The sequence below is a fragment of the Babylonia areolata genome, chromosome 33, assembly GCF_041734735.1.
Source record: "Babylonia areolata isolate BAREFJ2019XMU chromosome 33, ASM4173473v1, whole genome shotgun sequence".
Lineage (NCBI taxonomy): Eukaryota > Metazoa > Mollusca > Gastropoda > Neogastropoda > Buccinidae > Babylonia > Babylonia areolata.
The window spans coordinates 10,720,828-10,865,006 of NC_134908.1; the positions used below are offsets into that span (position 1 = coordinate 10,720,828).

At 42.1% G+C, this 144,179-nt stretch overlaps 3 protein-coding genes and 1 long non-coding RNA gene across 4 annotated transcripts in view; 3 read left to right on the top strand and 1 right to left on the bottom strand.

The window, feature by feature from the left end:
- Positions 1 to 37,499: 37,499 nt before the first annotated feature.
- Positions 37,500 to 71,728, bottom strand: LOC143276899 (uncharacterized). The gene is made up of 3 exons (XR_013053649.1): positions 71,687 to 71,728; positions 40,504 to 40,569; positions 37,500 to 37,895 (listed from the first exon to the last, which is right to left on the bottom strand). It is a non-coding gene; the product is annotated as an uncharacterized LOC143276899 (long non-coding RNA).
- A 14,146-nt stretch (positions 71,729 to 85,874) lies between these two features.
- Positions 85,875 to 93,948, top strand: LOC143276966 (uncharacterized). Its single transcript, XM_076581657.1, has 2 exons — positions 85,875 to 85,999; positions 88,572 to 93,948. The coding sequence occupies exons 1-2, from the start codon at positions 85,910 to 85,912 to the stop codon at positions 91,875 to 91,877; spliced, it is 3,396 nt and encodes a 1,131-aa protein (XP_076437772.1). The 5' UTR covers positions 85,875 to 85,909; the 3' UTR covers positions 91,878 to 93,948.
- A 6,274-nt stretch (positions 93,949 to 100,222) lies between these two features.
- Positions 100,223 to 114,545, top strand: LOC143276968 (uncharacterized). Its single transcript, XM_076581659.1, has 4 exons — positions 100,223 to 100,415; positions 103,153 to 103,274; positions 105,128 to 106,122; positions 110,592 to 114,545. Exons 2-4 carry the CDS (start codon positions 103,190 to 103,192, stop codon positions 111,957 to 111,959), a joined length of 2,448 nt encoding a protein of 815 aa, XP_076437774.1. The 5' UTR covers positions 100,223 to 100,415; positions 103,153 to 103,189; the 3' UTR covers positions 111,960 to 114,545.
- A 28,788-nt stretch (positions 114,546 to 143,333) lies between these two features.
- The window catches only part of LOC143276967 (uncharacterized), a 9,275-nt gene continuing 8,429 nt past the window's right edge, over positions 143,334 to 144,179 (top strand). The window contains exon 1 of the mRNA XM_076581658.1: positions 143,334 to 143,450. Within this exon, the coding sequence (XP_076437773.1) occupies positions 143,366 to 143,450 (85 nt within the window). The 5' untranslated portion in view covers positions 143,334 to 143,365. The remainder of the gene's footprint in view (positions 143,451 to 144,179) is intronic.

The following is a 144,179-nucleotide window of genomic DNA, read 5'->3' on the forward strand; positions in this document are numbered from 1 at the left end:
GGAAAATATTTTGTAGTCTGTGTTGGTAAGAGTAATAGGTCGGTAGTTTGCTAGATTGTTTCTTTCAAGGTTTTTTCCTTTATGTGACCAGTTCAGCTGTTTGTCCAGAGAGTAGTGACAATAATTCTGGTGCACTTCACAACACAACTTGTGAACACATATCCACCTCAGCACCTGAAAGCACTTGCACACTAGCCTTTCTTCCCAAATCGAGTTCAATTCAATACAGTAACAAAGCCACACCATACAGGAAATCTTCCCTTTACAATAAGCAACATAATGACAACCAAACTTGGTGTCATGACAACCATCAAGTGGTGCTGCTAATGGACTTACAAAAACTGTTGGGTTGTTCCAAAGAAGCCAATCAACGCAGCTCAGCATGGCCTGTGTTCTACATTTGAATTTCGTCCACTGAATTTGGGATACATTAAGCCTAACCTTTCACTAGTTAGATCTGATCGCTATGCCTCTGCGCATCAGTGTGAGGAGAAGAGAAAGAATGCATCATCCTCAGAATGTTCTTTTAACAGTTCACATGTGTCCCAACACTAGATCAGTGAGTGGAGATGAAAAGATTTCTACGTCAACACCCTACGTCATTGACTGACTGTGACGTTCCAAAGTATGAACTGGAATACAACTGCCTATGAACATATCATGATGACATGATGATTATCTAAATCAGCCATAGCAGACCTGTGACTGCTTGTCAAAGCAATAGTGGAAACAAGTTTATCAACCAGAGTTACTATCAACATACTTATATGAACACAAGGAATGTGTCGGATTTTACAGTTTACAAATCATTAACACATTTGACACAAAGTACACACAGTAGAATGTTAGGCAGCAGACCCTGTGTGCAACACAATGTATATTTTGAGAGCAGCACCTGTGAAACTGACCACTACTAACCTTGCCATGCTATTTATTTAGGAAGTCACGCAGGTCACTGTGAAGATACTGTATAGCCACAAGCAAATCGCCACTGGCCAAGGATAGATTGGACAAATTTGTCTGTTGCTAGGTTTTAGTCATAGATTTCAAAATGATTTCTGAACGAATTTACGTCGGATTGGTCGCGAATGAAAGGGCTCAACACAACCTTTCTAATGAGTATAATAATGTTTGTTTATTTTTCATTGATATGTTTGATAATTGAAAGAGAGTGTATTCAACTAGTCCTATTATATTCCTGGGTTGCAGTGAAGTCAGATTGCTTGCATTCTGAGCAAGTCTGTCTGTCGTGTGAGCTTGAGTTAAGTGAATGCAGCAAGTGTCACATAGAGAGAGGGAGTATTTCATGAGAACATGGAAAGAGGCATCATCATGATGTGTACAGTCAATTCAGCTTCTGTTTTCATCGTCAATTAGTTCAGAATGGGATTCCAGCCATTTACGAAGTTCAGTTTCATTAGCTTTCCTTCTCCTTTCAGCCAAAGTGTTGAACGTGTACATGAAGGGATTGACAGCAGAGTTTAAGGGTAAAACAAACACAGCCAGGGCTACGTTCACTTCTGCAGGAATGGCAATTCCTGCTGATGACAGCATCCCACACAAACCAATGGGAAACCAGCACATGAAATCTGTCACTGCAATCATGATTAGTCGTCGTGCTATGGTCATGTCCTGTGACACTTTGGTAGAATTAGTTTTCAGAGCATTGTTTTGTATTGATGAATAAACAGACACTTGACCAACACTGATGAATAAAAACAGAATCAAATTAAGGTAGATTAAGATGCCAAGAGAATACATTTTCCCTTTAAAATCTCGTCTTGTAACAGGTAAAGGGATACAAATACCCGTCTGGCTATAGAATTCCCAATGTGATGTCATTGGGAGCAATGGTACCAAAGCTACAAAGCAAGCAACCAGCCATGTACAGAGACAAGCCACTGTTGCTGATGTTCTACCAAACCTCTTGGTGCTAAAAGGAAAGCGAAGGACAATAAAACGATCCAGTGTAATTAGCCATATACTAAAGGCTGATGCCTCACTGGACAAAAGAGACAAAAATCCAGCTACCGTACAGGTCACACTGGCTTTCCATGCGTCATCATTGTGAAGATATCGTCCACGGAACTGTTCATCAGCTGCTCCAATGATAGCAATATACATACCCATCAGAAAATCAGCAATTGTTAGGCTAATGACAAACACACTGAATCCACTTGAAGACGTCATGCTCTTCACAAACATCCGAGCACAACAACAGAAGACGTTACCACTCAAAGAGAGACAGGCGATCAGCCACAGAAACCCGCGGTACGTCCATGACTGCAACAGATCTTCACAAGAAGAAACTTCATCACTGGGGGCAATGCATGCTGACTCAGCATCACCAAAAGTGTCAGGAAGTATTTCATTGCAGCAAAGTTTGTAATTTTGTGTGGATACGAAGCACAGTTTATAAACAGCCTTAAATATTTCAGGTGGAAACAGTTTAACAGGACTACCATCCATGTAGAGTTCAGTTAACTGAGGTGTGAAGCGAAACCCAGCTGAGCTAATTGTGTGAATTGAAGTGAACGTTAAATTCAGTTTTTGTAAGTGGTGAAATGGCGATAAGACTTTGGAGTCAAACACTGTCAGCATAGTGTGGGACAAATCCAGCACTGTGAGTGCACTGTCCTGGTTAACAGGTGATAGACCAATGTGAAGAGAGGTAAGGGGATTGTTGGACAGAGAGAGTGATTGGAGATTGTGTAACCCAAGAAGAGATGTCAGGTTGACATATTGCAGTTTGTTACTACTGAGATCAAGGAACCTGATATTTACCAAGTGTATTTGAGGAATATGGGTTATAGAACAGTATGCAAAAACCACAGTAATAAGGAAGGTACTCTTGATAATATCTGTCAGTGTCATACCTGAACCTGTAGCATCCAGGTAGCGGAGCTGAGGGAAGAGAGCTACAGAGAAAGACTGAAGACACAGAAATGAGTGACCTTGACATAGACAGTTCACAGGACAGGTTATGTCACACCCTAATTCATCATCATTCAATGGACAGTGAGTCCAACCATCACACATGTGGTCACTATGTAAACACATTGTTGAAAGTCTGCACCTAAAAAGTCCCGGGCATATCAGTTGTTCACACCCCTCTTCATCCTCATGGTCAATACAGTCATACATCCCATTGCACCATGTGTAGACAGGTAGGCAGTTATTGACGTCACCAGGACAGCGATAGTGGCTGTCGGGACAGGACTCATTTGTATTCATTGGAGTGGAGATGAAGTATTTGATGCCATCGAAGTTGACAAGAGCTGGAGGTGGGCTTAATTGTCTATGGATGTTCGTGGATTTAGTTGCATGACAGTTCTGTTCATCCGACTCATCCAGACAGTGGAACACTCGATCACATACCCTGTCATAGGTCACACATTGACTGTTGGCACATCTAAATGCATTGATACAAGCAGGGTGTTTACAAAAGGATTCATCAGTCTTATCCTCACAATCATTTATAAAGTCACACACCAGAGTGTATTGAATCATTTTGAGACCATTGTCACATGCAAATAAGTGGTTTGCAGGAAACTGCCGATCTAACGAGTCAGATGTGTTGATGTATGATAGCTGACCAGCAAAAGTGCAATGTGTTGAGTATTCCTTACCACACACTTTATGGTGGTTAGAGCCACACAGAAAAAAGGAATGAGTCAACTGTCCATCAATGCATATATGTAGCTGTCCCTCAGACTGAAAACCATTTGTGTACGGAAAATAGATTCCTTGTCTGTGATGAACGTTTATCTTTGTCCTGTTTTGAGTGAATTCACAAAATGTCCCCACTCTAGATCCACCAAGTACTGGTCTACAAAAATCAACATGTAAACAACTTCCATAGCTGAACAAACACCAACGTGTTAATTCAGGATATGCCACATGTTCAACGGAACAGAAGGTAATGAAATTATGAACGACTGTTCTGTCTTCATGAATCACACAATGCGTATACATATTTTGCAATGAATTGTCTCGAAGGAACATACCGGTCCATGATCCCTGTACGTGTTTCATTCTCTTTTTACAATCACCATACCAGCAAAAGTGACACTTCGGTGAACCTAACTTGCCACCAATTGATCTACATGAATCATCAGCTTTTTTGAACGTGGTATTTACATTCTTATAACATCGGCCACAGATCGCTATGAGCCCATTGCTATGGTCACTGGTGTTGGAATGTGTTTCATACTGTCCTTCTCCATACTCTGTGTTAACATTACAAGCCACATCATGACAGCAGCTTACATAATTCTAAAAATAACAAATCCATAGACAGCTGTGTGGCTTCAGAGACCTTTCTTCAGATACGTATTTGTTTTTTGCTTGTTTGCTTACCGAATTATCATTGCTTGTCTGATTTTTTGTGTGTGTGTGTGTGTCCATGTACACACACACACACACACACACACACACACACACACACATATTCATTAGTTTTGTTGTTTTGTTTTTTTTGTTGTTGTTTTTAATCACCTGGTCTTTTGTTCTCACTCTGTGTGTGTGTGTGTGTGTGTGCACGCGCTAGCGCGCGTCCATGCGTGCGTGTGTGTGGTGTGTGTGTGTGTGTGTGTGTGTGTGTGAATCTGTCTGTCTGTATGCGTGTCTGAGTGTCTGTGGTTAACATTAACATTGCCATTTTCTCTGAAACTACTTTGTTTGCCAGTGCCAAATTTGGCTTAGATATACTATGAAACAAATCTCCACAGTCATACCAATAGGTTGTAAGTCTCCCGAATAAAGCCGTATTTCCGGATCATTAACGGTTTATTTCGTTGAGGCTCGTTCCAGAATCCGAAAACACCAGAATCCAGTCCCACTTGCCAGAGCGTAGTTTATGTTTGGGAAGACGGCACATTCAGTGACACTAACTACACCATCAACGTGTTTACTGCATATGAATATTCTAAAGTGGATACTGAATTAACTGGAATGAACATGAAGGATGTTTCTTTCAGTTTCAGGCAGCCTGTTGTCGGACTGGTTTGTACAGATGTAAGCTTATACATGTTGCAGTAAGCCCGAGGAGATGTCAATATTTCCTTTACCGCCGAATTAAAAGGATTTCTTGAATAATCGAGATATGTCAAGGAAACATGATATATATAGTGTTATTATCTCTAATATGATAATATATTTAGCACGCTAGAAAGACCCATACCTTCAAATAATTATTCAGTTTGTTTAAGTGACGTCAGATGTGGCATAGCGTTTGGGATTAGACTTCTTGTTTCTGACCAGAACATCCTTGTTTTTCAGTTCTTATTAACATTTAGTACGGGACGCATTTTAACGAATTTTCAATGTATTTTTTTCGCACGATTCCTTTACTTGATACAGCTCGCGTCACAAGTGAGTCTTGAAGGCCTTGCCTCTCTTGTTCTAAATTCAAGTGATCTTTCAAGCTTAACAAATTCATCAGCCAAAAGCACAAAATCAAATGATCATTGTGCTTTTCTACTCAGATCCTTTGTTCTTTAATGCACGTCGTTTGATGAGTGTGTTTCTTTGTTCAGATCCATTCTTCTTTAAAGCACATCGTATGATCAGTGTGTTTCTCTGGTAAGATACATTCTTATCTAAAGCACACAATATATCCAAGCACAGTGAGAGAGCGCCACTCTAGTTTATTTCAATTCAAACCAAAAACCCATGTCTTACATTCCTGAACTTACATATTTATCAGCAACGATATGATCTCTGTGTGTGCGTGTGTGTGTGTGTGTTATGTGTTTGATGTATTACTTGCGTGATTTATGTTCATCCAAATAATAACTCTCTCTCTTTCTGTGCCTAAGCGCACGCGCGTGTGTGCGTACGTGCGTGATGTGTGTGTGTGAGAGAGAGAGAGAGAGAAAGAGAGAGAGAGAGAGTGACAGTTTCAAGTTATTTGTTTTTTTCTGCTGAAGGCATTTGTTTAAAAATGTGTTTTATATAGATCTTTTCATGTCTTATGCTGAACTGTATGGTACACGTATTGCATCTATAAACCTAACTCTAGTACGCTGAGCGGTCAGGTCACACACACACACACACACACACACACACACACACACACACCATATATATGCATGCATGTACCCTTCTAAGAAAAAATGTCAAAGAGCGCACTAAGTGTGCTAGCCTGTGGCTTAGATATGTGAAATACTTTATTCATATCATTTGTGACATCAGCGCATGGTCTCGAAACTAACCACAAGCTACAATGGACACAGTGTCAGCTTCAAGTCTGACCAGAGCGGGCAGTGTACACGTCTTGTCCGTGTGGATCTCGGTTCTGTGTGGATTGGCACATTGCCTCCTGTTTGTGGGCGCTGACATAACCACACATCAGTGGAGTGTGAAAAACATGCACATGAACACCCCTGCTAGTCCACAGAACGTCAGTGACATGTGTCCAGGTGTAGAGTACATCCTAAACCAAAACAACACAAACATCACAGTGCTTCAGGTCAATGTGCCAGAGTGTAATAACTTAACAAGATACACAGCACATCAAGGAATGGTGTATGGTATGTGTGGTGGTTTCAACACTTTCTGTAAACTGCATGTCAAGGCTCCATTGGGTATGTATATACGTGCTCGTGTAGAGAGGTTAGTGTACTGGTGTGATTCTGAGTACCGAGAAACTAGAATACGTTTTTTGATACGGTTGTTATGCAATATCCACACTTTTCAGCACTTTTTTGTTGAGTCATCTTCAAGTAGCATGTGGATAAAACATGTCAACATTTCTATGGGAAAACTCTATTTAGAAACAGTTAGGAGTCACGAGCTGATTGTTAGATATATTACTGAACATTGTGGATATATAACACATCCAATTATAACAGAGCGCCGTGGCAGGAATCTTAGTGTAGAATGGAGAGTACCGTCTGGATGGATTATGACGAGTATTGAACAGATATCGATGTATAGTCCACCTTACCTGGGGAAACAATACTGTGTTAAATTGTATTCAAAACCAAATATAAGTCACCAAAGTGTTGAATATGTATGTCCGTTTGATTATCCATCAGCTAAGATCATTTACACATCATTTCTAACGATCAAGCTTTACTATGTATTTCTTATTCATCAAGGCCTAAAAATGTTTCTGTCTGCCTTGTCTGTGAATGACCAACCCATAGAGTTGACAAACGGTCTTTTCAATTGTTCTGTAAACCATTACTCTCTTTTTCAACGTCATCTGGATTGTAATCTGGAGACAGAGTGTGAAGATGGACGGGATGAAACAGAACACTGTCCCTTCAGCAGTCCTGACTGCCGGGGATTGGTGGCTTCACGAAACAAGTGTTTCAAGTCTGTCATCGCGGATATGTGGACTTTCTTTCGATTTTTCCATTACAAATGTTTGAAACTTGGTGGAAGATTAGCGTCAGTAAAAACAAGAAAAGAACAGATGGATTTCCAACATCACTTTAGACATATTTTTCAATTCTTTGCGAATGTAGGTTTAAGATGTGGTTGGGAGAATGTGCCCTATGTATATAGCAGGTTTCGTAAATGGTCTGACAACACCTTGGTGTACAGCATGACTCATTTTAGATCAAGAACTCCGTACGTGCCATCAAGGCGTGTTCACCATGGTGAGCTGTACAACATGATTTTGACGTATAACTCTCCATTTTCTAAACAAAATATATTCACAATTTGTGAGCTGCCATTACTATCACAAGATGTCTCTTCTTCACGAGTGTCACTGGCTTATTCACGTTCACCAACAGAAATTCTTACACATACAAAACAATCTTTATCAGTTTCCTCAGACAATCACATTACACATGCACATGTGTCACTGTCACCTGATTCCAGAAGTCTTTGTCTAAAAACAACGAATACACCATTTTGCACATCCATGAACATGACTGATGCAGAGCATGCTGACATGTTTGTTCTTAGAAGGAAAATGACACACACGTACACCATGTTTAGATGTGATGATGGTATCACAACTGTGCATCACACTCTTGTGTGTGACTTCAGACAGGACTGTCCATATAATGCTGATGAATCATTTTGTGAATGCCATTCGTGCACTGGTTTTCAGTGTTCTAACGGCCAGTGTGTATCACTAAGCCAACGTTGCAACCAATACTCAGATTGTGTGGATGACACTGATGAGGTTGGGTGTTCTGATGACAGCAGCTACCTGGCTGATGTCAGAGAGGAAGACATGAAGCAACAGTTTTATGTGAATCTGGATGGGACAGGTTACTTCACTCAACAAGTGATGACAGCTGACGACTCTTGTCCTCACAGTCATTATCGCTGCACAGCTGAGTGGTTGTACTGTCTGCCTGTCTACACCCGGTGTAATGGATTTTCTGACTGTGTATATGGAGAAGATGAACAAGACTGTGAGACAGCACCGTGTCCTGGTTTCTACCGGTGTCGAGGTTCCAGAGTTTGTGTGCATGGAGATCATCTGTGTGATGGCTGGGGTCAGTGTCCACAGCGGGATGATGAACTGCTGTGTGACAGGACCTGTCCTGAAGGTTGTCTGTGTCAGGGTTATGTTTTCTTTTGTAACAAACCATTTCCTCCAGACCAGTATCTCCAGTTGCGATACATAGACGTAACAAGTTCAAACATGTCACTGGACTATTTCAATAAAAACACGTATCTTGTTCATTTGACGCTGTCCCAGTGCGCCCTTCATAACATTTCACATACAAAACTTGCAAACTTGAAATATTTTGATCTTGCCAATAACTACCTGAGGACCATGGATATGTCAGTTTTTCTGGAGTTGCGAAATCTAAGAGTTCTACACTTACAAAACAACCCTCTCAGCACAATGAGTAGTGAAGCAACGAAGCACGTTCACTTTGCCCTTACACGCGTGGATATATCGAATACAGATCTCAATATCCTTTACAATGATTTATCCATATATCTACCTTACGTGCAGTTTTTGAACGTGTCACACTGTGCTGTAGATACCATTGGGCTGGTAGGTTTTAAAGATATGCCACACCTCAAAAAGCTGGATCTAAGGGGAAATAGAATCACTAATTTCCCCTTAGATCTGTTTTCAAAATGTGATCTACTAGATCGCATCTTTTCATCCAACTACAGATTTTGCTGTATGGATTTATTTCCCAAGCAATCTGGTAAAATTAACTGTTTGGCACCACACTCTGCACTCTCTTCCTGTTCAGCACTGCTACCAACTGAACTGTACAGAATTTTCTTTTGGCTGATTGGCGTTTCTGCTATGATGGGCAATTTGGTGTGTTTAATGACTTCACCTGCTGTAAAAAACGTGATTGGAAGCAGTTCCATCAGGGCTATTTCCCAACTGCAGTTTGCTGACATGTGTATGGGAATTCACGTCAGCATTATCGTGATAGCAGACACTATATTTCACGGAAAATACATCCACATTGAAAAAGCATGGACTGGTGATACAATCTGCAAGCTGGCTGGTTTTCTTTTCTTTCTGTCCAGTACAGTATCAGAATGGATGATATGGTTTATCACTTTGCGTCACATCTCTGTACTTTGTTTCCCCAACAGTGGAAGGAGATTCAGTAAATGTTTACCTGTAACAGGCTGTGTGTGGATTGTTGGGATTCTGTTGGCAACAGTTCCATTTCTTCCTGGACTATCCCATTGGGGTCTCCAAGGTCAGTCAGGTCTCTGTCGTCTGGCCTTATTTGATCGTCATTATTCTAGACATAACTTAAGATGGTTCAACGTTATTGTGGCAGTCAACTTTACTTTGTGTGTGATGATTATAGCTGGTCAAGCTGTCATCTCTAGGCGAACACCAAAGTACAGAATAACCCTCAGTCCCTCACAGAGACCCGTGTATACTTCAGTGCACGTGATGGGAAAAGTGGCTGTCACAGATGCTGTTTGCTGGTTGGCATTCGGACTGGTGACGATGTTGAGTTCACATGGTGTTGCTGCTTTTGATCAGATCCATGACACCATAGTTGTGTTCGTGTTGCCTTTCAACTCTGCTCTCAACCCACTTCTCTACATGTTGACTGTGAATACAGAAAGACAACGTCAGCAACAAGAAGAGAAGTTAATTCAAGTGTTAAAAGCACGGCTTGTCCATACTAGAAATAAACAATAATGTATTAATAATAATAATGATGGTATTTATGTAGCGCTGAATCTTGTGCATAGACAAATCTAAGCGCTTTCGCACCAGTCATTCTCACGCACGCATAACTCTAAAACTGGAGAAACTGAAGACAAGGAAGAGGCAGGGAAGGGAGGCTATTTTGGGAAGAGGTGGGTTTTAAGGCCAGACTTGAAAGAGCTGAGTGTGGAGACTTGACGAAGCGAAAGAGGAAGTTCATTCCAATTGCAATGTCCAGAGACAGAGAAAGAACGGCGGCCAACAGTCGAGAGTTTGGATCTGGGTATGCGTAAATGGAGTGGATCCGAAGCTGATCGTAGTGAGCGAGATGGAGTGTAGAGGTGAAGGCAGCCACAGAGATAGGAAGGGATTGATTTGTGAATACATTTGTAGCATAGAGTGTTGATCTTGTACTTTATTCGGTGTGAGACAGGGAGCCAGTGGAGATGTTGCAAAAGAGGTGTGATGTGCTCAGATCTTTTCTTTCTGAGGTCGAGTCGGGCAGCAGAGTTTTGTATACGCTGAAGGGACTGAATGGATGAAGCAGGCAAACCAGACAGTAGAGAGTTACAGTAGTCAAGGCGAGAGAGAATGAGAGAAACGACAAGTCTAGATGTTGCGTCAATGGACAGATATTTCCGGATGGAACTGATGCGCCGCAATTGACAGTAGCTGGATTGACATGTCTGACTGATAATTTTTTGCATGGACAGTGTGTTGTCAAGGACAACGCCGAGGTTCCTGACTGAACTGGAAAGAGGGATGGATGTACTGCCAAGTTTGATTGTGTCAGTTGTAATGGAAGAGAGTTTTTGTTCAGTTCCTATGATCATTACTTCAGTTTTGTCCGCATGCCATGATTCTAACAGACTCAATGAACCTCATACAGAAAATTGAAAACGGAATGGGAAGCCCAGAGTGGCATAAGGCAATGCGCAACTTTCAGATAAAAAAAAACTCACATGGTCATACTGCCCGGGACATGCAGGAGTTAAGGGAAATGAGCCACCTGACAGACTTGCTGGTAACGCAACACCAACGAGCGGCCTACATCTAGGAAAATCGGAAATCCTCAGAAAAGTCAAAGAATATCAAAAAGAACAGGTACAAGGCCATCACACCATCGATCGCCTCAAAGAAATAAAAGCAGAGAGAGGGAGCGGCCGTAAGTCTAACATGAAAGGTAGAGCACGATGCTTTGCAAATCAAACAAATATCGGCATCATTTCCAAACCAACATTGCGCAAATTTCTTCAAAACGGAACAGTCTCTGTGGGTTTTTCCAAATACAATAGACTGAGCAACACACTAGACGCCACGTTCTTGGCATCAGAGATCTTTTCCCATACCTCTTGCGGCCAATCAGTGGCAGCCTCTGTGCGTGTGTGTATGTGTGTGTTTGTGTGTATGTGTGGGTCTGTGTTTTTCAGTGCGTTTGTGCATGCGTAAGAGTGTAAGTGTACACAAGTGTCAGGAGAGTTCTGTGCATGTGTGTGTGTGTGTTGTGTGTGTGTGTGAGGGGGAGTTGGGGGTGCAGGGAGGAGGTGAGGTAGAGGATGAGGTATGTGAGTGTATGCATGCCTACACTGTGGGAGCAACAGGATATTGGAACGTATATATTATATATATATATATATATCTTTGTATATATGTGTGTGGGGTTGGGGGTGGGAGATATGGGCGTGTGTGTGTGTGCTTGTACAAGTAAGCGTTCATATGTGTGTGTGAGTGTGTGTGTGCGTGTGCGTGCGTGTGTGTGTGTGCCGTGGAAGCTGCGATACATAGACTAGAAAGAGTGTGTGGAGGAGGGGGTAGAGGAGGTGCAGGGAAATTTGTGGTGTGTGTGTGTGTGTGTGTGTGTGTTGGAGCTCATGTACGTTTATATGTATTTGACTGTGCTTTCATATCTGTGAAACTGCGTTTTTGGGGCATATCTGTTATGCATGTGTGAGTGTATGTGTGAATGTGTGTCTTCATGTTTTATATTTATTTGCTTATTTATCATCTTTGTTGTCTTATTTATTTAATTATTTATTTATTATTATTATTATTTTATCATTATTTTCATTACTACTATCTTTTTTTTATATCATAATTATTATTTATTTATTTATGTATGTACGCTTATCTCTTTTTTTTCTCTCAAGGCCTGACTAAGCGCGTTGGGTTACGCTGCTGGTCAGGCATCTGCTTGGCAGATGTGGTGTAGCGTATATGGATTTGTCCGAACGCAGTGACGCCTCCTTGAGCTACTGAAACTGAAACTGAAACTGTCCGCGTTCAATTGTAACTTATTTAGAGTCTTCCAATATTGAATATCCACAATATTCTGTGTGTGCATATATAGATATAGAAAGACAGAAAGGGATCACACACACACACATACACACACACATATATATGTATGTATATATATATATATATAGAGAGAGAGAGAGAGAGACCCAGCGTTTGTTCGTTAAATGCGTCCATAGAAGAAGAACATCCAAGATTCAGAATCTTTATTACTCACGGATACAGATCTTAGTCTTCCAATCCGTCCATGTGACAAAAACAACAACAACAACAATGATGATGATGATATGATAATGATAATAAAGAAATAATAATAATGATAATGAAAGGAATATGCACATGCACATACATACTTACACACAGATGCAGACAGATAGATAGAATGAAGAGGAGGAGAAGCAGAAAGGAGAGGAGGAGGAGGAGAAGACGAAGGAGAATGAGTAGAAGAGGAGAAGAAGGAGGAGGAGGAGAAGGAGGAACCCTGAAACGGGAGACATGGATCTGGTAGAGAAGAGAAGACACCAGCCTAAGGTGATGTACAACTTCAACCAACTTTACTTACTGTTTACTATTTTTGCAGAGGGCTGTTTATAACTAAACATTTTAAACTCTTTACTGGGAGCGGAAAAGACAGGAGGTTTTGATTGCAGTATTTACAACGACTTGGTAGTAAATCATTTCTGGCTGTCTTTAAGCCTGATCAGATGATTCTGACATGCATGATACTTTTTTGGGGGTAATAGTTTGTAATTGTGTCGTGTTGTTGTTACAGGTATTATTGATTGAATTGTGCATTATTGTTGTTGATTGTGATATCGTTCTTGTGTGGTGTTGCTGGTTAAGTTGTTGTTGTTTTTTTTGTTCGTTTGTAGTGTTGTGGTTTTAGTATACATATGTTGTAAGTGTACTTGTTCATGCATAGTGTTGTTGTTTGTGTTATTGCTCGTGCATAGTGTTGTCTTTGGTGTTATTGCCAGTGTATATATTTGTTGTTCTTGCTATTGCTGTAATTGTTGCTTATGTCCGTGTATAGTGTTGTTAGTGTTATAGTTAGTCTGAAGTGTTGGTGGTGGTGTTAATCTTTGTTGCTGTTACAATCATGTATTGCAATGTAGGTGGTGTTATTGTTCGTATATAGTGTTGTTTTACGTGTAAATTGTTGTTGGCATTATTGTTCGTGTATAGCGTTGTTGTTATAATTGTTCGTGTGTCGTGTTACTGCTCGTGTTATTGTTCGTATATAGTGTTGTTGCTGCTGTTATTATTAGCATATAACGTTGCTGATAGTGTTATTATTTATGTATAGTGTTTGATGGTGCAATGATGTTATTTGTATTATTGTTCGTGTCTATTGTTGCTGTTTGTGCTATTGCTCGTGTACAGTACTGTTGTCTTTCATGTTTCTTCTGTAATTGCCTTTGATTTATTGCTGCTGTTCTTCTGATTTTATTTCATTTTAATATAGTTTGGTCCTATTTCATTGTAAAAGAGTATGAAAAATCCTGCTGCAAACGCATAGTTCTTGTGGATACTAGGAGAATAAATGATTAAACAAGAATAAAGAGTGGTAACTCTCTCCATTAACAAGGTACACAACTTCAGGTCAATGGTGCTTATCCCACCAATTCTGCTAGTACACCAGTGTTTAAATGGTATATTGAAACACACCGAGACACTTCATTGAAAAAGAAGCCTCGGACCTGTCCTTATGCCGATCATTTGACATATGCAGAAAGCAGCAATGACAGAAGAAATGCGCAAACACAAATTAGCTTTTTATTCAAGACTGGCATAGACCTTTACTCCTGAATATGCTACACAGTAAATACGGACAATACAGAACACACACATGGTTGCCTCACTGGTTTTGTTTTTCACTCGAAATGAAAGAACAATGAGGCCAGGTAAATAAATGATTAAACAATAATAAAGCTAGGTAATTTTCTCCATTCACAAGGTACACATCTTGAAGTCGGTGCTGCTTATGCTACCGATTCAGCTAGCACACATGTAAATAACAGGTACATTGGAACAAACCCCGATACTTCATCAAAAAGGAAGCTCTTGGTTGGTCCAGATACCGATTACCTAACACAGCAGCAGTAACAGAAGAAATGTGCCAAGACAATGTGGTTTTCATTCTAGACTGGCAGAGACCTTACTCCCGAATATTCTACACAGAACACACGGACACTGCAGAACACACACATGGTTGCCTCAATGGGGTGTGTGTGTGTGTGTGTGTGTGTGTTGTGGGCGCGGGAATGTATGTGATGATTTCTTATCACTGTTGTCGTGATCCGTGATGTTCTTATTGTTAACATCCTTGCTTCCCTCTATTGTTCATATTGCTGGATGCTGTTGCTGCTGTTGTTGACGTCATCATTGCTGCTACTAGTGTTGTTGAAGCTGCTGCAACTATTACTGCTATTACAACTACTTCCACCTGCGAGTGTCTGTGGGATTGTGCATGTGTCTGCCAATACCATAAGCCTGAACTCGTATTCATGCTTTCTCGTACAGCGTTTGCAAAGAACAGAATGCGTGAGTGAACACACACACGTACGTACAAGTGAACGCGTGCACCTGTGTGTGCGAACAAACGCTAGTACGTGCACATTAAAATAAGCATGTGCTTTTACATAACAAAGATTTCCTTTTGGCTACTTAAAGGTCCTGAGATGTGTTGTTTATTGTCAGTCCCAACCATGGCCTGATTTCAGCATATGAAATAATACATTAATAATAAACTAGATGATAGAACAAGGGGCTTTTGTATTAAATATTGGCAACCTGAGAACTCAAATGGCAAGTCAATGCTCTATTCAGTGGAAGAGCTGGCATGACATGAGCATTGTTACACTGCCGCATTCACTAATATCAAGCTCACATGACAGGTAGACTCGCACACAACGTTCGATTTCTGACTTCACTCTTACCCAGGGATAAACAACATAACAACGTAGAGACACTCCCTTCTGACTATTAATAAATCAAAGAAAATTGTAAAACATGTCCTCAGTTTCCCTTCAGGGTTAAATCATATGAAAAAGTCCAATCCAGGGAGAGACAATCAATAGTCTCTATTCTCCCTTACACTTTCCCGTTAGAGTCTTTAATTCATAATATGAGTAATTTCATTTGTTTCGTTTCACAATTGTGTTGTGATTTGGTGCTTCCAAACATCTTTCGGTGGGTGATACATCAGACAAACACCTTCATCTGAAAACTGGTGCAGAGGATACTGAACCCTCAGAACCTAACTTTAGTTAAACAGAACATTTCAGAAAAAATAGCACTCACATGTACTTTCACACTGAGTCGCCATACTCGTTTGATTGAACCAGTGTTCAGAAACGTAAATGATCATTAAAAAAATCCGAAATTCATAAAATTCAGAAGAAACGATTCCAATGAATTTCTCATAACCAGACTCAGGACCACTGAACTCACCACTACTTCAAATCAGCTTCGTAAAATCTCAACAGTCCAAACATCAAGACTGAGATTCACATTCTCTCTCAGAGTGTCAAGTGTCTCATGACACTTTCAGACCCCAAGGTCTATCAATTCTAACAGGTCACTCCTGTGACCAGTTCAGCTGTGCACCCAGAGTGGAGTGACAATAATTCTGGTGCACTTCACAACACAACTCGTGAACACATATTCACCTCAGCACCTAAAAGCACTTGCACACTAGCCTTTCTTCCCAAATCGAGTTCAATTCAATACAGTAACAAAGCCACACCATACAGGAACTCTTCCCTTTACAATAAGCAACATAATGACAACCAAACTTGGTGTCATGACAACCATCAAGTGGTACGGCTAATGGACTTACAAAAACTGTTGGGTTGCGCCAAAGAAGCCAATCAATGCAGCTCAGCATGGCCTGTGTTCTACATTTGAATTTCATCCACTGAATGTGGGATACATTAAGCCTAACCTTTCACTGGTTAGATCTGATCGCTAAGCCTCTGCGGATCAGTGTGAGCAGAAGAGAAAGAACGCATCATCCTCAGAATGTTCTTTTAACAGTTCACAAGTGTCCCATCACTAGACCAGTGAGTGGAGATGAAAAGATTTCTACGTCAACACCCTACGTCATTGACTGACTGTGACGTTCGAAAGAAGGAAATGGAATACAACTCCCTATGAACATATCATGACGACATGAGGATTATCTAAATCAGTCATAGCAGACCTGTCAAAGCAATAGTGGAAACAATTAAAATTTTATCAACCTGAGTTACTATCAACATACTTATATAAACACAAGCAATGTGTCGGATATTACAGTTTACAAATCATTAACACATTTGACACAAAGTACACACAGTAGAATGTTAGGTAGCAGACCCTGTGTGCAACACAATGTATATTTGAGAGCAGCACCTGTGTTTGTGTTTGTTGCTAGGTGTTTAGTCATAGATTTCAAAATGATTTCTGAACTAATTTACGTCGGATTGGTCACGAATGAAAGGGTTCAACACAACCTTTCTAATGAGTATAATAATGTTTGTTTATTTTCATTGATATGTTTGATAATTGAAACAGAGTGTATTCAACTAGTCCTATTATATTCCTGGGTTGCAGTGAAGTCAGATTGCAGCATTCTGAGCAAGTCTGTCTGTTGTGTGAGCTTGAGTTAAGTGAATGCAGCAGTGTCACATAGAGAAAGGGAGTATTTCATGAAAACATGGAAAGAGGCATCATCATGATGTGTACAGTCAATTCAGCTACTGTTTTCATCGTCAATTAGTTCAGAATGGGATTCCAGCCATTTACGAAGTTCAGTTTCATTAGCTTTCCTTCTCCTTTCAGCCAAAGTGTTGAACGTGTACATGAAGGGATTGACAGCAGAGTTCAATGGTAAAACAAACACAGCCAGGGCTATGTTCACTTCTGCAGGAATGGCAGTTCCTGCTGATGACAGCATCCCACACAAACCAATGGGAAACCAGCACATGAAATCTGTCACTGCAATCGTGATTAGTCGTCGTGCTATGGTCATGTCCTGTGACACTTTGGTGGAATTAGTGTTCAGAGCATTGTTTTGTATTGATGAATAAACAGACACTTGACCAACACTGATGAATAAAAACAGAATAAAATTAAGGTAGATTAAGATGCCAAGAGAATATAGTTTCCCTTTAAAATCTCGTCTTGTAACAGGTAAAGGGATACAAATACCCGTTTGGCTATAGAATTCCCAATGTGATGTCATTGGGAGCAATGGTACCAAAGCTACAAAGCAAGCAACCAGCCAAGTACAGAGACAAGCCACTGTTGCTGATGTTCTGCCAAACCTCTTGGTGCTAAAAGGAAAGCGAAGGACAATAAAACGATCCAGTGTAATAAGCCATATACTAAAGGCTGATGCCTCACTGGACAAAAGAGACAAAAATCCAGCTACCATACATGTCACACTGGCTTTCCATGCGTCATCATTGTGAAGATATCGTCCACGGAACTGTTCATCAGCCACTCCAATGATAGCAATATACACACCCATCAGAAAATCAGCAATTGTTAGGCTAATGACAAATACACTGAATCCACTTGAAGACGTCATGCTCTTCACAAACATCCGAGCACAACAACAGAAGACGTTACCACTCAGAGAGAGACAGGCAATCAGCCACAGAAATCCACGGTACGTCCATGACTGCAACAGATCTTCACAGGAAGAAACTTCATCAATGGGGGCAATGCAAGCTGATTCAGCTTCACCAAAAGTATCGGGAAGTATTTCATTACAGCAAAGTTTGTAATTTTGTGTGGATATGAAGCACAGTTTAGAAACAGCCTTAAATATTTCAGGTGGAAACAGTTTAACAGGACTACCATCCATGTAGAGTTCAGTTAATTGAGGTGTGAAGTGAAACCCAGCTGAGCTAATTGTGTGAATGGAAGTGAACGTTAAATTCAGTTTTTGTAAGTGGTGAAATGGTGAGAGGACTTTAGAGTCAAAGACTGTCAGCATAGTGTGGGACAAATCCAGCACTGTGAGTGTGCTGTCCTGGTTAACAGGTGATAGACCAATGTGAAGAGAGGTGAGGGGATTGTTCGACAGGGAGAGTGATTGGAGATTGTGTAACCCAAGAAGAGATGTCAGGTTGACATATTGCAGTTTATTACTACTGAGATCAAGGAACCTGATATTTACCAAGTGTATCTGAGGAATATGGGTTATAGAACAGTGTGCAAAAACCACAGTAATAAGGAAGGTATTCTTGATAATATCTGTCAGTGTCATACCTGAACCTGTAGCATCCAGGTAGCGGAGCTGAGGGAAGAGAGCTACAGAGAAAGACTGAAGACACAGAAATGAGTGACCTTGACATAGACAGTTCACGGGACAGGTTATGTCACACCCTAATTCATCATCATTCAATGGACAGTGAGTCCAACCATCACACATGTGGTCACTATGTAAACACATTGTTGAAAGTCTGCATCGAAAAAGTCCCGGGCATATCAGTTGTTCACACCCCTCTTCATCCTCGTGGTCAATACAGTCATACATTCCATTGCACCATGTGTAGACAGGCAGACAGTTATTAACGTCACCAGGACAGCGATAGTGGCTGTTGGGACAGGACTCATTTGTATTCATTGGAGTGGAGATGAAGTATCTAATGCCATCAAAGTTGACAAGAGCTGGAGGTGGGCTTAATTGTCTATGAATGTTTGTGAATTTAGTTGCACGACAGTTCTGTTCATCCGACTCATCCAGACAGTGGAACACTCGATCACATACCTCGTCATAGGTCACACACTGACTGTTGGCACATCTAAATGCATTGATACAAACAGGGTGTTCACAAAAGGATTCATCAACTTTATCCACACAATCATTTATAAAGTCACACACCAGAGTGTACTGAATCATTTTGAGACCATTGTCACATGCAAATAAGTGGTTTGCAGGAAACTGCCGATCTAAAGAGTCAGATGTGTTGATGTATGACAGCTGACCAGCAAAAGTGCAACGTGTTGAGTATTCCTCACCACACACTTTATAGTGGTTTGAGCCACACAGAAAAAAGGAATGAGTCAACTGTCCATCAGTGCATATATGTAGCTGTTCCTCAGACTGAAAACCATTTGTGTACGGAAAATAGATTCCTTGTCTGTGATGAACGTTTATCTTTGTCCTGTTTTGAGTGAATTCACAAAATGTCTCCACTCTAGATCCACCATATACTGGTCTACAAAATTCAACATTTAAACATTTTCCATTGCTGAACAAACACCAACGTGTTAATTCAGGATATGTCAAATATCCAACGGAACAGAAGGCAATGAAATTATGAACGACTGTTCTGTCTTCATGAATCACACAATGCTTATACATATTTTGCAATGAATTGTCTCGAAGGAACATACCGGTCCATGATCCCTGTGTGTGTTTCATTCTCTTTTTACAATCACCATACCAGCAAATGTGACACTTCGGTGAACCTAACTTGCCACCAATTGATCTGCATGAATCATCAGCTTTCTTGAACGTGGTATTAACATTCTTATAACATCGGCCACAGATCGCTATGAGCCCATTGCAATGGTCACTGGTCTTGGAAAGTGTTTCATACTGTCCATCTCCATACTCTGTGTTAACATTACAAGCCACATCATGGCAGCAACTTACATAATTCTAAAAATAACAAATCCATAGACAGCTGTGTGGCTTCAGAGACCTTTCTTACCCTCTCAAGAAAGAATGGACACTGAAGTATTACTCCTTTACTACGTAAACCTACACCGAGGAATGACCATTATACGTAAGTAGCTCAAGTCAGTCTGTTATGGTCCATAAAATGCTGACTCATTCACATCAATCTAGCACACTGTATTACACTTGAGTCACAACAAAATTATCTCTCTGCATGACCTTGTTTTTATCACTCCTCTTCTCATTGGTACTGTATGAAAGCCGTGGGATTGGGGATTTTGTCAGGTTGTCTCCTCTTAGCCAGTGGAAGGGTGCATCTGGGTATTTTTGCGTAGCAGATTTTATTTTGCAGAAAAATACAAGTCCTTCTCTAACAACTAACAACAACGCGATGACAAGTTTTGAGCCTTCTCAATAATTTACTAATAATTCAAACATTAAACAATAACGCGATAACAAATTATTAATCAACTTCACAGAAAAATCACTTATCTTGTTCTGAAGCTTGTAGGCTGTCTGTCTCACACTGCTCAGAGTGATCTTAACACCTGGCGGTTTCAGCCACATACACAATTTCAAATACTGCCCACACACACCTCTCTCGTGATGGGTTCGCCAAGTGTTACATAACTACAACGGTCAACCCGCGCGCGCTCCCAGCCGGTGCTGCACCGCTTCTAGGCCCTCTCTGTCATTCACTAACAATTCAACAACTAAACAACAACGCGATGACAAGTTGCCGATGGTTCTTTTACATGTGCCAAGTGTATACTTCGCAAACAACCTCGGTTTATCATCCCATCTGAATGACTAGCGTCCAAGATGAAGTAGAGAGGGAGAAAATATTGGCGAGTGCAGGATTCGAACCAGCATGCTGAGAGTATGCTAGGTGGACGTGCTACCACTTGGTCGCCACCCCATTCTGAAGAGAGTACGTTGCTGCAATCTGGCTTAACCCTGAGAAAATGGGGGACTGAAAGAATTTGTGATGAGTGGAGTGTGGTTAGTGTCAAAAAAGAAGATTATGATGTTGATGATAATGATGATGATGATGATGATGATGAACAAGGACAAGATGAACAAGAAAAACAAAAATCAGAAGCAGAAGAAAAAGTACAAGAAGGGCATAAGTATAATCATAGCAATTATAAAACTGACATTGATATGACCATTTTCTATGTTCAATATTCAGCTCGATTTTCTTTGTATTTCCGGAAAACATTGTCTGACACAAACTACTGTTTGTTGTATTTGTATTGTCAGTGTGGCTCAGAACTGCCTGCAAGGAATGTATTCAAGTAAAGCACACAGGACTGAGACAAAGTATGGTGAAAACACCACTCCGTCAAACAGCATGATATTCTGTTCCTGGTGCATCAGATGTATCATTTGTTTCCAAGCCGCAAGTATGCTTTTGTACGAGTGAGGATGTATGAATGATTTCTTGACCAGAACACATTCCTGGATAGTTTCAATGCTTCCTCGAATATTTGATAAATCCTTGTCACTGTACAAAACAAACAAAATGCAGTTAAGGTTATGTACATTGAAGAAATCTTAAATTACAAACTAATAGGAAATAAAGCAAAATAATCACAAAACAAAACAGAAAAGTCGAACAGAAATCAAGACTGTCAACCAGCGATTTCCATCAATGAGTTTAAAACTGTGTGAATGACGTTAAAGTGTGATATGCTTATCATTTATGTGCCATACGTCAGTCATTTTGTGTGTGGAGGGAGGGGGTGGTGGTAAGTATTTGTTTTTTGCTTGTTTGCTTACCGAATTATCTTTGCTTGTCTGATTTGTGTTCATGTTCATGAACACACACACACACACACACAGAGAACATCCTTGGTTCGAGGAGATGTCAATATTTCCTTTACCGCCGAATTGAAAGGATTTCTTGAATAATCGAGATATGTCAAGGAAACATCATATAAATAGGGTTTTTAACTCTAATATGATAATATATTTAGCACGCTAAAAAAAACCCATAGCTTCAAATATTCAGTTTGGTTAAGTGACGTCAGATGTGGCATAGCGTTTGGGATTAGACTTCTTGTTTCTGACCAGAACATCCTTGGCTCGATCCCGCTTGTTTTTCAGTGCTTATTAACATTTAGTACGGGACGCATTTTAACGAATTTTCAATGTATTTTTTTTCTCATGATTCCTTTACTTGATACAGCTCGCGTCACAAGTGTCTTGAAGGCCTTGCGTCTCTTGTTCTAAATTCAAGTGATCTTTCAAGCTTAACAAATTCATCAGCCAAAAGCACAAAATCAAATGATCATTGTGCTTTTCTACTCAGATCCTTTGTTCTTTAAAGCACGTCGTTTGATGAGTGTGTTTCTTTGTTCAGATCCATTCTTCTTTGAAGCACATCGTATGATCAGTGTGTTTCTCTGGTAAGATACATTCTTATTTAAAGCACACAATATATCCAAGCACAGTGAGAGAGCGTCACTCTAGTTTATTTCAATTCAAACCAAAAACCCATGTCTCACATTCCTGAACTTACATATTTATCAGCAACGATATGGTCTGTGTGTGTGTGTGTGTGTGTGTGTGTGTGTGTGTGTGTGTTATGTGTTTGATGTATTACTTGCGTGATTTATGTTCATCCAAATAATAACTCTCTTTCTCTTCCTAAGCGCACACGCGCGCGCGCGGGCGTGCGTACGTGCGTGATGTGTGTGTGTGTGTGTGTGAGAGAGAGAGAGAGAGAGAGAGAGAGAGTTTCAAGTGATTTGTTTTTTCTGCTGAAGGCATTTGTTTAAAAATGTGTTTTATATAGATCTTTTCATGTCTTATGCTGAACTGTATGGTACACGTATTGCATCTATAAACCTAACTCTAGTACGCTGAGCGGTCAGGTCACACACACACACACACACACACACACACGCGCGCGCGCGCGCGCGCACACACACACACACCATATATATGCATGCATGTACCCTCTTAATAAAAAATGTCAAAGAGCGCACTAAGTGTACTAACCTGTGGCTTAGATATGTGAAATATTTTATTCATATCATTTGTGTCATCAGCGCATTGTCTCGAAACTAACTACAAGCTACAATGGACACAGTGTCAGCTTCAAGTCTGACCAGAGCGGCCAGTGTACACGTCTTGTCCGTGTGGATCTCGGTTCTGTGTGGATTGGCACATTGCCTCCTGTTTGTGGGCGCTGACATAACCACACATCAGTGGAGTGTGAAAAACATACACATGAACACCCCTGCTGGTCCACAGAACATCAGTGACATGTGTCCAGGTGTAGAGTACATCCTAAACCAAAACAACACAAACGTCACAGTGCTTCAGGTCAATGTGCCAGAGTGTAATAACTTAACAAGATACACAGCACATCAAGGAATGGTGTATGGTATGTGTGGTGGTTTCAACACTTTCTGTAAACTGCATGTCAAGGCTCCATTGGGTATGTATATACGTGCTCATGTAGAGAGGTTGGTGTACTGGTGTAATTCTAAGTACCGAGAAACTAAAATACGTTTTTTGATACAGTTGTTATGCAATATCTACAGTCTTCAGCACTTGTTTGTTGAGTCATCTTCAAGTAGCATGTGGATAAAACATGTCAACAGTTCGATGGGAAAACTTTATTTAGAAACAGTTAGCAGTCACGAGCTGATTGTTAGATATATTACTGAACATTGTGGATATATAACACATCCAATTATAACAGAGCGTCGTTTCAGGAATCTTAGTGTAGAATGGAGAGTACCGTCTGGATGGATTATGGCGAGTATTGAAAAGATATCGATGTATAGTCCACCTAACCTGGGGAAACAATTCTGTGTTAAATTGTACTCAAAACCAAATATAAGTCACCAAAGTGTTGAATATGTATGTCCGTTTGATTATCCATCAGCTAAGATCATTTACACATCATTTCTAACGATCAAGCTTTACTATGTATTTCTTATTCATCAAGGCCTAAAAATGTTTCTGTCTGCCTTGTCTGTGAATGACCAACCCATAGAGTTGACAAACGGTCTTTTCAATTGTTCTGTAAATCATTACTCTGTTTTTCAACGTCATCTGGATTGTAATCTGGAGACAGAGTGTGAAGATGGACGGGATGAAACAGAACACTGTCTCTTCAGCAGTCCTGACTGCCGGGGATTGGTGGCTTCACGAAACAAGTGTTTCAAGCTTCTCATCCCGGATACGTGGACTTTCTTTCTATTTGTCCATTACAAATGTTTGAAACTTGGTGGAAGATTAGCGTCAGTAAAAACAAGAAAAGAACAGATGGATTTTCAACATTACTTTATGCATGTTTTTCAATTCTTTACGAATGTAGGTTTAAGATGTGGTTGGGAGAATGTGCCCTATGTATATAGCAGGTTTCGTAAATGGTCTGACAACACCTTGGTGTACAGCATGACTCATTTTACATCAATAACTCCGTACGTGCCATCAAGGCGTGTTCACCATGGTCAGCTTCACAACATGGTGTTGACGTTTCATTCTCCCTTTTCTAAACAGAATATATTAACAGTAGTTTGTGAGCTTCCATTTCTATCACAAGGTGTCTCTTATTCACGAGTGTCACTGGCTTATTCACGTTCACCAACAGAAATTCTTACACATACAAAACAATCTTTATCAGTTTCCTCAGACAATCACATTACACATGCACATGTGTCACTGTCACCTGATTCCAGAAGTCTTTGTCTAAAAACAACGAATACACCATTTTGCACATCCATGAACATGACTGATGCAGAGCATGCTGACATGTTAGTTCTTAGAAGGAAAATGACACACACGTACACCATGTTTAGATGTGATGATGGTATCACAACTGTGCATCACACTCTTGTGTGTGACTTCAGACAGGACTGTCCATATAATGCTGATGAATCATTTTGTGAATACCATTCGTGCACTGGTTTTCAGTGTTCTAACGGCCAGTGTGTATCACTAAACCAACGTTGCAACCAATACTCAGATTGTGTGGATGACACTGATGAGGTTGGGTGTTCTGATGACAGCAGCTACCTGGCTGATGTCAGAGAGGAAGACATGAGGCAACAGTTTTATGTGAATCTGGATGGGACAGGTTACTTCACTCAACAAGTGATGACAGCTGACGACTCTTGTCCTCACAGTCATTATCGCTGCACAGCTGAGTGGTTGTATTGTCTGCCTGTCTACACCCGGTGTAATGGATTTTCTGACTGTGTATATGGAGAAGATGAACAAGACTGTGAAACAGCAACGTGTCCTGGTTTCTACCGGTGTCGAGGTTCCAGAGTTTGCGTGCATGGAGATCATCTGTGTGATGGCTGGGGTCAGTGTCCACAGCGGGATGATGAACTGCTGTGTGACAGGACCTGTCCTGAAGGTTGTCTGTGTCAAGGTTATGTTTTCCTGTGTAACAAACCATTTCCTCCAAACCAGTATCTCCAGTTGCGATACATAGACGTAACAAGTTCAAACATGTCACTGGATTATTTCAATAAAAACAAGTATCTTGTTCATTTGACGCTGTCCCAGTGCTCCCTTCATAACATTTCACATATCAAACTTGCAAACTTGAAATATTTTGATCTTGCCAATAACTACCTGAGGACCGTGGATATGTCAGTTTTTCTGGAGTTGCGAAATCTAAGAGTTCTACACTTACAAAACAACCCTCTCAGCACAATGAGTAGTGAAGCAACGAAGCACGTTCACTTTGCCCTTACACGCGTGGATATATCGAATACAGATCTCAATATCCTTTACAATGATTTATCCATATATCTACCTTACGTGCAGTTTTTGAACGTGTCACACTGTGCTGTAGATACCATTGGGCTGGTAGGTTTTAAAGATATGCCACACCTCAAAAAGCTGGATCTAAGGGGAAATAGAATCACTAATTTCCCCTTAGATCTGTTTTCAAAATGTGATCTGCTAGATCGCATCTTTTCATCCAACTACAGATTTTGCTGTATGGATTTATTTCCCAAGCAATCTGGTAAAATTAACTGTTTGGCACCACACTCTGTACTCTCTTCCTGTTCAGCACTGCTACCAACTGAACTGTACAGGATTTTCTTTTGGCTGATTGGCGTTTCTGCTATGATGGGCAATTTGGTGTGTTTAATGACTTCACCTGCTGTGAAAAACGTGATTGGAAGCAGTTCCATCAGGGCTATTTCCCAACTGCAGTTTGCTGACATGTGTATGGGAATTCACGTCAGCATTATCGTGATAGCAAACACTATATTTCACGGAAAATACATCCACATTGAAAAAGCATGGACTGGTAATACAATCTGCAAGCTGGCTGGTTTTCTTTTCTTTCTGTCCAGTACAGTGTCAGAATTGATGATATGGTTTATCACTTTGCATAACATCTCTGTACTTTGTTTCCCAAACAGTGGAAGGAGATTCAGTAAATGTTTACCTGTAACAGGCTGTGTGTGGATTTTTGGGATTCTGCTGGCAATGACTCCATTTCTTCCTGGACTATCCCATTGGGGTCTCCAAGGTCAGTCAGGTCTCTGTCGTCTGGCTTTATTTGATCTCCAATATTCTAGACATAACCTCAGATGGTTCAAAGCTGTTGTGGCAGTCAACTTTATTTTGTGTGTGATGATTATAACTGGTCAAACTGTCATCTACAGGCGATTACCAAAGTACAGAATATCTCTCAGTTCCTCACAGAGACCAGTCTATTCTTCAGTGCACGTGATGGGAAAAGTGGCTGTCACAGATGCTGTTTGCTGGCTGGCGTTCGGACTGGTGACGATGTTGAGTTCACATGGTGTTGCTGGTTTCGATCAGATCCATGACACCATGGTTGTGTTCGTGTTGCCTTTAAACTCTGCTCTCAACCCACTTCTCTACATGTGGACCATGAATGCACAAAGACGACGCCAGCAACAAGAAGAGAAGTTAATTCAAGTATTAAAAGCACAGCATGCCCATTCAGGACAAAAAACATAATTCATGCTGTACGAACATACATACTTTATATCAAGAGAGAGAGAGGAGGAGCAGGAGGAGGAAGACGACGACGACGACGAAGAAGAAGAAGAAGAAAAGAAGAAGAAGAAGAAGAAGAAGAAGAAGAACCCTGAAACAGGTGATATGGATCTGGCAGCAGAGATCAGAGGCCAGCCCAAGATGTTGCACAACTTCAACCAACTTTAATCACTATTTTCTATTTCTGCTGAGGGCTTTGTGCAGCTGAACTTTAACCCCTTAACTGCTGCTGTTGAGGACGCTCCACAGTGTTGGGCTGACTGTTGCCAGACTGAGATAAAATTGAGGTTTCAAGTCAGGGCGTTAGTCTCCATTCTTTATTTGAATTTCTTAACTCTCTTGGATTGTTTCATTGCTTGTGTTCATGAAAACCAATTACACAACACGCAAAGCAGTTCTTGCATTCCGGATTATTGCCACACTGATTGCATTTCACCAATGTTCAACAGTCAAGGGGTTAAACAGTACTCTGAGGAAAAAAAAACAAAAAAAACTATTGATAAAATGATAAATAATGGTGGTTATCACAATCCAGTAAGGTGTGATGGCAAAGACTGCGAACGGAAAAGACAAGAGGTTTATTGATTGCAATATTTACTGCGACTGCACTTAAAGTGGTAGTAGATCATCACTGGTAGACTTTAACTCTCTCCATACGAAAGGCGAAAGAGACGACGTTAACAGAGTTTCACCCCAATTACCATCATCAAAACATTGCAAGTGGAAGGCTCTTATACTGAAGAGGTGAATGTTGACAAAGAATACCACAATTCTGACGACGGAAGCTAAAGGTTGGGTCATTCAGACATCCACTGGACATCCGAGGGATCTGTGTAGAGGAGAAGAGAGGACTGGCCGTACTGAGTGAGTTAAACTTGATCTTATGGTTCCAACACTTTGACATACATGATGCAAATAATCGATCTTGTTGGTTTCTTTGTAGGTATTGTGTAAGAAGTTCATGTTGTTGCTGGTGCTATCATTGAATTTCGCGTTATTGTTCGTGTATAGTGTTGTTATTGTTAGTGTTATTGTTCGTGTACAGAGTTGTTGTTGGTGTCATTGTTCGCGTAATGTTGTTGTTGGTGTTATTGTTCGTGTAAAGTGTTGGTGTCGTTGTTCGTGCATAGTATTGTTGGTGGTGGTACTATTGTACGTGTATAGTGTTATTATTGATGTTATTGTTTGTGAATAGATCTGTTGTTGGTGTTATCATTCCTGCATAGTGTTGGTGGTTTTATTGTTTGCCTAAAGTATTGTTGCTGGTGTCAAGTTTCGTGTTTTGTGTAGTTGTTTGTGTTAACACGTGTGTATTGCGTTTTGGTGATGTTATTGTACGTATGTAGTGTTATTTTACGTGTATATTGTTGCTGTTAGCATTATTGTTGGTGTGTATTATTGTTGTTAGCGTTAATGTTCATGTATGGTGTTGTTGTTGGTGTTAACTATTGTGTATTGTGTTGTAGGTGGTGTTATTGTTCGTATATAGTGTTATTTTACGTACATAGTGTTGCTGTTAGCGTAATTGTTCGCGTATAGTGTTGTTGTTAGCGTTATTGTTAGTGAACGGTGTTGCTGTTAGCGTTATTGTTGTTGTATACTGTTGCTGTTAGCGTTATCTCTCTCCATACGAACGGCGAAACAGACGACGTTAACAGCGTTTCACCCCAATTACCACCATCAAAATATTGCAAGCGGAAGGCTCTTATACTGAAGAGGTGAAAGGAAAAAGAATACCACAACTCTGACGACGGAAGCTTAAGGTCGGGTCATTCAGATACCCACTGGACATCCGAGGGGTCTGTGTAGAGGAGAAGAGAGGACTGGCCGTACTGAGTGAGTTATTGTTCGTGTATACTGTTGCTGTTAGCGTTATTGTTAGTGACTGGTGTTGCTATTAGCGTTATTGTTCGTGTATACTGTTGCTGTTAGCGTTATTGTTCGTGTATACTGTTGTTGTTAGCGTTATTGTTCGTGTATACTGTTGCTGTTAGCGTTATTGTTCGTGTATACTGTTGCTGTTAGCGTTATTGTTCGTGTATATTGTTGTTGCTAGCGTTATTGTTCGTGCATACTGTTGCTGTTAGCGTTATTGTTCGTGTATATTGTTGTTGCTAGCGTTATTGTTCGTGTATACTTTTGCTGTTAGCGTTATTGTTCGTGTATACTGTTGCTGTTAGCGTTATTGTTAGTGAATGGTGTTGCTGTTAGCGTTATTGTTCGTGTATAGTGTTGCTGTTAGCGTTATTGTTAGCATTACTACTACAACTACTATTACTGCTGTTGCTGCTATTACTGATACTTCTATAGCAGCAACAGCAATACCACCACTACTACTACTACTACTACTACTACTAATGATGATGATGATGATGATGATATTAATAATGATAACAAAAAATAATAATGATAAGAATAATAATGATAATAATAATTGAGGCAGGATCGTATTTTAGTCTGATTTGAATTTGTGAATGAATGCATAGCTAGTAATTGCATGGCATTAGTCAACAAAATGGGAAACAAAAACGTTCACTTGTTACCCGATATCATTCTGCAGTAGCTTCCCTTCCTTAGAATGACTCATTGTATCCTTTGGCACGTGCACCAGGGTGGTTGAGTTATTGCTCAGTTCAAGCTGGCGCAGCTTGTTCCTGTGACTCGCAACACTTGTGTCACGGTTGTTGGACACGTCAGGAGTATCCTTGGTTTGCTGTTTCTCTTTTGTGTCTCGTGTGCCCTTTCGCCACACTGTTGAGGGAGGACATCGTTGTGCAATAATGATAACTTGTGTTTTTGAGATAAGTCTTTATTCTAGTAGTTTGCTTTTCGTTTTATTTTACTTTTATTTGTATTCTCGTTTATTTTTATTAAAAAATTATGCCTTATTTTGTTTTATAATAATTTCATTCTATTTATTTTCCATTATTTCATTGTAAAGCTAAGTATTCCATTTATTTTTTTTTTATAATAATTTCATTCTAATTATTTTCCATCATTTCATTGTAAAGCTAAGTATTCTATTTATTCTTTTTTTTTTTTTTTAACGTTCATTTGCTGTGCTGAAAGGGAATGGTGTTAGTTGATTCCCACTGTTTTCAGAGATTCCTTGGCTGAGCAATAAGATAATCCAATCAGATGAATTGGATAAATGTTCATTTGATCAGACTAAGCAAAATTACAGCAATGAAATAAGACTATTGTCTATTTATTTGGTCTATATAATCATCGAAACTGACAAAGAAAAAAAAAAGATATCCCCGAAACAACTTAGGCTCAAAGTACAAGCAGAGTATTCCGAGTGAGTGTCGTGTTACTGACAATGACCTCCTCTTGCCTACTCTGCTTGGATTCCAAATCAACAAGGATCAATACACAGCTACCCAGCAACAACGACAGAGAGATGACGAAAATCACTTTTCCTGGTGATAAGATATTGGAATGGGAAATGTTTTAAGTGTCTTGTAATGTCCGTGTTGGTTGTGTATCATGGGCAGCTGTGGGTCACGTGGCCTGTGGTTACCAGAGACAAAGAGACAGGTGGACTGGGGCCAGAACTGGAATGGCATCTTGGGTGATGACGCAAAGCATCACATGTTTTTTTTCAAATAGTGTGGGCTGGTGCTCTGCATCGTTTTGACTGGTGGAGTGGGGCAGGAGGTCTTGTGTCAAAACTGGCGTGGCATCTTTGGGGATGAAGACGTAAAACATCACGTGTTTCTTTTTGAAATTAGTGGGGGTTGGTGCTCTGCTTCGTTTTGATTGGTGGAGTAGGGCAGGAGCTCTAGGACCAAAGCTGTGTTTTCTTTCAAGTCTGACAAAGCAGACTCTCCTTGTTCACTTTGGTGGTGATCTACTGCCATAAGATCAAAGCCATCCGGTTTGAGCTGGTCATCTTCTGTTTTGTTTTTCGGATCACACAGGTCCACGAACCACCAAGTCAAACAGGGTTCGATCACATCTGGAATAATTGAACCCCACCACCAGGAGTTCGTTGGGGCAGTCTTCCAACCTGTCGTTCAAACTCTGACCAGGAATGTGTTTGGCGGCGCACTGACGGGAGCAATAGCCGAGTGGTTTAAGCGTTGGACTTATCTGAGGGTCCCGGGTACGAATCACCTGGTGGGTAAAAGGTGGAGATTTTTCCGATCTCCCAGGTCAGCATATGTGCAGACCTGCTAGTGACTGAACCCCCTTCGTGTGTATACGCAAGGAGAAGATCAAATACGCACGTTAAAGATCCTGTAACCTATGTCAGTGTTCGGTGGGTTATAGAGACACGAAAATACCCAGCATGCATGAACCACGACAGTCATCGGCAAGTCGATATTGGTCGTGTAACAGAAAGAACAAGAAGAAGACTACTGTGAATCAATTCTTGGTGGATGCTGGTTTGCATTGTAATTCATTCACGAACAAGTATGTGAACACACACACACACACACACTCACAGCCAGCAGAAGTTGAACGAAGTCAGCAGAACGGAAGAGATTTATTTTGAGAGACATGATCTTGTTGAAAATATCTGTTTACTGGATATAATCCTATTTGACTGTTCAATAAACAAATCAAAACATGTCCATATTCCATATGGACTAAACGAGTCTAGAATATTGGCTACATTGTCCTATACATGCAAAAAATAAGGCGAGAGAAACACACACACACACACACACACACACACACACACACACACACACACACACACACACACACACTATATATATATATATATATTATATATATTATGTATATTATATATATATATTATATATATTATATATATATTATATATATATTATATATATATATATATATATATATATATATATATATATATATATATATTAGACATGGCTAGCTCCAAAGCCCTGGATGCCGTTCAAGAAGTTGTTCCGAGGTACTTGAAGTGAGGAGAAAATTCAACCACTTCAGGGAGTTGGCGAACTATGATATAGGCATTCAGCATACAATGAGCTGACTGGACAAATGAGAAAACATGCTCAGTTTGAAACATAACAGATCAATAATACAAAAGAAGTTACAATATCTAATCCACCCCACAAGACCGTATGGACATCACAAAAATGCAAACCTGGTTGTGGATCTACAAAAATAGGAGCTGAAACATAAAAGAAGGCAGATTCTAATCCACCCCAAAGAACAAGGCCGCATCGGCAACAGCGTGGTAGAAAAAGAAAATCTAGAACACAGGCTTCTGCACCACAAGTTTTCACTGACAAAGATTTTCAGGTTCTGCACCCAATCATTCTAGCTGATGACTTCAAACTCACACTGGTTCAAATTTCAGTCTGCCGTCTCTGATGCCTTTATTCCCACACCAAATGAACCCCATGGATGTTAGCGATGCCCTGGTAGAAACTCACAACTGGGCGGAAAGATTACGCTGGCACTGGCTACACAAACAGGAGAAACAGAAAGGAAATGAAGATCTGGGAGATAAGCTCTCAACTAAAGATGAAGACACAGATAGGGACTTTATTAAGAGGTCTTGGTATCAAACAACAAAGAGACACGCACCCCGCTCAAATACAGCCCTTGAGTTATTCATTGAGAAGTGCACATCAGACTTCACTGCCAGAGAGAAAAGACGCAGAATCAAAGACATGACCTCAGGACAACAGCATGCTCTATGAGAACTACGGAAACTACCAGTGACTCACAATGTGGCATGTAGGTTTGCTGACAAATCAGGCAACATTGTCATCACTCCTTCAATCACCGATTGTGACGGGACATTAAACAAAATTCCTCCTTTGGAAAAAAACACACGACAGTTTGAACCTTGAGGAACACCTGATTACTATGACATTATTCCAGTTAACTCTACGGACAACACTTGCAGAGTTATCAAGACCTGGGCGGATAAGTGAAAGTCCCAAGGACACCTTAAAGAAGTCATATTTAGGAAGTTCCAAGGACACCTTAATGAAGTCATAGTCAGGAAGACCCAAGGACATCTGGAAGAAGTCATAGTCAGGAAGTCCCAAGGACACCTTAAAGAAGTCATAGTCAGGAAGTCCCAAGGACATCTGGAAGAAGTCACATGCCAGACCACAAGAAACTGCTGTACGGCGAACTCCAACATGGCAAGCGCTCCCATGGATGCCAAAAGCGCTTCAAAGACACTTTGGAAGGCTTCTCTGAAGGCCAACATCAGCCACGACACATGGGAGCTGAATGCAATGGACAGACCAAAGTGGCGTTCAGCTGTTCAAAGCCGCCAAATCCTGTGAGGCCAACAGAATCGCTGCAGCAGAGCAACGCAGACCAGGAAAAGCAGTGCCAGCAAGTCCCCGACAGCCGCCACCATCCCCTGTCCACACTGCGCGAGAACCTTCCGGGCGCGGATTGGCCTGACCAGTCATCTGCGCACCCACAGAGCCCACCGCACCCACCCCCAGGATGACTAGATGGTCCTCGTCGATCCCGACGACGAACCACACATGAACGTTTGATAAATTACATGAACATAAAAGGCACAGTTATAGAAGGCAGTACGATACAAGTGCAGATCAAATGTGTAGGGAGTGCATTTCTTGTATCTGGCATTGAACATGTATCAGTGTAGATGACCAGTGCACACAGTAAACAGTTCAGCATTGGTGTGAAGTGCACAACTGACAGATGGGTGTGATTACCAGTGTTGCTTTGGACATTACAAATAGCCACATGTGATTTATTGAACCCTAACTGAAGCATTTGAACAGACCATGACAGTGCTTAGGAGAGCAGAAACCAGTGCAGGGTGTAACTTCAGAGAAGCAACCCGTATGGACATACCACAGGATACGTACTGTGTATACAGTGTAACTTACATTCACAGTAGTTAGATGGTTAGAACGCTTATGTTGAAATTTACCAGACTGTATATTACGTAGGATTATGTATTAGAATACTTTAAGATTATGTGCAAGAGGATTCTGTACATTTCTGTACTGTGACCCGATGTATCAGTGTAGATGGATCAGTGCAGGGTGCAGTTGCACAGAGCTTTCACCTGTAGGGACGGATCGTGCTGGGGTGCGGTCACTGTGCATACAGTGAATAGTTCAGCATTGGTGTGAAGCGTTCAACTGACAGATGGGCGTGATAACCAGTGCTGTGTCCGACACTAGAAAATTCATATAGAAAATTTTAATAGTTGCATTAACATGAAATGATTTTAATGGATATATAAGTTCGAAATTTTTTTTATAGACGTGGACTGGAAAATCTTCCTCTCAAATCTTTCTCACTGAGTATGCATACAACTGGTTAGAAAGCGTGTAACTACTTTTAGTCTGTGTTGGAAGGGGGCAGGGGCGGACCCTGAATGTTAACCCTCCTAAATGGATTGGATAACCAGTACAGGGTGAAGCTGCACAGGTTTTACCTGCAGGCACATACCCTGCAGGCGCGTACACTGTGCATACAGTAAATAAATTCAGGTAAAGTGAAACGTTTCGGCATGACTTACGATCAAAGACAACTGGTGTTCAAATTTTCTGAACTGGTTTACCTACTAGTTATATGTAATGTATTGTTTTCAGTAGCCTTAGAGAAATGTAGGACCGTAAAGTTTCTACATACTAACCAAAAACATGACATTTCTTCTGGGAGGGTTTGTGGCACGTGTTGATGAGGCTCTGTTGTGGAATTTGTAAAGTTCATCAGCCGCGCCCTTCGCTCTGAGGGGGAGGGGGGGGAACCACTGAAGGGTCTCCAGCATGTCTTGTACTCTGGAGGTTTTCCAATGTCGATGGGTGACCCATCGGGCAGCTCTGCGTTGGATGGTTTCCAGTTTCTTGATGCCCTATATAGGGGTCCCACACAGAGCTTCAAGGGTTGGGCGGACAAGTAACAGGTAGGCTTGCTGCTTGAGCTGGGATCCTACCTTCAGGTTCCTTCTCAGTAGGCCAAGAGTTGTTGGCACGGTTGGAGACGTGTGTGCTCCAGCTGAGGTCAGAAGTGATGGTGACGCCATGGCACTTAGACGCTGACTGTATCGAGGGTGTGGCCCCTGAGAGTTGTTTGTAGGTAGGGGGTTCCTCTTCCGGTTCACTCAGTGTCTGGGGCATTTGTCTGGATGAAAGCTCATGAGCCACCCCTGCTCCCACTCTGCGAGGCGGTCGAGATCCTTCTGGAGGGCTTTCTGGTCGCTAGTGGAGACTTTTGTGGCACAGTGTCAAAGAGACGAGCAGTGGAGGACTGTCCATTGGCATGTAGGCCAGACCCAAGAACAGAGCCTTGGGACTCCAGACGGAACAGAAATAGCTCCATCCACCACAACTGACGTCTATCCGAGAAGTTCTTTATCCAGTTGTGTATTTCTCCTGTGATGCCCCTGGAATGGATCTTGTGGAGCAGAGGGAGTGACAGACCTCGTAAAACGCCTTGGAAAAAATCCATAATGACAATAACCTGGGTTTCACAGGTCTGACAAATCCTGTGCTCCGGTGATAATTCTCCTCGGCGAATGCTTTGCTGGGGAAAGCAGTCAGTTTACAGATTAACACCTGATTTTAATACTTTGTTTTTTTTTCTTTTTCAATCGGAAACAGTGACAGTTGATAATCAAATAACATTAAACATGGAGCACTTGGGGCCAATTTTATTCTCTACATATGTCATACATATGTCAATTTGCCTTATTTTATGAAATGTTTGCAGATGACACCTTTCATTCAAGCAATTTAGATTCCTGCAAACTTTCATTAACTTCGAGATAATATTCAGTAATTGGACATGTCTTTAAATGCTCACAAAACAAAGTGCATGTATGTATGCGCTTGATAGAAAGACAAAAACATGAATTCAAACCACTATATGTAGGAGGTGGGTACACATACAATTCTGGGTGTCTTTACTGACAAAGATCTCTTGGACCGACCACTGACCTGCACAGGAAAATGTCTCCAATAAAAATAAGCTTCCCACAAAAAAAGCTATGGGCAAACACAATGAAGACAAGAAAAAAATCCTAACAAATTTGTAGAACATAATCTACATTGTGTGTTCACTTTTTGATCTTTTTCTAATAGCCCATGAAGTTATATTTAAAAAAAACACTATGTACAAATTGAAATGGTGTACAAAAATCTGAATAGTACTCAACAGTACTAAACCAGTCAATATAGTAGTACCATAAGAGCTTCAGTCTATTATACACACCACATAGGTCAGGTTTTGTACGTTTTTATGTCATGTTCGACCACCAGTTCTTAGTTTTTTCAGTCACTGTTTCCTATTTTAGTTCTGCTTCTGTAATTCCATTAGTTAGCACCTCGCCCGTCTTTCCACAGCCCTTTCCATTTGCTTTTGTCACAATCTTGAAATATTAATGAGCGGGTTATCACAATCATCGCTGTTCCTGACAGCCCTCCGTTTTCTTGGTGACTGCAACTGCTGGTGACTGATCCAGACTGCTCATGAACTGTATGCCATCTGAAACTCCAGTTTATCATCCCTGGGTTGGACTAAATTCTGTGAACACATTGATACAATTGTCATAACACATTTGAAAAGAAATAATGGCAGCTTTTCCAAATGTCCTTTGTGTGAAGTAGAGAAAGGGCTTGGTGGTTTTGATGTACTCACTAGTATTTCAAAAGTATGAGTAAAAAATGTACTCGGTAAGGTTATCATGCATGTTTCATGAGTGCACAATTCATTTTGAAGAATAACTTCATTAATTCTGTTGTATACACGAATGAAAATTGTCACATAAAAGTAGAAAATACATTTTTCTAAATGAAAAATGGAGTACATTTATTCCTGAGTTGGGCTGATGTAGTCGTTCTGAGCAATCAAGGTTAATATCTTTAGACATGTCAAATAGTTGTAATTAGTCTATTTCTGGTGAGTTTATAAACTTTGGCTTTTTTACCCCCAAACAAAATGGCAGCATTTATTCAACATTAAAAAGGGGACATTATATACTTGAGTAAAATGAATACAAAGTAATTCTTAATATACTGCCTGTTCGTAACAGATTCATGAAATCTGTAACTCCGTATATCAGTACAGAAGAAATTCTGTAAATCTATTCAATGCATTAAGTTAAACAGGATTTCACCTGGAACAGAAACTGTACATACTGAAGCTGAATTTCCTTTCAGCCGAGGGCACAGCTGGTGGAAGGGTGCAGGATGTTGCAACACTGCCTGTAAAAGTTTTACCAGTACTGACGTGAGATAACATGTTTTGGGGTGATAACTAGTCATGAGATTCAACAAAGGGGAGGGACAATATTCAAAGAGCAGAAAGGAAAGCGTGGGCACAGATTACACCACTGAACAATCGTGCTGGCTCATAGAAATTGAATAGCAGGAGAGTACACTGTAGCATCAGGTCTATACTAATTCATTAAAAAATATGGGGTGGGTAAATAAATGGAAACTGGTTACAGCCATACTGAATTTATGAATACATAACAGCATGCAAATCCATCGTATGTATGTTTCAGCAAAAGCAACTCAACATATAATCCAAATCGACGTGATGTTCATGAAGGAAATTAGAATTCAAATCTTGCTGCATGGTATGATTTATGTTCTATTTGCTGCACAGTATTCAAATTAACAATATTCATATTACACATTGTTGACAGTTGATAATGACAATTTTACTTGCGTTAAGTTATACATATCCAGTATGCACTGGTAGAGGATAAATGTACATTGTCAAATGTTATACCGGGAACAGAATATGCACACTGAAGCTGAATTTCCTTCAGCCAAGGGGACAGTTGGAAGGAGTGCAGGATGCTGCTGATAGGCTGCAACACTGGAAAGAAACCAAGAAAAAAAAATGCGGCTTTAGAGGGCTGACCCCACATTGGGTTATGGCATGGCTTTTAAATTATCAAAGCAATGTGACAATGGCTAATGAAACATTGTTACGACAATAACACCAGTCTACAAGTAATCAATACACTATTCAGTTGGATCTTTTTAATAATAGTGTGATTTCAAAACATGGGAGAAAACAGACATCAAATCAACACTTGTCTTTTGAACCTTTGGAATTTTTAAAAAGTATTTCTTTGTTAGGTCTCTTTCTCCATTTAGCTGCCATGCCAGAATTTCCTGCTACACTGGGATTCTGTCTGATTCACATTTCAACTCATTAGCAGTCAGCCACACAGGCAAAATACACCTTAGTACACATGGAAAGTGTGCAGAATTTCCATGTTATTAGGAAAAAAAAATATGCGAAATGTCATTCACAATCCCCTGAAAACTAGATACTAATGCACTTCACCGATTGATTTTTCGTGTTTGCCATTGCTGACTAAACTGAGGAATCTGAATTAATATGCAAAACAGCAAAAAATTAACAGCTAATTACATAAGTTTACCTAACTGCACCGGTAGCCAACTATGATCAGCCATGCCAAAATATTCACCACGTTCACATCTACGCACAGGAAGCTGAACAGTGGTGCTGAAGGAAAAATCACTGACAGACAAAGCACTGAGTTTCAGAGTTATATGCCTGACTGACGTAGCCTACTTTGCTATTACAGTGAACCACGTAGCACCCTTTCTTCCAGCAGTTGAGGCTGTGGACTTACAGGGTGTGGGTGTTCATGTGTCTAGGCTTATGTACTGCAACTCGGGTTTCATTTTTTGTACCCCTATTATCATGAATTTAATGTTTGGCTCCTTGTCAATCATTCTGAATGCGCTATAAAGCATATAAATGGTGATCAGAACAAGAATCGCAGCAATGAAATGATAAATGAACCATAACCTGCCAAAAAACTACATTTTAAACTTATTCCACCCTTGCATAGAAGTGCTGACTCATGCTGCTATAAACATAGTGATACAGATATGCATTGTATGAAAAGGTTCACTTAGTGCTAATTCATCATGCAAGTCAATGTCATTCACCAGAAAGTAAATCAAGAGATTTACAGTACTGAATACTAAAGCATGCATATTTACAATTGCATGTTCATTAATCCAGATTTTGCTCATGGCACCGTGTTGGGTATGATTGGTTGGTTCATTCCATGCACTCACTGGGACAGGCTGACACCGACACAGTATCAGTGACAAGGTGTGGGAAATACGATTAAAGAAAGAACATGTTCATGTCAGATACAGCACTGGTTATCACGCCCCTCTGTCAGCTGAGCACTTCATACCAATGCTGACCACTGTATGCACAGTATACACCTCCAGGATCTGTCCTACAGATGCAGTCTGCAGCTTCACCATGCACTGGTATAGGTCTCAACGTTAAGGTGACAGATACAGGGCATCCACCACACACGCAACGTGGTGAAAACAAGGTCGTTACTAAAAAAAAAAAAATTAAAAAAAAAAAAAAATCACAACGAAAATATTAGGCCTGATCTTTAACGCAAATCATAGTGGAAAAAGTAACTTCAACAAACATACAACACGCCAATACATACTATGGTTTGTTCGCTTTGTGTCTTAGTACATATTCAACTTATGTATACACTACTAATAATCTCAGGATCTTTGCGTTCAGTCTGGTTTGAGAAATAAAATGCTATTTAATTTAAGTCAGATATAGCACTGGTTATGGAAGTGATGGTCTAGAGGTAACGCGTCCGCCCAGGAAGCGAGAGAATCTGAGTGCGCTGGTTCGAATCACGGCTCAGCCGCCGATTTTTCTCTCTCTCCACTAGACCTTGAGTGGTGGTCTGAACGCTAATCATTCGGATAAGACGATAAACCGAGGTCCCGTGTGGAGCATGCACTAGTGTACGTAAAAGAACCCACGGCAACAAAAGGGTTGTTCCTAGCAATTCTGTAGAAAAAATCCACATTGATAGGAAAAACAAATGAAACTGCGCAGGAAAAAAATACAAAAATGGGTGGCGCTCTCAGTGTAGCGACGCGCTCTCCCCAGGGAGAGCAGCCTGAATTTCACACAGAGAAATCTTGTGTTGAAATACAAGATGTCAGTTGTGCGCTTCACACCAATGCTGAATGAACACCTCCAGGATCTGTCCCTCCAGGTAGTTGTGTGCAACTACACCCTGCACTGGTCCTGCTCACCTCTTACCCATCTCACACACACCTTATATATTGCAGCACCTGGCAGCACTTTTCTTTCTACGCCTCACCCATAGTGCTTAAATGCAATAATATAAGCATTTGGGACCTGAAAACGATTGACACGTGTTCTATATTTTTTCCATCATTTTCGACTTTTCTCCTAGTTGTTAAATATACAATATAATAAACAAGGTATCTGAAATTAGATAAACTAAAACAGTTTTAATGAACTGACAGAACGCTCAACAGCTTATTCACTGACACTGGGCTTACACATCCTCCCCTCGAGGTCTTTGACAAAGTAAAAATAAAGAAAATTTAAGTGTTGTAAAAATCGGTCTGACTTCACTGACCTGTGCCGACAGTCTGACGAAAGGAGGGTCACTCTGTCCCTCGTTCTGGGTCACCCTGTTTCTAACCTGCAGTCAAATGAAAATCGCTGGGAATAGATCAAGATGAATGGACACCGGAACAGTAGCAAAATGGATGCGATGCAAAACATAAGCTAGGGGCACTGTACTGCTCCATTTCCAGCACTAGTCTGTCAGCTTATTTGGATCTCTATATAAACACATTGATACCCCATCTTTTCCACCCGTGTTGCTTTTCCATTTTGTTCTGCAGGAAAACCTGCAGTAGTACAGCCATCTTCGCATTAATACTTTCGATCACGACTGTCAAAATTAAAAAAGAAAAAATACATATATCATATTGCTACTGATTTTTTTGTCAGATGCAGCACTGGTTATCACGTCAGTTACCTGCTTCACACCAATGCTGAACTATTCAATGTACGCACAGTCTCAACACCTGCAGGATTTGTCCCAACAGGGCTTCATGTGCACCTACACCCTTCACTGTTATCCTCTACACTGATCCAGACTGGAAACAAATCCCCTCTTTTCACACACACAATAGTGTCATGAATAATAATCATAATGATTCGTTCTAATACAAATAGCTCAATAAACTCACTGCATCTTTCCAGTTTGCTTCACGTTTTGTAGAGACCCGATGAATCGTGCAGACAGAATCGTTCACAAAAAATAACTGCAGCAATACCAGATACTTTCGATCTCACACCTCAAGTCATCACGCCCTGTGTCGTCGTTACTCATTTTTGATGTTACAGTACAACCAGTTTTTACCTACGCACTCGCATGGCCCGTTTCCATGTTTCTCAAACGTCAGTCATAAGGATTAGATAGATCACATGCTATTTGTTTTTACTGTCATTCTCTACTCTGAATCACGTGCAAAGAAACAGATGGAAATGCCATCACCCCTATACATGGACCGATTAACTGACCTTAACTCGGGTAAAATGCATCATTCCAAACTGGTTTGAGGGAAAAATTGTTGGTCACAATTTTGATATAACACTGAATCATGGATGTGTCTATGCTTGCTCGAGTCATGTGTGCCATGTCCTGCTCACATTATTCCCAAACGTTAATAGATGAATCAAAGGTTGATATTGTTTTAATGTCAGATGCAGCACTGGTTATCACACCCATCAATTGTCAGCTGTACGATTCATAACAATGCTGAACTGTTCACTGTACAGTCTTCACACCAACAGCATCTGTCCCATCAGGTGTCTACACTGCAACGATACACTGCAACGATACACTGCAATGATCGTCTTCACCGATACATGTTCTATGCATATAAAGATGCACGGAATTCCTAAGTCCTACACGCGAACTGATAAAACTAATTCAAATGGGTTAATACCTACAACAACAAAATCATGAATATATCATGGATATATCTATACTTCAAGTCATGCCATTACTATTCAGTTTTCATGTATCACAGCACTACCTTCTCACTCTTGTGCTCCGTTCACAAAATCATTGTGGGTATCCAAGAACTGTCAGATGCAGCCCTGGATATCACGCCCATCTGTCAGTTGTGCGCTTCATACCAATGCTGATCTGTTCACTGAATACACAGCTTAAAAACCTCCAGGATCTGCCCCTACAGGTACAAGCACTGTGCTATGACACCCTGTACTGGTCCAGCTCTATGCACACACACACACACACACACACACATATATATGTGGAGTGATCGCTAAAAAGGTAACGCGTCCGCCTAGGAAGCGAGAGAATCTGAGCGCGCTGGTTCGAATCACGGCTCAGCCGCCAATATTTTCTCCCCCTCCACTAGACCTTGAGTGGTGGTCTGGACGCTAATCATTCGGATGAGACGATAAACCGGTCCCTTGTGCAGCATGCACGTAGCGCACGCACGTAAAAGAACACACGGCAACAAAAGGGTTGTTCCTGGCAAAATTCTTTAGAAAAAATCCACTTCGGATAGGAAAAAAATAAAACTGCATGCAGGAAAAATACCAAAAAAAATAAACACACACCATTTACATTTTAAGGGTTCGTATAGTAACATGCTGGTATCCTATGTTAATGTCAGATACAGCACTGGTCATCACGCCCATCTGTCAGTTGTGCGCTTCATACCAATGCTGAACTGTTCACTGTATGCAGAATCCATGCATCTGCATAATCTGTTCAGATGTCCTTTCTGTGCAACTACACCTGCACTGGTCCTCTCCAGTGTAAACAGAGGAACCCTCCCCACCCCACACCACCATGGACATCTATACACAGACACACCAGGACACGCACAGACTGGCTGAATTCATACGGAAGCAAAATCATGTCTACACTTAAGTCATGCCGAAACTAACTTTTGTTGTTCTTGTTTTTTTGTACCTCCACGATCTGTGCCTGCAGTTAACACCCTGTATTGTCATCCTCTACACTGACACATCGTGTCGAAGTGCAAAGACAGACACAGGGAACGCCTTCATCCTTCACAATCCAAATCAAAGAAAGACTAATACTACACACGTATCACCTGAATTCGGTTTGGTGGGGGCGGGGAGGGGGGCGTGGGGGGGCTTGAATATCCTCATGTGGTGGTCCAAGGCTCTCCCTTGCTGGTGCTACAAGGCATTTTAACTACTTTTTCAAGTACTACCTCTTTCCTATACATGCTCTCGTTACCCGTTTTGAATTACTGAATAAACGACTCGAGATTCCAGCCACAGCATCGTGCACATGTCTAAAAGTCCTCATGCCCTTTTTTTTCCTTTCTTTTTCTCGTTTTCATTTCGAGGTATTGCATCGTGACAAGTTTTCTTCTACCACCTACTCCAAAGGCCTTTTAAAATTAAAGCTCATTAGGAAATGATAAATCACATGTGGCTATACTCTAAGTGTGAGATACAGCACCAGTTATCACGCGCATTTGTCACTTGTGCGCTTCCAATGCTGAACTATTTTCTTAATTCACATTGCATTTTCCTGCAGAAACTGTCCCTACATGTGCAGGTGAGTGCAAAATTCCTCTGCACTGATACACAGTTCAGCCTGATTTCATACATGTTCACGTAATCCCATCATATGTCAGGTGTAGCACTGGTTATCACGTCATGCCAGTTGTGTGCTTCATACCAAAGATGAACCAGAGTGGTGTGTATAAGGGGAGCTGCCTCATTTGCATGCACGAGTTTGCTGTGCTTCTTTATAACGCTTCACTTTTAAATTTCTGGACAGGCTGACGAAGGGAGATAACTAATGTCCCATTCCGGGTGACCGTGCTTCAAACCTGCAGTCAAAAATCAAATATGAATGACCTCTGGAAATGACAAATGGAGATACAGAAATACAACACATCCTTCCATATACATGCTTTTATGTATCACATATTTCTCCAACGGTTATAAGGCTTTGAAAAATTACTTGTGGATATTCAAATGCGAGATGCAGCACTGGTTATTACGCCCGTCATCTGTCAGTTGTGCGTTTCAAACCAATGCAAAACTGTTTACTGTATGCACAGAAACCTGCAGGATCTGTCCCTACAGGTGGTAGATTTGTGCAGCATCACTCTGCATTGTCTTTCCACACAAAACCAGCCAGGCTGGAAGTATTTCAAAGGGTTTACAGTATCAACACTTTTCGGACTAGTGGTCTTGGTCCTAGTGGGTCATGTGTCTTGTCAATCAGCATCTTTTCCTCGCCGTTTACATTGTTTTCGTTCCTTTGCAGTTCTTTTCGTCTGTAGAACATGAAGCACACATATACATTCATATGGCCACTGAATACTCAATATGACAACGGTTTTAACAGAAAACTGGGTCAAAATCGTGGCGTTGGTGACAGTAAGATTTCAATGAAAAATCAGGTTTAAAAAAACTGCCAAGTCGCCTACCTTGAAATCTGCACAATAGCTTCTATCAGACCATTTTTGACTTGACCCTTGTTACATCCCTTGTTCTCTCACGGTTAGAGTACTGCAATTCTTAGATCTCCCCCAGAGGTACGTAGAAAAAATTCAAAAAAGTGATGAATTGTGCTGCCTGCCTTGTCTTCAAGGCACGCTAAACGTGACGACATGTCTCCCCTCATCGCAGAACTGCACCGGCTGCCTGTTTCAGAATTCAATATGTCACTGTGTAATCTCAGGCACTGCTCTTCCTTATCTTCAGGAACTCCTCCAAATCTATATTCCGTCTCGGTCTCTGCATTCCTCCTATGACGCTCGCATTTTTCGCATTTTTCGCATACCAAACAGGCGAAAGTGCTATTCACTGTGGAATCTGTGAGGAGGATACTTGTGTTCTTTGACATTTCAGGTCCACAACTGAAATCCTTTTTATGCCATTATCCATGTCGATTAACGTTCTGTTAGTCTGTCACACACATTATGCACGTGCTGGTCATTGATGACGTTGTCCATCAAACATGGATTATAGCACTTTCATCTATCATGTACGGGCTGTGTCGACAAAAGTCGAAACGTTAGTAAGGATTTTGGAATCACGCGTTTCTGATTTCCTTATGTCAGGTACAGCACTGGCCATAACATCTGTCAGATGCACACTTCATACCAATGCTGAACTGTTCACTGTATGCAGTGTTTTCATCTCTAGATCTGTCCCTACAGATGCATGTTCTGTGCAACTTCACCCTGCACTGGTCATACTCTGCACTGATAAATGCAACGAAAAAGGCGCATCGCCTTTACATTTGACGACAAAGTACATATGTATACCATGCAGACGTCCATGTTAATTAAAACCGTTGTTCCGATTAGTTGGGGTTTTTTTTAATACTCCATACAACAGTCGTTCTCCATCTTCTCTTGACCTCTTCACACAATTGTCAATATTTTAGAAATCAATTACCGCCGTTTCATGCCAAATGCAGCACTGCTCATCACACCCATCATCTTAGCTGTACGCTTCATGCCAATTCTGAACAATTCACTGTATGCACATATACACCTGCATGATCTGTTCCTAGAGGTGGTATATCTGTGCAGTCTTTGGTTCCTGGTCATTCTCAGTTTTCTTTTATTCATATATTACAGTACAACCACCTTCATTCTACGTTACTGATTCCTGTTTACACAACTGTTACAGCGAGTCTTAAATCTTAAACACTGAACTATTTACTGTATGCACAGCTGATACACCTCCAGTATCTGTCCCTACAGGTGTGGAATCTGCAACTACATGTACAGAGACAGACAGGAGAGAGAGAGACAGGCACACTGACAGCATCCAGCAACAAAAGCATGGAGATGTCTACGCTTAAGTCATCATGCCAAAACTACTCATTGTTCATGCATTGCAGTACCGCCTTATGCCGTAATTCTCAAATGTTAGTCAAAAGGAACAGAAATATCAACGGCTTGTATTTCTAAAATGTCAGATGCAGCACTACTTATCACGCCCATCATCTGTCAGTTGCACGCTTCACACCAATGCTGAACTGTTCACTGTGTGCACAGTACTGAAACCTGCAGGATCTGTCCCTAGGTGTAACTCTTGTGCAACCTCATCCTGTACTTCCAACTTTATCCTGCACTTTTCTGTTCAGTTCTGTTCACAGTTCTCATGTCAAAGTATGAAGTCCCCCCTCTCCCTCCCTCCCTCTCCCCCCTTTATCATTGTGCACTGTCAGCACTCCCGGCCTCTGCCTTGGTCCCGTTATCTGTCATGTTTTTCTGTGCTGTTTACGTTTAAGCGTTCTATACATTAGCTTAATTCGTCTTCAGTGGAAATATATAATGCAGTGTTTTTGTTTCGTAGTACTTCTATACACATGCTCTTTTGTACTGTACTGTACAAATTCAACGCCATCTGTACGCTTCATACCAATGCTGAACTGTTCACCGTATGCACGGACTACACACCTGCAGGATCTGTCCTTACAGGTGATGAATCTGTGCACCTTCACTCTGTACTTCAGTACAAATCAGCCAGTTCGTGCAGTAGTCTTTGTTCCCAGTCATTTTTAGATTTCGTTTTCCATACATTACAGTACAACAACCTTCGTTCTGCGTTCTCGAGTCCTGTTGACACTACTGTCACCTTCAGTTTTACGGCTTGAGAAATTTTTGCTGTTATTTATTTAATTATGTTAGCGCATGTTAGATGCAGCAGTGGTTATCACACCCATCATCTGCCAGTTGTGCGTTTCACACTAATGCTGAAATGTTCACTGTATGCACAATAGAGACACCTCCAGGATCTGGAGAGACGGGATCACACACACCAACTCACACAGACGAACGCGCAGGCAGCCACGCGCACACGCACACACCTGTTAAAGTACTCATTGGCTGTGACCACTCACGTTTATGTATCATGGCCGGCGACATCTTTTCATGTAACAGTCATTTCTTTCCTGTTTTCAGTCTTTGGTCGTTTTCGTTCTCTCATACTTAAAAGCTTGACTTGTGAAATTACATGTTACTATTTACTTTTTCTTTCATGTCAGATGCAGTACTGGTTTTGATTCCCACCATCTGTGTGCTGCTTACCAATGCTGAACTATTTACTGCCTCAGGAATTGTCCCTACAGGTGATCCGTCTATGCAACTTCACCTTGCACTGGTCATCCTGTCCTTGGGTGTCCAAGATTCAGGGAATCCCCCCACCCCCCAACACATATACCTCAAGCTGCTTTTAAAAATATTCCTCCTCCAAAACCACTTATTTCCGAGCATTGTAGAACCACCATGTTCCTTACAAATTCCCTGTGTACACACCTGCAGGATCTGTCCCTACACGTGCTACTCGTGAACAAATTCACCCTGCATTGTTCCTGATCTCCACTCCTCCAGACCCGAAAGTCCGCTCATCTGTCAGTTGTGCGTTTCACACCCATGCAAAACTCACTGTATACACAGGATATACACCTGCAGGATCTGTCCCCACAGGTGACTGCTCTGTGCGACTTCCTTGGTCCTGCTCTCCTCTGATACAGCCGATTTCAATCTGGGTAATTTTCTATTAAATACTAAATAGCAAGTATATATATGTATCAAAACAGTATGGTGGTTAAGTCTTCAATGCATGATCCACATTTACTTTTCATGTACCATAGCAGTACCATTCCAGTCATGGAATTTTGTTAGAGCATGGATGACGTCTGCAGTGACCAACAACTGTATAGGTTATCGGAAATCGAAAGTTACAAAGTATGGAGGTCATGAGTAAGTGGAAGGAACGTGGTTCTACTATCCATTCCATTCATTCTCCTGCCCGGGATGGGCGTAGAGGAGACATGAGGGACGATTCTGTAGTCAGACGACGCCATCCGGTTCTATCTTCTGCCTGTCGTATCAGCGTAGCGCTATCCATATTGGTCCGTTCCTTGTCCATCCAGCATTTGGCTTGCCTCCCTCTTCGCCTACCACTCTCTAGCGTTCCCTGTAGAACTGTCTTTTGCAGTGAATTGTGGCGTGTCACATGCCCGAACCATGACAGCTTCCTCCTTTTGACCACTGCTAAGAGTGGTTCCAGTGGACCCGCTAGCATAGTTATTTGGCTCTTGACAAAGTCATTGGTCTTTCTGTCCTTCCACGAGATTCCAAGCAATCGTCTGAAGCATTTTGTCTCAAACGTCTGGACTTTCCTAGTAGTCTCTGCTGTTAAAGTCCAACTTTCACATCCATACAGCAGTATGGATAGCACCAGGGATCGGTACAGTTTGATCTTTGTTGGAAAGCTGATCTCTCTGCTCTTCCAAATCTTGCTGAGCTTAGCCATTGCTGATGTTGCGATCGCTATCCTAATCTTTATTTCAGTTGAGCGACCGTCGTTTGTGAGGGTGGTGCCGAGATATTTGAAAGCATCCACTTCTTCAAGTTGTCCGTTCATGAAGATTTGAGCTTGGGTGTTGGTTGAGCTGTTTACCAACACTTTGCTTTTCTCGGTGCTCACTTCCATTCCGTATGCACCTGCTCTTCCTTCTAGTCTCTTGGTGAGGTCTTGTAGTTCTTTGTTGCTGCCTCCTAGTAGATCTATGTCATCTGCGAATCTCAAGTTGTTGATTCTTCCTCCTATGGAGATGGTAGAGTGGAAGTCATGGAGGGTTTCGCGCATGATGTTTTGTAGGAAAAGGTTGAATAGTACTGGGGAGAGCAGGCAACCCTGACGGACACCGACTGTGGTCTTAAAGTATATTCCGATATGGTTGAGGACTGCGCTGCTGGATGTCTTGTACAGCGCCTGAATGACTTTGGTGAGACCCTCCTCGATGCCAAACTGAGTACCTGCCACAGTCCATCATGCCACACCCTGTCAAAGGCTTTCTTGAAGTCTATGAAGTTGTGGAACAGGTCTCTTTGATGTTGCAGGTGTTTTTCCATCAGTAATCGGCAGGTGAAGATCTGTTCTACTGTGCTTCTGCCTGCTCTGAATCCAGCTTGTTCCTCTGCCAGGTGTTCAGCCTCTTTCTTGAGTCGGTTTAGAATTACTCGAAGCATGATTTTGCTCGTGTGGCTAATAAGACTGTCCTGTAATTCTGGCATTGGCGGAGTGACCAACAACTGTATAGGTTATCGAAAATCGAAAGTTTCAAAGTATGGAGGTCATGAGTAAGTGGAAGGAACGTGGTTCTACTGCAGATCATTAAAATGGACAGACAGCAATGATTGGGAACAATGGGTTTGACAAGCAGACGTCTACAAGGTGTCAAACTAATCCGGCAAAGGTATCCCGGCAAAGGTAGAATTGATTAAAAACAGCCACCAAAGAAACCCAAACGCTGATCGTAAGCTGAAAAGATTGTTACATGCACACAGTCATGTAGTTTGCACGTACCAAGCATTTATGTAGCTTGCTTGGTACATGCAGTCATTCATGTAATATTCAAGGTACATGCGCATAGTCATGTTTTTTGCTTGGTACATGCAGTCATGTAATTTACTCATGAAGTCCTGTTCAGTCTCATTCAAGTTGAAGTGGACGAAATGTCATGGAAGTACCTTTTTACATCACCTTTTCAGTCTCTAATTCAGTCTTGAATGTAGAACTGGTTAAAACGGACACTATCAGATGTGTTGAAAAGGCTTCCTGTATGCACAGTATGAACACCTGCAGGATCTGTTCTACACGTGCAAAACATGTGCAGCTATACCTGCACTGCTTGTGCTCTTCTGATCCACTGGAATGGGACAAAAAGGTTTAGAGTCCCTCTATTCACATGCACACAAGTCTTATAAACAACTGTACATGTATCATTTAGCCACACTGGTCATTGGTGACGCTGTCCATACATGTGTTCTGTATCGTAGTACTTTTCGCGTATGGTCTGTTAGGTAATGTTCACAAGTCTGAAACGTTAGGATACGGAGTATCACGTGTTTCAAATCTGCTAATGTCAGATACAGCACTGGTTGTCACGCCCATCATCTGTCAGTTGCATGCTTCACACAAATGCTGAACTATTCACTGTATGCAGTCTTCACACCTCCAGGACCTGTCCCTACAGGGTATACACCTGTGCAATTTCGCCCTGCTCCGCCCTGCTCTGGTATTTGAAAAAAAAAATGCTTGTATTCATCTGATAGATAATGAGAGAGTGTGCGCGCGTGTGTGTGTGTGTGTGCGCGCGTGCGTGACTGCGTTTCAGAGCATGAGTGAGAGCGAGTGTGTATGTGCGTCCCTTCTACATAATTGCAATAATAAATCCTATTCAAGCTCCAAAACTCGCACCTTGTGTATTTCTGTGCATCAGTATTTGATTTACGATCTCAAACCCACATGGCTGGTCAAATGGTGACGTCCATCTTCATAAACTGCCCTAGGCTGCAGTAATAACAGAGCGTTGTGCCTGTCCCTATCAATACCGGTCATAGTATGTTTTAATTAAAACCATGTACTTACACGTCTGTAGAACTTGTCCCCAACACGCACAGTGCTATGAATTCCGAATCGACGTGACAGATCTGCTTTGAAGAACTGGTCGTCAATAAGGATTCCTTACTGTAAACATGCCTAACCACTCAATTCATGTATCAGGCTCTTGCCGTTTCGTCCTGTTCACACTATTCTGACGTTAATTCAACGAATCGCGCGTTACTTTATAATTTTCTAGTCAAAGATTCAATAAATGACTGTCAGATGCTGCACATGTTATGCCCAAGATCTGTCAATTGTGTGCTTCATACCAGTGCTGAACTATTTGCTGTATGCACAGCACTTACACCCCCAGAATGTCACACGGGACACGGGAAATGATGAGCGCCCAATGGTAGCTGTCAGTTCAGGTAGGCAGCCTGTTCTGCATGTGACTTAGAGTTTGGTCTCCGACCAAGGATAGGTGCTATGTAAGTATGCATATCAGCACCATCATACGCACTGTCGCCTCCTTGGCGACTGAACTGAAGTGATAAAGACAAAAAATGTTTCAACGTATTTTCTAATGTCAGATGCAGCACTGGTTATCACGCCCACCATCTGTCAGTTGTGCGCTTCACACCAATGCTGAACTGTTCACTGTAAGCACAGTGTCATTCACCCACAGGACCTGTCCCTACAGGTGGTTACTTCTGTGCAGCTATACCTGTACTGGTCCTCTCCACGCAGTAGTGGACAGAAAGATTCAGGGAATCCCTCATTCTGTGCAACTACATGCATAGGTCCAGATACACTGTTGCATCATTTCAAGTGCAAAGAGAAAGGGAATGCCCTCATGCCTACAAATGAACCCACATCACCTGAAACTTTGCAGTAAACAAGGTCAAAATCAGGTTAAACAGCAAGGAAATCATGGGGATGTCTACTCTTGTTAAAGTCCTCCTGCCTCTATCACACGCAGTTCGACCTTCCATAAGCGTGCCCTTCCGTCCTGTTCACATCATTCTCAAACGTTACTCATGGAATAAAGGTATCAAAGGTTGCTATTTTTTAATATTAAGATGCAGCACTGGTTATCACACCCATCTGTCGGTTGTGCACTTCATTCCAATCCTGAATTGTATGCAAAGTAGCTACACCTCAAGGATCTGTCCCTACACGTGCTTTATCTGTGCAACTTCACTTACATGACCTAAACCCGATTTGAAGGAAACCCGATCAAACGTTCTTATTCTTCAAACTTAAGTTGATATAATTCAGATGAAAAGTAATGGCTGTGTTCGTTAAAGTTCTCAAGCCCAAACCACTCATGTATCACAGTACTGTCTCCGTATGTGTTCCGTCATCTTTATATATGTTAAATAAGTCGGATTAGAAATCAAGTGATTTTTAATGTCGGATACAGCACTGGTTATCACGACCATCATGTCAGTTGTGTACATACCACTGCTGAACAGCACCAGAAGGGGATAAAACCACCTACACATGGACAGCACCAGCTACACCCCAGTCCACAGTGCCACCAACACCTCAGAACCCAGACTGTCAGACCGGACTAACTCATCTACAGACCCACCCAGTGTGTAGCTGATGCTCATGTGGGCTTGCCCATTAAGTCAGCTGCGCGCGTTTTTCAGTGCTGTTTTATGTATGCACATCCCGATTCATACAGGATATGTACCTATGTCAAAGCCTGTGCATCTACACCCTGCTCTGGTTTTCTGAACGATTCGTAAGGTCAGAATGAAAAATGATTCAACCCCTCCACACCTCCCATGCACTCAATGGAACCGGTTGGGACATTGACACCTCAGTATCAGGAATGATCTTTTCCTTTATTTTATATTAATGATTAAAGAAATTTATCAATGCCAGATACAGAACTGGTTATCACGCCCATCATCTGTCAGTTGCACGCTTCACACCAGTGCTGATTTATTCACTATGCACAGTTGCGTCACCTACAGGATCTGTCCCTACAGGTGGTGACTGCAACTACACCCTACACTGGTCATCCTCTACGCTGATACAAATCAGGGACAGAAGACAAATTAGCAATGAGATCTGTCAGGGCAGTCAGAATGCCCAGTGAAAACATCCAGTATCTGTCCCTACAGGTGAAACTTTTGTCCAGCTACACCCTGCACGGGTCATCCTCTACAGTCATTTTTATGTACTTTCCACCTTTAATGTCAAGGCTGTTTGGTCACGTTCACATAATTCTAACGTTAGATGTTGGCTACTGGTGACGTTGTCCATTATCAAACTGATTACACTGCCGTAATAACAGCACTGTCCCTGTCCGATACAAGTCCGGGTTTGTTTTGTTTTAAACATCGAACAGCAGCATTATCTGCAGTCATACACGTCTGTAGAACCAGTCTATGAACACAATAAGGCTGTTAAGTACTAAACAGTACCTAAAAATGGTTTAAAGTGATGGTCAGAACCAGTTATTCACAATCGCAACAAAACCATGCAATGTCTGGTAAAATCCTCAAGGCGACCACTCTTCAGAGTACTGATTCCACATGCAACTTTCAGTTTTGTTTATCATGGTACTCCCATCTTTCGTATTCGCCCTTAGGTTCTTCTAAACACTTCTCATAAAGTCAAGTTGTCAGGATTCGAGAAATCACATGTTGCTATGAAATTTCTTTGATGTCAGATGCTGCACTGGAATCCGTATTCAATTTCAGAATGTCCTGCAGTCCATGCACTGTTGCTGATTCACTTCCGTCAGAAGCGCCTGTTCCATATTTGTGTAAGACACACAAAACGGATCCAAGTACAAAGTCTCTACAGATGTCTACTCTGCAACTACACCCACTGGTCCTGCTCTCCATTTACCCACCAGGCTGGATGTAGAACTTCAGAAAGTCTCCCTCCCCAGACTTTCCATATTTACACAAAGCGCAAAATAGTTACGCGTTTGTAAAGTATGTTCCGACCTTCAAGTTCTGATACGTCATTATGTTAAATACAGAACACCTATTGGTTAGAACAGGCTGTGAAAAAGACGGTATTTGTCAAATGAATTGGCACAGGCACAAATCGAGCGTATCAAAGTCCCACTTGTGCCAAACCGCTGTCTTTTTCTTCTGTCGTACAACGTTTCCTATTCATGCTCTCGTTAACATTCCAAGGTATAATCATTATTCAAATCACATGCTATATATTTTCGAATGTCAGATTCAGCACTAATTACGGGCTTCATACCGTGAAGCCTCTAAATACACGATACACAGAACCTAACAAGTTTGTTGAGAAACTTCATACACTGGTTACCACGCTCATCTGTCAGTTGTGCGCTTCATACCGATGCTGAACAATTCACTGTGTACAGACAACTCCTGCAGGATATGCCCCTACAGATGGATTAAGTGTGCACGTGCACCCTGCACTGGTCATCCTCTGTACTGACCCCATCAGTCCGGGGTGCAGATTCATGTAGTCCACACCTTCCTCACCACCCCCACCCCCCACCCCTATACAAAGACAGTGTCCCGATACGAGTTGTAACGTTTTGAAAAGCAAATGGCAATGTTTGCTGTTCTACAAGTCTGCAGAACTTACAAGTGTTCTATGTAACTATTCTTGAAGTGAATTCTCTTTACGTCTATGCATTTGCTTCCACTTTTAGCAAATAAATCGCCCGTGAAAACAATCTGTGGTTCCCTCACATAGGTGGTGACTGGTGACGTTATCCATCATTCTCAAAGAAACCACAAAACACTGCAGTGATAACGTAGAGCACTGTGTCCTGATACGATGCATGTTTCAACAATCAAACGTAGATACTACCAGCACTGTGTCCTGATACGATGCATGTTTCAACAATCAAACGTAGATACCTCATTCCCTATCTTTTTACGTACTCTTGTGTCCCCGTTCGTGTATCAAATGTCAATTTTCTGTCAGATGCGATCATGAAATCACATGCTTTTTTTTTTTTTTTTTTTACTGTCAGACAGCACTGGTTATCACGCCCATCTGTCAGCTGTGCGCTTCACACCAATGCTGAACTATTCACTGTATGCACAGTGACCGCACACCAGCAGGATCCGTCCCTACAGGTGAAAGCTCTGTGCAACTGCACCCAGCACTAGTCATCTACACTGATACATCAGGTCACAGAGTACAAAATATACAGAATCCTCTCTACACACAATCGCAAAGTATTCCAATATATAATCCTACGTAATATACAATCTAACCAATCTACTGTGAATGTAAAGTTACACTGTATACAAAGTACGTATCCTGTGGTATCTGTCCATACGGGTTGCTTCTCTGGTTACACCCTGCACTGGTCCTGCTCTTCTAAGCACTGTCAAGAGAAGTGGAACACCCAGACGGACAACAAGCTCTTCCAGATCCGTCCGGACCTAAAAGAGACCCTTCGGGGGTGAAGAACAGAAAGGAGGAATCTGTGCTGTGCAGACTGCGTACGGGGCACACTTTTTTTACTCATTCTTACTTATTGAAGGGGGAGGAGGCCCCTCGATGCGTTCCCTGTGACGAGCCTCTCACCGTGAAACACGTGCTCCTTGACTGTTGGGATCTGCATGACGTTAGACGCAGACATTACACGGCGGTTTCTTTGAAGACTTTGTTTTGTGATGTCCCTCCGTGGGCGCTGATGGACTTCTTAAAAGAAGTGAACCTTTTTAACCAGATTTGAAGGTTTTAAACTATGGAAGTTTTTTTTTTAAACTTTGGAGTGGAAAGTTTGAAGTGGTGACTCGTTTTAATTGGTTTTTTTTTAGCCTTGTAGTAGTAATTGACGCGGCGATAGCCTTGAGATGGCCTTAGTGGTCGGCGAGGCTCTAAGCACCATAATTTCATTTCATTTCAAGCACTGTCATGGTCTGTTCAAATACTTCAGTTGTAAGGGTTCAATAAATCACATGTGGCTATTTGTAATGTCCAAAGCAGCACTGGTAATCACATCTGTCAGTTGTGCACTCATATCAATGCTGAACTATTTACTGTATGCACAGGTGATAAACTGCCAGCACCTGTCCCTACAGTGAATGCTCTGTGGAACGACACTGGTCATCCTATACTGATACATGTTCAAGTACAAAGAAAAATTGAGTATCATACACATGAACTGATCACTGATTTAAATAATTCAAGTAAATACCTAACACACTTAGATCTGTCAATTTCGATATATACAGCAACAAAACGTGCTGGATGCACAGTGAACACCTCCAGGATTTCTCCCTGCATGTCTGTACTGTGCAGCTACACCCTGCACAGGTCATTCTCTACACGGATCACTCTACATCAGTGAAGTCCCTTCTACACAAATACATACGAACAGTTATGCGTGAAGCTTAAATGACAACTGGCGAAAATAAATTAATTGGTGAATAATCCATGCACAATAACAGCCATATGTATATAGAGAGACTCTACGCTTGTTAAAAGTCCTCGTGCCTGTATCGCACGCAGTACGACCTCCTTCCAACAGATTAATCATATTGCTGTATGTTTTCACTGTAAGATTCAACGTTGATTACCACTCCATCTTGTCAGTTGAGCTTTCCATACCAATGAGCTATTTACTGTGTGCACAGGATCACACCTGCAGAGTCTGACCTGCAGAGTGTCCTACAGGTGCTGTTTTCTGTGCAACTACACCTGTACTAAATTTTCACTATTCACAAAAAAGCTGATGGTCAGAATTGGTATTTAAAACAGTGACAAAAACCACGGATACCTACAACTGACACGAAGAGAAAACTGATGGTCAAAATGACAAATATAATGGTGATGTCTATGGTTGTTAAAGTCCACATGACACAACTACTCATCTTTCATCCATAATAGATCATGCACATGCTCTTATGCTCTGTTCACATAATTCTGAAACGTTAGTCAAAAGGATTCAAGTGTTCACGTGTTATTTTTTTTATGTCAGTTATAGTAACGGTTATGCCCATCATGTTAGTTGAGGGCTCCATACCGATGCTGTACTGTGTGCACAGCAACACCTGCACTATCTGTCGCCACAGGTGTGACCTGTGTAACTACACCTTCAACAGGTCTACCTCTCCACTGACCCATCATGTTGAAGTGTGTCGGAAGATTTAGGGAACCCCCATCACCCACACCTATAATTGAACTGACAAAGAAATCGACAGGAGTTACACTTTCTAACCAGTGACTTAAGTTTTCTGCCCTCACAGCTGACTGACCACAGAAAGATCTGTATACACATAGCACTGAGAACATACATTACATTATTTTCCCCTCTAATCTACGTAGATGCTGGGTATAGTTAACGGTAACTTTCTAATGTGGGTTTGTCCTGCAGCAACAACAAATACCCTTTACATGGTCTCATCCTGCACTTGTATTGAAATACGACATGTTCATATATACACATTTGTAAAATGTTCCTCCAGCAAAATTCAATACATTACTGTTCTAAATACCGAGCACCTGTTGCTCGAAATTGGTTAAAATCATTAAAAGCCATGAAATATGGGTGCTCTGACGTGCTTATCAAAGCTACACTCCTGCCAAACCACTGTCGGTCTTTTTCCTTCTGTCATACAACGTTCCCAGAAAATGCTGACATATGAAATCACACACGACAAGGAAACGTTACTCAAGCTGAAATGCTTACGCATGAACGTCGCGCACAGACGGACAGGTGGCGGTGGATACGGAGACAAACGAAACGTTTCCATAATTCTCAAACTTTCGTCATGATTAACCTGAATGTCAGATTCAGCACTTATCACGCCCCATCATGTCTGTGTGCTTCATACCAATGCTGAACTATTCACTGTGTGCACAGCACCAACACCTGCAGGATCTGTCTCTACAGGCAGCTTTCTGTGCAGCTGCTGGCATTGTGCGTCACTGGCAACGTTATTCATCATTCTCTAAATTAAGTGTAGAACACTGCAGTAATAACGTAGTGCACGGTGTCCAGATACATTCCACATTCCCCATCCCCCCGACACACACACAACACAGCTCTGTACAAATACATAAAGATATGATGAAACATTCCCAAATGAGAGGGAAAACAGGATGGGAAGTAGAGGGGACGGAGCAAGAAAATCCCGGATCGGCGGAAATGATATCCGTGGATAGAGTGATTAAATCAGAGGGGGGAGAGAATGAGGGAGAGGGAAACATGAAGAGAATGAGGGAAGGGGGAGAGAATGGAGGGGAAAACAGGAAGGAGAGGGAGGGAAGAAAGACGGAGAGGGAAAGAGGGTGAAGGAGGGAAAGAGGTGGGAGGAAGACAGAGGGGAGAAAAGCAGTCATAAATACAGACAGTATTGGCATAGGTAAACCATACAGCTATAAAATTGTGGAGTTGTCTTTTCAAAGACTTCCTCGTAAAAAAAAAAAACCCAACTGTTTTCCTTCCACGTATTGTAGAATCACAATGTTCCTGACAATCAACAAATAGTTTGTCAGATACAGTATTGTTATTCAACCAGCCATTTGTCAGTCAGCTCAGACACAGCAATGCATCAAACACGTCAGGCACGTCATGTACAGTTACATCCTGTTCACATCTTTTATACATTTTTTTAATTCACATGCTGCTATTTAATATTTAATTCATATGTAGCATTGTTTATTTACGCCCAATGTAATTGTCCGCTTATTCCCAATGCTGAACCATTTACTGTATGCACATAGTATTCACCTGCAGGATCTGTCCCTACAGGTGGACCACATGTGCAACTACACCCTGCACTGGTCATCCACTGCACTGTTGCATCATGATCCAAACGCAAATAAAAGTTCCAGGGAATGCCCTCACACCCACACATGAACCCCCCCAAAAAAATTTTAAGTCGACTAAATACGAAAAACGAATTACCTAAAACTAAGTCTGACACAAATCCACACACAGCCTGGTTACTAGCAACGCAGAATATGGAAACACGGTTTGGTTCCCAAAATTATAGCGTCAATCTGCTGCAGTCGAAGGTGTACAAAGACGAGCAACAAAACAAGTCCATGAAATAAAAGTTTTCTTATGAAAGGCTACATTATCTTATGCTCCCTTCCCTTGAAGCAAGGATACGATGTGACTTGGCATCACCCCTAACCTGAACCTGAACAGCCCACAGACTATCAGATGTGCTCATCACTCCAGTGCTGAAAAATTCTGCTGTATGCACAGTGAGAACACCTGCAGGAGCTGCCCTATACGTGCTGAACACGTGCAAAATGGGTAAAATGTGAATACTGCCCACAATCACCACGTCTCCTTCCTATTGATAGAGCAGGACAAATTAACACAAACTTGACCAATAACCATATTTTCCAGCTCCACACAATCGGGTGATCATTCTGTGCAACTTCACCCTGTACACGTCTGTACAACATGTCCCCACTGTAACATGTTCATACGGCCGCTAAATACTGAACATACATTCCCAACAACCGTTTTGAAGGACATCTGACGGTAAAATTAAAGATTTAATACAGCACAGAAATGAAGTCTCTTAAGTCCTCGTGTCGGAACCACTCATTTTCAATGTATCATGTTATTGCTTTCTTTCATATTAGAGCTCTAGGTCCTGTTTACATAATCAGACGTCTTATGATTCGAGGAACCACATGATTCAATCTTAATTGTCAGATGCAACACTGGTTATCACGCCCATCATCTGTCAGTTGCGTGCTTCATACCAATGCTGAACTGTTCACTGTATGCACAAGTCCTACACCTCCAGGATCTGTCCCTGCAGATGGCATTGTGTGCAACTTCACTATGCACACGTCTGTAGAACCTGTCCCCACAATCATGTCTTATGTGTTAACCCTTTCACCGCCAGTCAATTTAGAGTACAAAGTTCCCTTGTGGTATAAACGCAGAAAAGACAGTGGCTAAGAAAAGCTGGGGATTCCCCCTGCGATGTATAGAAAATATGGCCTATCCTACCACCGAACACTAAGAGCAGTAGGTTCATGGATAACAGACCAAAGAATGGTCACCTTTCAGTGACATGGGTCCTCTACCACGCCTGTGCATAAATGCGAGCTTGGCGGTGAAAGGGTTAATACGGCTGCTCAATACTGAACATACATTACCTACATTTAAGGTAAAATTAAGGGTTTCATACAGCAAAAATAGTCTTGTTTAAGTCCCCATGACTAAAACACCAAGTTTAATGTATTACAGAAGTGACAGCTTTTATGTCATGTTCATATTATCAAGCGGTAGCCATGAGGATCCGAGGAATCATGAAATCAAAGTTGTTGCTGTCAGATACGGCACTGGTTATAACGCTCATCTGTCTGTGCGCTTCACACCAATGCTGAACTATTCACTGTATGCAAAGCTAACACCAGGATCTGTCCCAACAGATGCAAATACTTTGCAACTTCACCCTGCACTGGTCCTGTTCTGACACCAATACACATCTCTGGGTACTTTTTAGTACTTAAAGATTAATGTATATGTATTATCACCAAAAAAACGTTCATCCGATTCCATAAATTGTCAGATTCGAATGGTGGATTATTAAAGTTTCATGCTCAATGCAGCAGTGGCTTCTGACGACCATTGTCTGTCAAATGCCTGCCGATTACCAATACTGAACTGTTTACTGTATGCGCAGGTTGAACGCCTACAGATCTGTCCCTACAAATCAACCCCTTGTTTCTGTTCACTAAGCCAACATGGCAATGAATGGAGGGATGGGATATCTCTCTCACACACACACACACACACACACACAGAGACAAATACAGACACACATAAACACTCAGTAAAGACATTCAGACTCACCTTCAAAACATACACCCAAGTCTGTATTTCCTGTTTACGTAATTCTGTAACAACTGGGGATTAGAGACAACACATGTTTTTCTTCATGTCAGATACAGCACTGGTTATCAGGCCCATCTGTCAGTTGTGCGCTTCAAACCAATGATGAACTATTCACTGTATGCATACCAAGTACACCATGGTCTGTCCCTGCACGTGCTCTCTGTAACTGCATCCTGCACTGGTCACCCTCTACACCTATTCAAATGAGTGAATAAAAGAGTCCCTTCCACACATTCACAGTACACATTGTAACAGAACACAGAGCTTAATGACAAAATATACATCAACGCTTCTGCGCTTGTTAAAGCACTCACCATGCCTAAACCATCCGCATATCACAGCACTACCTTCTTCCATATACATGCTCTTATGTCCTTTTAATCTTTTATGTATCGCAGTACTTCCTACTTAGCTATGATACTTCTCATTTATAAACTTTCGATAGATCACAGTAGCTTAATGTCAGATGCAGCACTTATCACGCCCATCGTCTGTCAACGGTGCGTTTCGTAACAATGCTGAACTATTCACTGTATGCACAGAAAGCACACCGGCAGGATCTGTCCCTGCAGATGACAGTTTGTGCAACACTGGTCATCCTCTACACTGAGTGGAGTGTGGAGATTCAGAATGTATCACTATCTCACAGTGACATGGTCACACATTCTTGAAGTCAAAATCAGGATTACAGCCAGAAAATCATGGAGATGTCTACGTCTGTTTAAGTCCTCATGCCTAAACTGCACTTTTACATGTATCGCAGTACCACCTTTCCCATACATGTGCCCCCCATATGTCCTGTTCACGTGCCAAACCACTGTCGGTCTTTTTCCTTCTGTTATACAACAACGTTCCCAGAAAATGGTGACAAGTCAAATCACATGAAAAGGAAACGTTACTCAAGCTGAAATGCTTACGCATGAACGGCGCGCACAGAGAGAGATACAGAGAGACAGGTGGCGGTGGATACGGAGACAAACGAAACGTTACCATAATCCTCAAACTTTCGTCATGATTAAATGATTAATCTGAATGTCAGATTCAGCACTTATCACACCCCATCATGTCAGTTGTGTGGTTCATACCAATGCTGAACTATTCACTGTGTGCACAGCACCAACACCTGCAGGATCTGTCTCAACATGCAGCTTTCTGTGCAGCTGCTGGCATTGTGCGTCACTGGCAACGTTATTCATCATTCTCTAAGTTAAGTGTAGAACACTGCAGTAATAACGTAGTGCACGGTGTCCAGATACATTCCACATTCCCCATCCCCCGACACACACACACACACGCGCGCGCGCGCGCGCGCATGGATCAAGACAAAAAATCTAGACAAATTAATCAACCACAGGCACTTGGTCTGCATTTAAGTCATGTTCATATTATTCATATAATGTTCATTATTATTCATTTTATGAACAGATTTGAAAAATTCACATGTTCCTATCCAATTTTCTATTATCGGATGTAGCATTGTTTTTTGGTGGGTTTTTACACCCATGTCTATCAGCTGCGCGCTTTTGACCAATACTGAATTATTTACTGTATGCAGGAATCCTGTGCAACAACTGTCCTGTTCTGTTCATAAAGCCAGTGTATCAGTCTTGAGATATGAGCTCTCTAAACACGCACGCACGCGCGCGCGCTAACACCCACACACACCCACACCCACACCCGCACAAACACACACACAAATCACGGACACGTCCATGCTTGCTTAGGTACTCTTGCCTAGACCACTAATCATTTTCTTCTATTGTAGCACAAGCCCGTTCCCTGTAAAATGTCTCCTATACAACAGATAAATCAAAGGTTGATACTTGTTTTAATGTCAGATAGCACTGGTCACCACGCCCATAATCTGTGCGCTTCATACCAATGCTGAACTATTCACTGTATGCACAGATTCTGCACCTGTAGAATCTGTACCTACAGATGTAAGACCTGTGCAATGACACCCTGCACTATTGTCTTCACGAAGCCAGTATCACAGTGGAGGGATGGGGTCTAGGTGTCACACACACACACACACACACACACACACACACACACAAGCGCTACGCTGATCCATCAAGACAGACAAATGACTCAAAGTCCTCCAATACTCAGTATTCATCCTGCAGGATCTGTCGGTACACGTTCTGTGGAGAAACACCTTGCACTGGTCCTGCTCCACTGAGCACTGTCATTGATGTGTGCATGATTATTGGTCATGTATCAGTACAACTCCCTGCCATGTCTAATGCATGCTCTCATGTCCTGGTATCAAACGTCAGTCAAAGATAACGTTCCTTTTGTTTAATGTCAGACAGCACTGGTTATTACGTCCATCTACCAGTTGTGCGCTTCATACCAATGCTGAACAATTTACTGTATGCACAGCACCAACACCTGCAGGATCTGTTCCTACAGGTGAAGATTCTGTGCAACGTCACTTTCTGTTCACTGTACTAACATGTCTGGAGGAGGGTGACTGGTGATCTGTCCATTCTTTTATACACTGCATAAAGCACTGTGTCCCTGTCCAATACCAATCATGGTACGTTTTAAAAACCAAACGGCAATGTTTCTAGCGCCGGTAGAAGCACATTCTATTTCTCACTAAGGCCACTAAATACAGACTACACTTGACTGAAATGTTTATTGTATGCATGGTGTTTGTCCGTAAGTTGTTCCTGTGTGAGACACCCCCTGCATTGGTCCTGCTCTCCTAACCACTCATGGCTGCTTCATACGATAATCATAAGGGTTTAACAAATCACATGTGGCTATTTTTGATACCAGATGCAGCACTGGTTATCGCCATCTGCCAGTTGTGCGCTTCATACCAATGCCGAAATATTTCATGTATGCACGGTGTACTCACCTACAGGATCTGTCCCTACACTGTCACCTGAAAATTGTCAAAATCAGGGTATGCAGCAACGTGTCAAAGATGTAAGAAACATGCAGCAGTTTAATGATGTCAGATGCAGCACTGGTTTTCACGCCCATTTGTCGGTTGTGCACTTCATGCTGAACAATGCAGAACTGTTCACTGTGTGCACAGTCTGGACACCTGCAGGAACTGTGTAACTTCTGTGCAGCTACAGCTGTACTGGTCCTACTGTCCTCTGAAGTTTGACCATTGTGTGGGTCAAACAGAAATCACATGTCAGATGCAGCACTGGTTATCACAACCATGTCAGTTGTGCGCTTCATACAAATGCTGAACTATTTACTGTATGCACACTACGCGAACCTGCAGGAACTGTCCTTACAGGTGGAGGATGTGTGCAACTTCACGCTGCACTTATCTACACTGATACACCAGTACCTCCTTCCATACACGTGCTCTTATGTCCTGTTCAGATAATTCTACCATACAGATTCCAGAAATCACAGGCTGCAGCATCTGTCAACAGGTATCGCCCTGTACAGAGATACGCCTGCACTTGCTCCGTTCACAATGCGAAGAAAATAAATTACTGCAGCGACGCTGATCTTTTATACATGCACAAACCAGTCAGGGTGGAAAAATGCACTTAGGGTTTGCAGTATCGATATCAGCACAATCAGCACTACTGGCCTCGGCTTTCGCCCAGTTGGTCATGTCTTTTATGAACCCCTTTCTCTTTGCTCTTAATTTTAGGGTTTTCATTCGTCCCATTTTTCAAGACAATAGAAAACATACACAATGAGAACTATACATTTCATTCTGTGCATTTGACGAATTACAGTATAGTTAAAAATCGTGCAGTAGTTTTTGTTCCCAGTCATTCGTAGTTTTCATTTATCATCTATCTCAGTTCATCTTTTTCTACGAACTCTTGATGCCTGTTCACCCAAATGTCAATGCCAAAGATTTGAGAAATAAAATGTTGCTATCTATATTAACCATTTCAGATACAACACTGGTTATCACACCCATATGTCAGCTGTGCACTCATACTGATGCTAAACTGTTAACTGTGCGCATACAGCAACTAAATAATGAAGCATGCATTTCCATGCAGGATCTATACCAACAGTCAGTATATGTGCATCTACACCCTGATTTGTAAGGTCAGAATGAAAACGGATTCAACCCCTCCCCACATCTTGCTATGCACCCACTGGGACATCAGGACTGGTTAGCACGTCCATCATCTGTCAGTTGCACGCTTCATACCGATGCTGAACTGTTCACTTCGTGCACAAATGACACCTCCAGAATGTCCTGCAGGTGCTGTTTGTGCAGCTTCACCCTACACTGGTCCTGCTTTCAATGTCAGGGTGCCAGTGATTCAGGAATACCAACAATCTAATACATGATCGTAAATGTACCAAATATGTCTAGTCAAATATACACGTTCGACGAAAGTCGACCTCAATTCTGAAAGAGCAAGATTCGTGAAGTCACATGTTGCTATTTATCATAGATACAGCACTGTTTATCTCGTCCATCATTCGTCAGTTGTGCGTTTCATACCAAATGCTGAACTTTTCACTGTATCCACACGTTGCATACCTGCAGGATCTGTCCCTAAAGATGGGGATGTGTGCGATTTAACCCTGCACTATTCTGTTTAATGATCCATCATGTCTAATGTATGTAGAGTGATTGAGACGTAAGTTGCTTTCATTACGTTTTTCAAACATGGGGCACTTCGCTAAAGACGTCTTTAAAATTTTTAGTTAATTACATTGGGTGTTGCGTTCAAGTTATTCGATTTGATATTAAATGTAGCATTTGATTTTACACTCATTGTCAAATGCGTCAATCTCCAATAACAGTATTCACTGTTCCCACAGTAACACCTTGTATGAAACACGTGATATCTGCAGTAACACCTACTCTAATCCTCTACACTAACCCATCAGAAAAGTGTCAACGATCTATACCTTCCCCTCAACCCACCACCCAAGCCAAGCCAATGCGCTGGTCTTGAGAATAGTTTGGGTGTTTTTTTGTATGGGCTGTTTGGTCATGTTCACAAAATTCTCAAACTCCAGCTAAAATGGCATACCAATACTGAACTATTTACTATATGCACAGACAGTACACCTCCAGGATCTGTTCCAACACGTGGGTTTTGCGCAGCTACACCTGTACTGGCCTTGCTCTCTGACACACCCATACACACCACACCCACCTCCACCCACACACATACCCACAACACTGCAGCAAGACTACTAGACGTGGAACACGTTACTTGTAACTGGCTTCGGGACGGTCAGCGTCAGGATTTCAGACATCGTGCACATGTATAAAGTCCTCATGCCCAAGGTACCTTTATTTTTTATTGTCATTGATTGCTGTGTAACCACCTTCACTGCTCCCATGGCCTGTTCACATAATCACTAACTACAATCCTAAGGTTTAGAGAAATCACATGGCTGTGTTCATGAATCGCAGTACTACCTTTTCTCCGTGTATGCCTTTATATTCTGTTCTTATAACTCAAGCGTTACTCATTAGGATCAGGGGTCAGATGATACTTTAATGTCAGATGCAGCACTGGTTATCACGCCCATCATCTGTCAGTTGTACGCTTCATACCAATGCTGAACTATTCACTGTATGCACAGTGATGACACCTCCAGGATCTGTCCCTTAAAGTGGTATTTCTGTGCAACTGGTCATCCTCTACACTGATACATATCCTCACCCCTACTAATTCAATGATTCTAAAGAAAGACTAAATAGCAAACACGCATCACCTCAAACTGGTTCGTATCTAAACTGATGACTGAAATCATGATTCCATACAGAAACAGAAACATGTAGATATATGTATATACTTGCTAAAATCCTCACTCTTCATGTATCGCAGTACAGCCTCTTCATGTACACTGCTGATATGTTCACGTGATCGTAACGTTAAACAAATTACATGTTACGTTTTTTCTCCGAATGTCAGATGCAGCATTGGTTATCACGCCCATGTGCGTGCTTCATATCAATGCTGAACTTTACACTGTGTGCACACACCCAACACCTGCAAGATCTGTCTACAGGTGGTGATTATGTGCACCGTCATCCTGTGCTGTTCTTTCTGCAGCATGCCAGTCTGGAGGGGTGGGAATACACACACGCACCACACACCCACACACCCGGTATGTCCACATAAATTGTCATATAGCTTGACAATTTTATGTGATCTCTTGATTACTAAACATATCTATGCTTTAATGTCAGCCCAAACTACTCATTTCTTGCGTATCGTAGCACTACCTCCACTTTAAGCCTGCACTCGGCAATTACTTAAGTACTGTGTCATCCTCTTCATTGATACGTCATGCTTGTGGTAAGATATACTGGGAATGCCTTCATCCAACACATGAACTGACATTGATTTAAAAACTAAATACGAATACAAAGATTATTGCTATTTATCTTTTGTCAGATACAGCACTGGTTACAACGCCCATCTGTCAGTTGTGCGCTTCATACCAATGCTGAACTATTCACTGTATACACAGTATACACACCTCCAGGATCTGTCCCTACAGGTGTCTACTCTGCACACTACACCCACTGGTCCTGCTCCCCATTTACCAGTCAGGCTGGATGTAGAACTTCAGAAAGTCTCCCTCCCCAGACTCCCGTTCCCCCAACACACAGAGCGTGGAAAAAATACATAGGGTTTAACAAGGACATGCTACCCTGAAGTTAACTTACGCTATTAATTTCCTAATGTCAGATGCAGCACTGGTTATCACATCCATTATCTGTCAGCAATGTGCTTCACACAAATGCTGAACTATTGATCTTTGCTGAACCATCATTAACAAAATGCCTTACACGTAGAGCACTGTCTTCATCGTAGTCATGGTATGTTTTATTAATCAAATGACAATGTTGCTGCACGTAAGTAGAACCGGTTTCCGCACAAGCACATTTCTATGCATTCATACGACCCTTCAAAACTGAACATACACTATGTATTCATACGACCCCTCAAAACTGAACATGCATTATGTATTCATACGACCCCTCAAAACTGAACATACGTTTCCAAGAACTGGTTTTAAAAGAAAAACGAGGTCCAAATCAGGTACATACAACACCAAAATATGTCTATGGTTGTTGAATTCATCATGCCTATAATAGTTTCCAAATACACCTTCCATACACATGCACACCAATACTGATCACGAAGTTCGTTAATCAGGTTTAGAAAAAATCAAATCTTGCTATTTTCATGTCAGATACAGCACTGGTTATCACGCCCATCATCTGTCAGTTGTGCTCTTCATACCAATACTGAACTACTTACTGTGTGCACAGCCGCTTAACCTGCAGGATCTGTCCCTACAGGCGTCATCCTTGTGCAGCTACACCTCGCACTGTTCCACCTCTCCGCATGGGAGTTTCAAGAAAGATTCAGGGTATACACACACACACACACACACACACACACACACACACACACACACACACACAAACCACACACTTTATGGGGTTCAAAGAATTAGTACTATACTTGGCATTCTGCAGTCAACTCTCCAAGCCTCTATCATGTCTTTGCTGGTTACCTTTCTGCTGTAATTCACTATCTCACTGGTGCCCACCCCCCACCCACCGCCAAGTGGTTTAGTGATTCTAAAAGCCCACTGATGTTTTCTAAAAACGTCCATGTACACCCACTGCGAGAAGACAATGAAAGAAACAGTAACACCACAAACATTACTACACGTCTTCACCCATCCAGCACCATTAACTGCACACACCCTGATCACAGCCATCAAAACATTGCATGGTAAACGTGTGTACAACACGTCCCTGACAAGCACATTTCCCTGCAGTACCACACAAGTACGGTACACGTCTGAGTGGAAATTGGAAGAAAAACAGACGGTATGCGCGAGCTGAGGTTAGATGCCGACAGTGACTTGGATTTCTTTCTCGTGGTCATTTTCTTAAAACGTTCTACTCGTCCTGCACACACTATCACCAAAAAACCCCACTCTACTTCATTCTGGAAAGTAAATTGTATAAATCCGTTTTAACCATCATTTAAATCAGGATTTTACAGTCACAAAATACCCATTATATTCCTTGTGCCTAAACCTTTCATTCTTGACTCACTTGTGAAAACACTGTCCACTCCGATGCCTACCCACTCATTTCTCAAGTAAGATAAAGTTTAATACGAGACAAAACATTGTATATGTCGATCGATGTGGGTTGTTACATGCTTACGCCTTGAGTGCATGCACATACATGTGTCTGTCAAAGAGGATTTCTTTACAGATTTTTTGCAAGAGGACACCACTCTTTAGTCAGGCACTGCCTACCATATAGCCGATATGTTGTCAGATGCAGCACTGGTTACCACGCCCATCATGTCAATGTGTGCTTCACACCAATGCTGAACTATTCACTGTGTGCACGGTAAGGATCCTGCAGGGTGTGTCCCTACAGGTATGTGATACGTGCAACTTCACCCTGTGCTGGTCTGTACACAGTCAGGAAATGTACTTCAATGGGTGTTACAACACTGTATTTAGCATTCAGCACTATCAGCACTACTGGCCTCAGCCTTCATCCCAGTAGATCATGTGTCTTGTCAAAAAAACTATTTGCTCATGACATTTTAATGTTTGAATTCGCCATCCATGAAAAAAGGTGCTAGGAATTTGTCTAGGTCACATGAAATTGTATCCTTTCATACATGTAAAAAGGTATGTTACTAAGTGTACAACTTATTGTGCGGTATTATTTTTTCCCCATTCATTCGTAGCTTCATTTTTTCACATTGCAGCACAACAACCTTCATTCCACGTACTCTTGAAGCCTCTTCACACAACTGTCAATGTCACTTTTGAAGATTATTGGAAATAACGTTAATGTCGGATACAGCACTGGTTATCACCCCCATCATGTCAGTTGTGCGCTTCATACCAATGTTGAACTATTCACTGTGTGCATAGACTGTACACCTCCAGGATCTGTCCCTACAGGTGTCAAACTGCAACGACACCCTGTACTGGTCCTGTTCTGACACACCGCACACGAATACAGATTTTAATGTATTATCTTGTATGCATAACTATCACCAAACAATGTTTACCCGATTGCAAAAATTGTGTTTGACGATTCAAATGATGGATTATCAACTTTTCATCGTGTTAAATGTAGCAGTGGCTTCTGACGCCCATTGTCAAATGTGCTGATGTTGCAAACGTACAATGTCCCTACAACTTCACCCTTCTTTCTGTTCACAAAGCCAACATGGCAGTCAGTGGAGGGAGGGGATATCTCTTTGCGCCCCACTGCTAACCGGGTTCATAAACGTGCTCACATTCCTAAAATCAAGGGAAACCAGCAAGACTTGTGAACTTTGACAGTTTAATATATATTTGACTATATGAATTGTGCATTACCGGTACTGGAAGAATTTAAGAAAGCATGTTGGTGACATGAGAACGTCAGTTTTGAATCCCCAAAAGTGTCCTTTGCAATCAGACCATCAGCCCATTTGCGCACAGTACTGCAAAGTTACTGAGCGCTCTCAAAAGGATGTTTTGTTGTGTTGGTTTGGTTTTGTGTGTGTGTGTGATGCTCCAATGATACGTTATGTCTGAGTTCAAGGCCTGCTTCTATTAATAGTCCATATGTACCCAAACCCATCGTTCACAATTATACTTGTCCACTCCGGCGCATTTACCTCCAGGCACCCCTGCTATTTCAACCTTTGAAAAAACGTTAAAGTCGAACTTTTCCTGCTGCAACCAATCGGAGAAAGCCTTCAAAAACAGGAGCTACACTGAAGATCGATCTGTTATCTGTACAGTGCACGTTGAGCTGGTCGCTTCGACATGATCGTTCAGTCGGGCATACCTGCCCTACACCCCCAGGATCTGTCGCTACACGTGTGTACTCTACTTCCCTGAACTGGTCATCCTCACAGGGTGGTCTGTGGATAGTATTCCAGTCAGATGCGGTAGTGGTTATCACGCCCATCTGTGTGCTTCATACCAATGCTGAAGTATTTGCTGAATGCACATTCGAACACCTACAGAATCTGTCCCTACAGGCGGACTTTCTGTGCAACACTGCACTTGTCTACATTGACACGTTGAAATGCAAGTTATTTGCACATGTCATACCTTCATATTTTAATGACACCTTTTAGATAAAAGTATAATAATGATAATGTATATAGCGCCCTTTCTAAGAGCTCAGAGCGCTTTACAAGAAAGAAAAAGTTACTGATTACATGAATCATCCATGACCACTTTCTCAACCCCCACCCCCACCCCACACTCCCTCATTCGTCATGCATCCCTTCGGAGCTGACATGAATATTAGAGAAGGAAGCGAAGTGTTTAAATACAGGTTTTAAAAGTTTTTAGTGAAGAGCTAAAGGCAGATATAGAATCAGATGAACGGATATGACGGTTGTGTCAGATACGAGGAGCAGCTAAGATGAAAGACCGTTCAACATAGGTTCTTGCACTGACACGGAGTTTCAGAATGTAACAGAGCAAGAGCGGAGAGCTCTTGAGGGAGTGCAACCACTAATAAGCATCTAATAGAAATAGAATTGTGTGCAGTTAAACTGAGTATCATATACATACACTATTTTCGATAATAAATTTAATCAGTTGCACATTTCCTTTTGATCCATATCAAACTATCGTGTGACTGTCGCTGTTGCCCTTGCCTGGGCTTTAAGCAGGACTCAGTCAAGTTACACTGACAATGTATACATAGAATCTGAAGTCTGCTCAGTCACGTAGATGGGTGTTCAGTAGTGCCTGTTCCGATTCAGCATCAGTACGTAGAGCACCATCTGCTATGCCCTATGCTGCCGATAGCAAAAACTGAATATTTTTCCAACGTCAAAAGCAAAACGGATTAAAGCAAAACGGATTAAAGCCAAGCTAATTCTCTTTACCAGGTCAGACAGGGTGATGATTATTTTCCTGTTTAACATTGATCAAGTTCACGATTTAACGCCGGTATTATCCTCGTGAATAACTTTCTCTGCGCGCTTTGGTTTTTATCTGCTTATGCATTTTGTCGTCCTTGTTCATATGGGCAGAATGAGGAAGCAGGCAAGCATTATGCATTTATTCATCTTGCGATAACACGTTCATTCCATTTTCTATCCCTTACCCTTTTTTGGGGGGGAGGGCCTTCGCTTCAAGTTCCACCTACAAACGGTAGGGTTGGGTCGTTGCTTTTGGTAGTTCCAACACGGAGATTTGTGTTTCCATCATTTCGTTTCGCCAGCCTTTCCATTTTTTCCTGTTCGTCTCTCCTTCCTCCCCCTCCCCCGCACCCCACCCCCCAAGCCTCCACATACATTCATACCCTCATACATATGAAACCAAAACTGCGTCTCGGGATATACGAGGTTTTCAGATTAAATGCAAATCAAGAACTAACATTTATCACTTGATACCTATCCTGCCCCCTCCATGTCTATGGCTTGGTAAACAAAATTGTACACGCGCGCGCGCGATGTGTGTATACTGTGTGTGTGGTGCGTGTGTGCGTGCATACGTGCGTGCGTGTGTGCGATAAGTTCCCTCTGACTTCACTGACCTGTGGTGTGGCATGATCAGACGATGGGGGGGGGGGGGGGGGTCACTCGATCCACTCCTCCGTGTCCCAGTGCCTGCGGCCTGCACCCCAAAGGGAAAGCTGTGAACTGAAATGAAACAGTTCTAATGAAAGTTATCACATATGAAAAGTGAACGATAAATTTTCTCAATTTTCCGTTGTTAAGCTGAAAGGCATACGCATGAACGGCGCACACAGAACGGAGCGGACAGTGACAAATTAAGACTGACACTGACAATGAAAGAATGACAAAATGACAACTGACAAAGACTGACAGAGCGAGTGAGATAGGGAGGTGGGGTGACGTTGACATAATTTTAACCAGGGAAATACACCTATAAGCAAAGAGCGAGAGACGGGTGGGAGGGGTGGCGAGACAATTTTAACCAGGGAAATAGACCTATAAGTAAATCTCCATCCAGCACAGGAACATTAAAATGCAAATGCATTAATCAAAACAAATACCAACATAAGGAGAGATCAAGACATCCAAGGACAGTCGAGAGGGGGGGGGGATGCGGGGACACGGGCAAAAGTAAAAGTAAAAACGAAAACCGGATTTTGTATGCCCTTCCGTGGCATCTTCCACATGCTGTCGCACGAGACACCCAGCACGTGTGCAGCGTGCATTCAGCGCACGTAAAATACCCCAGGGCAACAAGAGCAGTGTCTGCGTGGTGGTCCACAAGGCACAAGCATACAGTATCTGGGAAGGACTACAAAACAAGGCACAAGCATACAGTGTCTGGGAAGGGCTACAAAACAAGGCACAAGCATACAGTGTCTGGGAAGGGCTACAAAACAAGGCACAAGCATACAGTGTCTGGGAAGGGCTACAAAAATTCCGCTTTGAGTAAAAAAATTTTAACAGGAAATGAAGCAATGAAGCGCGACAACGTGTGACAGTGACAGCATGCTCTTTCCGGGGAGTTACGTATGTATTCGCGCACGCGTTTTAGTGAAACCTCATTAACACTAGGGTGGGGGTGGGGGTGGTGGAAGTGGTTGAAAGTGTGCTGAAGGATCCTATACTTCATTTTAGCCTTCACAAAGTCGTCAGCCCTTTAACTCAATTCCAGCTCAACATGAACATTGACCAGATTAATTTGCAAAATGGAAAAAGGGAGAAACATTCAGAGCTGCTTCCTTCTCCTGCCGAAAGGGGAAGGGGCTCTTAAATCATTTCTGACATGTACGACTAAAAAAAATTGTATTCGCGTATACAGAATTATCACTGCAGTCCGGTCTATAACCATGTGGTAATCCCTGTACAATTCAACAATCCACTGATATTAAACGATACAATGTGGAGATAACCATAGGAATGCGTCATTTAGAATTATTGTACAGTATTTGCGCTTTACATGATTTTTTCTCTGCTCTGACGAAAACTGACTGGATGGGAGAAAACCCTTCCCGTTGATGTTAAAAGTCAGGCCAACTTCAAACCAATTGTTATTTTTCTCATATACATCCTACAGCAGTTACTCTAGTTTCGGTATATATATGTCCCGATACTCTTCAATGGAGAAACAAAGTGAATGACATGAACGTTAATACAGATTTAACGACCACTTTAAAGTTATTCAGTTTATAGACTACGGCTTTGGATTTTTTTCCTTTTTTGGGTAAAAAAAAATTTCAAGAGCACCTCAAGCACATGGCATACACTGCTGTTTGCTGAATATTACAGGTGTTCTAGGTAAAGTCCTATTTTAGCGTCCTAAATTCAGGACCTGTTTTACCGTTAATTTCTACGTATAGATGAAACGACATCAGTCTAATATCTTAGATGAACAGACTAAACAAATCAACGATGAAACGACCTCACAGTATTAGAAGTTGTAACCCATAATGTCCAAGTTCAGCATCCTAAATCATTGCACCTATGTATGAAACGATATTCAATGTTATAACCCATTTCTGGTGGATTTCAATTCATTCTGTACGTTATTTCACTCAATTTTTATGCGGACTCAGTCACTGAACTAACGTGCCATCTTCCTTTTCCGTTTTTCGTCCCACAAAACATTAAAATGTAAATAGGGGCAATAATTTAGGATGCTAAAATTGGACATTACCCCATTTTCAGTGTTTTTCGACCACTCTGAATGCTATTTTGATCAGTTAATTGTGATGCAGATTCGGGCGCTTAACGCGTCGACATCTTGCTCTTTCCGTTTTTGGTCCTGCAAACCATGAAAATGTAAGCAAAATAAACACAGGGGAAAAAAAACATGGCTTGAGACAAGTGTTGGTTCGGGTTATTGGTACGGGTCATTTCGCGTCGTATTTTGTATATTTCTTGAGTAGATGGGTGACTACACGCAGCATGTCATTTCTCATAATGCCTCAATTATTTCTAATTGCAAAAGACGGGAAGATATTCGTTTAAACAGGTGCAATGATTTAGGACATTTGCAGAAACTGGAAATCAGTATTATTTCACAACGCCTTCAAATAAAAAAATTCAAAAAACTGCAAGTTCCTAACCCTGTATTTCCAAACTAACAAACTTACCTGCCAAAGTGCAAGAGCAAGCTCAGTTGTGTCGACCTGTCTGTTGCGGAGTTGGTCGTCGAATGACACACTGCAGTGTTTCTGAGCTCACGTCCACCCACTGCTCTCTGCTGTGTCAGTGCTGTGACCAGGAAAGTTCGGATTCACGTGCTTCACGTAAATTCTTCCTTTTTCTTTCCTTTTTTTCCACGTCACTTGGCTTAATTAAAACAGTTCAGTGGAACAGGAAGGGAGGCAGAGAGAAGGAGAAAGGGGGATAGTGTGGCGGGGGGGGGGGGGGGGGGTTAATGGGAGGGAAAGAGAGAATGGGATTGAGAAAAGAAGGCGAGAGAAAGTGAGACAGAGAGAGAAACACAAAGAAAGTGTGTGTGTGTGTGTGTGTGTGTCTGAGCAGTGCATGTGTGTGTGTGTGTGTGTGTGTGTGCAGTGCATGTGTGTGGTGTGCGCGCAAAGCATATGCAAACTGATGCGTGCAAGCGAATGCAAATACGCGTAAGCGTGTATGTGTGAGTGTGTGTGCGTGTACGCAAACACATGGGCGCTCTGTGTGTGTGTGTGTGTGTGTGTTTGTGTGTGTGCCAGTGCATGTGTGTGTCACAGTGTGTATGTGTTTGCGTGTGTATGAACCCACCCGTGCATGGAGTTTGCTCCCACTCTCTTTGCTGTAACTGATCATTTACAAAATGTCGCCTCAGTAGTGAGATCACACATTTCCAAAATGACTGCTGGGGACAAAAAAAAACAAAAAAACTTACATCCCTGTTCATGAACCCTGGCCAGCCAAGCAAGCTGTAGCACAGTCCAGTCGACTGAGGCAAAGATCAACAAGTACACACGCAAATGGCTTGGTGTCCCCCCTGGCCTCACGGACGTGGCACTCTACTGTCGCTAAGCAAAGCTGAGGCTACCTCTGAAGTCCCTTGTCGAAGAATACAAGGTAGGGAAGGCAAGACTTCTCAGCATGCTCGAAGACTCAGGTGACAGTATTGTGAGATCTAACCAACCCAAGCTGAAGACTGGCAGAAAATGGAAAATCGGGGAGGCAGTCAGTGCAGCGAAAGAAAGCCTTAAGACGAAGGAAATAATAGGACACACCCAAACCAACAGACAAGGCCAGGGATCGACCAAGGCAAGGGGGAAATTAAAAAGAGACATGATCATGCAGGAGATCAAGAAGGAAGAGGATGATAAGAGTCCAGAAGGCAGTCCAGCAAGGCCAGCAGGGGCAGTGAACAACATGGGAAAATGCACTCCAAAAGAGCCTAACCTGGAGCGACATGTGGAACATGGCCCCTCTGAGGATCAGCTTCATCCTAAGATCTGTGTACGACCTCCTTCCTCGAATACAAACTTGGTGAAATGGGGGAAAGCAGATGACCCTGCGTGCCCACTCTGCCATGGCAAACAAACAGTGGAACATGTCCTCAGCTCATGCAAAGCGGCGTTGAGCCAAGGACGGTACACATGGAGGCACAACCAAGTGCTAAAAGAAATTGCACACGTGGTGAGCACTGTCCAAGGAGCACCAACCCCACCAGAAGTTCCAGTAGAGTTCCGCTCGGCAGAAGGCAATAAAGTCTGGCCAGGAACAGCATCCAAAGTTTCCAAAGCATGGAAACGTGGGCTGCTTGATGGTGTCGAAGATTGGGAATGCACAGTTGACCTACAAGAGGGGGAGAAACACCCGGAAATCATCAGCAAGAGCGGCATGAGACCTGACATAGTACTCCACTCCAAGGCAACGAAACAAGCGATTCTGATTGAGGTCACTGTGCCATACGAAAGCAGAATGGAGGAAGCCCACATCTACAAGACCGAGAAGTATGCTAGTCCAGCCAGCAGCCTGAGAGAATCTGGCTTCCAAGCCAAAGTCCTCGCCATAGAGATTGGTACAAGAGGGTTTGTGGGCACATCTGCCTACAGCCTCATGAAACAGCTGTCGATTTCTGGCAGAGAAAGGACATGGGCTCTCTAGGCAATGGCAGAAGCAGCAGAAAAGAGTTCCAGCTGGATCTGGTCGAGCAGGAATGAAAGTAGACTGCATCAGGATTAAAATTCCCTACTCAAACTAGGCATACGATGGCTCAGTGGTTAAAACGTCTGCCAGAAAAGGTGACTCAGTCCTGAAGTGGTGACCACCCAGGAGGCGCGGGTTCGAACCTGCTGAGGACCAGGGAAAAAAGAAAAGAAAGAAAGAGAAGGCGGCAGTACAAGGGCATCCGGGAGTCATGACCTGGGTGCGGCCCGGCCCCCTTAGAGTGTAAAGAGTTGAGGGCCGATACACTTGACTGAAGGGGGCTTCTTCTCTGAAGACCTTGTTCTGTCCAGTTCTCCCTAGAGTTTCTTATCATTCACATACGTCTGTGGTTATTTACCAACGCGGCACGGGCACGTGCTTGTCCAACCACATGCTTTTCTTTCATCAGCAGGTGAACAACATCATGCTCAGTTTGCTGATGAATCCGTGAAGGGGGTTCAGGTACTGACAGGTCCGCACGTAAGTTGACCTGGGAGAACGGAAAGCTCCACACCCTTCAGTCACCAAATGTGTGTGTGTTCAAACACACACACAGAGAGAGAGAGAAACACTCATGCAATAATTTGACATCCTTATTTATTTTGAACGCGCTGAACTAGTTATTATGTGAACGACTAGATTAGTTGAGCTAACAGGTTAGTGTTGGTAGGTCAGGCCAAATTTTCAAATTCATAGAAGAAGCCTCATATTTACAAGAATGATAGAAAGCAATAAAGTAAGAAGTCACACCAAATTTCAAAGCAAAATCTCAAATAGTTTTTGAGATATAAAATTTTGAATTTTCAAAAAATTCCGCGATTTTATCCAATCTCACAAAATGGCATTTTCGAACCCCTGTTTTTCATTGTCAAAACTCTTTATATAAGATCTATATAGTAAACAGAAGACCTCAGGTTTTGGGGTTTTTTTTGTTGTTGTTGTTTTTTTGTGGGTTTTTTTGTTGTTGTTTTTTTTTTTTTTTGGGGGGGGGGGGGGGGGGGGGGGTGTTAGTTGGCTGTTAATGTTATTGGCTGAATGCCAGCGTCATACATTCTGAGAAAAATGTTTATTTTCTGCATGTCCGATCCAGCAGTTTTGATGGTAGCGTTACTAAAATGACTGAAACTCAAAAACTATTGCATCTACATAAACATTTACGATATTTTCAAGTTCGAGAAAGACTGTAGATCGACTGACTTACAAGAGAGCAAATGTTAATAATAAATCTTGATAAATGACAGCTTTTGATAAGATTACATAAAAAATAAGCATTATTCAAGACGATCGGGGATAATGTGCTCCGGGCCATTAATGCCAAAAATGATTCTCATTTTATATATATTTTCAGTCGGGATTTGTGTGTGTGTGTGTGTGTGTGTGTGTGTGTGTGTGTGTGTGTGTGTTTCAAATAAATACTGATGTATGCATCACTTTATGCAATTGTTTTCTTGTTTATACATCATTATTAACTACTGATTAATCAGCACAGCTGATCGTACCAGTTCTAAAGTACAGACGTCCAGCTGAACTAATGCATGCTCAGTATCAGTGCTGAAGTTTAAAAAGGTTGAAAGGAAACAACAGTCTTACAATACAGCATCAAAAGGTACCCCTGGCAGTGTTAATTTGATAAGGTTTTCTTCTCTCTCTGTCTCTCTAAATATATGTAACCAAGCGCTATGCTTGCTTCAAAACTTGCTTCACGCACAAGCTGTATTGGCAGATGACAGTTTTCGCAACTAACCCGCGCGCAGAATGTGTGACGCAACTGCCGGTTTGAACGCAAAGCCGCTTACGTCATTTTGTCCTTCTCGCCAGACAGCCTACTCCTTGACCAGAGTCCGGTAGGTACGCTATTGGCTGAGCTGGAATCTGTGTTTCTGCTCCACCGTATTTAATTAATATCTCATTTGTCGGATCAGTAAACTGCAAGTATTATATACTGGCAGAATCATCGTGATTTCATCTTTAAATCTATTCCATTAATGGTTGCCTATGTTAAACTGATTTAACGCAGTTTGTAATTTTCAGCGACGAGCTCGTTAAAACTGACCCTATTCAAGTGACTTAAATTAAGATTATAAATTCATCTTAAATAACCAACATTTCATTTTATACTCATTATAAAGTAGGTGTTGAGCTCTTTCTTTTGTGACTTATCCGACTTAAATTGGTTCAGGAATCATTTAAGAATCTATCACTGAATACCTTGTAAGAAACACAGTTGTTGTCAGATTTGGCCTGATTTGGGCTGATCTGCTTCGCAGCACACGTGATTGTCTTTGTAGTTCGCTTAACTTGCATAAATGGGCAGAGTGAGTGATGAGTGGTCACTTCATACCTGGTCAGTCACCTGACCAGAGGCGCTCTCTCTCTCTTGCTGCATCGCAAGCAGTGTGTGTGTGTGTGTTGTGTGTGTTCCCACAACGGCGGACATCTCGCTACGTATCACTGTAAGTACTAGTGTGTAGAATGTGTTGATTTGTAAATTGTATTGTTCGACACAGTACTGGTGTTTATATGAGTATGTTCAGTTATTGCTTTGTTCAGTTATTGCTTTGACATGTTAGTCACAGCTTGGCTATGATTGATCTAAATAATCACCATGTCGTCATATGCTTGAAGCAGTGTTCCATTTGATTCTTCTTGACATCAGTCAGTGACGTCTCTGGACACTGATAGTTTGTTCCAGAATGTTCTAGTGAGTGCATATGACGCGTTCTTTCTCATCTGCTGTCACCGATGAAGGTGACGGTGTTTCACTGATTCTCAGTACTCTAAAATGTGTGTAGTATTCTGTCATGATTACAAGATAGTGTTGGATTAATATCAGTTATTGGTTAAAACCACCTGATATGTATCAGTCTGTTAATTGCAATTTAGTTATCATGCTCTCTCCTATACGGCTTACTCCAGTATAGTGCAACATGATAAACTGATTCATTTGAGTCACTTTGACACAGTATAAGCTTTACCTAATCTATACTGTCAGTGTACTTTCACTAAATCAGCATAGCTTCAATCACTTTAACTGCACTATTTAAATGTATTAGAAATGTCATTTGATGTGAGTGTTTGGTCTCCACACATATACATTACCAAGTGGTAGTCTTTCCATGTAATATGTATACATGTGCTTTACTTTTCACTTGTGCCGACATGTTGTGCTAATGACATTTGTGTCATTCCAGGCACTGTCTTCTCTTTTTATGTCTTCTTCTTTTCATCTCTTCTCCATTATTCTTCTTAGTTCTTTTCTACGTAACTATTGTAAATAAAACAATAGAAGAACCTATTTGTGACTGGCCTCTATATGTTCCTGGCCTGTGCGCGGGAATTCTTGTCTATCCTTTAATACAGTAAATCATCATTTAATTAGTTCTTTTGTACCGTCCCCTAATAGAACCACTCGGTTCAGTACACTCTGTGTGTGTGTGTGTGTGTAATGCATACTCTGTTTCTCTCAGTGTTATATATACAGAGAAAGATCTCTCTCTCTCTCTCTCTCTCTATATATATATATATATTGGAACGTGTGGGTGTGCATATATATATCTTTGTATATATGTGTGGGGGGTTGGGGGTGGGGGATATGGGCATATGTGTGTGTGCTTGTACAAGTAAGTGTGCCTGTGTGTGTGTGTGTGTGTGTGTGTGTGTGTGTTGGGGCTCATGTACGTTTATGTGTATTTGACTGTGCTTTCATATCTGTGAAACTGCATGTTTGGTGCATATCTGTTATGCATATGTGTGTGTATGTGTGAATGTGTGTCTGCATTTTTTACATTTATTTGCTTATCTATCATCATTGTTGTCTTTTTATTATTTATTTTATTTATCTATTTATTTTATTTTATTTATTTATTATTTATTTATTTATTTATTTTATTATATATATATATTTTTTTTTTATCTATCTCTCTCTATATATATGTATATATATAATTTTTTTTCCTGTATGCTTATAGTTGACTTCATCAAGTTTTTGCGCCTTATACATATTACAATTATTAGTAGCAGTTCTTTTTTTTAATGTATTTATCTATTATTTATTTACTTTTTCTCTCTCAAGGCCTGATTAAGCGCGTTGGGTTACGCTGCTGGTCAGGCATCTGCTTGGCAGATGTTGTGTAGCGCATATGGATTTGTCCGAACGCAGTGACTCCTCCTTGAGCAACTGAAACTAAAACTGTGTGTGTGTCAGTCAGTGTGCGTGTGTGTGTGCGTGTCAGTGTGTGTGTGTGTGTGTGTGTGTGTGAAATAAAACATTTTGATATGTCTCTTAAAGTCGATTGGTTATAAGGAGCAATGTCCGTAACCTATTTTTGTCACCAACCCTCTCAGACCAGAAGCAGACGTTGGCAAACTTGTTTACCGCGCTGCGTTTTGAAGAGCGAAGGATACTCCACTTCGGTCGATCAGTTTCACTCACACTGTCTTGCACACAAAATAAGAAACACTTGCGGGAACGAACAAAGGCGATTTTATTTTCTGATATATCTTTCAGCTCGATGATGCATGGGCGAGTGAAAAATTATAAAAATACGATCAGTCAGCCATAGTTACACAGCATTACACAGCGGCCGGACCTACCAACTTTGTGTGTGAAGAGATCCGTTCCAAAATCTCTTCCTTATCCACCTTTAGTTCCTCCTTGGCGTTCGTTTGTTGTCTTCGTACTTGCGGGGAATTGGAAACGAATACGTACATTTTGCCGATGTGTAACCTTATCTTAAAACCAAGATAACATGGACTTATAAGTCCGTGCAATATAATCTGACGGGAATCGGGAAGCCGAAAATAAATGGAAGGAATGTAGAGAAAAATGGTACTCGAGCGAGCGTAGTCGGTTGCATAAGCTGAGCGAGGCTGGCAGACTGAGGTGAGACTGAGAGAGGCAGCGAGGTTATTTTTGCTTGACGAGTACATGTATTTGTTATTAATTCCACCGCTGTATGAAGGCCCGGTAGCTTTGATCTGGTACCTCCTTTCCCAAGGCCCTTAGCACATAATCATATCAATATCAAAGCGTGCAGGCCTGACAAGGCCTTTTGCCCGCTTTAAGTGGGGGAAGAAAAAGAGATACCCCACAAATGTCTGGTGCATTTTTCAACATTGAGTGCGCAATGCTTGAAAAATCAAGAAATATGTAAATGAGTTTTATATTTAAAACTGTGTAAATGAATATCAAGATAATTTTTAAATGTATTCACTGTTCCTGTGGAAACAACGTCTTGTGACAAATTATTCCAAACATTTGTTACTCTGTTAGTAAAGAAATGTGCAAATCTGGAAGTTTTTACTGAAACTTTTAATAGTTTGTAAGAATGGCCTCTTGTAGCACTGTTCTCATTCAATGTAAACAAAGAGTTTATAGTTCTGCTGTCATATAATCCATGAGTCATTTTATACATCTCTATTAAGTCACCAGACTTCAATATTCTAAACTAGGTAACTGAAGTGCTTGCAACCTATTTTCATAGTTCATATCAGCAAAGCCAATGATTCTTTTTGTAAATATTCGTTGAACATTTTTAATACTGTCAATATGTTTCACTAAGCCTGTATTCCAAACAACATTCCCATATTCTAAGACTGGCCTGACTGATGACTTAAATAATGGCACCATAATGTCTTTACTTTTACACTGTATATTCCCAACTAACATTCCAGTCAATCTGTTGGTTTTTTTAATGGTTTCATTAACATGAACATCAAAAGAGAGACCAGGGTCAACAATGACCCCAAGATCTCTCTCCGTTGAAGTCTCCTGCAAATTTGTACCATCCATATAATACTTATAATGTGGATAATGTTCATGAACAACCTAAGTAAAGCGATCTGTCTAGGATCAATCACCATTGAACTCAGCAAGCACTATGACCGACTATGCCTTTCTAGAATGTATGACTTGGATAAAGTGCATGTTACATGGTGATTTAAAATCTACAAAGTAATGAGTATCATTGTTTATTCAAAACTATAGATCGTGTAACACACATAAAGTAAAAGATACGTTTGGTGTATAAAACACAGAAAGAGATTGTGTGTGTGTGTGTGTGAAATGCATTTACTTAAAAAAATTGAAACACAGAGTGATTTGCATGTTAGAGTGTGTGAAACACTGAAGGTATTTTGTGTGCATAGGTATGAAAGAGATCAGTGTGTGTGTGTGTGTGTCAGAGAGAGAGAGAGTATGTGGATAATGTGTGTTTGTGTGTGAAGCATGGAACAAAGTTACTGAATGCATAGGGGAGATTATTTTAGTATTATATGGATTCCCGTATTGGATTTATTGCATTTATTCCTCTTTGTTTTTATTAATGATAATAAGATGAAATAGTGCTGATATGGCACATACCCCCCATGCAATGGGATCTAAATGCCTCTCATGAAACAGTATATATATATATATAGAGAGAGAGAGAGAGGGAGACTCAGAGACAGAGAGAGAGAATAGTGCATGATAACATACCTCTGCATATGAAAAACAACAACAACAAAACAACAACAAGAACAACACACACACACACACACACACACACACATGCAAAAACAAACAATGGCACACACACACACACACACACACACACATGCATGCACACACACACACACACACACACACACACACACACTCGGCACAAAATATGTCCTACACATACACACACACATAAACACACACACAGCACATACACACACACTTGGTGTGCACACACAGAGTAAACGTCCACCCACAGGCACACACATTACATGATCTCTGATGATAATTTCAGCAGAAGGTAAAAAAAAAAAAAGAATAAAGAGTGGGGTGGCTGGGAGAAGGAAATTGCAGACAAATAACTAATCTTCATCACACCCAAAGGCCTGTTGGAACAGGTGGGCTTTCAAATTTGTTTCGAAAGAGGACAGTGTTGGTAAGTGACGGAGATCCAGAGGAAGAGAATTCCAGATAGAAGATGCTTTGTATTGAAAGGCGTTGTGGCCAAACGTCTTTCAAGATGTTTGGGGGACTCAAAGGAGTTTTCCAACAGAAGACTTGAGAGAATGGGAAGGGATGTAAGTATAAAGGACAGAAGATGAATAAGAAGGGAGAATTCCTTAAAATGGTGATAAGCCAATATAACAATTTTGTACTGGATTCTGGATGGGCAACCGATGAAGTTGGCATCAGAATGTTTTTACCCAGTACTTTGTTTTGTATTAAGACACCCATTTCAGTAAAGCAGGCCCTGGGTCAGGGCTGCCAGCTTTTCAGTACAAAAACATCAGTCACTCCCACCCACATGAATAGCATGCTATAGTCCAATGGCATGTATATGATGTATGATTTCAGACAGTACGAACACAAGGCATCCCCTTCTCAGCAGAAGATGGAGGTGGAGGTGAAGATAGAGATTGATCTGGCCGGCGATTTTGACCCAGGATCACCCCCAAGTACACCGGTTCAGTGGTCAGGTGGGTGACGCCTTCTTCAGTTTCACTTTCGTTTTCTCAAGGAGCTTCACTGGGTTTGGACAAATTCATATTGCAATGTACACAACATCTGATAGGAAGATACCTGACCAGCAGCTTAACCAAACCGACTGGTCAGGCCTTGATATATTTCTGTACCTATCAGAGTGGATTTCTTCTGCAGAATTTTGCCAGAGGATAACATGTATGTTGCCACAGGTTCTTTCTCAGTGCGCCAAATATGTGCTGCACATGGGACCTAGGTTTATTGTCTCATCAGAATGACTAGATCAGTAGATGCTCAGTTTGATTTTCCAGTCAAACTTAGGAAAAAGGGTGAAACCAGGATTTGAACCTAGACCCACATGGACACTAGGGGCAGATAAGTGTCTTAACCAGTCTGTCACCTTTGAAATCAGAAAAAAAAGATCCACATATAAATAAATCATACCAACCAGGAGATGGAAAAGGAAGTCATAATTTAGTTATGAACGGATCTGCATCTATAAAACTTTTTCATCACTGCATATTTGGCTGGGGAAAAAAGGGTCAACTTGAAAAAGCTCACTGAAGATCTAATATGACTGAACATGGGTGTTGCAGCCCAGGAACATTAAAAATTTTGTGATGTAAAGTTATCTTCAGTAGATATCTATCCTTTTACACAGTTTTAGAGGCAATGATGATTACCCTGATATTGTTGACTGCCTGTCAGTGATGAATTGCTATCCAGAAAGACATAGTTATCATAGTACAGTGTTCATTGATGTTATGAATTAAGTGTAAATGTAAGTTTTGTAAATGTTGTTTGTGTTGTTCATCTTTTATAGGGGGTGTGGGATTTTTTATTTTGTGTGGGTTTGGGGGTGGTTGTTTTTTAAAATATTTTTTACCATAAACAAGCCAGCTGAATTGGAGCGGTACCCTAGTACATGGAGTGCCCAGCATGGAAGTGAGGGTCCATAGTTCCATTCTTGAAAGGACCAGAATGGTTTGTTTTTTTACTCCCCTCCCCAAAACCTTGAGTGGTGGTCTTGGTACTAGTCTTTCAGGTATCAGTGTTACAATAAATGGTGGATCCATGTACAGCATGCACATAGCACTCATAGAAAAAAAAAGAGAATTATGCTTGGCAAAATTATGTTTTTAAAAAGCACCACAGTAGATATATAGACCTACATCCATGCAGACAGAAAAAGAAAAGTAGTACCAAGTTATGGCAGTTTGCTATCCCCAGGAAGAGAGGCCTCAATTTCACACAGACAAAAGAGCTCTAGTGACTGAAGAGCAATGCAGTCCAGTACTACACAATACAACACAATACCTTACAAGCAATGCTATATAATACAGTGCAACAGAATGCAATACAACACATTGTAACACTATACAACACAATACAAATTACAACACAGTGATTGTCTGTTGCAGGCACCAAATGTGACAGGGTTGAGAAGAACACAAGGACATCCATCACAACCTCCAAGACCAATGCTTTGAACACTCCAGCTTTTACCATGAAGTCTGAACCAGATAGACAGACAGACAGTGGTGGAGGTATCAAAGTTGAACCAGTCGACCACTGTGTGGCAAGTGATCAGTTTCACTGGTGCCAGTCATCAGACAAAGGGAAGAGGAAAGTGGACATGAACTGTGAATCATGCACCTGTGGCAGTGTCTTACCTTACTCTTCTGAACAAGTGGAATCTTGGAATGTGACCAGCACTGAAGATTCTAAGCCAATTTTTAGGAAGGATGAATCTGTGGTGGACGTTGATTTCCAGACTGAACCAATCACAGCAAACACCTTCAGTGACGTAAAAACTGAACCAGTCATAGCAAACATCAGCAGTGTTGTGCAGACTGAACCAGTCAGAGCAAACACATTCAGTGACGTAAAAACTGAACCAGTCACAGCAAACATCAGCAGTGACATTCAAACTGAACCGGTCATAGCTAATGTGAAAACAGAACCAGTCACAGCAAACATCAGCAGTGATGCACAGACTGAACCAGTCACAGCAAACATCAGCAGTGTTGTGCAGGCTGAACCAGTCACAGCAAACTTCAGCAGTGATGCACAGACTGAACCAGTCACAGCAAACATCAGCAGTGTTGTGCAGGCTGAACCAGTCACAGCAAACATCAGCAGTGATGTGCAGACTGAACCAGTCACAGCAAACATCAGCAGTGATGCACAGACTGAAGCAGTGAAAGACATGACCGCCACAGTGAGACATGATGCATTCAGGTCTGAATCCATGTCCTTCAGGGGTGAAGACCAGAACCAACCAGCAGGTGAACAACAGGTGTGTATAACTGGTCAGGGCCACTGTATGTCTTTCTCTTTCCTCTTGTAGGACCTGTCTTGTGCTGTGGTGGTGCATATTATGTATATTGTTCCAAAGCTTGTTCCAGCAACAGAAGATGTAAAGGTGATGCTGAAAAACATTGCGACAATGAAGATGATCGAATCCATGGGTTGAAGATTAAGAATTTTTTAAAAGATGTTGAAATTATGTCTAACAGAAAAATGATGAAGAAAAAGATGGAAAAAAAAAAAGAAAAGTGGGGTGCCGTGGCAGAATCAGTTTAGACACTGGACTTCTGATCCAATGTTGACCACTGCAGGCAGGTGGTCAGAGTTCCAGGCTCCATTTGGTCTGGAAAAACTCTTTTCTCTCCATGTTTTTTTCACTCCATGGTACATCAAGGTGTGAATGAATGGGTACCACATTTCAGTCGGGGTAGGTTGAAGTGGTGAAAGGAGAGCATATTTTGGCCCCACCTTCTTGTGCTGAGCCCAAGACACAGTGAATATGAATTCACTGCCCTTTGGGACTTTGACCAGTGATGGAGCTACTGAAAATTGAACTAACAAGAAGAAGGTCTTCAATACTAATTTACGAGAAGCACTTAATCCAATGAAGAAATCATGAAGAAGAAGAAAAAAACATTGCAAAACAGCTTATTTGGCAAAAAGATGCACCCGTGTGACCTTGACCTTGACCTTCTAGATTTACAAAGCACTGATGCTCTGGCCAAATCAAATCACTATATGGTTTACATGTTGAAGATAAAAAATAATCAAACTGGATGAAAAACTAAATTTGCTGAATATATCATGAATTTATATATATTGAAGACTTTCTGATTCTCTCTTTCTTGTATGCAGAAATTAATGTTAAATTTCCTATCAATATCATAAGCCATATTGTGGCCTTAACCTTTAACCTCTGATTTGAATTTCTTCAGGATCATACTGTACCTATGACTAGCCACCTGACCAAGTTTGATTAAAATTGCATGGAAGACACAGTCTCCATTAAGCTTTTTTTTTTTGTCTTGCCAAAGAATGACCTTGACTTTTGACCTCTCATCTGCTTACCATATCATCACAAAGGGGATGGCTTTAAAGTTCTTATTCATACCTGTCTAGCTTCCTGTCAACTTTGGTTCCTATGCCACTTTTAGTAGCTTATAGCTTAAAAAGTGCCAGTGTTAACTTAAAAGGTTACAACACACACACACAGACACACACAGACACACACAGACACACACACACACACACACAGATTCACTTTGCTTAGACAAACGAGTCAATGAATTTAAAATCATACACCAAAATCAGTTTGCAGATTGATATGGTTATTATTAAATATTAAAATGGATATCAATACATTTAAGTTTAACAAAAGATTTCTATGTGCTCATTTTGTGCGATACTGGATCTATCTTCATTGCTCACTTCTCCCTCCTCCCTCCTTTAATGTGAACAGGATAGAAAAGGTGAAAGGATTGGGTGAGATGGGGACAGTGGGGATGGTGAGGTGGAGGTGGGGTCAAAATCCAGAAAAGAATCAAAACATTCTGGGTTAAGACGTATCAAAGGTCAGTCTGGGAAATCCCCATTTTCAAGCAACCATCAGGCATACATTACAGCTGTCTTCACATTCTTCACTCTCTGGGATTATTGCATTGTACTACTTTCTGTCACAACAGATTTCTCTGTGTAACAAATTTGGCTGCTATCCCAAGGGAGAGTACATCGACACTGTCAGATACTGAGATAGTGCAGTACCATCTTTTTTTCCCCGTATCTGGAAGTGTATGAAATGATTGTATTTGTTTCAATGTCTTTGTACCAAAATGAATTTTAATATAGAATTTTGCCAGGGACAACCCTCTTGTTCCCATGGGTTCTTTTAAAGTTTTATGTGCACTAGTATGCATGCAGGACATGGGACCTCGTGTCTTTTCATCTGAAAAACGCCCCAACCTTGCTTTCTCTTTGTCTCTATAGATCTGTCATCCACAGCCTACCCAGGCCCCCACCATGCACACAGACATAGTCAGTCAATTTATGTCTCTTATCCGCCTCCCTCCACACACACGCATGTTTGCACATGTATACGTATGCGCACACATACACACGTACACACACACACGCTCAGTTTATGGATTGATGAATCCCTGCTACATAGTCTGATTGGAGTGTTCCTGTAAATTGTAATGTTGCATGAGTATTTTTGTTGTTGCTGTTGTTTTTTGGGGGTGGAGGTTGTTTTGTTTCTGTTTTGTTTTTAAACTGATGAACATTACATTTTCATGTTCCTTTAAGTTTTTACAGGATGCTGATTGAGTTGTTTTAATTTAAACTTTTTTATGTTTTCCTAATGTACAAACACACACATGCATACAAGCACACACACACACACACACACACACACACACACACACACACACACACACAGACTCTCTCTCTCTCTCTCTCTCTCTCTCTCCATTCCCTTCACCCTCCCCCTCTCTTGCATACATCAATACACGCTTTAGACCTTATGATATAGTGATTTTAAATAACTGGAGTCTTTATTTTCACAGAAGCAGGCACCACCATTGCTCGTGGAGGAAAAGCCAAAGGGCAGGCCACCAGCTCTCTACGTCATAGTACCCCCAGAGTCTGACTTTTCTTGGTCGCTGCTCAACACTGGCCCTTCTTCCTCTGCCTTGACACTGTTGAGTCGTGTGAAACATCAGGGAAAGAAACTACAACCTGTGTTACCAAAGCCCTTCACACCTGGTTACGGTGCTGATGGCCACATAGAAAAGACAGTCATCGGTGACAGGAAGGCTGTGAGGGTAACAGAAGACAAAGCAGATGATGAGGATGACAGTGACAAGAACAATAAGGAGAAAAAGAGCTGGCAGCATGTGTGTGAAACATGCAGCAAGGTTTTCAGTGATGCTGGTGACTTGGAGGCTCACAAGAAGTCGCACACGATGCACTCGCATGAAAAACTGTTCAATGTTGGTGGGAATCTTGTTTCCATTGGGAATGGCCTGGTGATGGACAAGGAGACTGATACAGGTAAGAATCCTTATTTCTCCGATGCTTGTGAGTTGATGGTCCCTGCAGCTGATCAGTTAAATCCACAGGAAAAGACCCAGACAGATGATAAACCTTATTCCTGTGATATCTGTGGGATGGGCTTTTCTCACACCAGTCATCTACAGCTACACAAGAAGATCCTCCACACGGCTAAAACCTATGTCTGTGATGTTTGTGGGGAGGCTTTCTCTCAGAGTGGTTACCTAGAAAAGCACAAGATGACCCATGCAGGTGAGAAACCTTATTCTTGCAGCATTTGCGGGAAGACTTTCCCTTGGAAATACAAAGTGAAAAAACACATGAAGAGGCATACAAGTGAGAAACCTTACATGTGTGATGTTTGTGGGAAGGCTTTCTATCATGTTTGTTACTTAAACAAACACAAAGTGATCCACACAAGTGACAAACCTTTTATCTGCAATATTTGTGGGGTGACATTTTCTACTTCTGCTTGCTTGAAAAAACACAAGAGAATCCACGCAGGTGGGAAACCTTATTCTTGTGGTATTTGTGGGAAGGCTTTCTCTCAGCCTCATATGATAAGAATACACAAAATGATCCACTCCAGAAAAAAACCTCATTCCTGTGATATTTGTGGGAGGAAATTTTTACACGCTGCAGAAGTAAGAAGACATAAGATTATCCACACAGGTGAGAAACCATATGCCTGTGAAGTTTGTGGGGTGGCGTTTTACTTTTTTTGTCATCTGAAAACACACAAGGCAATCCACGCTGGTGAAAAACACACCTGTAATGTTTGTGGGAAGGATTTCTCTCTCCTTAAACATCTGAAAGGACACAAAAGGATCCACTCAGGTGAAAAACCTCATTCCTGTGATGTTTGTGGGAAGAGTTTTTTACGAGCTAATGACCTAAGAAAGCACAAGATGATCCACACAGGTGAGAAACATTATGTCTGCGAAATTTGTGGGAAGGCTTTCTATGAAAGAAGTTTCTTAAACAGACACAGGAAGACTCACACAGGTGAGAAACCGTATGTCTGTGATACTTGTGGGGTGCGGTATGCTACTAACGCTGCCCTTATAAATCACAAGAGGACACACACAGGTGAACAATCTTATGCATGTAATGTGTGTGGAGTAGCATTCTCTGACACTGTTCATTTGAAGAAACACATGAAATTTATCCACAAAAGTGAAAAAGCTTACTCCTGTGATGTTTGTGGGAAGGCTTTCTGTGTTAAAAATGTGCTAAAACGACACATGAGGACCCATACAAGTGAGAAATCTTATCCCTTTGATATTTGTGGAGTACAGTGTGCGACTAGCATTTCCCTTATAAATCACAAGAGGACTGACACAAGTGAACAATCTTATACATGTGATGTGTGTGGAGTGGCATTTTCTGACACTGCTCAGCTGAAGAAACACATGAAATTTATCCACAAAAGTGAAAAATTTTACTCCTGTGATGTTTGTGGGAAGGCTTTCTCTCGACCAGCACAGTTAAAAGAACACAAAATGATCCACTCGGTTGAAAAACCTCATTGCTGTGAAGTTTGTGGGAGGAACTTTTTACAAGCTAGAGCTTTAAGGAAACACAGGATGATCCACACAGGTGAGAAATCTTATGTCTGTGAAGTCTGTGAGAAGGCTTTCCATGAAAGAAGTTCATATAAAATACACAAGAGGACCCACACAGGTGAGAAACCTTATACTTGTGAATTTTGTGAAATTTGTGGGGTGGCTTTCAATACTACCAGTCTGTTGAACAAACACAAGGAGACCCACACAGGTGAACAATCTTGTAATGTTTGTGGGGTAGCATTTTCTGACGCTGCTCAGTTGAAGAAACACATGAAATTTACCCATGAAAAATCTTACTCCTGTGATGTTTGTGGGAAGGCTTTCTCTCGAGCTATAGTCTTAAAAAGACACAAAAGGATCCACTCAGGTGAAAAGCCTTATTCTTGTGATGTCTGTGAGAAACATTTTTTACGACCTAGTGACTTAAAAAGACACAAAATGGTACACACAGGTGAGAAACCTTACTCTTGTGATGTTTGTAAGTTCAAGGCTGTCTGTCCATCTGCATTAAAAATACACAAAATGATCCATTCAGGTGAAAAACCTTATTCCTGTGATGTCTGTGGGTGGAACTTTCTACGTGCTGGAGACTTGAATTCGCACAAGAGAATCCACACAGGTGAGAAACCTTTCACTTGTGATATTTGTGGAAAAGCTTTCCGTCGATCTTGTGACAGGAGTAAACACAGAAAAAAAATGCACTCACACGAAAAAAACCTTTCTTCTTATGATGTTTGTGATGTTGCTGTTTCCATGAAGAGTGCCCAAATAAAAGAAGCTTGTGATGAACTAGCTTCCTTGCAGACACACTCCAAGACTGTCTATGCAGGCGACAAACCATATACCTGTGTTGTCTGTAAGGAAGCTTTCCATCAATATGATGACTTAAAAAGACACCAAAGGCTCCAGTCAGGGAAGAAAACATATGTTTGCAATGTTTGTAACACACCTTTCCATCAGTCAGATGACTTACGCAGACACAAGAAGATTCATGCAAGTGAGAGACCTTTTCAGTGTGATGTTTGTGGGAAGGCTTTCTCTCATATGTCAAAGTTAAATTCACACAAAATAATCCACTCAGGTGAAAAGCCTCATTCTTGTGATGTCTGTGGGAAGAAGTTTGTACGTGCCGGAGAATTAAAAGCACACAAGAGAATCCACACAGGTGAGAAACCTTTCATTTGTGATATTTGTGGAGCAGCTTTCTGTCGATCTAGTGTCATGTATAGGCACAGAAGGACCCACTCATGAGAAAAATTGTATTGGTGTGAAGTTTATCTGGCTGTGAGGAGTGCCCAAAGTGCACATGAGGAATCATTTAAGTGAGAAACCTTATTCCTTTGATATTTGTAGGGTGGTGGTCTCTGCAGTTGGTCAGTTACTAGAAGTTAGTTTCAGTTTTTGAAGGAGGTGTCACTGCATTCAGACAAGTCCATTTAGACATATGCTGCACCACGTCTGCTGGGCAGAGAGATGTCTGACCATCAGCATAACCCAATACGTTTGTCAGGCCTTGAGTGCATGCACATTATTTGTGCACCTGTCAGAGTGGATTTCTTTCTACAGAATCATGCCACAAGACAATGCTTTCATTGCCTTGGGTTCATTTCAGTGATCCAAGTGGATGCTGCTCACAGAACCTCGGTTTATCATCTCATCTAAATGACTAAAAAGCTCATTTTGATTTTGCAGTCAAACTTTGGAGAAAGGGACAGGCTGGGATTTGAATCCAGATCCTCACAGACACGGTATTGACAGATTGGTGTTTTAGCCATTCTGCTTCTTCAATGGTCATTTAAAACTGCGGAAGGTCAGGTGAAAACTTTATTCTTGCGACATTTGTGGGACAGCTTTCTCTTGCAGCAGGAGCTTAAAGATACACACATAAAACCACATGGAAGAAAGGTTTTTGAGATTTTCATTGATACCGTCTGTAAAGACACAAGGAAACCCACATTGATGTAAAACTTATTCCTGTGATGCTGTGATGAGTCTTTCCTTCAGACTGGTCACCTAACAGAACACAAAAGGAAGCATGCAGGAAAAACGTTTCTTACCAGACTGATCAATATTTGTGGGATGTTTTATTGGCAGTAGTTTTCTAACAAACCACAAGAGGACCAACACATACGAGAAACCCCCCTTTAAAAAAAAAAAAATTCTTGTGATGTTTGTGGGAAGGCTTTGTCAGAGACTGGTAGTTTCAATTCACACACAATGATTTCCACAGGAGTGAAAAACTGTATGATGATCCACTGACCACTGTACAAAAAAGGAAACTGAAGTGGTATGGCCACGTCCTGCGTTTATCAGGACTGGTCAAGACCTTCCTGCAGGGAACAGTGCAGGGAGCAAGGAGAAGAGGCAGGCAGGAGAAGCGATAGGACAACATCTCAGAGTGGACAGGTCTAACTCTGAGTGAGACAGGACAGACAACCATGAAGGATGGAGGAGGCTGGTTGCTGAATGTGCAGTGCCCCCATGGTTGACGAGACTATGGGATAGATAGATATGGACAGAATCTGGAAAGAAAGTATGAAGTGAATAGAGTTTTTATTGCATCATCCGTATCTCCAGATTGAACTAATTCATTTGAAGTTGAACTCACTAATGGCAGTTTGAGAAACTTTTATCTTATGATCTTTCATACTATGTTTAGAATCAATATTGAAATCTAAGTTTCTTAAATTGCTTGTGGATGCGATATCATGGGAACCTACTTTTTAACTGACGACTGAAGAGTACAAGATGGAGACAAGCTGAGAATCGAAAAGTGAATAGATTCTGTTTATCAATATGAATTGTAGTTTGTTATTGTTCATCCAGCTTTTTAAATATATAGTCTATGAATTTTTCTTGATCATGAAGAATTTCTTGTGCATTTTCTGGTGGGGCTGATTTTTTTACTTGAATGTCATCTGCAAGCAACTGATGAGCAACTAAGTTGTTCTGGATGATATCAGACAGAAGGGTGGTATTCATAATGAACAAAATGGGACCAAGCGCTGAGCCTTGTAGGACACCAAAAAGAAGAGGGGTTGGAGAGGATGTGAAATTGTTGACAGACTTCAACTGTTTCCTGTATTCTTGTGATGTGTATGGGAAAGCTTTCTCACAGACTGTTCGGTTGAATTAAATAGCACAAGGGAATCCATGCTTTATTCCATAAACAACATAATGGATCCAGTTGCATACATGTGAATAATTCAATCCTGTGATGTATGTGGGAGTAACTTTTTATGAGTTGAGATAAATGTTTTAGTGTGTATGTTATAGTGTGCCAGCAGTGTCACCCCCACCACCCACACTCTGTCCCCTCCCCCCTCCCCACCCCTCCTTCTTATCTCCCTTCCCGCTCCGTCCAAAGCCCAGTCTTTGAGGTTGCACCAACACCCGCGCCACCCTCCCTCCTCACCCCTACTCCCTAGTCGGCCCTCTTTGGTCAGCAACGCGGCGGCGTCACCCGCCCCAGCTATAGGAACACGTGCAGTTACGTGATGTCTGCCGCCATCCCCGTGCTGAGCAGAACATCCCGTGTGGCGGCCTGTCTTTCAAGTCGTTCCCCATCTCCCCTTCCACGAACGCAGCTGAGGTGGATGGCAGGACTTCGGGATGAAGCTAGGGGGAATTTATGCAAAATCTATCCTCGACCCGGTCAGCATGATGCTCTGATGTTGTGTCTTCCTCACAGTGTTTTGTGGAAAGATGATTTTCAAACATGTATTCTAAGGAACATAAATGCCTTTTAGTTTTATGGTATATACTGTGTAGAGGACCATGTATTTAGATTATAATGTGTGCTTAATTGCTTGATATTTTTGACTGAGTAAACTGGCAAAATGCGTATATCTATAGAACTTTTCTTCTGGAGAGGATATTGTGAAAAGTGGAATGGAGATATAAGGCATGTTGTCAAAAACTATCACTGTCTCAGCACCTAGGGTGATCAGTTCAAAAAGTGGAACATTGTTGTCTGTATAAATTAAAGTAAATTACATAATGAACATCAAAAACACGCTCAATTTATTTGATTGACATAACACATTAGATTAGTCTAGATAATCCAATTTATGTACAGTCAGTATGAATTGTATTGACTTACTTTTTCTCACAACAGATTTCTTTGAGTGAAATTTGGGAGCATGTTGTCACAGTGCAGCACTACACTGTGCGTGCGTGCGTGTTTTACTATCTTTAATCTGCTACACTATAGAAGTGGATTTTTTCTTCAGAATTTTGCCAGGGACAACCCTTCTATTGTTGTGGGTTCTTTTACATGCGCTAAGTGCATGCTGCACATGGGACCTTGGTTTATTTTCTCTTCTGAATGAACGCATGGTTTGATGTTTTTTCAATTCAAATTTATTCATTTGTTTATTCATAATATTTTTTAATGCAGATAATTCATAAAATGAGTGATCAGTATCTTTGGAAGGAATATTTGAATGCCTCAGGTTTCTGTTCTCTCACAGATTGTTTCCCCCCTTACTACAGTTAATAAGTTGGGGATAGGGGATACAACCTTTAGTAGCAATGATCATTGTGTCACCTCCAAAACTGTGTTCTGCTTCCTTTTGTGTGCTTGATCAGTTAACTTTATATATTAAGTTTGTAAAGTGCTTCTGTTTTTTTTTTCTGCTACTGTTATAGCATTATATAAAAATGAATTAATGTGATGTTTTTGTATTCATTTTATTTTTTTAAATGTGTAAGTCACTAAGTCAGTTTGTGTGGAATAAAAAGTTTGTGAAGAAGAGGGAGAAGTGTATGAATATCATTATTTATATATGTGAGTAGCATGCATGAGACCAAAAGGAAACCTAACTTGATAACAGCCTAAATGATTTACAACTGATGAGCTTAATTAACAAGTTGTAAAATATACAAATAGCAAGTTTCTTAACTTTTGTTTCTTTTACAAGGGACACAACTTCAAAGCATTATAAAAAAAAAAATCAAAAAAAATCAATTACTATGTTTTTGTATTAATTGTATTTTTTTAATGTGTAAGTTTGGAATAAAAGTGTGTGAAAAAGATGGGGGGAGTGTATGAATATGTATACAAGAATATATGTGAGTACAAGCATGTATGAGACTAAAAATGAAACCTAACTGTTCCTTATTTGCATTTGTATTTGTTTTTATCACAACAGATTTCTCTGTGTGAAATTCGGGCTGCTCTCCCCAGAGAGAGCGTGTCACTACACTACAGTGACACCTTTTTTTCTTTTTTTTTCCTGCATGCAGTTTTTGTTGTTATTTTTTGTTTTTTCCTATCTAAGTGGTTTTTTCTACATAATTTTGCCAGGAACAACCCTTTTGATGCCATGGGTTCTTTTATGTGGCTAAGTGCATACTGCACACAGGAACTCAGTTTACCATCTCATCCGAATGACTAGCGTCCAGACCACCACTCAAGGTCTAGTGGAGGGAGAGAAATTGGCGGCTGAGCCATGATTCGAACCAACAAGCTCAGATTCTCTCGCTTCCTAGGCGGACACGTTTCAAGGGACACCAGTAAAAAGTAAAAAGTCCCATGGTCCCCAGTAAAAAGGGACAGAGTTCATTTTTCAAAAATACACACTGACACAAAACAAAATAAAGTGGCAAATATTTTTTTCAAAACTAAAATAAAATGAAAGGCACATATTTGAAGTGAAATGAAATGACAAACAAAAAACAATATGACAAATATTCAAACTGTAAAAACAACACAAGTAAACAAAATGAAGAACAGAATGTCATTAATTTTTACACAAAAATTCTTGTAAGGCACTCTGTGAATCAAAAAGACCACCAAAAAGTCAAACAATATAACTATCTTATAACTATCACTTTGTGCAAAAAGATGTGAAACAAGACTCCTACCACTTCCAACCACCACCACCACTACAACTACTACAACTTCTACAACTACACATGTCCACATTATCACTGGGAGTGTAACTTTAGACATGTACAATTTTGAAGACTGTTGCTACTACTACTACTACTACTACTACTACTCTCTCTCTCTCTCTCTCTCTCTCTCTCACACACACACACACACACACACACACACATTGAAGATGGCTTTGAGTGGAACGACGTAACTTGACTGTTGCTGCTGCTACTCCAACAGCTGCTACAACCACTACTACTGCTACTACTACACACTTGCACATGCAGGCATAGTCAGCACGTTTAGTCAGGTCTTGAGGGGGGAAACGGATACACAAGGAAATAATTTGATAAGTCATCACATTAATGAAGAAATAGATTAAAATAGATAATTGGTAAATGAATCTAAAAATAATAAAATGAATTAAAACAAGTTTCTGAGGAAAGTGGATGTACCTGAAACAGTGCAAACCAGTACAGGTGACTATTTTCTTGAGAAAGTGAGTGTACACAGTGCAGGTGACTATCTAAAGAAAGTGGGTGTACACAGTGCAGGTGACTATCTAAAGAAAGTGGGTGTACACAGTGCAGGTGACTAAAGAAAGTGGGTGTACACAGTGCAGGTGACTAAAGAAAGTGGGTGTACCCAGTGCAGGTGACTAAAGAAAGTGGGTGTACACAGTGCAGGTGACTATCTAAAGAAAGTGGGTGTACCCAGTGCAGGTGACTAAAGAAAGTGGGTGTACCCAGTGCAGGTGACTAAAGAAAGTGGGTGTACACAGTGCAGGTGACTAAAGAAAGTGGGTGTACACAGTGCAGGTGACTAAAGAAAGTGGGTGTACACAGTGCAGGTGACTAAAGAAAGTGGGTGTACACAGTGCAGGTGACTAAAGAAAGTGGGTGTACCTGTAGAATTTCTCACTCGTCTCCCCTTTGTTTCTCTGGTGGCAATGCAGGAAGGAAAACAGGAAGAAAGGATTTTTTTTTAAAGGAAGAAAAAAAAGTGGTGTGTGCTACCTAAAACAAAACCTAATCATGTCAGTCTCGGACTACAACAGGATCCTAAAAAGAAAAGAAAAGACGAAAAGACCAAAGTAAAGACAGCTGGAAGAAGGGAAACCAAAAAGAATGAAAGAAGAAAGAAGACAGAAAAAGGCTGACCTTCCCGAAACGTTGCCAGACGTATCTTTACGTACCTGAATTGTTCTGTGCTCTCTGTGTCTTCGTTCGCAAAGCGGAAAAATGAAAGAAAAAAGAAAATAGGTGTACCTGAAACACGTACCGTCTATCTTCTGCGATAGATAGATAGACATAAGAATTCTGAAAAAAATGAGATGAATGAATAATACGTCAAACAAATATACAAGCATGCAAAATGTCCCAGTAACACTGTACCGGAGATCCTCATTCAAGTGATAGATAGATAACTAGATATTTGTATTTGTTTTTATCACAGCAGATTTCTCTGTGTGAATTTCGGGCTGCTGTCCCCAGGGAGAGCACGTCGATACACCACAGCACCACCCATTTTTTTTGTATTTTTTCCTGCGTGCAGTTTTATTTGTTTTTCCTATCGAAGTGGATTTTTCTACAGAATTTCATGTTGCCAGGAACGAACCTTTTGTTGCCGTGGGTTCATTTACGTGCGCTATGTGCATCCTAAACACAAGACCTCGGTTTATCGTCTCATCCGAATGACTATATAGCGTCCACACCAGCACTCAAGGTCTAGTGGAGGGGGAGAAAATACCAGCGGCTGAGCCGTGATTCGAACCAACACACTCAGATTCTCTCGCTTCCTATGGGGATGCATTACCACTAGGTCATCACTCCACTCAGATATAACAATTTTATATATATATATATATATAAAAGAATAAAAGAAATATACAAGCATGCAAAATATCCTAATAACACTGTACCGGTGATCATTCAAGATATTACATTCTGTTCCTTCTCAAATCATTGTGTTCATTCTTACCCTGAACTGGATAGAAGTTGACGTCGAGAAGACGCAGCAGCGTCCTCTCCGCCGGTGTGACGCAATGCCAACTTTGACGTCACTTTCTCGTGTGGCCGCGGCTGATTCGGCCAGTTGCGAAAAGTCAAACCTGGTTTTTGGTGTAGTCACGTTTGTTGACACTGTTCCTGGATTCGGGAGAAGTAAATGTCTCTTTATTATTGCGACCAGTTCGTTTTGCCATCCAAAACAACGATGATGATAATTTTAGTGTCCCGGCAGTGAAATCTGGGACCAACCACCTTCAACGAAAACATTCGTGCGTTTTGCAAAGCAGCCATGTGAGAAATGAAATGTAGGCTAACATTTGTCTACCTAAAGTTAGTGTTTTTTGTTGTTTTTTTCAAAGGCTCCAAATGACACCATATTATTTACATACACACCCGCCCCCCTTTCCCTCCCCCACACTTATACTAGACAGCTCACACACACTATACACACATGGAAAAAATGAAAACAATCTTAGCCTATATATTGGTTCTGAGCAGTTTTTAACGACTGATTTACGCCAAATGCCGATACGTCCACATGAAAACATGCACACGCCTCCATGCACTGTCCAATTTCCATCATATGTGAAACAGGTATATATATACGCATATACAAAACCAGGCGTGTTAAGACGCAAGCATGTCCTCTCTCTGGCTCTCTCTCTCTCTCTTTCTCTCTAACACACACACACACACACACTCTGACACACACACACGCACATACACAGGGCCGAGATCACATAGATACCATCACTGCAGTGGCAAGATAACCAACGCATGGAACTGGAAATGAATCCTAGATCAGGTTGTGGACCACTTAAATTCAGTGTGTGACTGTTCTCTTTTCCGAATACATGTAGTCCTGACTCTACATGTTCTACATGTGCATGTCTTTCACTTTACTTTTAGTTTTGCATGATCATTATCTATACATGGATTGATATTGCCTCTTTCTCTCCTCATTTTGTTTTCTATCTACTTGCCTGTCTGCCCCCCGCCCCCTCCGCCCCCCTTCTCTCTTTCTCTGTCTCGCTCTTTGTCTATCCCCCCCTCTCTCTTCACACACACACACACACACACACACACCTCTTCCTCCTCCCTCTCTTTCAGTCTTCTAATAATGACAATCTTATATTGATTGCCTTGTGCTTTCATGGATGTGTGCAAACACATGTTTTTGTAATGTATGTTTCTTTATGAATCTTTTTAACGTCATCTCTGTCTTTGTCTCTCTATATATCTCTGTGTCTCTGTCTCTCTCCCTGGTCTCTCTCTTTCAAACTCTCTTTTGCTCCCACAACTATTTTAATGGCGTTATTTCTATTACTTTTTTTTTTTTTTAAACATGTGCACTCTTGTTTTTGTTCATTTTTTGTGTTCTTTTTGGGGTGGTGGGGGTGAGGTTTGTGTTTTTGTGGTTGTGGTTGTTGTTTGTTTGTGGGTTTTTTTTGGGGGGGTGGGTGGGGGGGGGTAGCTGGGGGGGTTGGGGAGTCTTTTTTTAATTATTGATTAATCATTATATTGACCTGTTATATATATATATATCTGTCCTCTTATATCTGTCTCTTATTATTCTCCTCTGTTTAGTGTTGTAAATGTCAAATTACCATTCATGTATCCATGAGAAGAGATACGCACCAAAAGCTCTTCCTTATCCACCTTTATTTCCTCCTTGGCGTTCGTTTGTTGTCTTTGTACTTCCGGGGAATTGAAAAGAATACGTAAATTTTGCCGATGTGTAACCTTACTTTAAAACCAAGATAACATGGACGTTTAAGTCCGTGCAATATAATCTCACGGGAATCGGGAAGCCGAAAATAAGTGGAAGGAATATAGAGAAAAGTGGTCCTCAAGCGAGCGTTGTCTGTTGCATTAGCCGAGCGAGGCTGGCAGACTGAGGTGAGACTGAGAGAGGCAGCGAGGTTATTTTTCAGGTTCAGGTTCAGGTTAGGGGCTGATGTTGATCATCGTAGCCTCACGGCTTTTTACGCCCCGTCTCATTTGATTAGCACAAGGCCTCACGGCCTTCTTTATGCTATGTCGTTATCTGTCTTGTCTCAGTCTAAGTAGACCCAGTTACAATTATCTTGGACCATCAAAGTCAAACCAAATGTCTTTTAAAATTTTGTGATTATCGATAAGGTTCTTGAAGTTGTTGGTATTGGAAGCATACTTGATGTTAGTGGTTAGTTTATTCCAGTCGTTAGTAACCCTATAACTGAAAGCAAATTTCCTTGTGTTATTGTTATGTCTCTGTTTATAAATTTTATCAACACTGTTTCTTGTTTCCATATTAGTATCTGGCGGTGAATCAAAGAAGTGATCTTTTTTAATATCGTCTATACCATTACAGATCTTATAGGCTTGAATCAAATCTCCTCTTTTTCGTCTTGCTTTCATTGAGGGTAATTTTAGGAATTTCAGTCTTTCTTCGTAAGACAAATCCTTAATTTCATGCACCAGTTTAGTAGCACGTCTTTGCACTCTTTCAATAGTAATTGATTGACGTATTAGTCTATTTGCTTGACGAGTATTTGTTATTAATTCTACCGCTGTATGAAGGCCCAGTAGCTTTGATCTGGTACCTCCTTTGTCAAAGCCCTAATCACTTGGCACATAATGTTCATGAACGGCGGAAGTAAAGCGATCTACTTGCCTCATGGTCTAGTGTCAATCACCATAGAACTCGGCAAGCACAATGGCCGACGATGCCTTTTTAATTGTATGACTTGGATAAAGTGGATTACATGGTGATTTAAAACCTACAAAGTAATTAGTATCGTTGTTTATTCAAAACTATAGATCGTGTAACACACAAAAAGTAAGAAATGCGTTTGTGTATGAAACACAGAAAGAGATTGTGTTTGTTTGTGTGTCACTGTGTGTGAAATGCATACTAAAACAACAACAACAACAACAACAACAAACAACTGAAACACAGAGAGTGATGTGCATGTTAGTGTGTGTGAAACACTGAAGATATTTTGTATGTACAAATATGAATGAGATAAGTGTGTGTGTGTGTGTGTGTGTGTGTGTGTGAGAGAGAGAGAGAGAGAGAGAGATAATGTGTATTTGTGTGTGAAGCACAGAACAAAGGTACTGAATGCATAGGGGAGATTATTTTTATTTTTAGCATTATACAGATTCCCATATTGGATTTTTTTTTGCATTTATTCCTCATTGTTTTTATTATGATAATATTAAATAATACTGACATGGCACATACTCTCCATGCAGTGGGATCTAAATGCCTCTCATGAAACAATACATATTTATCGAATAGTGCATGGTAACATACCTCTGTACATGAAAAACAACACACACATATATATCTCAACACTAAGACAATACAATAAATTACAGACAGATTCCTTTCTCGAGTGAATGACTTGGATAAAGTGGCTTACATGGTGATTTAAAACCTACAAAGTAATGAGTATCATTGTTTATTCAAAACTATAGATCATGTAACACACATAAAGTAAGAAATGCGTTTGTGTATGAAACACAGAAAGAGATTGTGTTTGTGTGTCACTATGTGAAATGCATACTAAAAAACAAAACAAAAAAACAACAACAAACAACTTAAACACAGAGAGTGATGTGCATGTTAGTGAGTGTAAAACACTGAAGATATTTTGTATGTACAAATATGAAAGAGATAAGTGTGTGTGTGTGTGTGTGAGAGAGAGAGAGAGCATGTGGATAATGTGTATTTGTGTGTGAAGCACAGAACAAAGGTACTGAATGCATAGGGGAGATTATTTTAGTATTATACGGATTCCTATATTAGATTTTTTGCATTTATTCCTCATTGTTTTCATTATGATAATAAGATTAAATAGTACTGACATGGCACATACTCTCCATGCAGTGGGATCTAAATGCCTCTCATGAAACAGTACATATTTATAGAATAGTGCATGGTAACATACCTCTGTACATGGAAAACAACACACACATATATATCTCAACACCAAGACAATACAATAAACTGCAGACATGAACACACACACACACACACACAGAGCAAAATATGCCCTACACACATACACACACACACACACACACACACACACACACACACAATGCACATGCACACACTTGGTACATACCCACAGAGTTAATGTCCACCCTCAGGCACACACATTTCATGATCTCTGGTAATGATTTCAACAGAAGAGTGGGGTGGCTGGGAGAAGGAAATTGCAGACAAATAACTAATCTTCATCACACCCAAAGGGCTGTTGGAACAGGTGGGTTTTCAAATTTGTTTCGAAAGAGGACAGTGTTGGTTAGTGATGGAGATCCAGAGGAAGAGAATTCCAGATAGAAGATGCTTTGTATTGAAAGGCGTTGTGGCCAAACGTCTTTCAAGATGTTTGGGGGACTCAAAGGAGTTTTCCAACAGAAGACTTGAGAGAATGGGAAGGGATGTAAGTATAAAGGACAGAAGTTGAAGTTGGTGTAACAATGTTTTTACTTTGTTTTGTATAAAGACACCCATTTCGGTAAAGCAGCTCCTGGGTCCTGGCTGCCAGCTTTTCAGCGCTAGTACAAAAACATCAGTCACTCCCACCCACATGAATAGCATCCTATAGTCCAATGGCATGTATATGATGTATGATTTCAGACAGTACGAACACAAGGCATCCCCTTCTCAGCAGAAGATGGAGGTGGAGGTTAAGATAGAGATTGATCTGGCCGGCGATTTTGACCCAGGATCACCCCCAAGTACATCGGTTCAGTGGTCAGGTGAGTGACACCTTCTTCAGTTTCACTTTCGTTTTCTCAAGGAGCTTCACTGGGTTTGGACAAATTCATATTGCAATGTACACAACATCTGATAGGAAGATACCTGACCAGCAGCTTAACCAAACCGACTGGTCAGGCCTTGATATATTTCTGTACCTATCAGAGTGGATTTCTTCTGCAGAATTTTGCCAGAGGATAACATGTATGTCGCCACAGGTTCTTTCTCAGTGCGCCAGATATGTGCTGCACATGGGACCTAGGTTTATTGTCTCATCAGAATGACTAGATCAGTGGATGCTCAGTTTGATTTTCCAGTCAAACTTAGGAAAAAGGGTGAAACCAGGATTTGAACCTAGACCCACATGGACACTAGGGGCAGATAAGTGTCTTAACCAGTCTGTCACCTTCCTTTGAAATCAGAAAAAAAAGATCCACATATAAATAAATCATACCAGCCAGGAGATGGAAGAGGAAGTCATAATTTAGTTATGAACGGATCTGCATCTATAAAACTTTTTCATCACTGCATGTAACTCCTATTTGTTTTTTTTGTTTTTTGGTAAAGTCTGAGCATTTGTTTTGGTGGGGTGGAAAAATCACTCCACTGCATAGAGATGAACTTGGCAGTGTGTAAACAATGTATTAGCCTACAATTTAGTTATGAAGTTTACTTTCATACCTTGGGAAGATGGCTGTTATGATAAACAAACATGACTAACCCCATTATTAGTGTTAACGGTATGTGGCTGTAGATATGTATTTGGCTGGGGTAAAAAGGGTCAACATGAAAAAGCTCACTGAAGATCTAATATGACTAAACATGGGAGTTGCAGCCCAGGAACATTTAAAATTTTTGATGTAAAGTTATCTTCAGTAGATATCTATCCTTTTAGTAGATATCTATCTTTTAGTAGATATCTATCCTTTTACACAGTTTTAGAAGCAATGATGATTACCCTGATATTGTTGACTGCCTGTCAGTGATGAATTACTATCCAGAAAGACATAGTTATCATAGTACAGTGTTCATTGATGTTATGAATTTAAGTTTAAATGTAAGTTTTGTAAATGTTGTTTGTGTTGTTCATCTTTTATAGGGTGTGTGGGATTTTTGATTTTGTGTGGGTTTTGGGGTTTAAAAAAATATTTTTTATCATAAACAAGCCAGCTGAATTGGAGTGGTGCCCTAGAAAATGGAGTGCCCAGCATGGAAGTGAGGGTCCATAGTTCCATTCTTGAAAGGACCAGAATGGTTTGCTTTTTTACCCCCCCTCCTCCCCAAAACCTCGAGTGGTGGTCTTGATACTAGTCTTTCAGGTATCAGTGTTACAATAAATGGTGGACCCATGTACAGAATGCACATAGCACTCAATAAAAAAAAAAAAAGAGAGAATTATGCTTGGCAAAATTATATAGGGGGACAAAGGGGACGTTACCTACTTCCGGGAGGTTATCAGCCGTAGTTCTCTCATTTTCTCCGCATAGGCGGATAGTAGTTTGCACAGGACAGGAATGTCAGACCCCTGCCGGAGTCTGCACTAGTTGGGTCACGGTAAGTATGTTATTTAAACGTAATTTTAGATAGAAAATTTCCTTTTTAAAAAGCACCACAGTAGCTATAAAGAAAAGTAGTACCAAGTTATGGCAGTTTGCTATCCCCAGGAAGAGAGGCCACAATTTCACACAGACAAAAGAGCTCTAGTGACTGAAGAGCAATGCAGTCCAGTACTACACAATAAAACACAATACCTTACAAGCAATGCTATATAATACAGTGCAACAGAATGCAATACAACACATTGTAACACTATACAACACAATGCAAATTACAACACAGTGATTGTCTGTTGCAGGCACCAAATGTGACAGGCTTGAGAAGAACACAAGGACATCCATCACAACCTCCAAGACCAATGCTTTGAACGCTCCAGCTTTTACCATGAAGTCTGAACCAGATAGACAGACAGACAGTGGTGGAGGTATCAAAGTTGAACCAGTCGACCACTGTGTGGCAAGTGATCAGTTTCACTGGTGCCAGTCATCGGACAAAGGGAAGAAGAAAGTGGACATGAACTGTGAATCATGCACCTGTGGCAGTGTCTTACCTTACTCTTCTGAACAAGTGGAATCTTGGAATGTGACCAGCGCTGAAGATTTTAAGCCAATTTTTAGGAAGGATGAATCTGTGGTGGACGTTGATTTCCAGACTGAACCAGTCACAGCAAACACCTTCAGTTACGTAAAAACTGAACCAATCACAGCAAACGTCAGCAGTGTTGTGCAGACTGAACCAGTCAGAGCATACACCATCGTTAATGTAAAAACTGAACCAGTCACAGCAAACATCATCAGTGATGTAAAAACAGAACCAGTCACAGCAAACATCATCAGTGATGTAAAAACTGAACCGGTCACAGCAAACATCATCACTGATGTAAAAACAGAACCGGTCACAGCAAACATCATCACTGATGTAAAAACAGAACCGGTCACAGCAAACATCATCACTGATGTAAAAACAGAACCGGTCACAGCAAACATCATCACTGATGTAAAAATGGAACCAGTCACAGCAAACATCAGCAGTGATGTAAAAACTGAACCAGTCACAGCAAACATCAGCAGTGACATTCAAACTGAACCGGTCATAGTTAATGTGAAAACAGAACCAGTCACAGCAAACCTCAGCAGTGTTGTGCAGGCTGAACCAGTCACAGCAAACATCAGCAGTGATGCACAGACTGAAGCAGTGAAAGACATGACCACCACAGTGAGACATGATGCATTCAGGTCTGAATCCATGTCCTTCAGGGGTGAAGACCAGAACCAACCAGCAGGTGAACAACAGGTGTGTGTAACTGGTCAGGGCTGCTGTATGTCTTTCTCTTTCCTCTTGTAGGACCTGTCTTGTGCTGTGGTGGTGCATATTATGTATGTTGTTCCAAAAGCTTGTTCCAGCAACAGAAGATGTAAAGGTGATGCTGAAAAACATTGTCAATAAAGATGATCGAGTACATGGGATGAAGATTAAGAATTTATTATAGTCCAGCAACAGAAGATGTAAAGGTGATGATGAAAAACATTACGACAATGAAGATGGTCAAATCCATGGGACGAAGATTAAGAATTTTTTTTAAAGATGTTGAAATTATGTATAATAGAAAAATGATTAAGAAAAAGATGAAGCTAAAAAAAATTTTAAAAAAAGAAAAAGAAAGAAAAGTGGGGTGCCGTGGCAGAATCAGTTTAGACACTGGACTTCTGATCCAATGTTGACCACTGCAGGCAGGTGGTCAGAGTTCCAGGCTCCATTTGGTCTGGAAAAACTCTTTTCTCCATGTTTTTTTCACTCTATGGTACATCAAGGTGTGAATGAATGGGTACCACATTTCAGTCGGGGTAGGTTGAAGTGGCGAAAGGAGAGCATATTTTGGCCCCACCTTCTTGTGCTGAGCCCAAGACACAGTGAATATGAATTCACTGCCCTTTGGGACTTTGACCAGTGATGGAGCTACTGAAAATTGAACTAACAAGAAGCAAGGCCTTCAGTACTAATTTATGAGAAGCACTTAATCCAATGAAGAAATCATGAAGAAGAAGAAAAAAAACCCATTGCAAAACAGCTTATTTGGCAAAAAGATACACTTGTGTGACCTTGACCTTTACCTTCTAGATTTACAAAGCAGTGATGCTCTGGCCAAATCAAATCACTATATGGTTTACATGTTGAAGATAAAAAATAATCAAACTGGATGAAAAACTAAATTTGCTGAATATATCATGAATTTATATTGAAGACTTTCTGATTCTCTCTTTCTTGTATGCAGAAATTAATGTTAAATTTCCTATCAATATCATAAGCCATATTGTGGCCTTAACCTTTAACCTCTGATTTGGATTTCTTCAGGATCATACTGTACCTATGACTAGCCACCTGACCAAGTTTGATTAAAATTGCATGGAAGACACAGTCTCCATTAAGCTTTTTTTTTTTTTGTCTTGCCAAAGAATGACCTTGACTTTTGACCTCTCATCTGCTGACCATATCATCACAAAGGGGATGGCTTTAAAGTTCTTATTCATACCTGTCTAGCTTCCTGTCAACTTTAGTTCCTATGCCACTTTTAGTAGCTTACAGCTTAAAAAAGTGCCAGTGTTAACTTAAAAGTTTACAACACACACACACACACACACACACACACAGAGATAGAGAGAGAGAGAGAGAGAGAAGCAAAACACCGAGTTATTACAAGATAGATTCACTTTGTTTACACAAACGAGTCAATGAATTTGACTATTAAAACACCCTCGAAAACGGAGTATGGCTGCCTACATGGCGGGGTAAAAACGGTCATACATGCAAAAGCCCACTCGTGTGCATACGTGGGAGTTGCAGCCCACGAGTGCAGAAGAAGAAGACTATTAAAACCATACACCAAAATCAGTTTGCAGATTGATATGGTTATTATTAAATATTAAAATGGATATCAATACATTTAAGTTTAACAAAAGATTTCTATGTGGTCATTTTGTCCAATACTGGATCTATCTTCATTGCTCACTTCTCCCTCCTCCCTCCTTTAATGTGAACAGGATAGAAAAGGTGAAAGGATTGGGTGAGATGGGGACAGTGGGGATGGTGAGGTGGAGGTGGGGTCAAAATCCAGAAAAAGAATCAAAACATTCTGGGTTAAGACGTATCAAAGGTCAGTCTGGAAAATCCCCATTTTCAAGCAGCCACCACACACTCATTACATTACAGCTGTCTTCACATTCTTCACTCTCTGGGATTATTGCATTGTACTACTTTCTGTCACAACAGATTTCTCTGTGTAACAAATTTGGCTGCTATCCCAAGGGAGAGTACATCGACACTGTCAGATAGTGCAGTACCATCTTTTTTTCCCCGTATCTGAAAGTGTATGAAATAATTGTATTTGTTTCACTGTCTTTGTCATTCATTTTGCCCATCTCTCCTGGTGGAGCATAGGTCATCGACGACCCCTCGCCATCGCACTCTGTTCTGGGCTGTTCTGGCCATTCCAGTCCAGCTGGTCCCTTGCTGCTTCAGCTCTGCCTCGGTATCTCGCCTCCAGCTGTTGCGAGGCCGGCCTCTCTTCCTCTTTCCCTGCGGGTTCCAGGTCAGGGCTTGGTGTGTGATGCTGGACGCTGGCTTCGTGAGGGTGTGTCCGATCCAGCCCCACTTCCTCCGCAGTATCTGCTTGGCCACTGGTTCCTGTCCTGCTCGCTCCCACAGATCTTCGTTTCGGATCTTCTCCTGCCATCGGATCTTGTAGATGCGCCTCAGACAGGTGTTGAAGAATGTCTGAATCTTCTGCTGCATCGTCTGTGTTGTCCGCCATGTCTCGCATCCGTAGAGCAGAATTGACTTCACATTATAGTTGAAGATGCGGAGTTTGGTTTTCATACTGATTGCTCCAGATGCCCAGATGTTCTTGAGCATGATGAAAGCTGTTCTTGCCTTGCCGATTCTGGCTGTGACGTCTCGGTCCGTGCCTCCCAGTCGGTCAACCACACTTCCCAAGTAGACGAAAGACTCCACCTCCCTGATGGGCTCTCCACCGACTGTGACTGGAGTGTTGGCAGTGGTGTTGATCTTCATCAGCTCGGTCTTCTTGTTGTTGATCTTGAGCCCTGTCCTGGCTGACATGGTCTCCAGGCAAGTGGTCTTGTCCTGCATCTGGCTGTGGTTGTGTGACAGGAGCGCCAGGTCGTCAGCGAAGTCGAGATCATCCAGCTGTGTCCAGAGTGTCCACTGTATACCGTTGATCCTGCCTGTTGTAGTGGTCTTCATGATCCAGTTGATGACCAGGAGGAAGAGGAACGGTGACAGCAGGCACCCTTGACGAACTCTGGTCTTTACCTCGAAACTTTCGGACAGCTGGCCTGCGTGGGCAATTCTGCAGCTCATGTCCTGGTAGGTGCACCGGATGAGGGAGATGATCTTCTCTGGGACTCCGTAGTGCCCCAGCAGCTTCCACAGCGTCTCTCTGTCCACACTGTCGAAGGCCTTCTCATAATCTATGAAGTTGATGTAGAGAGGGGAGTTCCACTCCAGCGACTGCACGATGATGCGCAGGTTGGCGATCTGGTCGGCACAGGATTTGTTCCGCCGGAAGCCTGCCTGCTGGTCTTGGAGCTTGGGGTTGACGGCCTCTTTCATCCTTTCCAGTAGAACCCTGTTGAGAACCTTGCCTGACGTTGACAGGAGCATGATCCCTCGGTAGTTGCTGCAGTCCCTGAGATTTCCTTTCTTCAGCAGCTTGGTGATGATTCCTTCTTTCCACTGGGCCAGTACCTCCTCCTCCTCCCAGATCTTGCTGAAGAGGCTGTATAGCATGTTGACAGCTATTTCCGTGTCTGCTTTGATGGCTTCTGCTGGTATCTCGTCCGGCCCTGCAGCCTTCCCATTTCTCAGTCATGATGGCCTTCTTGATCTCTGCCTTTGAGGGTTTGTCGCAGCTGATAGGCAGTTCTGTCTCTGCAGATGGAACTGTCTTTGTATCAAAGTGAATTTATAATAGAATTTTGCCAGGGACAACCCTTTTGTTCCCATGGGTTCTTTTAAAGTTTTATGTGCACTAGTATGCATGCAGGACATAGGACCTCGGTCTGTCTTTTCATGTGAAAAACGCCCCAACCTTGCTTTCTCTTTTCTCTTTCTTACTGTCTCTATAGATCTGTCATCCACAACCTACCCAGGCCCCCACCATGCACACAGACATAGTCGGTCAACTTATGTCTCTTATCCGCCTCCCTCCACACACACGCATGTTTGCACATGTATACGTAAGTGCGCGCGCACACACACATGCGTGCGTGTGTGCGCGATCACTTAGTTTATGGATTGATGAATCCCTGCTACATAGTCTCATTGGAGTGTTCCTGTAAATTGTAATGTTGCTCAGGCTGCAAGTTTCATGAGCATTTTTGTTGTTGCTGTTGTTTTTTGGGGGTGGAGGTTCTTTTGATTTTGTTTTGTTTTTAAACTGTGAACAGTACATTTTGATGTTGCTTTTAGTTTTTACAGGATGTTGATTGAGTTGTTTTGATGGTTTATGTTTATAAATCCCTTTTCCTAATGTTCCAACACACACATGCATGCACACACACAAACACGCACGCACACACACACACACACACACGCGCACGCACACACACGCACGCATGCACGCACGCACGCACACTCTCTCTCTCTCCATTCCCTTCACTCTCCCCCTCTATTTCATACATCAATACATGTTTTAGACCTTATGATATAGTGATTTTAAATAACTGGAGTCTTTATTTTCACAGAAGCAGGCACCACCGTTGCTCGTGGAGGAAAAGCCAAAGGGCAGGCCGCCAGCTCTCTACATCATAGTACCCCCAGAGTCTGACTTTTCTTGGTCGCTGCTCAACACTGGCCCTTCTTCCTCTGCCTTGACACTGTTGAGTCATGTGAAACCTTATGTCTGTGAAGTCTGTGAGAAGGCTTTCCATGACAGAAGTTTGTTTAAAATACATAAGAGGACCCACACATGTGAGGAACCTTATATTTGTGTATTTTGTGAAATTTGTGGGTTGGCTTTCAATACTATCAGTCTGTTGAACAAACACAAGGAGACCCACACAGGTGAACAATCTTGTAATGTTTGTGGGGTAGCATTTTCTGACGATACTGAGTTGAAGAAACACATGAAATTTATCCATGAAAAATCTTACTCCTGTGAGTGTGATGTTTGTGGGAAGGGTTTCTCTCGAGCTAATATCTTAAAAAGACACAAAAGGATCCACTCAGGTGAAAAGCCTTATTCTTGTGATGTCTGTGAGAAACATTTTTTACGACCAAGTGACTTAAAAAGACACAAAATGGTACACACAGGTGAGGAACCTTACTCTTGTGATGTTTGTAATTTCAAGGCTGTCTGTCCATCTGCATTAAAAAAACACAAAACAATCCACTCAGGTGAAAAACTTCATTCCTGTGATGTCTGTGGGTGGAACTTTCTACGTGCTGGAGACTTGAATTCGCACAAGAGAATCCACACAGGTGAGAAACCTTTCACTTGTGATATTTGTGGAAAAGCTTTCCGTCGATCTTGTGACAGGAGTATACACAGAAAAAAAATGCACTCACATGAAAAAAACCTTTCTTCTTATGATGCTTGTGATGTTGCTGTTTCCATGAAGAGTGCCCAAATAAAAGAAGCTTGTGATGAACTAGCATCATCGCAGACACACTCCAAGACTGTCTATGCAGGTAACAAACTGTATACCTGTGTTGTCTGTAAGGAAGCTTTCCATCAATATGATGACTTAAAAAGACACCAAAGGCTCCAGTCAGGGAAGAAAACATATGTTTGCAATGTTTGTAACACACCTTTCCATCAGTCAGATGACTTACGCAGACACAAGAAGATTCATGCAAGTGAGAGACCTTTTCAGTGTGATGTTTGTGGGAAGGCTTTCTCTTATATGTCACAGTTAAATTCACACAAAATGATCCACTCAGGTGAAAGGCCTCATTCTTGTGATGTCTGTGGGAAGAAGTTTGTACGTGCCGGAGAATTAAAAGCACACAAGAGAATCCACACAGGTGAGAAACCTTTCATTTGTGATATTTGTGGAGCAGCTTTCCGTCGATCTAGTGACATGCATAGACACAGAAGGACCCACTCATGAGAAAAATTGTATTGGTGTGAAGGTTATCTGGCTGTGAGGAGTGCCCAAAGTGCACATGAGGAATCATTTAAGTAAGAAACCTTATTCGTTTGGTATTTGTAGGGTGGTGGTCTCTGCAGTTGGTCAGTTACTAGAAGTTAGTTTCAGTTTCTGAAGGAGGTGTCACTACATTCAGACAAGTCCATTTAGACATATGCTGCACCACGTCTGCTGGGCAGAGAGATGTCTGACCATCGGCATAACCCAATACGTTTGTCAGGCCTTGAGTGCATGCACATTATTTGTGCACCTGTCAGAGTGGATTTCTTTCTACAGAATCATGCCACAAGACAATGCTTTCATTTCCTTGGGTTCATTTCAGTGATCCAAGTGGATGCTGCTCACAGAACCTCGGTTTATCATCTCATCTAAATGACTAAAAAGCTCATTTTGATTTTGCAGTCAAACTTTGGAGAAAGGGACAGGCTGGGATTTGAATCCAGATCCTCACAGACACTGTATTGACAGATTGGTGTTTTAGCCATTCTGCTTCTTCAATGGTCATTTAAAACTGCGGAAGGTCAGGTGAAAACTTTATTCTTGCGACATTTGTGGGACAGCTTTCTCTTGCAGCAGGAGCTTAAAGATACACACATAAAACCACATGGAAGAAAGGGTTTTGAGATTTTCATTGATACCGTCTGTGAAGACACAAGGAAACCCACATTGATGTCAAACTTATTCCTGTGATGCTGTGATGAGTCTTTCCTTCAGACTGGTCACCTAACACAACACAAAAGGAAGCATGCAGGAAAAACGTTTCTTACCAGACTGATCAATATTTGTGGGATGTTTTATTGGCAGTAGTTTTCTAACAAACCACAAGAGGACCAACACATACGAGAAACCCCCCTTTAAAAAAAAAAAAATTCTTGTGATGTTTGTGGGAAGGCTTTGTCAGAGACTGGTAGTTTCAATTCACACACAATGATTTCCACAGGAGTGAAAAACTGTATGATGATCCATTGACCACTGTACAGAAAAGGAAACTGAAGTGGTATGGCCACGTCCTGCGTTTATCCGGACTGGTCAAGACCTTCCTGCAGGGAACAGTGCAGGGAGTAAGGAGAAGAGGCAGGCAGGAGAAGCGATAGGAGGACGACATCTCAGAGTGGACAGGTCTAACCCTGAGTGAGACAGGACAGACAACCATGAGGGATGGAGGAGGCTGGCTGCTGAATGTGCAGTGCCCCCATGGTTGACGAGACTATGGGATAGATAGATATGGACAGAATCTGGAAAGAAAGTATGATGTGAATAGAGTTTTTATTGCATCATCTGTATCTCCAGATTGAACTAATTCGTTTGAAGTTGAACTCACTAATGGCAGTTTGAGAAACTGTTATCTTATGATCTTTCATACTATGTTTAGAATCAATATTGAAATCTCAGTTTCTTAAATTGCTTGTGGATGCGATATCATGGGAACCTACTTTTTAACTGACAACTGAAGAGTACAAGATGGAGACAAGTTGAGAATCGAAAAGTGAATAGATTCTGTTTATCAATACGAATTGTAGTTCATCCAGCTTTTTAAATATATTGTCTATGAATTTTTCTTGATCACGAAGAATTTCTTGTGCATTTTCTGGTGGGGCTGATTTTTGTACTTGAGTGTCATCTGCAAGCAACTGATGAGCAACTAAGTTGTTCTGGATGATATCAGACAGAAGGGTGGTATTCATAATGAACAAAATGGGACCAAGCGCTGAGCCTTGTAGGACACCAAAAAGAAGAGGGGTTGGAGAGGATGTGAAATTGTTGACAGACTTCAACTGTTTCCTGTATTCTTGTGATGTGTATGGGAAAGCTTTCTCACAGACTGTTCGGTTGAATTAAATAGCACAAGGGAATCCATGCTTTATTCCATAAACAACATAATGAATCCAGTTGCATACATGTGAATAATTCAATCCTGTGATGTATGTGGGAGTAACTTTTTATGAGTTGAGATAAATTACAAACAAATGTTTTAGTGTGTAAATATAAACACAATCTACAAACACAAAATTGTCATTCCTTGAAGTAAATACATTTATTTGCAAATGAACATCAGCAAAACCTGAAAGGTAAAAAACATTGTGGGCTTGAAAAACTGTCTGATGAAATAAACATGGCTTGATGATTGTCAGAGCTGTAGAAATCAAATGGAAAGAAGTGTCTGTTCAGTATTATATTGTATTACTTGCTTGTCACAAGGTATTTCTCTGTGTGAAATTCAGCCTGCCCTCCCCAGGGAGAGCGCATTTCTGTTGTGCAGCACACACACACACACACCCCTCCCTTTTTTTTTTCTTTTTTCTGACTGCAAATGTGTGAATTTGATTTTCTATCAAAGTGGATTTTTCTACAGATTTTTGCCAGGGACAACCCTTTAGTTGCTGTGGGTTCTTTATATATACTGACAGTGAGTGTATCCTGGTACAAACCGTACTGTGGTTTATTGTATCATTCAAATGAATATATATATATATATATATATATATATATATATATATATGTGTGTGTGTGTGTGTGTGTGTGTGTAAAAATATATATATAGATATAGATATAGCAAAAAAAAGCCAGTCCCAAGGGAGACAAAGATGCTGTGCAAGAGTTGATTCACCATGATGTGAAATTTATCAGAGAATTGTTGAGTTTCTCTTCCTCTATACCCGAAAAGGGGGAATTAGTTTCAATTTATTTGTAAGTACAATTTTAATCATATGAGAATTGTGTGTTGTTTTTGTGTGTGTGTGTGTGTGTGTTTGTTGTATTTTTTTGTTTTTTGTTTACTTCCTAACTAATCTGAACTGGAACAGATTAGGCTGATTGGGTGATCCTCTTATCTGTTTCACTGTTTATGCATGTTGTAAACATTTCTATTCTTTTTCATTTTGTTTTGTCTAATATGTATTGCTCAAATGAGTAAGAATTTGTTTGTTTGAAATTGTGACAGTATGCTGTTGAAGAAGACTACTAACAATTAATTCCAAATGTCTCTGCCAAATGGCCAATAATGTGAAATTTTATTACTATTAGCGAGAAATGATTGAGAGAAAAAAAGGTTGATTTTCTTGTGTCTGTTTATGTGGGTTAAACTAATGCTTGTGAACAGTGTTACGTGGAAAGATGATTTTCAAACATGTATTCTAAGGAACATAAATGCCTTTTATAGTATATAATGTGTAGAGGACCATGGTTTGGTGTCATATACTGTACCATGTCAAACTGATGCAAACTAGGCCTATTGGTTTGCTCTGCTTGACCAAATTTCGCGCGGCTAACAGTGAAAAGACGGGCCCACCCGCTCTCAGCCAATCAAACGCCTCTAAAAGCTATAAGCGCTGAATCATTCCTTTGGCCAAGGCTCTCCACGCCATCTTGTCAGGTTTACGCTCTGTCTCGTCTTACGCTTTTTTCGGCTATCAAGCGTATCCTTTTGGCCTTATTTTGTTGCATGCGGCTTGTGTTTATTGTATTCTTACATTCTGTGTACTCGATTCGACTCGGCACCCTCGATTTGTTCGTTTTTTTCTGCCTCTAAGTCGATCCTGTCTTGCCTTTCTCTGTTGGGGGTCGGATTTTCGCTGGGTGCCTAAGCGCGGGTTCCATGCCTCGCGTGCCATACCACGAAGGCAGGGTTCATGATGCTGGGATTGAGACTCGGCAAGAGACTCTCCCAGGCCCGGAGCTCATGATTCCTCCCGATACGGACCGCGGCGATGCGTCGTTAGATGCTGATCGCGGAGGCGACTTTCGTACCAGTAAAACGGTCATGAAGGGGACCATGGGGAAAGAGGTACGAGCGTCGCCTCCCGAGGTGTCCCAGCGCGAGGCGGGGAGAAGGGGGAATGGCAAGTCCTCTCCTGGCTGTGGGGACTCGCAGCTAGGTGCGAACTCCCAAGGGGAGGCCGCGCCCGGCCATTACCCGGGTCCCCACTTGGAGACGGCCCTCACGGGCCCCATTGTTGTTCCCCCTCCTTCCTTCTCTGTCGACCCCCCTCCCCCACCTCCTTTTGGTGGGGGAGAAAAAGTTGGTTCCGGGGGGGGATCTCTACTTTGCCCACCCCGGGCCAAGCCACCCCAGTCTCCCCACGGGAGGGGATTCAGGGCGCGTGGCAACCTACTCTGCAGGTCTTCCCGCTATCCGGCCGGTCTCCCCTGCTGGGGGAGGCCCGCGCGTGTCAGGCAGTTCCGGGCAGTCAGCCCGCTCGTCTGCGAGCGGGACTGACACCCAAGTCGGACCTGACCTCCCTCCGACTTGGCCAGGTTTTTCCCTTCATGGAGGTCAACGCGCCAGTGACCCTTGGGGTTCGGGTCACAGTATGGCTGGTGCCCACGGGTAGTTACCCCCATTCTACCCGTACTGGGGTGCACCTATGGTGCACGCTGGGTTGCCGGGAGTACCAAGGGCCAGCCCCTTGTCCGCTCCCCACCTGACCCAACCCAGCACATCTCACAGCCCTGACAAGTGGGATTGACTTCTTGTCGGTCAGGTCGAGCTCCTCGACCAATATTGCCACTCTGTCCACAAATCGGGTCTCTGTCAACCCACAGGTGACCTCCACGGTCACAACGGCCTTCTTGCAGGACCGACGGTGGCTGAGGGGCCCTACTTGGCACGGGGGAGCCTGCGGTTCCCACCTGCCCAGCCCTCGGTCCTACAGTGAGATGAGTGGGTGTTTGTCCCCTCACAGCACCCGTGGGTCCCTCTTGCATCCAGGGACGCCCTCTCAAGAGGTGGCACCCACCATCCCAAGCATGGTTGGACCTACGGTCCACACGCTCCCCACCCGCTCCAGGTGTCAAGGACATAACAGCGGTGGCCATGGTCCCGGCTCGGGATCGTCCCAGCTCATCCCGCTGGGCTGACCACAGCTCACAGGACGCCCCAGTGGGTACATCCACTTGGGATGGCACCCAGCAGGGGATGGACTGCGAACAAGAGTGGGAGCCCCTGTCTTCAGATGAGGACGAACAAGCAGATGAGCACTCCTCGCCCACATCCCAGGGGGGACAGATGGAGCCCGCGCCTCCCTAGGGACCAGCCTGAACCAAACTCGGACTTTGCCGAGCTCGAACTGACCCTCCCCAATAGGGTCACGTATGCCGAATCAGTCCCTCAGGCTACTTTGTTACCCTTGACCCTCCTTACACCATGTGACTCTAACTCCAGAACCACAAGGCAACTCAGAGTGCCAGAAATGGTGCAGGAATGGCTTAATAAGCCAACCCACACTGTCAGGGGTGCTGCTTCCATCCCTCCTCCAGGCAGGGAGTCCCTCTCTGCCCCGGCCGCCTTTTCCCCGGGAAAGTTCCTTAAAGATCCCTCCAAGAGAGGGGTGTGGTCCTGGTACACACAGGACCACCCTGCCTACAGCGGAGCAGAGCCCTCCGCACAGGACAGGATGTTGGTCTCACAGCGCATCACCTTCCCCACTTCAGAACAAGGGGATGTAGCTCTAAGTGGTAGAGCACTCGCTTAGCATGTGAGAGGTACGGGGATCGATACCCCGCATCTCCATTTTTGAAAGAGGTTTCCACGGCGTACACCTTCGACGCGTTCCTCCACAGGGCCAATGAGCTGTGGGAACAGTGTCCGGTTAATCAGGACACGGGGTCTCCTTCCTCTGTCCCGCCTGGCCTCTTCACCGACCAGAGGTTACACGCTTTTGGCGATAGGGTAGCATCTGGTCTCACGGCAGCTGCAGACACAGCTACCAGCCTTCACTTCAATACTGTGCTAGCGCGGCGTGATGCCATTCTCAGCCTCTCTAACATTCCTGTGGAGGAGAGGGCTGCCCTGCGGTCCATCCCAGCACAGCAGCACTCCCTCTTCGGCCAGTTCCTGCCCCATTTTGTCAGCCACAGGGCAGAGACAAACAGGGAGGTGGCCTCATATTTGGCCCACACCTCTCATGGGCTCCAGGGTTCTATGCCATTGAAGAGACCGGCCACCAGGGCCCCTCCATATACCATGCCGCCTAAGTCAAAGCAGCGTGTGCAGAATCAGTGGCAGAGGAATAAACCACCTTATGTCCGTCCAAGCCGACCGGCCATGCCCAAGGCCAGAAGGCAGCACCCCCAATGACTGGGCCCCGATTCAGCACCGCCAGTCGTTCAGCCCCTCCAAGTAGGAAACTTGTCCCGGCATGCACATCAGTGGTGTGCTCTGGGACTCAACGACGGGATTATGTCGGTGCTAGAGTCGGGGTACATGCTGTCTTGGGTGGAGGACCGCCCCCCTCTAAGATCCACTCCTCCTCCTTAGGTGCCAGCTCGACGGAGCAGGAGAGCGTCCTAGAAAAAGAGGTATCGCACCCACTCCTCATGGGGCTATATCTCAACTCTCGGACCCGGGCCCCGGTTTTTACGGCTGGTTGTTGGTGATTCCAAAGGTCTTGGGAGGGTGGAGACCAGTTTTGGACTTGTCCCCCGTCAACAAATTCCTCCCCAAAATCAAATTCAAGATGGACACACAGGCACATATTCGGGAGACCATCCAACAAGGTGATTGGCCTACCTCTATCGATCTGGAAGATGCTTATTTTCATATACTCATCCATTCGGCATCCCATCGGTACCTGAGGTTCGTGTGGAGGGACAAGGGGTTCCAGTTCCCGGCCCTCCCATTTGGTCTGTCCCTTGCCCCTTTCCTGTTTACCAAGGTGGTGCGGGAATTGGTGTCCATCGTCCGCTCGGAATCCTTTTGTCTCTGTGTGTACCTGGACGACTGGTTTATCCGGGCCCAGTCGCAGGCCCTGTGCCTGAGTCATACGGCCAGACTTCTAGACCTTTGCTCCCAACTGGGCTTCCTCAGGGACCAGCAGATATGCGATCTGTCCCCACGTCAGTCCTTCGACTTCTTAGGGATGAGATTCGACACGCGGTCCATGACAGTCTCTCTGGCGCCAGATCACTGGGACCGTCTGGCAGGTTTCCTCAGCCACTGGCGCCACTCCTCCCAAGATACAGCGCGGACACTTTCTTCCCTCTTGGGCATGATGGAGTTCACGGCACCTCTCATTCCCCTGGACAGGGTTCTCAAGCGCCCTCTCCAGAGGGCACTGAGGTTATGCCGGTCCCAGAGCACTCAGCCGTGGGATACCCTGATATGTCTGGGCGAGTGGTTCCTCGAGGTGACATCAGAGTGGTTAACCACCCCTCTTCGGACACAGGGGGTGTCCATAGCCCCACCTACTCTTCAGGTGACACTCTTCACAGATGCCTCCTCCCTGGGCTGGGGAGCCCACATGGACTCACTCCATGCAGCAGGGACTTGGTCCCCGGAGGAGCGCCTATGCCACATCAATGTTCTGGAACTGGAGGCAGTTCGCAGGGCTCTCCTGCACTTCATGGGGGAGGCCACTGGCAAGACCATCCGCTTGTTCACGGACAAGCCGACGGTCGCATGTTATGTGAACAAATGGGGGGGAGCGCACTCGGCAGACCTCTCCCTGCAGACCGAGGCTCTCCTCCGTTGGTGCCACAGCAAGGGCATTCCACTTTCAGCGAGACACTTAGCAGGAAAAACCAACATCTTGGCAGATGCTCTCAGCAGGTCCAAGAGTGTCATACGCACAGAGTGCACCCTGGACAAGGACAGCCTTCAGTGGGTGTGGGAACAGTGGTTTCGGCCGATGGTGGACCTTGTTCAACAAGAGACTTCCCACTTACGTCTCTTTGGTTGCCGACCCAGAAGCGTGGGCAGTGGATGCTCTCTCTCTAGACTGGAGCAGTCTGATTGCCTCCGCATTTCCTCCCTTTCCAATTCTGTCCAAGGCGATACGGAAAGACAGATTGGAACACCCGCAGCTGATCCTCATTGCGCTGAAATGGCCAGCCCAGACCTGGTTTCCGGACCTTCAGTCCCTGACACATGTTTCCACCCCTGGAACTTGAAACCAAATCTCATCTGCTGAGGCAGCCTCGCTCGGGCAATCCTCATTCCAATCCTCAACTGCTCCACCAGCACGCATGGCTGCTGTGCGGTCGGAACTGTCAGCATCACCATTGAAGTCCTCAACCCCTCGGTCGGCCTCTGTGTCGGCTGCGCTGACCGAGGGGTGTGCCTCCTCTCACCTCCTCTCCATAGTCACCAGAGCAAGGAGGCAGGGAACGGAGACTTTGTATGACTTTCGCTGGAAGAAATGGTTGCGGTGGTGTACAGCTCAGGGCATTCCCCCTACGAACCCTACGAGCATGCAGCTGGCCAACTTTCTGGCTCTCTGCTCCTCGGTTCTCATCCTGTCTGCTAGTTCTGTGCGAGGGTACAGGTCTGCCATCTGTACCACAATGCAAACAGCTAGGTGGTCCCGCCGTTGAAGCGGTTTTCCTGCTCAGAGAGGTGGCTAGGGGTGCCCCTCTGAAGGAAGCTAGAGACCCCAGAAGAGTGCCCCTCTGGGACTTGTTCCTGGTGCTGGATTTCATTCGAAAACAGCCCTTCCAACCATTGGGGACTTTTCCTTTTCACATCCTCACCCTCAAGACCACTTTCCTTCTGTGGCTGGCCACAGGCAGTCGTAGAAGTGAGCTGCATGGTCTTAGTGGAATGCCACAAGATCTGGCCTTCCACAGAGATGGTTCCATCACTATTCGTTTCCTTCCAGAGTTCCTGGCTAACAACCAAGACCCTGAGGTTCGTTCCCCCTCTCTGAGGGTCAGACCTTTGTCCGATATTCTTGCCCAAGATGATGCGGATAGGCACCCCTGCCCTGTTCGGTGTCTCAAATATTATTGGGATAGGTCTCGCCATAGGCGTTCTTCTCAGAGGCGTCTGCTCATCTCCCTCAATGAGAATTACAAGAAAGACATCGCTGCAGGCACCATTTCCCGCTGGGTTTCCCAAGTCATTCGTAGAGCCTACTCTCATACACACAGGGATATCAGCTGTCTTAATCCCAGAGCACACGAAGTGCGGACCATAGCTACTTCGGCTGCTTTCCAGCACTCAGTGCCATTGCAGCATGTCTTGGAGGCAGCCTTCTGGCGGTCTGAGAATCCCTTCATCAACTTCTACCTCAGGAATTTCCGTATGACCAGGGCTGACGGTTCCAAGGGGATTTCCTTTGTCGTGGCTAACACTGCCGTCTCAGTTACAAGGGCTCCCCATATGAACCAGTAGGCGTTGCCCTCCTCCATTTGCTTTAAATTCTGCATCAGTTTGACATGGTACAGTATATGACACCAAAAGGAGGAGTTTGTATTATACTCCATGTTTGGTGTTACATATACTTACCATGTCAAACTCGAATGCCCGCCCGTCCGTCCCCGCGTCTCCGCCGTGGTTCTCATGGGGCATTTTTGTTCATGGCCACGGAATGATTCAGCGCTTATAGCTGGTGTTGTTTTGAGAGTGGTTGTGGTTCGATTCTGACAGAAGAGAGAGGAGTTATGCAGGGGGGGATATGGGATCAACTAATCATGCACTCACTCACTCTCTCCTCACATCAATAGCAGGGCCACATGGAGTGGCTTTTATAGAGTGTTTACTTTACAGTACAGCACACAGTAAAAAGATCATCCTACACCTATAAGCAGCACCTATAAGCAGCACACCTGGAACACAAACACACAACCAAAACCCAGGTCAGGTAAAATCTCAAAATATCCTGACATCACTGACATGAAAGGCCTATACCCTCTCAGCACCTTTCATCACATGTCCACCAGTATGCACTCCTCTCACACAAAGATCTATGTGAGGTACAAGCTTCATCAAGCTTACCTGCCACCTGCAGTGACATACCAATTACCATACTGTGTACAAAACATATCACTGACCAATACAATCTTGTGTTCCAACTCATGTTACCAATCATTCAGCTAAACTGTGTATTACCATGACCAAACAAACCTCCTCTTTGCCTTCACAAAGTGTCCAACTGACACAAGTACATGTATGGAAATCATTACTTCCAACATATCTCTGGTAAACAGCAATGTGCAACAACATAGCACTGACCCTCAATGCTCTCATAGTTTACCAACTCATTAATCACATTAAAATATGCTTTCCCACTTTGTCTGAACAAAGTAAACCACTAACACAAAGCACAACTCCTACACATGTTACCACAACCACTCTCAAAACAACACCACCTTTTTACAATAGCTTTTAGAGGCGTTTGATTGGCCCGTCTTTTCACTGTTAGCCACGCAAAATTTGGCCAAGCAGAGCAAACCAATAGGCCTAGTTTGCATCAGTTTGACATGGTAAGTATATATAACACCAAACATGGAGTATAATACAAACTCCTCCTATTTAGATTATAATGTGTGTTTAATTGCTTGATATTTTTTTAATGAGTAAACGGGCAAAATGCGTATATCTATAGAACTTTTCTTCTGGAGAGGATATTGTGAAAAGTGGAATGGAGATATTAGGCATGTTGTCAAAAATTATCAGCATCTATGGTGATCAGTTCAAAAAGTGGAACATTGTTGTCTGTATAAATTAAAGTAAATCACATAATGAACATCAAAAACACACTCAATTTATTTGATTGACATAACACATTAGTCTAGATAATCCAATTATGTACAGTCAGTATGAATTGTATTGACTTACTTTTTTTCACAACAGATTTCTTTGAGTGAAATTTGGGAGCGTGTTGTCACAGTGCAGCACCACACTGTGCGTGTGTGCGTGTTTTACTATCTTTAATCTGCTACACTATAGAAGTGGATTTTTTCTTCAGAATTTTGCCAGGGACAACCCTTCTATTGTTGTGGGTTCTTTTACATGCGCTAAGTGCATGCTGCACATGGGACCATGTTTTTTTTTTTCTCTCTCTTCTGAATGAATGCATGGTTTGGTGTCTTTTCAATTCAAGTTTATTCATTTGTTTATTCATAATATTTTTTTAATGCACATAATTTGTAAAATGAGTGACCAGTACCTTTGGAAGGAATATTTGAATGCCTCAGGTTTCTGTTCTCTCACAGATTGTCCCCCCTTACTACAGGTAATAAGTTGGGGATAGGGGATACAACCTTTGGTAGCACTGATCATTGTGTTACCTCCAAAACTGTGTTCTGCTTCCTTTTATGTGCTTGATCAGTTAACTTTATGTATTAAGTTTGTAAAGTCCTTCTGTTTTTTTCTGCTACTGTTATAGCATTATATAAAAATGAATTATTGTGATGGTTTTGTATTTCATTTTATTTTTTTTTAAATGTGTAAGTCACTAAGTCAGTAAGTGTGGAATAAAAAGTGTGTGAAGGAGAGGGAGAAGTGTATGAATATCGTTATTTATATATGTGAGTACAAGCATGCATGAGACCAAAAATGAAACCTAACTTGATAGCAGCCTAAATGATTTACAACTGATGAGCTTAATTAACAAGTTGTAAAATATACAAATATCAAGTTTCTTAACTTTTGTTTCTTTTAAAAGGGACACAACTTCAAAGCATTATATATTTATTTTAAAATCAATTACTGTGATGTTTTTGTATTAATTGTATTTTTTAATGTGTTAATTTGGAATAAAAGTGTGTGAAAAAGATTGGGGGAGTGTATGAATATGTATACAAGTATGTATGTGAGTACAAGCATGTCACCATCACCATCACCGATCCCTCAGATTCCGAATCCTTTGGGGCGCCTTCGAAGCTTTGTCAACCACCTTTCTCCAGTCCTCGCGTCTCTCGGCCGCTCTCAGGGTGTCTCTCAGCTCCATGCCTGTCCACTCTCGGATGTTGTCCTCCCCTCTCTTCCTTTGTCTGCCTCTTCTTCTTCCTCCCCTCACTGTGCCTTGTAAGATTGTTTTAGCAAGACCAGAGGAGCGTGTGACATGACCAAACCACTTCAGTTTTCGTTGTCTGGCGAGTGTTTGAAGGTCAGTATAGGGCCCGATTTCATTGCGGATGCGTCTCTTGACTTCTTCATTCGTAATGTGGTCTTTGTATGAGATGCCTAAGAGTCTTCGGAAGCACCTCATTTCTACAGCTCTTATTCTTCTCTCTAAGTCCGCTGTGAGGGTCCATGATTCACATGCATATAAGAAGATTGACATGACCAGAGAGCGCATCAGTCTGATTTTGGAACTGATGGCGATTTTCTTCCGCTTGGAAGAAAAATCAACAAAATTTGGTATGGAAATCAGCGGGGAAAAAACAAAAGTGATGACAAACAGCAACTTCACATCAGAAATCAAAATCAAAGACCAGAAACTTGAAAATGTTCACAGATTCAAATATTTGGGATCTATCGTGACAGACGAGGGATCAAAACCAGAAACACTGTCAAGAATTGCCCAGACCACAGCCGCAATGACCAAGCTCAAACCCATCTGGAGAAACAAGCATGTATGAGACTAAAAATGAAACCTAACTGTTCCTTATTTGCATTTGTATTTGTTTTTATCACAACAGATTTCTCTGTGTGAAATTCGGGCTGCTCTCCCCAGGGAGAGTGCGTTACTACACTACAGTGCCACCCATTTTTTAGTATTTTTTCCTGCGTGCAGTTTTTGTTGTTGTTTTTTGTTTTTCCTATTGAAATGGATTTTCCTACAAAATTTTGCCATGAACAACCCTTTTGTTGCCATGGATTCTTTAATGTGCGCTAAGTGCATGCTACACACGCTCGGTTTATTGTCTCATGCGAATGACTAGCGTCCAGACCACCACTTAAGGTCTAGTGGAGGGGGAGAAATTGGCAGCTGAGCCGTGATTCGAACCAGCAAGCTCAGATTCTCTCGCTTCCTAGGCGGACGCGTTTCCTTTTGGCCATCACTCCACTATACAAGAGACACAACTTGAGACGGCACACAGATAAATGAAATGGTGCATAAAAAAAACCCCACATCAGCTATAGAGATGAACTGAACAACCCTTTGACTGTAGTTTGGGTCAGGGATTATACAAGGCTTGGTTTGGTGAATGTTGCATTGTTCGAGGAGATGAGTCCTGGATGTCTGTTTAAGTGAGGCATTCTGAGGAGGAAAAAAACGAATGGCAGATATTTGAAATGAAATGACAAACAAAAAACAAAATGACAAATATTCAGACTGTAAAAACAACACAAGTAAACAAAATGAAGAACAGAATGCCATTAATTTTTACACAAAAATTCTTGTAAGGCACTCTGTGAATCTCACCCCCCACCCCCACCCCCACCCCCCTCCTGTTACCCAAACCACTGTCATCCTCCAAAGTGTCCAATGCACCTTCCTTCCATACATTTTCAAGTCAAGGTTTGTTGTCCATGTGCAGCTATCCTGAAGATTTTCAATTTGGTCTTCTCTTTAGCAGCAGTCAGCTTGACTGTGGAAACCATTGCTAGACTGGAATCTGCCATTTCATGTAGTAATCTCAGGTGCCAGTGAAATTACGCCTGCATGCCTGAAATAAGCTAAATTCACACACGCACACGCACGCACACACACACACACACACACACGTGCACGCACACACGCACAGAGAATAACCACCCAGTGGATTTGTGGTAAAATTTCCCACTAGAAAGTGAGACTTGGGAGGGTGTGTGTGTGTGTGGGGGGGGGGGGGGGGGTTAAATAACCTACCCCATCACCCACTGTGATCAGCAAACAAAACTCTGGATGCTGGGCTGAACGCCAGTTTTCAAATGAGATGATACTGTTAAAAGGAGGTAATCTGCATGCAGCCTGCATTTTGTCTTCATACAGAACCCAACAAGACAGTTGTCCTTCAAAAGAATTATGAAGTAAGATCCATTTTCTAAGGGCAACGACTGTATCAAGTCATTCCAAAAAGACCACCAAAAAGTCAAACAATATAACTGTCTATCACTTTGTGCGAAAAGATGTGAAACTGTAGATTCCTGCCACTACCAACCACTACAACTAGTACTTCTACAACTACACATGTACACATTATCACTGGGAGTGTAACTTCAGACATGTACAATTTTGAAGACTGTTGCTACTACTACTACTACTACTACTACTCTCTCTCTCTCTCTCTCTCTCTCTCTCTCTCTCTCTCTCACACACACACACACACACACACACATTGAAAATAGCTTTGAGTGGAAAGACGTAACTTGAAGACTGTTGCTGCTGCAACTCTGACAGCTGCTACTGCCACTACTACTGCTACTACTACACACTTGCACATGCAGGCACGCGTGTGCGCACGCATGCACACACACAAGCAGGCAAACAGACCTCTTCACATGCCTGAAGCCAACTAGGAGCGGTTGTCAGGGTGTGTAGCCTTGTGGACAGTGAGAGTCCTCTGCTGGCAGAACCCTTTGCCACAGATGGTACAGGTGAACGGCTTCTGGGGAAAGTGGGTGTACCTGTAACAATGTCACACAGGTGAACGGCTTCTGAGGAAAGTGGGTGTACCTGTAACAATGTCACATAGGTGAACGGCTTCTGAGGAAAGTGGGTGTACCTGTAACAATGCCACACAGGTGAACGGCTTCTGGGGAAAGTGGGTGTACCTGTAACAATGCCACACAGGTGAACGGCTTCTGGGGAAAGTGGGTGTACCTGTAACAAATGCCAGAATATAGATGAGTAGCTTTTTTTTTTATGAAAGTGGCTATATACATGTTCCAATACCAAAATGCAGGTGGATAGTTTCTGAGTAAAGTTGATGTATCTGTAACAAATTCCAGAATAAAGGTGAATACTACTCTTTACGAAAGTGGCTATATACCCGTTACAATACCAAAACACAGGTGAATAGTTTCTGAAGAACGCAAGTGTACCTGTGACAGTGCCATACAGAATACAGGTGAACATTTTCAGAGGAAAGTGAGTGTACCTGTAACAATACCAGAATGCTGGTGAACAGCTTCTGGGGAAAGTGTGTTTACCTGTAACGGCGCTACAAAGAATACTCAAGGAATCGTCACAGCGTTCGGACAAATCCATATACACAACACCACATCTGCTGAGCAGATGCCTGACTAAGCAGATGCCGTGACTCAATGCATTTAGTTAGGCCTTGAGGGGGAAAAAGGATACACAAGGAAATAATGTGATGTCATCATATTAATGAAGAAATAGATTAAAATGGATAAATGAATCTAAAAATAATAAAATGAAGTAAAACAAGTTTCTGAGGAAAGTGGATGTACCTGAAACAGTGCAAACCAGTACAGGTGAATATTTTCTTGAGAAAGTGGGTGTACACAGTGCAGGTGACTATCTAAAGAAAGTGGGTGTACACAGTGCAGGTGACTATCTAAAGAAAGTGGGTGTACACAGTGCAGGTGACTATCTAAAGAAAGTGGGTGTACACAGTGCAGGTGACTATCTAAAGAAAGTGGGTGTACACAGTGGAGGTGACTATCTAAAGAAAGTGGGTGTACACAGTGCAGGTGACTATTTAAAGAAAGTGGGTGTACACAGTGCAGGTGACTATCTAAAGAAAGTGGGTGTACACAGTGCAGGTGACTATCTAAAGAAAGTGGGTGTACACAGTGCAGGTGACTATTTAAAGAAAGTGGGTGTACACAGTGCAGGTGACTATTTAAAGAAAGTGGGTGTACACAGTGCAGGTGACTATCTAAAGAAAGTGGGTGTACACAGTGCAGGTGACTATCTAAAGAAAGTGGGTGTACACAGTGCAGGTGACTATCTAAAGAAAGTGGGTGTACACAGTGCAGGTGACTATCTAAAGAAAGTGGGTGTACACAGTGCAGGTGACTATCTAAAGAAAGTGGGTGTACACAGTGCAGGTGACTATTTAAAGAAAGTGGGTGTACACAGTGCAGGTGACTATTTAAAGAAAGTGGGTGTACACAGTGCAGGTGACTATTTAAAGAAAGTGGGTGTACACAGTGCAGGTGACTATCTAAAGAAAGTGGGTGTACACAGTGCAGGTGACTATTTAAAGAAAGTGGGTGTACACAGTGTAGGTGACTATCTAAAGAAAGTGGGTGTACACAGTGCAGGTGACTATTTAAAGAAAGTGGGTGTACACAGTGCAGGTGACTATCTAAAGAAAGTGGGTGTACACAGTGCAGGTGACTATCTAAAGAAAGTGGGTGTACACAGTGCAGGTGACTATCTAAAGAAAGTGGGTGTACACAGTGCAGGTGACTATCTAAAGAAAGTGGGTGTACACAGTGCAGGTGACTATCTAAAGAAAGTGGGTGTACACAGTGTAGGTGACTATCTAAAGAAAGTGGGTGTACACAGTGCAGGTGACTATTTAAAGAAAGTGGGTGTACACAGTGCAGGTGACTATCTAAAGAAAGTGGGTGTACACAGTGCAGGTGACTATCTAAAGAAAGTGGGTGTACACAGTGCAGGTGACTATTTAAAGAAAGTGGGTGTACACAGTGCAGGTGACTATTTAAAGAAAGTGGGTGTACACAGTGCAGGTGACTATTTAAAGAAAGTGGGTGTACACAGTGCAGGTGACTATCTAAAGAAAGTGGGTGTACACAGTGCAGGTGACTATCTAAAGAAAGTGGGTGTACACAGTGCAGGTGACTATCTAAAGAAAGTGGGTGTACACAGTGCAGGTGACTATCTAAAGAAAGTGGGTGTACACAGTGCAGGTGACTATCTAAAGAAAGTGGGTGTACACAGTGCAGGTGACTATCTAAAGAAAGTGGGTGTACACAGTGCAGGTGACTATTTAAAGAAAGTGGGTGTACACAGTGCAGGTGACTATCTAAAGAAAGTGGGTGTACACAGTGCAGGTGACTATCTAAAGAAAGTGGGTGTACACAGTGCAGGTGACTATCTAAAGAAAGTGGGTGTACACAGTGCAGGTGACTATCTAAAGAAAGTGGGTGTACACAGTGCAGGTGACTATCTAAAGAAAGTGGGTGTACACAGTGCAGGTGACTATTTAAAGAAAGTGGGTGTACACAGTGCAGGTGACTATCTAAAGAAAGTGGGTGTACACAGTGCAGGTGACTATCTAAAGAAAGTGGGTGTACACAGTGCAGGTGACTATTTAAAGAAAGTGGGTGTACACAGTGCAGGTGACTATCTAAAGAAAGTGGGTGTACACAGTGCAGGTGACTATCTAACGAAAGTGGGTGTACACAGTGCAGGTGACTATTTAAAGAAAGTGGGTGTACACAGTGCAGGTGACTATTTAAAGAAAGTGGGTGTACACAGTGCAGGTGACTATTTAAAGAAAGTGGGTGTACACAGTGCAGGTGACTATTTAAAGAAAGTGGGTGTACACAGTGCAGGTGACTATCTAAAGAAAGTGGGTGTACACAGTGCAGGTGACTATCTAAAGAAAGTGGGTGTACACAGTGCAGGTGACTATCTAAAGAAAGTGGGTGTACACAGTGCAGGTGACTATTTAAAGAAAGTGGGTGTACACAGTGCAGGTGACTATCTAAAGAAAATGGGTGTACACAGTGCAGGTGACTATTTAAAGAAAGTGGGTGTACACAGTGCAGGTGACTATCTAAAGAAAGTGGGTGTACACAGTGCAGGTGACTATTTAAAGAAAGTGGGTGTACACAGTGCAGGTGACTATCTAAAGAAAGTGGGTGTACACAGTGCAGGTGACTATTTAAAGAAAGTGGGTGTACACAGTGCAGGTGACTATCTAAAGAAAGTGGGTGTACACAGTGTAGGTGACTATCTAAAGAAAGTGGGTGTACACAGTGCAGGTGACTATCTAAGGAAAGTGGGTGTACACAGTGCAGGTGACTATCTAAAGAAAGTGGGTGTACACAGTGCAGGTGACTATCTAAAGAAAGTGGGTGTACACAGTGCAGGTGACTATCTAAAGAAAGTGGGTGTACACAGTGCAGGTGACTATTTAAAGAAAGTGGGTGTACACAGTGCAGGTGACTATCTAAAGAAAGTGGGTGTACACAGTGCAGGTGACTATTTAAAGAAAGTGGGTGTACACAGTGCAGGTGACTATCTAAAGAAAGTGGGTGTACACAGTGCAGGTGACTATTTAAAGAAAGTGGGTGTACACAGTGCAGGTGACTATTTAAAGAAAGTGGGTGTACACAGTGCAGGTGACTATCTAAAGAAAGTGGGTGTACACAGTGCAGGTGACTATCTAAAGAAAGTGGGTGTACACAGTGCAGGTGACTATCTAAAGAAAGTGGGTGTACACAGTGCAGGTGACTATTTAAAGAAAGTGGGTGTACACAGTGCAGGTGACTATTTAAAGAAAGTGGGTGTACACAGTGCAGGTGACTATTTAAAGAAAGTGGGTGTACACAGTGCAGGTGACTATTAAAGAAAGTGGGTGTACACAGTGCAGGTGACTATCTAAAGAAAGTGGGTGTACACAGTGCAGGTGACTATCTAAAGAAAGTGGGTGTACCCAGTGCAGGTGACTATCTAAAGAAAGTGGGTGTACCCAGTGCAGGTGACTAAAGAAAGTGGGTGTACACAGTGCAGGTGACTATCTAAAGAAAGTGGGTGTACACAGTGCAGGTGACTATTTAAAGAAAGTGGGTGTACACAGTGCAGGTGACTATTTAAAGAAAGTGGGTGTACACAGTGCAGGTGACTATCTAAAGAAAGTGGGTGTACACAGTGCAGGTGACTATTTAAAGAAAGTGGGTGTACACAGTGTAGGTGACTATCTAAAGAAAGTGGGTGTACACAGTGCAGGTGACTATTTAAAGAAAGTGGGTGTACACAGTGCAGGTGACTATCTAAAGAAAGTGGGTGTACACAGTGCAGGTGACTATCTAAAGAAAGTGGGTGTACACAGTGCAGGTGACTATCTAAAGAAAGTGGGTGTACACAGTGCAGGTGACTATCTAAAGAAAGTGGGTGTACACAGTGCAGGTGACTAAAGAAAGTGGGTGTACACAGTGCAGGTGACTATCTAAAGAAAGTGGGGTGTACACAGTGCAGGTGACTATCTAAAGAAAGTGGGTGTACACAGTGCAGGTGACTATCTAAAGAAAGTGGGTGTACACAGTGCAGGTGACTATTTAAAGAAAGTGGGTGTACACAGTGCAGGTGACTATCTAAAGAAAGTGGGTGTACACAGTGCAGGTGACTATCTAAAGAAAGTGGGTGTACACAGTGCAGGTGACTATCTAAAGAAAGTGGGTGTACACAGTGCAGGTGACTATCTAAAGAAAGTGGGTGTACACAGTGCAGGTGACTAAAGAAAGTGGGTGTACACAGTGCAGGTGACTATTAAAGAAAGTGGGTGTACACAGTGCAGGTGACTATCTAAAGAAAGTGGGTGTACACAGTGCAGGTGACTATCTAAAGAAAGTGGGTGTACACAGTGCAGGTGACTATCTAAAGAAAGTGGGTGTACACAGTGCAGGTGACTAAAGAAAGTGGGTGTACACAGTGCAGGTGACTATCTAAAGAAAGTGGGTGTACACAGTGCAGGTGACTATCTAAAGAAAGTGGGTGTACCCAGTGCAGGTGACTATCTAAAGAAAGTGGGGGTACACAGTGCAGGTGACTATCTAAAGAAAGTGGGTGTACACAGTGCAGGTGACTAAAGAAAGTGGGTGTACACAGTGCAGGTGACTAAAGAAAGTGGGTGTACACAGTGCAGGTGACTATCTAAAGAAAGTGGGTGTACACAGTGCAGGTGACTAAAGAAAGTGGGTGTACACAGTGCAGGTGACTATCTAAAGAAAGTGGGTGTACACAGTGCAGGTGACTAAAGAAAGTGGGTGTACCCAGTGCAGGTGACTAAAGAAAGTGGGTGTACACAGTGCAGGTGACTAAAGAAAGTGGGTGTACACAGTGCAGGTGACTAAAGAAAGTGGGTGTACACAGTGCAGGTGACTAAAGAAAGTGGGTGTACACAGTGCAGGTGACTAAAGAAAGTGGGTGTACACAGTGCAGGTGACTATCTAAAGAAAGTGGGTGTACACAGTGCAGGTGACTATCTAAAGAAAGTGGGTGTACCCAGTGCAGGTGACTATCTAAAGAAAGTGGGTGTACACAGCGCAGGTGACTAAAGAAAGTGGGTGTACACAGTGCAGGTGACTTAAAGAAAGTGGGTGTACACAGTGCAGGTGACTATTTAAAGAAAGTGGGTGTACACAGTGCAGGTGACTATCTAAAGAAAGTGGGTGTACACAGTGCAGGTGACTATTAAGAAAGTGGGTGTACCCAGTGCAGGTGACTATCTAAAGAAAGTGGGTGTACACAGTGCAGGTGACTAAAGAAAGTGGGTGTACACAGTGCAGGTGACTATAAAGAAAGTGGGTGTACACAGTGCAGGTGACTATCTAAAGAAAGTGGGTGTACACAGTGCAGGTGACTATATAAAGAAAGTGGGTGTACACAGTGCAGGTGACTATCTAAAGAAAGTGGGTGTACACAGTGCAGGTGACTATCTAAAGAAAGTGGGTGTACACAGTGCAGGTGACTATCTAAAGAAAGTGGGTGTACACAGTGCAGGTGACTATCTAAAGAAAGTGGGTGTACCCAGTGCAGGTGACTAAAGAAAGTGGGTGTACCCAGTGCAGGTGACTAAAGAAAGTGGGTGTACACAGTGCAGGTGACTATCTAAAGAAAGTGGGTGTACACAGTGCAGGTGACTATCTAAAGAAAGTGGGTGTACACAGTGCAGGTGACTATCTAAAGAAAGTGGGTGTACCCAGTGCAGGTGACTATCTAAAGAAAGTGGGTGTACCCAGTGCAGGTGACTATCTAAAGAAAGTGGGTGTACACAGTGCAGGTGACTATCTAAAGAAAGTGGGTGTACACAGTGCAGGTGACTAAAGAAAGTGGGTGTACACAGTGCAGGTGACTAAAGAAAGTGGGTGTACCCAGTGCAGGTGACTATCTAAAGAAAGTGGGTGTACACAGTGCAGGTGACTATCTAAAGAAAGTGGGTGTACACAGTGCAGGTGACTAAAGAAAGTGGGTGTACACAGTGCAGGTGACTAAAGAAAGTGGGTGTACACAGTGCAGGTGACTATCTAAAGAAAGTGGGTGTACACAGTGCAGGTGACTAAAGAAAGTGGGTGTACACAGTGCAGGTGACTATCTAAAGAAAGTGGGTGTACACAGTGCAGGTGACTAAAGAAAGTGGGTGTACACAGTGCAGGTGACTAAAGAAAGTGGGTGTACACAGTGCAGGTGACTATCTAAAGAAAGTGGGTGTACACAGTGCAGGTGACTAAAGAAAGTGGGTGTACACAGTGCAGGTGACTAAAGAAAGTGGGTGTACACAGTTCAGGTGACTATCTAAAGAAAGTGGGTGTACACAGTGCAGGTGACTATCTAAAGAAAGTGGGGGTACACAGTGCAGGTGACTAAAGAAAGTGGGTGTACACAGTGCAGGTGACTAAAGAAAGTGGGTGTACACAGTGCAGGTGACTAAAGAAAGTGGGTGTACACAGTGCAGGTGACTAAAGAAAGTGGGTGTACTCAGTGCAGGTGACTAAAGAAAGTGGGTGTACACAGTGCAGGTGACTAAAGAAAGTGGGTGTATACAGTGCAGGTGACTATCTAAAGAAAGTGGGTGTACACAGTGCAGGTGACTAAAGAAAGTGGGTGTACCCAGTGCAGGTGACTAAAGAAAGTGGGTGTACCCAGTGCAGGTGACTAAAGAAAGTGGGTGTACCCAGTGCAGGTGACTATCTAAAGAAAGTGGGTGTACCCAGTGCAGGTGACTAAAGAAAGTGGGTGTACCCAGTGCAGGTGACTAAAGAAAGTGGGTGTACACAGTGCAGGTGACTAAAGAAAGTGGGTGTACCCAGTGCAGGTGACTATCTAAAGAAAGTGGGTGTACACAGTGCAGGTGACTAAAGAAAGTGGGTGTACACAGTGCAGGTGACTAAAGAAAGTGGGTGTACACAGTGCAGGTGACTAAAGAAAGTGGGTGTACCCAGTGCAGGTGACTAAAGAAAGTGGGTGTACACAGTGCAGGTGACTAAAGAAAGTGGGTGTACTCAGTGCAGGTGACTAAAGAAAGTGGGTGTACACAGTGCAGGTGACTAAAGAAAGTGGGTGTACCCAGTGCAGGTGACTAAAGAAAGTGGGTGTACCCAGTGCAGGTGACTAAAGAAAGTGGGTGTACACAGTGCAGGTGACTAAAGAAAGTGGGTGTACTCAGTGCAGGTGACTAAAGAAAGTGGGTGTACACAGTGCAGGTGACTAAAGAAAGTGGGTGTACACAGTGCAGGTGACTAAAGAAAGTGGGTGTACCCAGTGCAGGTGACTAAAGAAAGTGGGTGTACACAGTGCAGGTGACTAAAGAAAGTGGGTGTACACAGTGCAGGTGACTAAAGAAAGTGGGTGTACACAGTGCAGGTGACTATCTAAAGAAAGTGGGTGTACACAGTGCAGGTGACTAAAGAAAGTGGGTGTACACAGTGCAGGTGACTATCTAAAGAAAGTGGGTGTACCCAGTGCAGGTGACTAAAGAAAGTGGGTGTACACAGTGCAGGTGACTAAAGAAAGTGGGTGTACCCAGTGCAGGTGACTAAAGAAAGTGGGTGTACACAGTGCAGGTGACTATTTAAAGAAAGTGGGTGTACACAGTGCAGGTGACTAAAGAAAGTGGGTGTACACAGTGCAGGTGACTAAAGAAAGTGGGTGTACACAGTGCAGGTGACTAAAGAAAGTGGGTGTACCCAGTGCATGTGACTAAAGAAAGTGGGTGTACCCAGTGCAGGTGACTAAAGAAAGTGGGTGTACACAGTGCAGGTGACTAAAGAAAGTGGGTGTACACAGTGCAGGTGACTAAAGAAAGTGGGTGTACACAGTGCAGGTGACTAAAGAAAGTGGGTGTACACAGTGCAGGTGACTAAAGAAAGTGGGTGTACACAGTGCAGGTGACTAAAGAAAGTGGGTGTACCCAGTGCAGGTGACTAAAGAAAGTGGGTGTACACAGTGCAGGTGACTAAAGAAAGTGGGTGTACCCAGTGCAGGTGACTAAAGAAAGTGGGTGTACCCAGTGCAGGTGACTAAAGAAAGTGGGTGTACACAGTGCAGGTGACTAAAGAAAGTGGGTGTACACAGTGCAGGTGACTAAAGAAAGTGGGTGTACACAGTGCAGGTGACTAAAGAAAGTGGGTGTACACAGTGCAGGTGACTAAAGAAAGTGGGTGTACACAGTGCAGGTGACTAAAGAAAGTGGGTGTACCCAGTGCAGGTGACTAAAGAAAGTGGGTGTACACAGTGCAGGTGACTAAAGAAAGTGGGTGTACCCAGTGCAGGTGACTAAAGAAAGTGGGTGTACACAGTGCAGGTGACTAAAGAAAGTGGGTGTACTCAGTGCAGGTGACTAAAGAAAGTGGGTGTACACAGTGCAGGTGACTAAAGAAAGTGGGTGTACTCAGTGCAGGTGACTAAAGAAAGTGGGTGTACACAGTGCAGGTGACTAAAGAAAGTGGGTGTACCTGTAGAATTTCTCACTCGTCTCCCCTTTGTTTCTCTGGTGGCAATGCAGGAAGGAAAACAGGAAGAAAGGATTTTTTTTTAAAGGAAGAAAAAAAAGTGGTGTGTGCTACCTAAAACAAAACCTAATCATGTCAGTCTCGGACTACAACAGGATCCTAAAAAGAAAAGAAAGGAAGAAATGATGAAAGTAAAGACAGCTGGAAGAAGGGAAACCAAAAAGAATGAAAGAAGAAAGAAGACAGAAAAAGGCTGACCTTCCCGAAACGTTGCCAGACGTATCGTTACGTACCTGAATTGTTCTGTGCTCTCTGTGTCTTCGTTCGTAAAGCGGAAAAAAAGAAAGTAAAAAGAAAACAGGTGTACCTGAAACATGTACCGTCTATCTTCTGCGATAGATAGATAGATAGACGTAAGAATTCTCAAAAAATGGGATAAATGAATAATACGTCAAACAAATACACAAGCATGCAAAATGTCCCAGTAACACTGTACCGGAAATCCTTCAAGTGATAGATAGATATTTGTATTTGTTTTTATCACAACAGATTTCTCTGTGTGAAATTCGGGCTGCTGTCCCCAGGGAGAGCACGTCGCTACACAACAGCACCACCCATTTTTTTCGTATTTTTTCCTGTGTGCACTTTTATTTGTTTTTCCTATCGAAGTGGATTTTTCTACAGAATTTTGCCAGGAACAAATCTTTTCTTACCGTGGGTTCTTTTATGTGCGCTATGTGCATGCTACACACGGGACCTCAGTTTATCGTCTCATCCGAATGACTATATAACGTTCACACCAGCACTCAAGGTCTAGCGGAGGCCCGGGGAGAAAATACCAGCTGCTGCCGCCGTGATTCGAACCAACACGCTCAGATTCTCTCGCTTCCCATGCGGACGCGTTACCACAAGGTCATCACTCCACTCAGATATAAGAATTCTCTCTCTCTCTCTCTCTCTCTCTCTCTCTCTCTCTATATATATATATATATATATATATATATATATATATATTATAAGAATAACTAAAACAAATATAGAAGCGTGCAAAATATCCTAATAACACTGTACCGGTGATCATTCAAGTGATAGACAGATAGACAGACAAAAGAATTCTCAATAAAATAAAATATATAAATAAAACATCACACAGTTATTCAAGCGTGCAAAATGTTCCATTAACATGTACCGGTGATCCCTCAAATGATCTTTTCGGCGAAAGTTCTCTGTTCCCGCACAAGTCACAGTGGAACGGACGTTCAAGTTCGTCAGCCAGTGTGTCAGTGTGCGTTCATGGATCAACAAGTTGTAGGACTTGGTGAACGGCCGTTGGCAGAACTGACACACAAAATCCCTTTTCTGTCTGAAACGGAAAAAGAATTCGTTAACCAATTAACTAATCAATCGATTAATTATTTCATAACTAAGAGGGGGTCTGTGTCTGAAAGGTCGGTCTCTGTCTGAAACAGAAATAAGAATAATCAATCAATTTACTTATGAATCGACTCTGTGTGTGTGTGTGTGTGTGTGTGTGTGTGTGTGTGTGTGTGTGTAGGCCCACTCATTTATCTCCTTATTTTCTTCATGAATTAAAAAGAACAACAAACTTTAGGATGCAGTTGGCCTTTGGGAACCATCCCAGCAGCGACTCTCTTAAAACCCTCTTGGCTGAGAGTGTGGGGCTGTAACTTGGGCAAGACACTCATACATACATACCATCTGTTGACGTTCGCGGGTTGGGTTATTTATTCACTTCAGGTGGCAGAATGGATCAAGACGCTCATATTACAATACAGAGAGTCCGTGAGGGTCTGGGTTCAAACCCTGCTCTCGCCCTTCCTCCCGAGTTTGACTGGAAAAGTCTGGTCATTCGGGTGAGACGATAAACCGACGTCCAGTGCAGCACTTTGCACACTCAAAAATAACCCATGGCAACGAGAGTGTTGTCGTCTGGCCAAATTCTGTAAAAGAAATCCGCGTGGATAGGTACACAAATATAGCGGGTATATATATATATATACCTATGCATGCACTCAAGCGAGTTGGGTTATGCGGCTGGTCAGGCATCTGCCTAGCAGATGTGGTGTAGCGTAGCAAAATATGGATTTGTCCAAACGCAGTGACGCCTCGTTGAGAAAACTGAAACTTAACTAATCTATTTGTTCATTTATTTTGGGACTTGACCCATGGACACTCGCTTCCTTGTTGGGCACATCACCACTGGGCCACTGCTCCACTCAGTGGCAGTTTGTGTGTGTGTGTGTGTGTTTGTGTGTGTGTGTGTGTGTGTGTGTGTGTTTACAGTATGTCAGTGTGTTTACAGTATGTGTGTGTGTGTGTGTTTTTGTGTGTGTGTGTTTACAGTATGTGTGTGTTTACAGTGTGTGTGTGTGTGTTTGTGTGTGTGTGTGTGTGTGTGTGTGTGTGTGTGTTTGTGTGTGTTTACAGTATGTGTGTGTTTACAGTGTGTGTGTGTGTGTGTGTGTGTGTGTGTGTGTGTGTGTGTGTGTGTGTGTGTGTGTGTGTGTGTACCTTTTACTTCCCTTGGTGTTGCCAGGTTCCTGTTCACAGGGGAGGCTATTGGAGGGCACAGGGCGTCTTCCCGTCTATATCGTTGTCCAGGACGGAAATCGCCACTGTGTGTGTGTGTGTGTACACTTGTGTTTGCGTGAGTGTGTGTGTGAGAGAATGCGCGCGCGCGCGCGCTTGTGTGTGTGTGTGTGTGTGTGTGCGTGTGTAAGCTTGGCATCCCGAAAATGTTTGCATGTGTGCTGAAGTACACCTCGCACCATCTGCACTGAGCATGCATTCATACCACGAGCGCGATTGCGCTTTGGCCAGCACGACCATTCATCTTCACACCAATCAAATAGATATTACATTCTGTTCCTTCTCAAATCATTGTGTTAATTCTTACCCTGAACTGGATAGAAGATGACGTCAAGAAGACGCAGCGACGTCCTCTCCGTGTGATGCAAAGACAACTTTGACGTCACTTTCTCGTGTGGCAGCGGCTGAGTCGGCCTGTCGCGAAAAGTCGAACATAGGTTCTCGTGGAGTCACGTTTGTTGACACTGTTCCTGGATTCGGGAGAAGTAAATGTCTCTTTATTATTGCGACCAGTTCGTTTTGCCATCCAAAACAACGATGATGATAACTTTAGTGTCCCAGTGAAATCTGGGACCAACCACCTTCAACGAAAACATTCGTGCGTTTTGCAGTGCAGCCATGTGAGAAATGAAATGTAGGCTAGCATTTGTCTACCAAGAGTTAGGGTTTTTTGTCGTTTTTTTCAAAGGCTCCAAATGACACCATATTATTTACATATGCACCCGCCCTCCTCCCACTCCCCCACACTTATACTAGACAGCTCACACACACTATACACACATATTATGGAAACAATGAAAACAATCTTAGCCTATATACTGGTTCTGAGCAGTTTTAAACAACTGATTTATGCCAAATGCCGATACTTCCACATGAAAACATGCACACGCCTCCATGCAGTCTAATTTCCATCACACGTGAAACAGGTATATTTACGCATATACAAAACCAGGCATGTTAAGACACAAGCACGTCTCTCTCCAGCTCTCTCTCTCTCTCTTTCTCTCTCTCTCTCTCTAACACACACACACACACACACACACACACACACACACACTGACACAAACACACACATACACAGGGCCGAGATCACATAGATACCATCATTGCAGTGGCAAGATAACCAACACATGGAACTGGAAATGAATCCTAGATCAGGATGTGGACCACTTAAATTCAGTGTGTGACTGTTCTCTTTTCCAAATACATGTAGTCCTGACTCTACATGTTCTACATGTGCATGCCTTTCACTTTACTTTTAGTTTTGCATGATCATTATTGATATTGCCTCTTTCTCTCCTCACTTTGTTTTCTATCTACTTGCCTGTCTGCCCCCCGCCCCCTCCTCCCCCCTTCTCTCTTTCTCTGTCTCGCTCTTTGTCTATCCCCCCCTCTCTCTTCACACACACACACACACACACACACATTAATTACACACTTACACACACCTCTTCCTCCTCCTTCTCTTTCAGTCTTCTAATAATGATAATCTTACATTGATTGCCTTATGCTTTCATGGATGTGTGCGAACACATGTTTTTGTAATGTATGTTTCTTTATGAATCTTTTTAACGTCATCTCTGTCTTTGTCTCTCTATATATCTCTGTGTCTCTGTCTCTCTCTGTGGTCTCTCTCTTTCAAACTCTTTTTCGCGCTCCCACAACTATTTTAATGGCGTTATTTCTATTACTGTTTTTTGTAACCTGTGCACGTTTATTTTTGTTCATTTTTTGGTGTTCTTTTTGGGGTGGTGGTGGGGGGGGGGTTTGTGTCGTTTGTTTTTTTGTTGTTGTTGTTCTTTGATTGTGGTTTTTTTTGGGAGGTGGGGGAGCTGGGAGGCGGGAGTCTTTTTGACTCACTTGTGTAAACAAAGTGAGTCTGCATGTTTTAATCCAGTGTTTGGTTGTGTGTGTCCGTGGTAAACTTTAACATTGCCATTTTCTCTGCAAATACTTTGTCAAAATAAAAATAGGAACAATTCAGTTCTTTCCAGTCATCTTGTTTAAAACAACATTGCACCTCTGGGATGGGCACAAAAAATAAAAAAAAAAGAAGCCAAATTATATGCAAACTGCATTTACTGTTATATTTATATTTTTTTTATTCTCTAAACTTGGCACTTTGATATGATATTCTGACACAACAACAAGAGCAGTCATTTTTATCATTTTTTTGTTTAAACAGGAACTTCTTTTGCTAAGCATGGAAGTTATATTTATTTGCAAACCTTTTGGTGCAGATAGTAAACAAGGGAAATTAATCTGTAATTAATGCTTGGGGACTTAATTTGCTTTAAACTGATCTTTCTCATCTTAAACATTACATTTTGAAAATATACTCAATACATAAAAAAGCTTGTGTGTTTTACTCTCAGTGTACAGGGTTTTCACTATGTTCATTCGCCCAAGTGGCCTTTTACGGAAAATACTAAAATCAATACAACGAGTGGACTTTATAGATCTATTGGCTGAGCCCTGAAGGTCATGGGCAAAAATCAATTGCGTTCACATATCTATGCATATTCAAAGCGCGTGCTCATATTCTTCGCGAACGCAAACGACGCCATTTTATTTCAAGTTGTTGACCTGCCAGTCAATCTTATATTCAATTGACAATACACGATAACATGTGATGGAAAGTTGGAGAAGGAGGCCATTAAATATTTATTCAAAGAAAGATTTGTGAACGCCTCATCAGTTACTGGATTATGCCCCAAACTGCCATAAATATATCCATAGAATCAGTCGGAATTCACAGTTAAAAATGATAAACCATGAGAGTTAATACCCTTGAATTGATGAAACGCAAAAATTTCCAGTCTTGACTTTTCTCAAAATGAAGTCTTTTTCACTTCATACAACGTTTAGAAGTACTTGTACTTGGCTCTACATGTTATTAGTTTAACAAAATACTCAATTTTCATATCAACTTTAAAACTATAAAACTAGAATGAACATAAAAGAGAAATTGAATCGACCTGTCAACCTGGTGTAGCTAAACTTGTATATCTATCTAGATCCAGAGAAAACGGCTAAATGTTGCAGAGAAATTGCGGTGATATCCACGTCTACTTTACCGCGGACTTAAAAAGATTTTTTAATTGTTCTTAAAGATTTTTTGAATGCCCAAGATACACCAGAATAGTATGATTTGAACAGCGTTCTCACTACGAATACTGCAATCGATTTATCGCCCTTACAAAAAAGCATGTTTAAATATTATATTTTTGAACATCGTTTAAGGAGCCCGACGATAGTGTAATGGATAGACAGTTTCTTCTCATCCGAATACGTGGGGTTCGAATCTCCCGTTAGGACTTTTTTTCTTTTTTCTTTTTCTTTTAACCCGAAGCTTTATAACAACAAATACAGAACACATTTTAACAATTAGATTTTTTTTAAGTGTATCACAAGTGAGTCTTGAAGGCCTTGCCTCTCTTCTTTTAATTATTGATTAATCATTATATTGACCTGTTACTTTTCTCTCTCTCTCTCACTCTCTCTCTCTCTCAGTGTGTGTGTGTGTGTGTGTGTGTGTGTGTGTGTGTGTCCTCTTATATCTGTCTCTTATTATTCTCCTCTGTTTAGTTTGTAAATGTATCCATGAGAAAAGATACAAAAGCTCTTCCTTATCCACCTTTATTTCCTCCTTCGCGTTCGTTTGTTGTCTTCGTACTTGCGGGGAATTGAAAAGAATACGTAAATTTTGCCGATATGTAACCTTATTTTAAAACCATGACAACGTGGACTTATAAGTCCGTGCAATATAATCTGACGGGAATCGGGAAGCCGAAAATAAATGGAAGGAATGTAGAGAAAAATGGTCCTCGAGCGAGCGTAGTCTGTTGCATAAGCTGAGCGAGGCTGGCAGACTGAGGTGAGACTGGGAGAGGCAGCGAGGTTATTTTTGCTTGACGAGTATTTGTTATTAATTCTACCGCTGTATGAAGGCCCGGTGGCTTTGATCTGGTACCTCCTTTGTCAAAGCCCTAATCACTTAGCACATAATGTTCATGAACGGCGGAAGTAAAGCGATCTACTTGCCTCATGGTCTAGGGTCAGCACAATGGCCGACGATGCCTTTCTAGAGTGTATGACTTGATCTTCTTTCCCTTGACTACCGCCTTCATCATTGTGAAGATTCTGAAAGTGGATTACATGGTGATTTAAAATCTACAAAGTAATGAGTATCATTGTTTATTCAAAACTATAGATCGTGTAACACACATAAAGTAAGAGATGCGTTTGTGAATGAAACACAGAAAGAGATTGTTTGTGTGTGTGTGTCACTGCATGTGAAATGCATAAAAAACAAACAACAACAAAAAACAACTGAAACACAGAGAGTTATGTGCGTGTTACTGTTAGTGTGTGTGAAACACTGAAGATATTTTGTATGTACAAGTATGAAAGAAATTGTGTGTGTGTGTGTGTGAGAGAGAGAGAGAGAGAGAGAGAGCATGTGGATAATGTGTATTTGTGTATGAAGCACAGAACAAAGGTACTGAATGCATATGGGAGATTATTTTAGTATTTTTGCATTTATTCCTCATTGTTTTTATTATGATAATAAGATTAAATAGTACTGACATGGCACATACTCTCCATGCAGTGGGATCTAAATGCCTCTCATGAAACAATACATATATATAGAATTGTGCATGATAACATACCACTGCACATGAAAAACAACACACACATATATATCTCAACACCAAGACAATACAATAAATTGCAGACATGAACACACACACACACACACACACACACACACACACACACAAACAGCAAAATATGCCCTGCACACAGACACACACACACATACACAACGCACACGCACACACTTGGAGCGCACACACAGAGTAAACATCCACCCACAGGCACACAAATTTCATGATCTCTGGTAATGATTTCAACAGAAGAGTGGGGTGGCTGGGAGAAGGAAATTGCAGACAAATAGCTAATCTTCATCACACCCAAAGGCCTGTTGGAACAGGTGGGTTTTCAAATTTGTTTCGAAAGAGGACAGTGTTGGTTAGTGACGGAGATCCAGAGGAAGAGAATTCCAGATAGAAGATGCTTTGTATTGAAAGGCGTTGTGGCCAAACGTCTTTCAAGATGTTTGGGGGACTCAAAGTAGTTTTCCAACAGAAGACTTGAGAGAACGGGAAGGGATGTAAGTATAAAGGACAGAAGATGAATAAGAAGGGAGAATTCCTTAAAATGGTGATAAGCCAATATGACAATTTTGTACTTGATTCTATACTGGATGGGCAACCAATGAAGTTGGTGTGACAATGTTTTTACTTTGTTTTGTATTAAGACACCCATTTTGGTAAAGCAGCCCCTGGGTCCTGGCTGGCAGCTTTTCAGCGCTAGTACAAAAACATCAGTCACTCCCACCCACATGAATAGCATGCTATAGTCCAATGGCATGTATATGATGTATGATTTCAGACAGTACGAACACAAGGCATCCCCTTCTCAGCAGAAGATGGAGGTGGAGGTGAAGATAGAGATTGATCTGGCCGGCGATTTTGACCCAGGATCACCCCCAAGTACACCGGTTCAGTGGTCAGGTGAGTGACACCTTCTTCAATTTCACTTTCGTTTTCTCAAGGAGCTTCACAGGGTTTGGACAAATTCATATTGCAATGTACACAACATCTGAAAGGAAGATACCTGACCAGCAGCTTAACCAAACCGACTGGTCAGGCCTTGATATATTTCTGTACCTATCAGAGTGGATTTCTTCTGCAGAATTTTGCCAGAGGATAACATGTATGTTGCCACAGGTTCTTTCTCAATGCGCCAAATATGTGCTGCACACGGGACCTAGGTTTATTGTCTCATCAGAATGACTAGATCAGTAGATGCTCAGTTTGATTTTCCAGTCAAACTTAGGAAAAAGGGTGAAACCAGGATTTGAACCTAGACCCTCATGGACACTAGGGGCAGATAAGTGTCTTAACCAGTCTGTCACCTTCCTTTGAAATCAGAAAAAAAAGATCCACATATAAATAAATCATACCAGCCAGGAGATGGAAGAGGAAGTCATAATTTAGTTATGAACGGATCTCCATCTATAAAACTTTTTCATCACTGCATATATGGCTGGGGAAAAAAGGGTCAACATGAAAAAGCTCACTGAAGATCTAATATGACTGAACATGGGAGTTGCAGCCCAGGAACATTAAAAAATTTTGTGATGTAAAGTTATCTTCAGTAGATATCTATCCTTTTACACAGTTTTAGAGGCAATGATGATTACCCTGATATTGTTGACTGCCTGTCTGTGATGAATTACT

Coding starts and splice junctions, on each gene's coding strand:
- LOC143276966 (XM_076581657.1), top strand. CDS start 85,910: ATGACCGCCACAGTGAGACATGATGCATTCAGGTCTGAATCCATGTCC. Junction 86,000..88,571: donor AACCAGCAGGTGAACAACAG/GTGTGTATAACT, acceptor TTATTTTCACAG/AAGCAGGCACCACCATTGCT.
- LOC143276968 (XM_076581659.1), top strand. CDS start 103,190: ATGGAGGTGGAGGTTAAGATAGAGATTGATCTGGCCGGCGATTTTGAC. Junction 103,275..105,127: donor TACATCGGTTCAGTGGTCAG/GTGAGTGACACC, acceptor TGTCTGTTGCAG/GCACCAAATGTGACAGGCTT. Junction 106,123..110,591: donor AACCAGCAGGTGAACAACAG/GTGTGTGTAACT, acceptor TTATTTTCACAG/AAGCAGGCACCACCGTTGCT.